Raw genomic sequence first — 144179 nt, 5'->3', positions numbered from 1 at the left:
TGTAATGACTATATAATATTGGAGCTTCACTTTTTGTATTGAAGAACTAAAATAAATGAACTTTGATGATATTCTAATTTAGTGAGAAGCACTTGTATTTTGGCCATCCTTTAACTAGTCCTCAACATCCAGCCATCGCACCCCATCAGTATAGTCACCACAGAACTCCAAGCACTATGTCCACAGTCTTTTGACCAGCTACACTCTGGCTTCCATCTCCTCCACTGAAACGGCCTTAAATCCAACTCACAAACATCCCAACTGCCAAAGCAAATGGACCGTAGTTAAGGGTGAACGACAGGACAAGGAGGAGCACATAGTCCTCGGCTCTCTCCTAATACAACCCCCTCATGCCCTTTCCAAGATCTCCTCATACACCACACAAGAAGCCATTCCCAATCACCCTCTTGGTTTGTGCCCCTCAAAGCTCAGCTCTGGGACCTTTATTCATTTAAACATTTGGCTTGGGACAACTCCAAGGCCCATGGCTTCCAGTACCATGAATATGCCAACACCACAAATCTACCCCTGGCCCAGGAGGTTTCCTCTTTGATGTCCAGAATCCTAAAGTGTCCTTCAGCTAGATATTTCTGAACAAGGCTTCTGGACAAAACTGAACTTCACCCTACCAGAGCCATTATAATAAATGACTCCACATTTTCCATGATTAGGTGTAACTTGCCTATCTACATGACCAAACACGCACCACCTCCATCACATTACTAGAATCTGTCTTTCCATTTACCTTCATCTCCTACAACACCCTCATTTGTTGACTCCCATCCTTCCACCACTTCCCTTGCCACCCCTCCTTTTCAGGGCTTCATTATATACAGGAGTAATAAGTTACTAAAAAATGTACACAGAATCTTCCATAATGTGTCGCCAACATCTCCAAACTAATCTCCCTATAAAGTATCTGACCTCCACAAGATCTCCTTTCCTCCACCTTCTAGGTTCCTCACACAACAGTCTCCAAGATTTCTCCCGAGCGTCCCTGAACACTGGACCTCACTACCTTAGCATATCGGACTCTTGTATGGAAAAATGTTCAGAAACAAAATGTATCTGTTCAGAAAATCCTACAACCCACAATAACCCCGCTGCCACCTCACACCAGAGGAACCACTGCCACCCCAAATGTAGAGGTCCACTTTGTATTGAGGACCCCTTTATAGACTTAGCTCAGTTCTGGATGTAAAAAAATTATTATATATTATATCATTCAGCTCGGGCTCAGGATAGCACAAATGCAACAGACTTCATTAAAAGCACTTTAAGCTATTGCACTTAAGCAGTTATACAACGGCAGTTAGACAGGGCAGGAGACAGGTAAGGTGCATAAGATATTCATACAAACATGCTGCTTCTTGATCAGTTGTATTGCATTATGTATTGGTCATAGCAATCTGCTTCTTACTTGTTTTAACCTCTGCTTTCTCACATCTCACCTGCCCTTTAACACAATCTGTGCACTCACTCCATATCCACCCCTCCCTTCTCCCATCTACCACATATAACTGAGGATGTACTGACCTTTCTCACCCACTCCAAACCATCCACTACCTCCATACAGCACTCAAAACGTTCATACAAATCATTGCACCACCTGCTCTTTTTCTCTCCTTCTAGTCACTGGCGACATCTCTCCCAACCCTGGGCCTCCCTCCACTAGCATACATTTCTCTCCTCCAGCTGCCTATAGAAACAGTGCTAATTTTATTAACATTCATTCACTGCATGCCCTCTCCTATTGCTTTCCATTGTGCTCTCTGGAATGCACGGTCTGTGTTTAACAAACTTAGACTCATGATTTTTTCCTCTAATTCCCTTAACCTTCTGGCTATTACAGACACCTGGATCCAGCATTCAGACACCACCGCAGCCGCTGTTCTCATTTGGTGGGCTGAAATTTTCACATGCCGCCAGACCTGAGAATAGACAGGGTGGAGGTGTTGGTCTCCACAATGTGCTTTGCAGGTCATCACCCCCAGTTCCCTCACTTGTTTCTTTCCTTTGAAGTGCACACCATCAGACTCTACAAACCCGTGAGTGAGTGTGTGTGTGTGTGGGGGGGGGGGGGGTTGGGTATCCTCCTCCAGGCTCCTCCCATCAGTTCATGGATCACCTTGCCACCTGGCTTCCTCACTTTCTATCCTGTGACATCCCCACCCTCATCATGGGAGACTTTAATATCCCCATCAATGATCCCTCTCATCTACTTTCTCCAACCTCCTCATTCGGCTGCTCACAATTTACTAATTCTCCTGCGTACGAACATGGGAATACTCTGGACCTGGTCTTCTCCCGTCTGCATAATTTTACCAACTCCTCTCTCCTGCTCTCGGACCACAACCTTCTTTCCTTCTCTGTCAAGAACTATTTCCTCACCTGGGACACCCCCACTTCTAGGAATACACATACCGTTAATACCCAGCAGCTTACGGACAATCTCCACAGATCTTTAGCCCTCATCTCCCTCTTCTGACCATATTTAGCATTGTCACATTACAATAATACACTGAAGAGCGCCCTAGATGAAGCAGCACCTTCTACATGCAGAAAGACCCGACACCGACAATAGCAGCCCTGGCACACAATGCAAACACTTACCTCAGCGTTGCTCAAGGTGTGCCAAGCGTCAGTGGAGAAAATCTTTTAGCTGAGGACTTCATCCATTATAAATTCATGCTCAAAACCTATAACTCTGCCCTTCATCTAGCCAAACAATCCAAAACGACTTGGGCAAACTTTGAAAGTGTCCCCAAGTGCAGTTGCAAAAACCATCAAGCGCTACAAAGAAACTGGCTCACATGAGGACCACCCCAGGAAAGGAAGACCAAGAGTCACCTCTGCTTCTGAGGATAAGTTTGTCACCAGCCTCAGAAATCACAGGTTAACAGCAGCTCAGATTAGAGACCAGGTCAATACCACACAGCATTCTAGCAGCAGACACATCTCTACAACAACTGTTAAGAGGAGACTTTGTGCAGCAGGCCTTCATGGTAAAATAGCTGCTAGGAAACCACTGCCAAGGACAGGCAACAAGCAGAAGAGACTTGTTTGGGCTAAAGAACACAAGGAATGGACATTAGACCAGTGGAAATCTGTGCTTTGGTCTGATGAATCCGAATTTGAGATCTTTGGTTCCAACCGTGTCTTTGTGCGACGCAGAAAAGGTGAACGGATGGACTCTACATGCCTGGTTCCCACCGTGAAGCATGGAGGAGGAGGTGCGATGGTGTGGGGGTGCTTTGCTGGTGACACTGTTGGGGGATTTATTCAAAATTGAAGACCTACTGAACCAGCATGGCTACCACAGCATCTTGCAGCAGCATGCTATTCCATCTGGTTTGCGTTTAGTTGGACCATCATTTATTTTTCAACAGGACAATGACCCCAAACACCTCCAGGCTGTGTAAGGGCTATTTGACCAAGAAGGAGAGTGATTGGAGGCCAGGTCATCTGGCATAGCACCCACAGTCACCAGACCTGAACCCAATCGAGATGGTTTGGGGTGAGCTGGACCGCAGAGTGAAGACAAAAGGGCCAACAAGTGCTAAACATCTCTGGGAACTCCTTCAAGATTGTTGGAAGACCATTTCCGGTGACTACCTCTTGAAGCTTATCAAACCAGGGATTGAAGCTTGAAGAGGACAATTTGTATATTCCAGGTGCCTTCTGGGAAAAGCGAAGAGTCTCCTTCAGCTAGAAGATCATTGGGTACAGCATCGACGAATTTGTTTATCCTAGGGTATCACAAGAAAGAAGACAGACATCAAGTCAGCAGGGACAAGGAGCAGCATGGCAGATGTGACAACCTACATGGTGAGCTGCAACATGTGCTACATGTTCACAGATCGACCAGAAGCTGAAACCAACTTCACCTGCCAGAAGTGTAGACTACTGGCTCTTTTAGAAGAAAAGGTGCGGGGACTGGAAGAAAGAATTGCGACATTAAAACTCATCAAGGAAAATGTAGACTTCCTGGACAGAACAGAAGCGTCACTACTGGTCACGGAAAGTGAAGGAAGCGCTAGAGAACCTCCAGAGGCAGACAAGTGGAGGCAAGTGACCAAAAGCAGCAAGAAGACCATGGAGACACCACCAACCACACAACTGAGAAACAGATTCCAAGGACTTGTGGAGGACGAAGATGGCACACCTAAGGATGAGGCACTACCAGCAAGCAAAAAAGAAAAGAGCACCCAGAAGCGACAAGAAAAAGGACAGCCAAGAAGGGAAGAAGAGTGGTGGGAGACTCACTACTGAGAGGAACAGAAGCAGCTATCTGCAGACCGGACATAACCGCAAGAGAAGTATGCTGCCTCCCAGGTGCGAAGATCAAGGATGTTACCGATAGGATACCGAAGCTCATCAGTTCCAAGGATGTCCACCCATTTCTTCGGATACATGTTGGCACCAATGACACGGCAAAGAAGGACCTACTGACAATCTGCAAGGACTTTGAAGCATTGGGGAAGAAAGTAAAAACTGGATGCGCAGGTAGTTTTTTCTTCTATCCTTCCAGTAGACTGGCATGGCGTCAGGAGATGGAACAGGATCCTTGATGTGAACTGGCTGAGACGATGGTGCAGACAAGGATTTGGATTCACGGTGTGAATTACCTCTATGACGGACTCCTTGCCAGAGACGGACTACACCTCAACAAACCCGGGAAACACACATTCGCCAGGAGACTCGCAACACTCATCAGGAGGGCGTTAAACTAGAAGAGGGGATGGGAAGAAAAATGCCGGACACTATCATGAAACCAGAGAACATACTAATGAAAGATATGAAGTGTGACAAAGAAGGTCCAAGACAAGATACTTGGAAGGGAGGTAAGAAAATGTCTAATATAATCCACAGGGAGAAGATTGGAACAAAACAAAATCGTGTAAACTGCGTGCTAGCAAATGCCAGGAGCCTGACAAACAAGATGGATGAACTGGAAGCAGAAATATCTACAGGTAACTATGACATAGTGGGAATAACCGAGACATGGTTAGATGAAAGCTATGACTGGGCAGTTAACTTACAGGGTTACAGTCTGTTTAGAAGGGATCGAAGAAATCGGAAAGGGGCTGGAGTCTGTCTATATGTAAAGACGAGTCTAAAGCCTACAATACGGGAGGATGTATGGGAGGGAAATGAGGAGGTCGAGTCCTTATGGGTGGAGATACAGGGGGCAAAAAACAATAATAAAATCACAGGAGTCTGTTATAAACCACCAAATATAGCAGAAGCCACGGAAAGTCTATTAATGAGACAAATAGACGAAGTAGCAAAAAATAACCAGGTGATTTTTATGGGGGACTTCAACTACCCCGATATAGACTGGGAAACCGAAAGCTGTAGATCTCAGAAAGGAAACAGGTTTCTGTCAAAGACAATTATTTGTCACAACTTGTGCAGGAACCAACTAGAGGGACGGCCCTTTTAGACTTAATATTAACTAACAGGCCAGACAGAATAACTGAGGTGCAGGTCGGGGGGCACCTGGGAAATAGTGACCCCAACATTATACAATTCCACATGTGCTTCAGTAGGTGCCCAGCAAGGGGGTCACAAAAACACTGAACTTCAGCTAAGAGATGCCCTTCACCTTATAGACTGGGATAGGATCTGCAGTAATAGGAGCACGGAAAGAAAATGGGAAATTTTCAAAACAGTCCTACATAATCACTGTAGAAGGTACATACCTTATGGGAATAAAAGGGCGAGGAATAGGAGGAAGCCAATGTGGCTAAATAAGGAGGTCAAGAGGGCAATGAAAAACAAAAAAAGGGCTTTCTGTAAACTTAAACAAGAAGGCAGCGAGGAAGCGCTAATATCTTATAGGGAAAAAACAAAATCTGTAAGAAACAAATAAGAATAGCAAAAGAGGAGACAGAGAGACTAACTGCCAAGGAAAGTAAAACGAATCCCAAACTGTTCTTTATATAAACAGTAAAAGGATTAAAACTGATGGAGTTGGCCCATTGAAAAATAACCTGGGTAAAATCATAGAGGGCGATGAGGGTAAAGCAAACCTACTCAATAGCTTCTTCTCCACTGTTTTCACAAAAGAAAACAATTTATCGGAGGAAATGCAGAGTGATAAAGTAAACCCTCCGCTAAATATCACCCACCTAACCCAGGAGGAAGTTCAGAAACTCCTAAATAATATCAAAATAGACAAGTCACCAGGCCCAGATGACATACACCCCCGGGTACTAAAAGAATTAAGTAATGTGATAGACAGGCCGCTGTATCTTATATTCAAGCACTCTTTATGGACAGGGACTGTCCCACTAGACTGGCGACAAGCAAATGTGGTACCAATATTCAAAAAGGGGTGTAAAAGTGACCCTGGGAACTATAGACCAGTCAGCTTAACGTCTGTTGTGGGTAAATTGTTTGAAGGATTTCTTAGAGATGCTATTGTAGAATATCTTAATGATAATAACTGTCTAACTCCATATCAACATGGATTCATGAGGGATCGCTCCTGATGGCCTTCTACGAGGAGGTGAGCTCACAGCTGGACCGGGGAGAGTCAGTGGATGTTGTAGACCTTGACTTCTCCAAAGCGATTGATACCGTGCCACACAAAAGGTTGGTATATAAAATGAGAATGCTTGGTCTGGGGGATAATGTGTGCAAGTGGGTAAATAGCTGGCTGAGTGATAGAAAGCAGAGGGTGGTTATCAATGGAGTAAGCTCAGGGGGTGTCAGGGTTACTAGCGGGGTGCCTCAAGGGTCTGTCTTGGGCCCTATATTATTTAATATATTTATTAATGATCTAGTGGAAGGGTTGCATAGTAAAATAGCAATATTTGCAGATGATCCTAAACTTTGTAAAGTAGTTAATACAGATGAGGATAGGGCACAGCTACAGGAGGATTTAGATAAATTGGGGAGTTGGGCCAAAAAAAATGGCAAATGGGGTTCAATGCCGATAAATGTAAGGTCATGCACATGGGAAAGAAAAACAGCAGTCACCCATACATATTAAATGGGAAACAGTTGGGGAAATCTGACATGGAGAAGGACCTGGGCATCTTAGTTAATAGCAAATTAAATTGGAGTGCCCTGACAATGTGTAGGTTCATGTTCCCTATATAGAGCTGAAGGGCAATACAGCCGGCAACAATAGAAGCAAGAATCGGTGGTCACCCCCTCCTGTCTTCTGCTCCGGGTTCCCAGCACGAGTCTAGCAGGAGCAGGTCTGGTTCTTTATACAAGATTTGATGATTGTTATACATTTTTATAGTTGGTCTTCCTGCTTTATTGTGCCCTCAAATAATGCAGCGATTGATGCAGTGGGATGTGACCCAATGATGGAGTCTGCAGCACCTCAAGGTCACCTCCGACTCTATCATGATAATAATCTTCAGCAGTTACCCTATAAAGCGCTTTCCTGTTTTTCTACATGTGGATATCAAGAGATGGAGCAATTAATCCTGAGCTGTAAGTTTACAACAGCACGAGGTTAAAGCCCCCCCGGACCAAGCACCGTAAATGTAAAGCACTTGGTCAATAAGGTCATTATTACACCAAGGATTTTCTAACACACAGTCCTGTCTGGCATCAGCACCTGTCACTGGGCAGAATCAATTTCATACGTTTTATCACAACCTCATCTATGGTATAGTAATTACCGTGCGCTTGACCTAACCCCACCTCATTCCCAACCGCACCACTGTACTTATCCCATCAGTTGGTTTATCAATTAACATTCTGCATCTTCCCTTACACACATTCAACTATCACACCCATCCTGAAGATACCAGCCCTTGGCCAGTCCTCTACATCCAGCTATTGCACCAAATCATTACTAAGATTTGACTCTAGACTACTTGCCTAAATGTCAAAGGCCGACTGTCCCGGCCAAACAGAAACCAGGTGCAAACCAAGAGTAGCTGCTTCCATATAGAGCCAAAATTAAAGCAGCACTCCACGCTTCCGCCCATCATGGTTTTAATCACAGCAGGATCCTACCCATCCACATAATTCTAGGCCATCAGCCCATGAGAGGTATCATTAGGTTTGGTTCCCAGCAAAGAGGATCGCCTTGTCATTGGCTGCTGTGCACACATGAATTGCCCAGTTTATGTGCAAGGTATCCTCATTTTAACCCATTTCCTAGAGCAGAAGTGCAATTCCAGTTTCATGTTTGCATGCTATAGCGTTACAGAGTGCAGCTTGACCACACATCCATTTTGAGCTTTCCTCATACACTTCCAACTCAAATCTGGCTTCCCCAGTACTCTACTGAAATTACACTAACCAATCTCTGACAAGGTGCTGCCCGGCAAAACCAATACACAATACTTTGTGCCGAAGGCAGAAGACAGGTCTAGGAGCAGCAGAGTCAACTATTCCCTCCTATTACCAATCTTCTCCCTTGGCATCCTAAAATCTGACCTTTCCTCGATATACTCATAACTAGACAGTAGGGGAATGGGAGACACTAGATGTACCACTTCCTGTTCCCCACCCTCTGGTGGTGTCCCTCAAGGTTCTGTTCTTGGACCCCGGTTCTTCATTTATACCTTTGCCCTGGGACAACTTGTTACGTCCCATGGCTTCCAGTAACCCCTATTTGCCGATGACACTCGATTCTACCTTTAAGGCCCAGATGTTTACCCTCTGCTGTCCAGAATCCCAGAAAGGCCATCAGTCATAACTGAACCCTTTCCTCCATGTCACTCACCCCCATACTAGACATTCGTATATGACTGCACTCTTATCCCCATCACAAGTTCTCTGCCTGGCTTTAACCTTTGTACCTCGAGCTACACATCCAAACCCTTACCACCTTGACCTTAGACACTTCCAGTAACTGGCATTTTGTAAGCGGAAAACCTCCACACATGCCCTCATCTCCAGCAAAGACTACTGCAGGGTCCACTACATCTCTAACCAACCACAATGATCCATTATAGAGGCAGCAGAGAATCTACTCAAAACAAATTGATAAGACAGCAAACCAATTACGGTTGACTTCCAACAACAATGATATGAATAGGGGGAGCAGAAGCCTGGACATTCAGAGAAGGAGGACGGCAAAAATAAGTCATTGACTTTCATGAGTAGTGCAGGACACAAGAGGGAGGAACTTCATATTCTGTGATTGGCCTTTTAGATAAAGTGTAGGCTTTAAGTATATATGTCGGCTGGGGTTCACTTTTCCTTTAATAAGATGGAGGCGGTGCACGTGCAAGACTGTGCCTGAAGTTTTAACTCCCCCCCCCCCCCCCCCCTTAAGATATTATGACGACAGATGGGTTATATTGCTGCATTTTCCATTTGAAGTGTTTCATGAAATTGTGTGTAATTAATGCCCCTTTATTACTTTCCAAACACAAGGGGTTGTCCAGGCTTTCGGTACAAGCCTGCAAATTTGTGAATAGTCACAGTGCTTGCAGTCAGGATTCTCCAGTACCTTCAGCAAGCCGGCGCGTGACTACATGTATGTGTGCAAACAGGTGACGGGAGGAAACACGCAGATAAGAGCAAGGTGGAATTACCAACTGAACATTCCACCGACACGGATGGAAAGGATGGGTTTAACAGGAGGATATGAGATCAAAACAGTAACTACTGTATTAGCACACCGATTCTTCTAGCACGTTGTCTATAGTATCTAGCTCATCTCACGTCAGATTTAGCAAGTCTCTTGTTCATCTTTTTTATGATCTTTACCCCTTTTGTGAAATGTAAACTTTCTGGATTAAATATAAAATTTATAGTTCTGTTCCTTCTGCTCTGTAAACTGCACCCCTGAAGCCATACACCTACTCTACAAGGTGTCCAATTGGCCTGAAAATGGATGGGTGGTGGCAGCTAATCTTTCTTGGGGTATTGTCGAGATGGCAGTGACCATACCGAGGTATATTCACATATCCCATGCTTTGGAATCGGAGGTGTATTTACCATACGCTCACAGAGAGTTTCCCAATAACTGGCATAGTAGTGGAAGCAGCTGCAGCCTCATCCATCACTCCACTTCCCCTGACCTATAGGCGACAGCAGGTGGATCTGTGTGACGCCCAGCTGTGATCTTTGACAACTGGTGGCATTTGTGTGATCTCCCCAGTGTGATCTGTGACAAAGTGGAAACAGTGGTGGGTTCAGTGTCACCCCCCCCCCCCCAGCTGTCATCTTTAACATTCAGCATGCCAAGTACCTACATGTGCAAGTCCATTCTACTTGATAAAAACAGACTCTGGATTCTGATCCAACCTTGGCATATAGCGATTCTCTTCAGAAGATATTACAGGAAGCACTCAGTCCAAAGTTGATATCCAAGAAGGAGTTAGCATTTATGGCCCCTAAGACATCCTCCACTGCAACCTTCTATTCCCTACCAAAAATCCACAAGGGTCAGGATCCCCCCTCAAAGGAAGACCAATTGTACCAGGAGTAAATTCCTCAAAAAATGTGTGGGGTGGAGGGGGTTTACATTGATCAAATCTTACAGCCATTCATTTAGTCATTGCCATCTTATGTAAGAGATGCATCTGACTTGTTAAACCTGGGGTGGGATAAGGGTGGATTCTAACAAGTTACTCTCCTCCATAGATGTCGAAGCCCTTTATAGTAGAATACCCCATGACTCAGGCTTGATGACCATTACCCAGTTTTTTTTTAGATCTAGGGCTATACACAGAGTAAGGAACATCATTTTCTTATGAGACTGTTGCATTTTCTCTAACTTCATATTTGATGTGAGCTTCTACCACCAACTCAGGGGGACTGCGATGGGGAGCCCATGTGCCCTCATGATAATCTTTGAGCTGGTGGGAGGAAAAAAAAAAAAAAAAAAAATTATATTCTATATAATATCTCCATCTCTCAGAGATGGTCTCTTTCACCTCAGAGGTTAGTCACACAGCCAATGAACATGCAGGGATTGCCTGCCACTCGCTGTAAAGTCGCAGCCATGTTGGTTGTGGCATTACAGTGATTGGCTGGCCGCACAGTGTCATCAGGTCTATATCAGACCTGGCGCCGCCATGCTCGTCAGTCACTCCGGAATCATGACAGTGTAGGGAGAGGTGCTGCTGAGATAGGGAGAGGGAGAGATTTGCTTGTTTCTAGTTAGTGTAGATGTACCAAACTATATTAGAGACACATATTCATCTCAACAAACAGTCCTTCTGAGGACTAATCCAGCTGCATATAATCAGTGCTAGGCAGGCAGGCAGTGTATGTGCCAGACTGCAGTGTATAACAGCACAAGAGGGTCCATTGAACGTCCTGTCTGCTGCAATAATTTTAGATATTTGTAGACATAGCCCCAAGGCAATTTTTTTTTTTTTTTCCACAGAGACCCTCCTCTGTCTCTTCAAAGTGGTATTGTGTTGCGTCCAAATTTTTTACATCCCTTGCAGTCACTGCATATGCAATAACAATATAGGAGACCCACTTGTTAATAATGGGAACAAAACATAGCCAGCTGATGGCTCTCTAACAATAGCGAGAGCTGACTGCTGGCCCTTTAAGAATAGTAAGGGCCGCCTGATGTCCCTATAAACAAAAAAAATAGGCTTTATGACTTTGTGTCCCTCCATAAATGAAACAGATGTGTCACACACACCACATGGCCAGATAAGGTTCTAAAATGTTAAAATGTCATTTACTGGTGAATGCATTTGTCTCGGTTAAGAGACATGCAAAAGTGCAGAAACGCTACGTGTGAACGAGCATTTTTGGTTATTTACACACACACACAGGAAAGGATGTTCCTTAACATATTCCCCAGGAAAATCCATTTTGGTTTTGTTTTTGTATGTTTTATTGTGAGTCCGTAAAAGTGGCGTAATACTCTGACAACGTTGTTGGAAGCATTTTTGACTCCCAGGTCACTGCTGTCAGGGGTCTTCCCCCATGCCATTTTAGCACTGTTCCCATCAATTTGGCTCATCACTAATAAGGAAAGACTAATGGGGTGGACTCGCTACGAATAATATCCTCAATTGGGATAGCCATCACCCTACCACTTTGAAAAGGGCATAGCAAGAAGGACACTACCTCCGAATAAGGAGAAACTGTTCAACCCATGAAAGTGTTGCGCCCAGGTGATGGGGCAACTCAGCGCCCAGGCCTTTGCCTGGTCTTGGGGATGTCGCAGTAGTCAGCTCCCAGGCCTATACCCTGGGGACGCTCTTGAAAATGGGGAAATTAGATTTATAGTGGATTTATGGGTTGTTCGTGATGCCACCTGTGGTGGCTGGTAAGGATTACCAGCGCTGCGACAGTCCTGTGAGGCCGGTGTTTGGGCAGCTTAGTTGGGACTGCTCCCCACAGGTGGAGCGGGCCTCAGGGCAGTGTAGGAGTAGGTGGTGGATGCTGGTGAGAAACGGCAGGACAGTCCTGGAGGAAAGAGACACTCACACGGGGGTAAGCTTCAGTACCTTTACTGGTGTTGATGCAGGCACGGTCCAGGGTACTCCAGGCAAAGGGTGCACTTTTAGACTCTCCCCAGTGAGCGGGTATAGGGCCTCCTGATCCGTGGCTTTCCTCGCCAAGCTTCTGACCTGCCTGGAGCTAGGCCTAGCTTGGTTTCCGTCTCTCACTTGCACCTGCTGACCTGGTGGTAGGGCCTTCTCTTGGAGATCACTCTCCCTGTACGCTGGGGGCTCCGTGACTCCTAGCCCTGGTACGGTAGTCAGCGCTTGGTAAACCTGGGACCTGTAGTCCTCCAAGGGTTCCAGTGGTCCCTACTGGGTATGAAGGTGTGGTGCCCTGCTGCGCATTGATGCCATAGATCCCAGAGGGGTGCATGGATGGACTTCTCCACAAGAGGCCCTCACAGCATTCACACACACCTCCACCCTACCACCAGAGGGAGCCCGGATAGGGATATATACTGGAGGGTGGAGTTAGGCAGGCAGTCTAGAGAAGTTTCCTCAGGGGACAGAGTTAGTTCCAGAGAGAGTTCAAACTCATGGAGCTCAAGTTAGTGAGCATAGAGCGTGCAGACGCTTGGAGAGCGGCGAAGAGCAGTGTGCTTGCTGCAGTGCTTAGGAGAGTTAGGCTTATAGTACGTGTGAAGCCTAGTGAGGGCCTCGAGTGTGGCCGAAGGCGAATGGAGAGTGTAAGATAGGGGGCAGAGGAGCTTAACCAGGCTCAACCCGATTTATCTACACCGGGTCCGTGCCTACAGGGACTTCTCATACCTAGTAGAAATAACCGGAACCCCTGGCGAACTACACATCTCAGATTCACCAGAAGCTGACTTATACCAAGGCCAGGAGTCACAGAGGCCCCAGAGACCAGGGAGAGAGTGATCTCCAACAGAAGGCTCTACCACCAGGTCAGCAGGTGCAAGACAGATATCAAGTTAGGCCTAGCTCCAGGCAGGTCAGAAACTTCGCAAGGAAAGACAAGGAACAGGAGGCCCTACACCCGCTCACTGGGGAGTCCTGATATGCACCCTTCACCCTGAAGTACCCTGGACCTTGCCTGAAACTCCATGAGTAAAGGTACTGAAGTGAACTCTTGTGTGCGTGCCTGTTCTTCCTCTGACCCGGCTGGGTCCCCTCTGTCCTGCATCCCTACACTTACGCTGCCCTGAGGCCCCGCTCCATCTGTGAGGAGCCACACCAACTAGGCTGCCAGAACACCGGCCTCAGAGGACTGTCGCAGCGCTGGTGATCCTCACCAGACACCACAGGTGGCATCACGAACATTCCCTATCCCATATAACTTCCCCCTTTTTAAGAGTGACCCCAGGGTACAGGCCTGGTAGCCGACTACCGCGACATCCCCAAAACCAGGCAATAAGGCCCGGGCGCCGAGTCGTCCCCATCCCCTGGGCGCGTCAAAGGGGCCCTGTAGGCGCAGACTCGGTGTCCAGTATATATCTCGGGGTGAGCCTGGTATGCTCCTCTGCCCCCTTGCTACTTTTTCCCTCTCCTCTTGCCTTCGGCCACACTCAGGGCCCTCACTAGGCTTCACTCGTGCTGTAGGCCTTGGCTCGCCCAAGCACCGCCTAAGAGTCACCACGCTCTTCTCACAGTCCGTACTCTGACCGTCTCCAACCGAACTCTCAACTCAGCTGCCTAGCTCCACCCTCCATTATATATATCCCTAACGGGCTCCCTCTGCTGGTCTGAGGTGGTAGGGTGGAGGTGTGTGAATGTGGTGAGGGCCTCTTGTGGAGAAGTCCATCCATGCACCCTTCTGGGTTCTGTGGCAGCAGGGCACCACAAATGACTTTTGAACACAAGCACTTGATCTAAAACAGATTTACACAATATATGCCAGAGAGGCAGTATATACAGCCTTTTACCAAGCAAAGAGACAGCCACTGCTACAATCTAAACCAAAAAGGAATCTTAAGGATCCAATGTGGAGTCAGGACTTTTGACAAAGCAAATGAGGCGTCGTGTAATCCAGAAACACCAGGGATTACTATGGGCAGATCTCGACCTCTATTAGGTCATTCTTTCTGAACCTAGTTACAGGTTGGTACATAGATTGTATAAAAGACCCGCTCAGTCTGGTACATGGCTAGACCGCAAGACTAATGGCACATCTAGGTGCGGCAATTGTAATATCTGTACTTGGGTCAGACCTTGCAAGAGTCACTGGTACGTCTTCTGAGAAAACCTTCTTTATAAGTGACTATGCCAACTGCAAAACCACATGCGTTGTATATATGGCAACACGTTCATGCCCCGACCACTACGTAGTTAAGAGTGAGAAATCCAATAGATACAATCCATCTTCCTATAATTGAGTAAAGATGAGCAAAACCTATTATCCGAGGACTTATCTTTCTGTCCCACATACAAGCCAAAGGAATTTGACATTGTTTTGGATTTGTAATCTTTTATCAGGAAATTAACCATTAAAAGGCACTTCATGGTTAAACCGGATAAACATCAGGAGGAGATGAACAATGATAGTATAGCAGTCACTTTATGACACAACATTACACACTAAATTAAGAAAAAAAAAAAAAAAAATCCAACTATCCTGTAGAGAGTAAAAGCCACCAGATACTTTTAGTACGCTCCAAGGAGGTTATGAGGACTCCAATCTCATACAGAGATAATCTAAGCCGACGAGAAGTTAGAATTGAATAATTTTGGAAGTAATAGGGACAGTCCTCAAATCAGCGGACAAGGAAGGGGGGGGGGGGGGGGTGGTATAGTTAACCAGGATTATGATGTGTATGCAAAAGAAGTACTCCAGATATTGAGTGATCATATATCTATCTAAATCAGTAGATGAGAATATATTAAACGACAACTGAAAGAAAGTTCTTTGCTGTCCAGAGTTCTCGTGTACCCTTTTATCATCATCTTCCCAAAATCCATAAAGGATGAGAAAAAAAAAAAAACCAGGGAGACCAATTATATTGGGGCTAGGCTCCCTTACATCAAATCTGGCTGAATACTTTGATATACTACTACAACCACATGTCAAAAATTTAAAGAATTATCTGCAAGACTCCAGCCATCTTCTTAGATTAATCTATGACATCAAATGGGGAAAAAAAGAAATTATACACCTTTCCTTAGCCTGGATGTTAACTCTATATACAAATATTGATGTTGGTCTATTATGCGTAGAGTATGTCATTTCCAGAGACATACGGCTGTCTTCCAGCCAGAGATATATTTTATTACAGTAGGTTTATCTTTCATCCTAAAAAAAACAATTTGTACCTTTTTAGACCTACCATCAAATTAAGGGAGTAGCAATGGGCGCTAGAGTAGCACCTACCTTTGCCAATTTATTCATGGGATTATTTGAGCAAGTTTTTATTTACCAGAGAGACTTCCATAAGGGGGTTGTATTTTATAGAAGTTACATAGACGATCTGATCTTCATCATTGACAGGAACATCACTGATCCCACCATGTATTTTAATTCCTCAATACAAAATAATTGGGGCATCTTTTTTAATCAGGACAGTAATGAAGTCACGATTAATTTTTTAGATCTAGTTTTATATGTAGAGGAAGGCAGAATACGTAGCAAAACTTTCTTCAAAATCAGTGGACACTAATGACTATATTCATTTCACTAGTGGTCACTACAGAAAATGGCTCACCAATATTCCCCACAATCAGTGTCAAAGAATTTGTAGGAACTGCTCAACAGAAAGCTAATATGACAGTCAGAAATTCTCAAAAACAAACAAACAAAAAAAAAAAAAACACTAAAATGGACAAGTGCCCGGATGGGATACACCCGCGAGTACTGCAGGAATTAAGTAACGTCATAGATAGACCATTATTTTTAATCTTTAAAGATTCCATAATAACAGGGTCTGTACCCCAGGACTGGCGTATAGCAAATGTGGTGCCAATATTCAAAAAGGGGACAAAAACCGAACTTGGAAATTATAGGCCGGTAAGCTTAACCTCTACTGTGGGTAAAATCCTGGAGGGCTTCCTAAGAGATGCTATACTAGAGTATCTGAAGAAGAACCTCATGACCCAATATCAACATGGGTTTACGAGGGACCGTTCCTGTCAAACTAATCTGATCAGCTTTTATGAGGAGGCAAGTTCTGGACTGGACCAAGGAAATGCAGTGGATGTTGTGTATATGGACTTTTCAAAAGCTTTTGATACGGTTCCACACAAAAGGTTGATACATAAAATGAGAACAATGGGGATAGGGGAAAATATATGTATGTGGGTTAAGAATTGGCTCAGTGATAGGAAACAAAGGGTGGTTATTAATGGAACACACTCAGACTGGGTCTCAGTTAACAGTGGGGTACCACAGGGGTCAGTATTGGGCCCCCTTCTTTTTAACATATTTATTAATGACCTTGTAGGGGGCATACAAAGTAATATTTCAATATTTGCAGGGTAATCAATACAGAGGAGGACAATTTTATATTACAGGAGGATCTATGTAAACTAGAAGCTTGGGCTGATAAATGGCAAATGAGCTTTAATGGGGATAAATGTAAGGTAATGCACTTGGGCAGAGGAAATAAAATGTATAATTATATGCTTAATTGTAAAACACTGGGCAAAACTGTCACTGAAAAAGACCTGGGTGTATTGGTGGACGACAAGCTCACGTTTAGTGGCCAGTGTCAGGCAGCTGCTGCAAAGGCAAATAAAATAATGGGATGCATTAAAAGAGGCATAGATGCTCATGAGGAGAAGATAATTTTGCCTCTATACAAGTCACTAGTGCGACCACACTTAGAATACTGTGTACAGTTCTGGTCTCCGGTGTATAAGAAAGACATAGCTGAACTAGAGCGGGTGCAGAGAAGAGCGACCAAGGTTATTAGAGGACTGGGGGGTCTGCAATACCAAGACAGGTTATTACACTTGGGGTTATTTACTGTGGAAAAACGAAGGCTTAGGGGTGATCTTATTACTATGTACAAGTATATGAGGGGACAGTACAAAGACCCCTCTACTGATCTTTTTACTCTGAGGCCAGAGATGAGGACAAGGGGGCATCTTCTACGTCTGGAGGAAAGAAGGTTTAATCATAATCACAGACGCGGATTCTTTACTGTAAGAGCAGTGAGACTATGGAGCTCTCTGCCGCATGATGTTGTAATGAGGGATTCACTACTAACATTTAAGAAGGGCCTGGATGCCTTTCCTGAAAAGTATAATATTACAGGTTATATATACTAGATTCCTTGATAGGGCGTTGATCCAGGGAACTAGTCTGATTGTCGTATGGAATCGGGAAGGAATTTTTTTCCCCCAATGTGGAGCTTAGGGTTTGCCACATGGCTTTTTTTTTGCCTTCCTCTGGATCAACATGTTAGGCTATGGGGTGAACTAGATAGACTTGGTCTTCCTTCAACCTTAAAAAAAACAAAAACAAAACTGTTACCTATTGACACTCCAACAGGGTGCAGTGTTTAAACAGTCAAGAAATCTACTGGATTTATAAACTGAAGACCCTTAAACTGCAGGGGGTTAAGAGAAATCACAGAAGCAGACAGAACAGATCCGGAGCCCCAGCGTAGCCGGCCACGTGCCCACAGGGACTGCACGCAGCAACTTGAGCAAGTATCCAAGTTCTAGCCCTCCATGGCTCAGGATTAATATTAGACCCACATTTTATTATGTTTAAAAGATTATATAAATTATTCTTTACATATTTTACATTTCTCTGTATGTGCACCATGTTCATGTGCATTAGATCTCTCATCTCAGGGATATAAGAAATGGAGGGATACCCCTTTTGCCAGACATAAGAGATCATCAATGGAATACTACATCGCTGTGTTTTATAGGTTGTTAGACAAGAAACAATGACCGAGATAGACCGATACTCCAGAGGGAGCGAAGTGGATCTTCCCGTTGGGATCTCTTAAACCCTAGGTCCTCAATGAGCAAAGATCTTATAGTTGTTGGTTTTAATAAAATGATTAATAACTCGTTGGGTCAGTTTACCTGTCATACAAGTTGGACTAGCTATATCTAAAGTGGTATCTAAGACAGTGTTTAATATATTTACACATTTAAGTCAAAGTATCCCACCATGTAGTGAATCTCCTCTGCCTGACCCTCACATTATCGAAAATACATACACCATACCTGTACTATCAACCCCAGTCTTAGACCTGCGACCGTAAGCGTCTACCTTATTTATGGTCTGTGTTCTAATGCTTTTTATGATGGAACCTAGAAATTTTTCAAAAGCCTACATTCCAAATCTAAAAAAGGGGAGTTCATGGACCTTCCAAAATAGAGACCAGAGATCATGGACAGGACAAGAATGAGCCACTCATGACCACAAGTCCAAGCAACACAATGAAGGCTGCAGGGAGCTGTCCAAGGCACCCAGTGAAGGAGGGTCCCAGCATAATGGTTGTGCCAGAAGGTGAGGAGGCCTTCTGTTAGAGTCTGGCACAGTAAGCTAGAAAGGTGCCCTTTGGTTTGAGGCGGAGGACCAGGCCAGCTCTACAAGTTGTTCTTAGTTCTGACATCCCCCACCGCAACCTCCAGACAGTCCAATGGTGGTTTGAGTTCTTGGAAAAAAAAAAATCAGCCATTGGACCCCAAACAAGGGCAGTTAGCCCAGCAAGTTGTCCTACAACATCCAGGCTACAGCACAACATACTGGCCCACATTGTTTGCCTAACCAGACAATCTTTAATCTCCCCAGATGGACTGTGGACAACACAAATGAAGAGCCACAACCAGTGACTCCGGACCCTGGACTTACCACCGTTTAGGTGTCCACTCCCATTTTGGCTCCCCCCCACACCCAGTCCTGGCTTTATTAGTTCCCCTCCTTTGTAAAAATATATTATATGCACTGCTCAAAAAAAATAAAGGGAACACAAACAGAATATAACTCTAAGTAAATGAAGCTTCTGTGAAATCAAACTGTCCACTTAGGAAGCCACGCTGATTGACAATCAATTTCACATGCTGTTGTGCAAATGGAATAGACAATAGATGGAAATTATTGGCAATCATCAAGACACCCTCAATAAAGGAATGGTTCTGCAGGTGGGAACCAAAACCCACATCTCAGTACCAATATACATTAATAAAATTTGGGTCTCTCCCTCCAGATGCTGAGACCTGGGTGTAATAGTTACAAGACACCATGCATGATTTTAATTTGTGCGGTTACGTTCAACCATTTTTTTTTTTTGCCTTTTATCCTACTGGATCAAAAAAGCAAATCTATTAAGATGCGAGTGCCGGCTAGCGTTTGGACTGTTGCCATTACTGGAGTATTTTGCCGAACACCTGCACAGGGGAGCCGATTACTAGAGAGTGTGAATAAGGAGCAATAACTATTGGTTCTTCCATTTAAGGGAACCCATCAGCACAGAATGACGTAAGCCAAGTCCCGGCACTCGGTGGACCCTTGGTGTGGCTGAACAGTTCAGTGCACAGTCCCACCTACTGGTTTTCATCTCCACCCTTCTCTGGTTCTCTAGGATGAGGTGGGGAGTGGGTGGGGACACAAGAGGGAAAAGCAAGTAGGTGGAAGATACTTAATTTTTTAGCCAAATTAAGGGTGCACTGAGCACCTGTGCTGACAGTCCTCTTAATGTGGGTGTCCCAGAGCCTCATTATAGGAGACTAACAATCATAATATGTACCATGGCTCGTATCTGCAGGCAGTGAGAGTTGTCCATCCAACAAAGGAGAAGCCTAACAAATCTCATGTTTAGGCTCTTCAGTCATTGTCCCATTACAACTAAAAATGGATAAGGAGCAGATACACCACCAAGTAAATCCAGGGCCACATCCAAGGTCAGACCCAAAATGTCAACTCCGGAAGTTATAGTGACAACTGTTGACATTGTGGGGGGACAGGCAGGCGATAAGTCAAGCAATCATTCTGGAAGTAGTTACTGAACCAGCTGGTACGGTCAGTGGAGTTACAGGACATATCTGAATCAAGGCTACAGGTTTAGATGGCCATAGTTCAGGACACTATATATAACCCATAGATACAGCGGGTGACCCATCATCATGGTCCCGTTAACTATGGCCACACTTAATCAGCTTCATTATACATTTGAGGGAACTCCTCACTTGCATGTTCTCGCAGCATGGAACCCAATGTCCCCCTTTTAATACACGTTTCTCCAACTTTAAGGTGCTCAACACATCACGTTTAGAAGTTCACCTATGGGAATATTATGAGAAGATATAGGGCTGTACATGGTTTTACAATACTGGATAGAGGCCACGGTTTCCCTTCACATTGTGGCCACTTTTTGATGCAGACACCACCGAAAAACCTATTAACGCTGCAAAATTCACAACAGGCAAATCTCATGTGAACCAACGCTACACATAATTTTGGAATTTCCTTTAGTACTTAGGTTGAGAAACAAGCTTAAGGATAGTGTTCTGTATGAGGAATAGCATGTAGGAGTCACAACATGGTGGACATATTCAAGCCAGAAGTCATCCCCTCTAATAGCCCTAACAGGTCAGAACTAAGAGGGTCTTAGAGACTAGAAATGAGAACCTCATCTAGACACTGCCTTAACCGACGGTCTCCTAACACACACAAGTTACATAAAACCATTGGGCGCATTGATGGGAGCCCGTTCTTTATGGCCTCTGACCAATTTACACAAGTCAGTTACCCCAAATAGTCAGCCTGGACCAGAGGCTTAATGACCCTTTATAAGCAACCAAAGAGACCCAACTTTACCATCGACCTCTCTACGAGACTCATTTTATCCTTATTGTACCATAGTCAAGTTCTTCAAGGCAGGATGATTAACCCCAGCAAGAAATCAGTAGCTTCTATAACGGATAAGAAGTATAAGGCCACCGTATACAGGGGAATCACTCCAGGCAGGAGGTTCTTCAGTGGAATGGTCCCAGGTGGTGGAGAAGATGAAGATCCTGAAACTAGAGAGAAAGCCGGTCATGCAATGGACAAAAGAATTAGCCGCTCATCCATTGACCCCTTATGTACTACGGCTGGACATAAACTGTCACAGTTAAGGAAGAAGACAGTTTTTTGGATGTTTCCAATAGAAATTCACTACAAAGATATTAGAAGGACCCCAGTGACCACGTAAAGTCTATAAAGGGTCATCAGCGACTGTAGGAAACAAAGTCAATTCTCTCCATCAGACCTCACAGGAACATAAGAGACCATCTGGAGAACATAAGGTCCTGCTCATTCCTCCACGTGCCAGGGCAGGGTGGGACAAACAGATTAAAGGGAATGTCCATGACTGATCACGTGTCCTACAAGCAAGTTATCAATATAAGATTGCTGGTGGTCCGGCACTACCACTAGACACCTGAAAACTGCACCAGCCCCAAACCAAGCAGTGTACATACCTTACTATTCCTGAATATAGGATGCAGATTCAACCAGGCGAGATAAGAGGAAAGTGAAGGGTCTTCACCGGGAACCTCCGGCAGAAAACCTGCAAGTAAAGGGAACATTCATGAATTCAGGCCACATGCAAAACACAGGGGCTTCATCAGTGATCTCCACCAGTCCTTACATGTGCTCCAGGATACCTGCCACTAGGGGGCAGCATATATAGATTCCCCATCAGTGATCAGCACCAGTCCATACATGTGCTCCAGGATACCAGCCACTAGGGGGCAGCATATAGATTCCCATCAGTGATCTCCACCAGTCCTTACATGTGCTCCAGGATACCAGCCACTAGGGGGCAGCATATAGACTCCCATCAGTGACCTCCACCAGTCCTTACATGTGCTCCAGGATACCGGCCACTAGGGGGCAGCATATAGAGTCCCATCAGTGATCTCCACCAGTCCTTACATGTGCTCCAGGATACCAACCACTAGGGGGCAGCATATAGACTCCCATCAGTGATCAGCACCAGTCCTTACATGTGCTCCAGGATACCGGCCACTAGGGGGCAGCATATAGACTCCCATCAGTGACCTCCACCAGTCCTTACATGTGCTCCAGGATACCGGCCACTAGGGGGCAGCATATAGAGTCCCATCAGTGATCTCCACCAGTCCTTACATGTGCTCCAGGATACCAGCCACTAGGGGGCAGTAGAGAAAACAAACTTCTAACTCATCAGTGAGGACTTCAGATATTCAGTTATAGATGGTGCCAGAAACCAGAGTCTGAAAAGTGAGAACACACAGATCAGGCCCCAGTTTTTACAGTCTCATTTTTGTTTTAAAGTTCCTGCTTTGTTTCGATGGCGTTCGCTGACTTTTCATCTATTAAATATCTCACGTAGTTTATACATTTTTTACAACTTTTTGTAGCCCAAGAGCCAAGACCTCTCCCGCTCCATTGTATGATGCAGATACCTGCGTAGAGCCGCTCCAGGGCCACAAAGAAGGTGCACGAGCTAAAACACCTGGAAGAGACACATGAACACTAATATACGGGGTGGGAGGAACTGATAATGGTGGGGCAGGGGTTGTAGTCCCATCATCCACACAATGCATAATCCACTAGGAAAGGACCTCAATGGCTAATACAATGCTGCAACTTATAAGTCACATTTAGAAATGCCATTCATCCAAAAAAAATCAACTCAACCAGAATGGAGAGATCTTGTGTCCCTATGACAACTCTGCCTGGTCTCATCATGATAATACTGAGTGCCACAAGCCAGAACCCGACAGCCAGTAACAAGCGCCCCTGTTTGACATTCAGTTTCCCAGAAAAACCAAGCAGTGTTGTCATAGGGACAAAGCACAGCAGACGGCCACTCACAGATCAAGGACTAGAGAACATTGTAGATAAAGTAGAGAAAAACCCACTGACACAAAGTAACAAACCCCCATAATGGAGGTGTATGGGTCCAAAGTAAAAGAACAGAACAAAGGCAGTAACCCAGAGACCCCCATATAACACAGCCATACCTGCAGCCCCCAACCATGGAGGAGACGTCTCCTGTACCTTCTCCTGGAGCTGCAAAGCCACACTGTGCACAGCTCACACCCAAAGCTGCAGATAATCCTCAGGATGAGGCACAGCTGCTGCAGGTTATACATGGAGCCCCCAGCAGCCAATCACTGCAGCCCCTGCTGGCTCCGCCCTAATGACTCCTCAGAGGTGACTGCCAGCTGAGGAGCAGATTACTGTCAGCTGCAGCCAATCACTGCCTCGCTGCTATGCAGGACTGACGAGCGTATGGACCCCTAAGGCTGTGTTCACACATTGTGTATTTGCAGCTTTGTTTTTTTTGCACTTTCTCATTTCTTTCTATAGATGAAAAAACGCTGCAAAAACACTGAAAGAAGCGACAGCTGCAGATCTCCAAATCAGGGGAATAAAGGCGATCATGTGCATGAGATTTCTGAAATCCCACAGATTTTACAGCTACAGTAAAAAGCAGCTTTTAATTTGCATTAAAAAAAAAAAAAAAAAAACGCAGCAAAAGCGCAACGTGTGAACATGGCCTAAGGCCTGATCCGTGTGCTTAGGCTCGGGCTGCATTGTGGGATGTGGCGACATGGCACGTAAGGATTTCCTATGGGGGCAGCTTGTGAGAGCGATGGCGGGTCGCACACGTGGCCCACAGGGGCTGGACTCTCTGTCTCTGGTGAGTGATGCAAACTTTTATGCCAAAAAAGTGATGTAAAAGTTCGGTGAAAGTTGTTACATTTTTGCAGAGTTGCACAAAAATATTGGCGACTTTTGGCGTCTTCAAACCATTTTGCAATGGGAACAGTTGGGGAGGGGGAGTAAGTGTATGCGGCCGTGAGCATCACTGTTGGGAAAAAAACGGACACATTGGCCGAGCACTGCTGAAAACTGATGAAAAATCACTGACGTGTGAATGAGGCCTGAGCCAAAGTGCCTGGACAAGCAGCAGATTATTCCAGGCACTCGGGAAACCTTGGTCATTCCGTGTTTATGTCGTCCATGTCGGCTGCTCGCAATGTGGAGGTTGGGACATTCGCTGCAGATAAAAAGCTCATAGTTTGTTTGTAGTCCGCCAATAGTTAGTGGATAGCCAGGTAGCGGGAACACCTAGGCCTCCTTCACACGTCAGTGTCTCCGGTACATGTGATGACAGTTTCATATGAATGGGTCTGCGCACATGTCAGTGTGTTTCCACGGACCGTGTGTCCATCGGCAAAACACGCTGACATGTCTGTTTTTTGCACGCAGCACAAGCTGCAAAACGTTCCACACACGTGCACACTGGTGACACACGGATGACATCTGTATAATCAGTGTAACCCATACCGGCGCCTGGGAATCAGCGGTACAGTTAGTGCTGTTCCCGGGAGCCAGGTCCTGAAGCGATCACTCATCATTGTCTCCTGCTTGCGCTGCAATCAGTGCGAGCAGGGGACAATGTTGAAAGAAGTATTCTATCTTGGCTGTCTACAACAATTGTAAAAATAAGAATAAAATAAAAAACACATTGTACTCACCTTTACACCTAATCCAAGAAGCCATTGTCCCCTGTAAACAAACCAAAAATAGAAAAACACAATTTCCCTAACCTGCCCGAAGATGAAATAATCCACTGCCCCACACAGTAATCCGTGTGACATTTCTTCATCAGTGTGAGCAGTGGCCTGAGGCGATCACACATGCTGAGGAGCAGGGGAGAATGACTCACTGCAGTGAGCGGACACTTGAACTGCGCTGAGCTCACTGAGTGACAGGACACTTCTCACTGAGCTCAGCACAGTTCAGGGGCCCTGCTCCTCAGCGTGCGCGATTGCTTCAAGCCACCGCTCACACTGATGAAGAAATGTCACACAGATTACTGTGTGGGGCAGTGGATTATTACATCTTCGGACAGGTGAGGGATATTGTGTTTTTTTATTTTTGGTTTGTTTACAGGGGACAATGGCTTCTGGGATTAGGTGTAAAGGTGAGAATGTGTTTTTTTTTTATTTTATTCTTATTTTTACACTTGTTGTAGACAGTAGGGGCAGAATACAACTCTCAACATTGTCCCTTGTTCGTGCTGATTGCAGCGCCAGCAGGGAACAATGATGACAGATGCCTCCAGCATCCGACACTTGGAAACAGCACAAACTGTATCGCTGATTCCCAGGTGCCGGTATGTGTGATCCTGGTGCTGCACACGGTTGTCACAAAGGGACACATGGACATAGATATGTGACGCCCTCCCTGAGCTGTTTGGGGGATACTCAGAGCCGGACCTTGCAGATGGTGTGGGGATGCAGTCGTGGCCTTGACCCGTTCCGTGCCCAGGGCTGTCACATAAAAAAATGGGCTTATTTGAGTGGTAAAGTTCGACTACGCCACCTGTGGTGTCTGGTGAAGGCCACTAGCGCTGTAGCAGTCCTCTGAGGCCGGTGATATGGCAGTCAGTATCACACAGGAGAGGATTAGATACACGGCTCAGCAGACAGTATCACACAGGATAGGATTAGATACACAGCTCAGCAGACAGTATCACACAGGACAGGATTAGATACACGGCTCAGCAGTCAGTATCACACAGGAGAGGATTAGATACACGGCTCAGCAGACAGTATCACACAGGATAGGATTAGATACACAGCTCAGCAGTCAGTATCACACAGGAGAGGATTAGATACATGGCTCAGCAGACAGTATCACACAGGATAGGATTAGATACACGGCTCAGCAGACAGTATCACACAGGATAGCATTAGATACACCGCTCAGCAGACAGTATCACACAGGATAGGATTAGATACACGGCTCAGCAGACAGTATCACACAGGATAGGATTAGATACACGGCTCAGCAGACAGTATCACACAGGATAGGATTAGATACACAGCTCAGCAGTCAGTATCACACAGGAGAGGATTAGATACATGGCTCAGCAGACAGTATCACACAGGATAGGATTAGATACACGGCTCAGCAGACAGTATCACACAGGATAGCATTAGATACACCGCTCAGCAGACAGTATCACACAGGATAGGATTAGATACACGGCTCAGCAGACAGTATCACACAGGAGAGGATTAGATACATGGCTCAGCAGACAGTATCACACAGGATAGGATTAGATACACGGCTCAGCAGTCAGTATCACACAGGATAGGATTAGATACACGGCTCAGCAGACAGTATCACAGGATAGGATTAGATACACGGCTCAGCAGACAGTATCACACAGGATAGGATTAGATACACAGATCAGCAGACAGTATCACACAGGAGAGGATTAGATACACAGATCAGCAGACAGTATCACACAGGAGAGGATTAGATACACAGATCAGCAGACAGTATCACACAGGATAAGATTAGATACACGGCTCAGCAGACAGTATCACACAGGAGAGGATTAGATACACAGATCAGTAGACAGTATCACACAGGAGAGGATTAGATACACAGCTCAGCAGGCAGTATCACACAGGAGAGGATTAGATACACGGCTCAGCAGATAGTATCACACAGGATAGGATTAGATACACGGATCAGTAGACAGTATCACACAGGAGAGGATTAGATACACAGCTCAGCAGACAGTATCACACAGGAGAGGATTAGATACACAGCTCAGCAGACAGTATCACACAGGAGAGGATTAGATACACAGCTCAGCAGACAGTATCACACAGGAGAGGATTAGATACACGGCTCAGCAGACAGTATCACACAGGAGAGGATTAGATACACGGCTCAGCAGACGGTATAACACAGGATAGGATTAGATACACGGATCAACAGACAGTATCACACAGGAGAGGATTAGATACAGGGCTCAGCAGACAGTATCACACAGGAGAGGATTAGATACACGGCTCAGCAGACAGTATCACACAGGGTAGGATTAGATACACGGCTCAGCAGACAGTATCACACAGTAGAGGATTAGATACACAGCTCAGCAGACAGTATCACACAGGAGAGGATTAGATACACAGCTCAGCAGGCAGTATCACACAGGAGAGGATTAGATACACGGCTCAGCAGATAGTATCACACAGGATAGGATTAGATACACGGCTCAGCAGACAGTATCACACAGGATAGGATTAGATACACGGATCAGTAGACAGTATCACACAGGAGAGGATTAGATACACAGCTCAGCAGACAGTATCACACAGGATAGGATTAGATACACGGCTCAGCAGACAGTATCACACAGGAGAGGATTAGATACACGGCTCAGCAGACGGTATAACACAGGATAGGATTAGATACACGGATCAACAGACAGTATCACACAGGAGAGGATTAGATACAGGGCTCAGCAGACAGTATCACACAGGAGAGGATTAGATACACGGCTCAGCAGACAGTATCACACAGGGTAGGATTAGATACACGGATCAACAGACAGTATCACACAGGATAGGATTAGATACACGGCTCAGCAGACAGTATCACACAGGATAGGATTAGATACACGGCTCAGCAGACCGTATCACATAGGATAGGATTAGATACACGGCTCAGCAGACGGTATAACACAGGATAGGATTAGATACACGGATCAACAGACAGTATCACACAGGAGAGGATTAGATACAGGGCTCAGCAGACAGTATCACACAGGAGAGGATTAGATACACAGCTCAGCAGACGGTATAACACAGGATAGGATTAGATACACGGATCAACAGACAGTATCACACAGGATAGGATTAGATACACGGCTCAGCAGACAGTATCACACAGGATAGGATTAGATACACGGCTCAGCAGACAGTATCACACAGGATAGGATTAGATACACGGCTCAGCAGACAGTATCACACAGGAGAGGATTAGATACACAGCTCAGCAGGCAGTATCACCCAGGAGAGGATTAGATACACGGCTCAGCAGACAGTATCACACAGGATAGGATTAGATACACGGCTCAGCAGACAGTATCACACAGGATAGGATTAGATACACAGCTCAGCAGACAGTATCACACAGTAGAGGATTAGATACACAGCTCAGCAGGCAGTATCACCCAGGAGAGGATTAGATACACGGCTCAGCAGACAGTATCACACAGGATAGGATTAGATACACTGCTCAGCAGACAGTATCACACAGGATAGGATTAGATACACAGATCAGTAGACAGTATCACACAGGAGAGGATTAGATACACGGCTCAGCAGACAGTAACACACAGGAGAGGATTAGATACACGGCTCAGCAGACGGCATCACACAGGATAGGATTAGATACACAGCTCAGCAGACAGTATCACACAGGATAGGATTAGATACACGGCTCAGCAGACAGTATCACACAGGATAGGATTAGATACACAGCTCAGCAGACAGTATCACACAGGATAGGATTAGATACACGGCTCAGCAGACAGTATCACACAGGATAGGATTAGATACACAGCTCAGCAGACAGTACCACACAGGATAGGATTAGATACACGGATCAGTAGACAGTATCACACAGGATAGGATTAGATACACGGCTCAGCAGACAGTATCACACAGGATAGGATTAGATACACAGCTCAGCAGACAGTATCACACAGGATAGGATTAGATACACGGCTCAGCAGTCAGTATCACACAGGAGAGGATTAGATACACAGCTCAGCAGACAGTATCACACAGGAGAGGATTAGATACACGGCTCAGCAGACAGTATCACACAGGAGAGGATTAGATACACGGCTCAGCAGACGGTATAACACAGGATAGGATTAGATACACGGATCAACAGACAGTATCACACAGGATAGGATTAGATACACGGCTCAGCAGACAGTATCACACAGGATAGGATTAGATACACGGCTCAGCAGACAGTATCACACAGTAGAGGATTAGATACACGGCTCAGCAGACAGTATCACACAGGATAGGATTAGATACAGAGCTCAGCAGACAGTATCACACAGGATAGGATTAGATACACTGCTCAGCAGACAGTATCACACAGTAGAGGATTAGATACACGGCTCAGCAGACAGTATCACACAGGATAGGATTAGATACAGAGCTCAGCAGACAGTATCACACAGGATAGGATTAGATACACAGCTCAGCAGACAGTATCACACAGGATAGGATTAGATACACAGATCAGTAGACAGTATCACACAGGAGAGGATTAGATACACTGCTCAGCAGACAGTATCACACAGGAGAGGATTAGATACACGGCTCAGCAGTCAGTATCACACAGGAGAGGATTAGATACACAGCTCAGCAGACAGTATCACACAGGAGAGGATTAGATACACAGCTCAGCAGACAGTATCACACAGGATAGGATTAGATACACAGCTCAGCAGACAGTATCACACAGGATAGGATTAGATACACGGCTCAGCAGTCAGTATCACACAGGAGAGGATTAGATACACGGCTCAGCAGTCAGTATCACACAGGAGAGGATTAGATACACAGCTCAGCAGACAGTATCACACAGGAGAGGATTAGATACACAGCTCAGCAGACAGTATCACACAGGAGAGGATTAGATACACAGCTCAGCAGACAGTATCACACAGGATAGGATTAGATACACAGCTCAGCAGACAGTATCACACAGGATAGGATTAGATACACGGCTCAGCAGACAGTATCACACAGTAGAGGATTAGATACACGGCTCAGCAGACAGTATCACACAGTAGAGGATTAGATACACAGCTCAGCAGACAGTATCACACAGGATAGGATTAGATACACAGCTCAGCAGACAGTATCACACAGGATAGGATTAGATACACGGCTCAGCAGACAGTATCACACAGTAGAGGATTAGATACACGGCTCAGCAGACAGTATCACACAGGATAGGATTAGATACACGACTCAGCAGATAGCATCACACAGGATAGGATTAGATACACGGCTCAGCAGTCAGTATCACACAGGATAGGATTAGATACACGGCTCAGTAGACCGTATCACACAGGATAGGATTAGATACACGGCTCAGCAGACAGTATCACACAGGATAGGATTAGATACACAGCTCAGCAGACAGTATCACACAGGATAGGATTAGATACACAGCTCAGCAGACAGTATCACACAGGATAGGATTAGATACACGGCTCAGCAGACAGTATCACACAGGATAGGATTAGACACACAGCTCAGCAGACAGTATCACACAGGATAGGATTAGATACAGAGCTCAGCAGACAGTATCACACAGGATAGGATTAGATACACGGCTCAGAAGACAGTATCACACAGGAGAGGATTAGATACACGGCTCAGCAGTCAGTATCACACAGGAGAGGATTAGATACACAGCTCAGAAGACAGTATCACACAGGATAGGATTAGATACACAGATCAGTAGACAGTATCACACAGGAGAGGATTAGATACACGGCTCAGCAGACAGTATCACAGGATAGGATTAGATACACGGCTCAGCAGACAGTATCACACAGGAGAGGATTAGATACACGGCTCAGCAGACAGTATCACACAGGATAGGATTAGATACACAGATCAGTAGACAGTATCACACAGGAGAGGATTAGATACACGGCTCAGCAGACAGTATCACACAGGAGAGGATTAGATACACAGCTCAGCAGTCAGTATCACACAGGAGAGGATTAGATACACAGCTCAGCAGACAGTATCACACAGGATAGGATTAGATACACAGATCAGTAGACAGTATCACACAGGATAGGATTAGATACACGGCTCAGCAGACAGTATCACACAGCAGAGGATTAGATACACAGCTCAGCAGTATCACACAGGAGAGGATTAGATACACGGCTCAGCAGATAGTATCACACAGGATAGGATTAGATACACAGTTCAGCAGTCAGTATCACACAGGAGAGGATTAGATACACGGCTCAGCAGACAGTATCACACAGGAGAGGATTAGATACACGGCTCAGCAGTCAGTATCACACAGGAGAGGATTAGATACACGGCTCAGCAGACAGTATCACACAGGAGAGGATTAGATACACGGCTCAGCAGACAGTATCACACAGGAGAGGATTAGATACACGGCTCAGCAGTCAGTATCACACAGGAGAGGATTAGATACACGGCTCAGCAGTCAGTATCACACAGGATAGGATTAGATACACAGCTCAGCAGTCATTATCACACAGGAGAGGATTAGATACACGGCTCAGCAGACAGTATCACACAGGATAGGATTAGATACACGGCTCAGAAGACAGTATCACACAGGATAGGATTAGATACACGGCTCAGCAGTCAGTATCACACAGGATAGGATTAGATACACGGCTCAGCAGACATCACACAGGAGAGGATTAGATACACAGCATAGGATTAGATACACGGCTCAGCAGACAGTATCACACAGGAGAGGATTAGATACACGGCTCAGCAGTCAGTATCACACAGGATAGGATTAGATACACAGCTCAGCAGACAGTATCACACAGGATAGGATTAGATACACGGCTCAGCAGAGAGTATCACACAGGATAGGATTAGATACACAGCTCAGCAGACAGTATCACACAGGATAGGATTACATACACGGCTCAGCAGTCAGTATCACACAGGAGAGGATTAGATACACAGCTCAGCATACAGTATCACACAGGAGAGGATTAGATACACAGCTCAGCAGTCAGTATCACACAGGATAGGATTAGATACACAGCTCAGCAGTCAGTATCACACAGGATAGGATTAGATACACAGCTCAGCAGTCAGTATCACACAGGAGAGGATTAGATACACGGCTCAGCAGACAGTATCACACAGGATAGGATTAGATACACGGCTCAGCAGACAGTATCACACAGGAGAGGATTAGATACACGGCTCAGCTGACAGTATCACACAGGATAGGATTAGATACACAGCTCAGCAGACAGTATCACACAGGAGATGATTAGATACACGGCTCAGCAGACAGTATCACACAGGAGAGCATTAGATACATGGCTCAGCAGACAGTATCACACAGGATAGGATTAGATACATGGCTCTGCAGACAGTATCACACAGGATAGGATTAGATACACGGCTCAGCAGTCAGTATCACACAGGATAGGATTAGATACACGGCTCAGCAGTCAGTATCACACAGGAGAGGATTAGATACACAGCTCAGCACACAGTATCACACAGGAGAGGATTAGATACACGGCTCAGCAGTCAGTATCACACAGGAGAGGATTAGATACACGGCTCAGCAGACAGTATCACACAGGATAGGATTAGATACACAGCTCAGCAGACAGTATCACACAGGATAGGATTAGATACACAGCTCAGCAGACAGTATCACACAGGATAGGATTAGATACACAGCTCAGCAGACAGTATCAAACAGGAGAGGATTAGATACACGGCTCAGCAGACAGTATCACACAGGATAGGATTAGATACACAGCTCAGCAGACAGTATCACACAGGATAGGATTAGATACACAGCTCAGCAGACAGTATCACACAGGAGAGGATTAGATACACAGCTCAGCAGACAGTATCACACAGGAGAGGATTAGATACACAGCTCAGCAGACAGTATCACACAGGAGAGGATTAGATACACGGCTCAGCAGACAGTATCACACAGGATAGGATTAGATACACGGCTCAGCAGACAGTATCACACAGGAGAGGATTAGATACACAGCTCAGCAGACAGTATCACACAGGATAGGATTAGATACACGGCTCAGCAGACATCACACAGGAGAGGATTAGATACACAGCATAGGATTAGATACACGGCTCAGCAGACAGTATCACACAGGAGAGGATTAGATACACAGCTCAGCAGACAGTATCACACAGGATAGGATTAGATACACGGCTCAGCAGACAGTATCACACAGGAGAGGATTAGATACACGGCTCAGCAGACAGTATCACACAGGAGAGGATTAGATACACAGCTCAGCAGACAGTATCACACAGGATAGGACTAGATACACGGCTCAGCAGACAGTATCACACAGGAGAGGATTAGATACACGGCTCAGCAGACAGTATCACACAGGAGAGGATTAGATACACAGCTCAGCAGACAGTATCACACAGGATAGGATTAGATACACGGCTCAGCAGACATCACACAGGAGAGGATTAGATACACAGCATAGGATTAGATACACGGCTCAGCAGACAGTATCACACAGGAGAGGATTAGATACACGGCTCAGCAGACAGTATCACCCAGGAGAGGATTAGATACACGGCTCAGCAGACATCACACAGGATAGGATTAGATACACGGCTCAGCAGACAGTATCACCCAGGAGAGGATTAGATACACAGCTCAGCAGACATCACACAGGAGAGGATTAGATACACAGCATAGGATTAGATACACGGCTCAGCAGACAGTATCACACAGGATAGGATTAGATACACGGCTCAGCAGACCGTATAACACAGGATAGGATTAGATACACGGCTCAGCAGACAGTATCACACAGGAGAGGATTAGATACACTGCGCAGCAGACAGTATCACACAGGAGAGGATTAGATACACGGCTCAGCAGACAGTATCACACAGGAGAGGATTAGATACACGGCTCAGCAGACAGTATCACACAGGAGAGGATTAGATACACGGCTCAGCAGTCAGTATCACACAGGAGAGGATTAGATACACGGCTCAGCAGACAGTATCACACAGGATAGGATTAGATACACGGCTCAGCAGACAGTATCACACAGGATAGGATTAGATACACGGCTCAGCAGACTGTATCACACAGGAGAGGATTAGATACACGGCTCAGCAGACAGTATCACACAGGATAGGATTAGATACACGGCTCAGCAGACAGTATCACACAGGATAGGATTAGATACACGGCTCAGCAGACAGTATCACACAGGATAGGATTAGATACACGGCTCAGCAGTCAGTATCACACAGGAGAGGATTAGATACACGGCTCAGCAGACAGTATCACACAGGAGAGGATTAGATACACAGCTCAGCAGACAGTATCACACATGAGAGGATTAGATACATGGCTCAGCAGACAGTATCACACAGGATAGGATTAGATACATGGCTCAGCAGACAGTATCACACAGGAGAGGATTAGATACACGGCTCAGCAGACAGTATCACACAGGATAGGATTAGATACACGGCTCAGCAGACAGTATCACACAGGAGAGGATTAGATACACGGCTCAGCAGACAGTATCACACAGGAGAGGATTAGATACACGGCTCAGCAGTCAGTATCACACAGGAGAGGATTAGATACACGGCTCAGTAGACAGTATCACACAGGAGAGGATTAGATACACGGCTCAGTAGACAGTATCACACAGGATAGGATTAGATACACGGCTCAGCAGACAGTATCACACAGGATAGGATTAGATACACGGCTCAGCAGACAGTATCACACAGGAGAGGATTAGATACACAGATCAGTAGACAGTATCACACAGGATAGGATTAGATACACGGCTCAGCAGACAGTATCACACAGCAGAGGATTAGATACACAGCTCAGCAGTATCACACAGGAGAGGATTAGATACACGGCTCAGCAGATAGTATCACACAGGATAGGATTAGATACACAGTTCAGCAGTCAGTATCACACAGGAGAGGATTAGATACACGGCTCAGCAGACAGTATCACACAGGAGAGGATTAGATACACGGCTCAGCAGTCAGTATCACACAGGAGAGGATTAGATACACGGCTCAGCAGACAGTATCACACAGGAGAGGATTAGATACACGGCTCAGCAGACAGTATCACACAGGAGAGGATTAGATACACGGCTCAGCAGTCAGTATCACACAGGAGAGGATTAGATACACGGCTCAGCAGTCAGTATCACACAGGATAGGATTAGATACACAGCTCAGCAGTCATTATCACACAGGAGAGGATTAGATACACGGCTCAGCAGACAGTATCACACAGGATAGGATTAGATACACGGCTCAGAAGACAGTATCACACAGGATAGGATTAGATACACGGCTCAGCAGTCAGTATCACACAGGATAGGATTAGATACACAGCTCAGCAGACAGTATCACACAGGAGAGGATTAGATACACGGCTCAGCAGACAGTATCACACAGGATAGGATTAGATACACAGCTCAGCAGTCAGTATCACACAGGAGAGGATTAGATACACGGCTCAGCTGACAGTATCACACAGGATAGGATTAGATACACGGCTCAGCAGACAGTATCACACAGGAGAGGATTAGATACACAGCTCAGCAGACAGTATCACACAGGATAGGATTAGATACACGGCTCAGCAGACATCACACAGGAGAGGATTAGATACACAGCATAGGATTAGATACACGGCTCAGCAGACAGTATCACACAGGAGAGGATTAGATACACGGCTCAGCAGTCAGTATCACACAGGATAGGATTAGATACACAGCTCAGCAGACAGTATCACACAGGATAGGATTAGATACACGGCTCAGCAGACAGTATCACACAGGATAGGATTAGATACACAGCTCAGCAGACAGTATCACACAGGATAGGATTAGATACACGGCTCAGCAGTCAGTATCACACAGGAGAGGATTAGATACACAGCTCAGCATACAGTATCACACAGGAGAGGATTAGATACACAGCTCAGCAGTCAGTATCACACAGGATAGGATTAGATACACAGCTCAGCATTCAGTATCACACAGGAGAGGATTAGATACACGGCTCAGCAGACAGTATCACACAGGATAGGATTAGATACACGGCTCAGCAGACAGTATCACACAGGAGAGGATTAGATACACGGCTCAGCTGACAGTATCACACAGGATAGGATTAGATACACAGCTCAGCAGACAGTATCACACAGGAGATGATTAGATACACGGCTCAGCAGACAGTATCACACAGGAGAGCATTAGATACATGGCTCTGCAGACAGTATCACACAGGATAGGATTAGATACACGGCTCAGCATACAGTATCACACAGGAGAGGATTAGATACACAGCTCAGCAGTCAGTATCACACAGGATAGGATTAGATACACAGCTCAGCAGTCAGTATCACACAGGATAGGATTAGATACACAGCTCAGCAGTCAGTATCACACAGGATAGGATTAGATACACGGCTCAGCAGTCAGTATCACACAGGAGAGGATTAGATACACAGCTCAGCACACAGTATCACACAGGAGAGGATTAGATACACGGCTCAGCAGTCAGTATCACACAGGAGAGGATTAGATAAACAGCTCAGCAGACAGTATCACACAGGAGAGGATTAGATACACGGCTCAGCAGACAGTATCACACAGGATAGGATTAGATACACAGCTCAGCAGACAGTATCACACAGGATAGGATTAGATACACAGCTCAGCAGACAGTATCACACAGGATAGGATTAGATACACAGCTCAGCAGACAGTATCACACAGGAGAGGATTAGATACACGGCTCAGCAGACAGTATCACACAGGATAGGATTAGATACACAGCTCAGCAGACAGTATCACACAGGATAGGATTAGATACACAGCTCAGCAGACAGTATCACACAGGAGAGGATTAGATACACAGCTCAGCAGACAGTATCACACAGGAGAGGATTAGATACACGGCTCAGCAGTCAGTATCACACAGGAGAGGATTAGATACACGGCTCAGCAGACAGTATCACACAGGAGAGGATTAGATACACGGCTCAGCAGTCAGTATCACACAGGAGAGGATTAGATACACAGCTCAGCAGACAGTATCACACAGGAGAGGATTAGATACACGGCTCAGCAGACAGTATCACACAGGATAGGATTAGATACACGGCTCAGCAGACAGTATCACACAGGAGAGGATTAGATACACAGCTCAGCAGACAGTATCACACAGGATAGGATTAGATACACGGCTCAGCAGACATCACACAGGAGAGGATTAGATACACAGCATAGGATTAGATACACGGCTCAGCAGACAGTATCACACAGGAGAGGATTAGATACACAGCTCAGCAGACAGTATCACACAGGATAGGATTAGATACACGGCTCAGCAGACAGTATCACACAGGAGAGGATTAGATACACGGCTCAGCAGACAGTATCACACAGGAGAGGATTAGATACACAGCTCAGCAGACAGTATCACACAGGATAGGACTAGATACACGGCTCAGCAGACAGTATCACACAGGAGAGGATTAGATACACGGCTCAGCAGACAGTATCACACAGGAGAGGATTAGATACACAGCTCAGCAGACATCACACAGGAGAGGATTAGATACACAGCATAGGATTAGATACACGGCTCAGCAGACAGTATCACACAGGAGAGGATTAGATACACGGCTCAGCAGACAGTATCACACAGGAGAGGATTAGATACACAGCTCAGCAGACAGTATCACACAGGATAGGACTAGATACACGGCTCAGCAGACAGTATCACACAGGAGAGGATTAGATACACGGCTCAGCAGACAGTATCACACAGGATAGGATTAGATACACGGCTCAGCAGACATCACACAGGAGAGGATTAGATACACAGCATAGGATTAGATACACGGCTCAGCAGACAGTATCACACAGGAGAGGATTAGATACACGGCTCAGCAGACAGTATCACCCAGGAGAGGATTAGATACACGGCTCAGCAGACATCACACAGGATAGGATTAGATACACGGCTCAGCAGACAGTATCACCCAGGAGAGGATTAGATACACAGCTCAGCAGACATCACACAGGAGAGGATTAGATACACAGCATAGGATTAGATACACGGCTCAGCAGACAGTATCACACAGGATAGGATTAGATACACGGCTCAGCAGACCGTATAACACAGGATAGGATTAGATACACGGCTCAGCAGACAGTATCACACAGGAGAGGATTAGATACACGGCTCAGCAGACAGTATCACACAGGAGAGGATTAGATACACGGCTCAGCAGACCGTATAACACAGGATAGGATTAGATACACGGCTCAGCAGACAGTATCACACAGGACAGGATTAGATACACGGCTCAGCAGTCAGTATCACACAGGAGAGGATTAGATACACGGCTCAGCAGACAGTATCACACAGGAGAGGATTAGATACACGGCTCAGCAGACAGTATCACACAGGAGAGGATTAGATACACGGCTCAGCAGTCAGTATCACACAGGAGAGGATTAGATACACGGCTCAGCAGACAGTATCACACAGGATAGGATTAGATACACGGCTCAGCAGACAGTATCACACAGGATAGGATTAGATACACGGCTCAGCAGACAGTATCACACAGGAGAGGATTAGATACACGGCTCAGCAGACAGTATCACACAGGATAGGATTAGATACACGGCTCAGCAGACGGTATCACACAGGAGAGGATTAGATACACGGCTCAGCAGTCAGTATCACACAGGAGAGGATTAGATACACGGCTCAGCAGTCAGTATCACACAGGAGAGGATTAGATACACGGCTCAGCAGACAGTATCACACAGGATAGGATTAGATACACGGCTCAGCAGACAGTATCACACAGGAGAGGATTAGATACACGGCTCAGCAGACAGTATCACACAGGAGAGGATTAGATACACGGCTCAGCAGACAGTATGACACAGGAGAGGATTAGATACACGGCTCAGCAGACAGTATCACACAGGAGAGGATTAGATACACGGCTCAGTAGACAGTATCACACAGGATAGGATTAGATACACGGCTCAGCAGACAGTATCACACAGGATAGGATTAGATACACGGCTCAGCAGACAGTATCACACAGGATAGGATTAGATACACAGCTCAGCAGACAGTACCACACAGGATAGGATTAGATACACAGCTCAGCAGTCAGTATCACACAGGAGAGGATTAGATACACGGCTCAGCAGACAGTATCACACAGGATAGGATTAGATACACGGCTCAGCAGACAGTATCACACAGGAGAGGATTAGATACACGGCTCAACAGTCAGTATCACACAGGATAGGATTAGATACACGGCTCAGCAGACAGTATCACACAGGATAGGATTAGATACACAGCTCAGCAGACAGTATCACACAGGATAGGATTAGATACACGGCTCAGCAGACCGTATCACACAGGAGAGGATTAGATACACAGCTCAGCAGACAGTATCACACAGGATAGGATTAGATACACGGCTCAGCAGACAGTATCACACAGGATAGGATTAGATACACGGCTCAGCAGACAGTATCACACATGATAGGATTAGATACACGGCTCAGCAGACAGTATCACACAGGATAGGATTATATACACGGCTCAGCAGACAGTATCACACAGGATAGGATTAGATACATGGCTCAGCAGACAGTATCACACAGGAGAGGATTAGATACACGGCTCAGCAGACAGTATCACACAGGAGAGGATTAGATACACGGCTCAGCAGACAGTATCACACAGGATAGGATTAGATACACTGCTCAGCAGACAGTATCACACAGGATAGGATAAGATACACGGCTCAGCAGACAGTATCACACAGGAGAGGATTAGATACACAGCTCAGCAGTCAGTATCACACAGGAGAGGATTAGATACACAGATCAGCAGACAGTATCACACAGGATAGGATTAGATACACAGATCAGCAGACAGTATCACACAGGATAGGATTAGATACACAGCTCAGCAGACAGTATCACACAGGAGAGGATTAGATACACAGCTCAGCAGTCAGTATCACACAGGATAGGATTAGATACACGGCTCAGCAGACAGTATCACACAGGATAGGATTAGATACACAGCTCAGCAGTCAGTATCACACAGGATAGGATTAGATACACAGCTCAGCAGACAGTATCACACAGGATAGGATTAGATACACGGCTCAGCAGACAGTATCACATAGGATAGAATTAGATACACGGCTCAGCAGACAGTATCACACAGGATAGGATTAGATACACGGCTCAGCAGACAGTATCACATAGGATAGAATTAGATACACGGCTCAGCAGACCGTATCACATAGGATAGGATTAGATACACGGTTCAGCAGACAGTATCATACAGGAGAGGATTAGATACACGGCTCAGCAGACAGTATCACACAGGAGAGGATTAGATACACAGCTCAGCAGACGGTATCACACAGGATAGGATTAGATACACGGCTCAGCAGACAGTATCACACAGGATAGGATTAGATACACAGCTCAGCAGACAGTATCACACAGGATAGAATTAGATACACGGCTCAGCAGACAGTATCACACAGGATAGGATTAGATACACGGCTCAGCAGACAGTATCACACAGGATAGGATTAGATACACGGCTCAGCAGACAGTATCACACAGGATAGGATTAGATACACAGCTCAGCAGACAGTATCACACAGGATAGGATTAGATACACGGCTCAGCAGACAGTATCACACAGAATAGGATTAGATACACAGCTCAGCAGACAGTATCACACAGGATAGGATTAGATACACGGCTCAGCAGACAGTATCACACAGGAGAGGATTAGATACACGGCTCAGCAGACAGTATCACACAGGAGAGGATTAGATACACGGCTCAGCAGACAGTATCACACAGGATAGGATTAGATACAGTGTGATTCATAGGGAGTTGTCCTGGCTCCTGTCCTCCTCCTTGTGACTTGAACTGAGAGAAGCTGGGGGGCTGTGTACTTACAGGAGGCAGAAATGGGGGCTAAAGACTGGGGTCAGGTAGGGAGAGGTAGGAGCATGGGAGGGGGATGGATGACCGGGGGGCTGCCGGCTGATGGCGGGGTCGGTACTGAGTGCCTGGAGAATGTGCAGAGTGCACAGATAGTTGCGGTGAGGTCAGGACTGGGTGGAGTGATGCAATAGGATCCCTTGCGTTTTCTCTGGCAGTGCCCTCTGCTGCCCGGGAGCAGTAATGCCAGTCATCAGGAGGCGGCACACTGAGCCCTGGGTGGAGTTATGGCGGCACACTGAGCCCTGGGTGGAGTTATGGCGGCACACTGAGAGCTGGGAGAACTTATTCCGAAGATTGGGGGGAGTTTTGCTGTGAAGAAATCTGTAGCTGACTGCATGGAGTTAAGGTATGGCTGGCTCGTGGAGTCCTGCACTGGTACTGGGGTGTATAGGGCTGGCTCGTGGAGTCCTGCACTGGTACTGGGGTGTATAGGGCTGGCTCGTGGAGTCCTGCACTGGTACTGGGGTGTATAGGGCTGGCTCGTGGAGTCCTGCACTGGTACTGGGGTGTATAGGGCTGGCTCGTGGAGCCCTGCACTGGTACTGGGGTGTATAGGGCTGGCTCGTGGAGTCCTGCCCTGGTACTGGGGTGTATAGGGCTGGCTCGTGGAGTCCTGCACTGGTACTGGGGTGTATAGGGCTGGCTCGTGGAGTCCTGCCCTGGTACTGGGGTGTATAGGGCTGGCTCGTGGAGTCCTGCACTGGTACTGGGGTGTATAGGGCTGGCTCGTGGAGTCCTGCACTGGTACTGGGGTGTATAGGGCTGGCTCGTGGAGTCCTGCCCTGGTACTGGGGTGTATAGGGCTGGGTGGAGTCCTGCCCTGGTACTGGGGTGTATAGGGCTGGCTCGTGGAGTCCTGCACTGGTACTGGGGTGTATAGGGCTGGCTCGTGGAGTCCTGCACTGGTACTGGGGTGTATAGGGCTGGGTGGAGTTCTGCACTGGTACTGGGGTGTATAGGGCTGGCTCGTGGAGTCCTGCACTGGTACTGGGGTGTATAGGGCTGGGTGGAGTCCTGCCCTGGTACTGGGGTGTATAGGGCTGGCTCGTGGAGTCCTGCACTGGTACTGGGGTGTATAGGGCTGGCTCGTGGAGTCCTGCACTGGTACTGGGGTGTATAGGGCTGGGTGGAGTTCTGCACTGGTACTGGGGTGTATAGGGCTGGCTCGTGGAGTCCTGCACTGGTACTGGGGTGTATAGGGCTGGCTCGTGGAGTCCTGCCCTGGTACTGGGGTGTATAGGGCTGGGTGGAGTCCTGCCCTGGTACTGGGGTGTATAGGGCTGGCTCGTGGAGTCCTGCCCTGGTACTGGGGTGTATAGGGCTGGGTGGAGTTCTGCACTGGTACTGGGGTGTATAGGGCTGGCTCGTGGAGTCCTGCCCTGGTACTGGGGTGTATAGGGCTGGCTCGTGGAGTCCTGCCCTGGTACTGGGGTGTATAGGGCTGGCTCGTGGAGTCCTGCCCTGGTACTGGGGTGTATAGGGCTGGCTCGTGGAGTCCTGCCCTGGTACTGGGGTGTATAGGGCTGGCTCGTGGAGTCCTGCCCTGGTACTGGGGTGTATAGGGCTGGCTCGTGGAGTCCTGCCCTGGTACTGGGGTGTATAGGGCTGGCTCGTGGAGTCCTGCACTGGTACTGGGGTGTATAGGGCTGGCTCGTGGAGTCCTGCACTGGTACTGGGGTGTATAGGGCTGGCTCGTGGAGTCCTGCACTGGTACTGGGGTGTATAGGGCTGGCTCGTGGAGTCCTGCACTGGTACTGGGGTGTATAGGGCTGGCTCGTGGAGTCCTGCACTGGTACTGGGGTGTATAGGGCTGGCTCGTGGAGTCCTGCACTGGTACTGGGGTGTATAGGGCTGGCTCGTGGAGTCCTGCACTGGTACTGGGGTGTATAGGGCTGGCTCGTGGAGTCCTGCACTGGTACTGGGGTGTATAGGGCTGGCTCGTGGAGTCCTGCACTGGTACTGGGGTGTATAGGGCTGGCTCGTGGAGTCCTGCACTGGTACTGGGGTGTATAGGGCTGGCTCGTGGAGTCCTGCACTGGTACTGGGGTGTATAGGGCTGGCTCGTGGAGTCCTGCACTGGTACTGGGGTGTATAGGGCTGGCTCGTGGAGTCCTGCACTGGTACTGGGGTGTATAGGGCTGGCTCGTGGAGTCCTGCACTGGTACTGGGGTGTATAGGGCTGGCTCGTGGAGTCCTGCACTGGTACTGGGGTGTATAGTCACAGGTGGAGGTGTGCTCACTGCAGGAAGTGCAGGCGGCGGTCTCAGGTGCGCCTACAGGTTTATTATGTAACAGACTGTGCACATTGTGACCTCATGGTCTCTGCAGAGCAGTCTTATGTGAACAGGTGTCACATGAGAGGTAAGCTGTATACGATCTATGCACACTGGTGTATATAGTGTGTCAGTCAGCATGTGGAGGAGACCTCCTGCTGCGCGGGGTCTGGAGGAGACCTCCTGCTGCGCGGGGTCTGGAGGAGACCTCCTGCTGCGCGGGGTCTGGAGGAGACCTCCTTTCTGATGGCCAAAAGCAATATACCTTTATTTTTATGTTGAGTTTTTTAGTCAGTGCTACTAGATGTAATGTATATTATGTAAAATATCAGGCTGGTCAGTGAAGGCACAGTGAGCTGTCATAGGAGCATACAGAAGAATATGTAAGCAGAGCACCCGGTAGAGCGCCCCCCACAGGTCGCCCCGGAGAACGAGCATATCATTATCTCCAAACTGAAAGTAAAGATTAAACTAGGACCACAGGAAAGTGTATTTGTATATATAGAGTCATTACACACAGGGGGATCTATTTAACGTGGTTATTTCTGTTAATGTTGATGCTTATGGCTTACAGCCAATGAAAACACAAAAGTCATCATCTCAGCAAATTAAAATAATTAACAACGAACTCCTGTAAAGGCTTCCTAAGCGTTTAAAAAGGTCCCTTAGTCTGTTTCAGTAGGCTCCACAATCATGGGGAAGACTGCTGACTTGACAGATTGTCCAGAAGACAGTCACTGACACACTCCACAAGGTCCCAGAGTCTGGAGGAAGAGTGGAGAGGCCACAATCCAAGCTGCTGGAGGTCTAGTGTGAAGTCTCCACAATCAGTGATGGTTTGGGGGGCCATGTCATCTGCTGGTGTAGGTCCACTGTGTTTTATCAAGACCAAAGTCAGCGCAGCCGTCTACCAGGACATTTTACAGCACTTCATGCTTCCCTCTGCCAACAAGCTTTATGGAGATGGAAATGTCATTCTCCAGCAGGACTTGGCCCCTGTCCACACGGCCAAAAGTACCAATACCAGGTTTACACACAACAGTATCACTGTGCTTGATTGGCAGCAAACTCGCCTGACCTTAGCCCCATAGAGAATCTATTATAGAGAATCTATGGGGTCAAGAGGAAGATGAGAGACACCAGACCCAACAATGCAGACGAGCTGAAGGCTGCTATCAAAGCCACCTGGGCTTCCATAACCGCTCAGCAGCCACAGGCTGATCGCCTCCATGCCACAGGCTGATCGCCTCCATGCCACAGGCTGATCGCCTCCATGCCACAGGCTGATCGCCTCCATGCCACAGGCTGATCCCTCCATGCCACAGGCTGATCGCCGCCATGCCACAGGCTGATCGCCGCCATGCCACAGGCTGATCGCCTCCATGCCACAGGCTGATCGCCTCCATGCCACAGGCTGATCGCCTCCATGCCACAGGCTGATCGCCTCCATGCCACAGGCTGATCGCCTCCATGCCACAGGCTGATCCCTCCATGCCACATTGCCGCATTGATGCAGTAATTGATGCACAAGGAGCCGCGACCAAGTATTGAGGCATTTACTGAACAGACATTTCAGGTTTTAAAATCATTTTTCAAGCTGTTATAAAGTATTCTAATTTACTGAGATAATGACTTTTGTGTTGTCATTGGCTGTAAGCCATAATCATCAACATTAACAGAAATAAACACGTGAAATAGATCACTCTGTGTGTAATGACTCTATATAATAGATCCCTCTGCGTGTAATGACTCTATATAATAGATCCCTCTGTGTGTAATGACTCTATATAATAGATCCCTCTGTGTGTAATGACTCTATATAATAGATCCCTCTGCGTGTAATGACTCTATATAATAGATCCCTCTGTGTGTAATGACTCTATATAATAGATCCCTCTGTGTGTAATGACTCTATATAATAGATCCCTCTGTGTGTAATGACTATATAATAGATCCCTCTGTGTGTAATGACTCTATATAATAGATCCCTCTGTGTGTAATGACTCTATATAATAGATCCCTCTGTGTGTAATGACTCTATATAATAGATCCCTCTGTGTGTAATGACTCTATATAATAGATCCCTCTGCGTGTAATGACTCTATATAATAGATCCCTCTGTGTGCAATGACTCTATATAATAGATCCCTCTGTGTGTAATGACTCTATATAATAGATCCCTCTGTGTGTAATGACTATATAATAGATCCCTCTGCGTGTAATGACTCTATATAATAGATCACGCTGCGTGTAATGACTCTATATAATAGATCCCTCTGCGTGTAATGACTCTATATAATAGATCCCTCTGCGTGTAATGACTCTATATAATAGATCCCTCTGCGTGTAATGACTCTATATAATAGATCCCTCTGCGTGTAATGACTCTATATAATAGATCACTCTGCGTGTAATGACTCTATATAATAGATCCCTCTGTGTAATGACTCTATATAATAGATCCCTCTGCGTGTAATGACTCTATATAATAGATCCCTCTGTGTGTAATGACTCTATATAATAGATCCCTCTGTGTGTAATGACTCTATATAATAGATCCCTCTGTGTGTAATGACTCTATATAATAGATCCCTCTGTGTGTAATGACTCTATATAATAGATCCCTCTGTGTGTAATGACTCTATATAATAGATCCCTCTGTGTGTAATGACTATATAATAGATCCCTCTGCGTGTAATGACTCTATATAATAGATCCCTCTGCGTGTAATGACTCTATATAATAGATCCCTCTGCGTGTAATGACTCTATATAATAGATCCCTCTGCGTGTAATGACTCTATATAATAGATCCCTCTGCGTGTAATGACTCTATATAATAGATCACTCTGCGTGTAATGACTCTATATAATAGATCCCTCTGTGTAATGACTCTATATAATAGATCCCTCTGCGTGTAATGACTCTATATAATAGATCCCTCTGTGTGTAATGACTCTATATAATAGATCCCTCTGTGTGTAATGACTCTATATAATAGATCCCTCTGCGTGTAATGACTCTATATAATAGATCCCTCTGTGTGTAATGACTCTATATAATAGATCCCTCTGCGTGTAATGACTCTATATAATAGATCCCTCTGCGTGTAATGACTCTATATAATAGATCCCTCTGCGTGTAATGACTCTATATAATAGATCCCTCTGCGTGTAATGACTCTATATAATAGATCCCTCTGTGTGTAATGACTCTATATAATAGATCCCTCTGCGTGTAATGACTCTATATAATAGATCCCTCTGCGTGTAATGACTCTATATAATAGATCACTCTGCGTGTAATGACTCTATATAATAGATCACTCTGCGTGTAATGACTCTATATAATAGATCCCTCTGCGTGTAATGACTCTATATAATAGATCCCTCTGCGTGTAATGACTCTATATAATAGATCACTCTGCGTGTAATGACTCTATATATTAGATCCCTCTGCGTGTAATGACTCTATATAATAGATCCCTCTGCGTGTAATGACTATAGAATAGATCCCTCTGTGTGTAATGACTCTATATAATAGATCCCTCTGTGTGTAATGACTCTATATAATAGATCCCTCTGTGTGTAATGACTCTATATAATAGACCCCTCTGTGTGTAATGACTCTATATAATAGATCCCTCTGTGTGTAATGACTCTATATAATAGATCCCTCTGTGTGTAATGACTCTATATAATAGATCCCTCTGCGTGTAATGACTATAGAATAGATCCCTCTGTGTGTAATGACTCTATATAATAGATCCCTCTGTGTGTAATGACTCTATATAATAGATCCCTCTGCGTGTAATGACTATAGAATAGATCCCTCTGTGTGTAATGACTCTATATAATAGATCCCTCTGTGTGTAATGACTCTATATAATAGATCCCTCTGCGTGTAATGACTATAGAATAGATCCCTCTGTGTGTAATGACTCTATATAATAGATCCCTCTGTGTGTAATGACTCTATATAATAGATCCCTCTGCGTGTAATGACTATAGAATAGATCCCTCTGTGTGTAATGACTCTATATAATAGATCCCTCTGTGTGTAATGACTCTATATAATAGATCCCTCTGTGTGTAATGACTCTATATAATAGATCGCTCTGTGTGTAATGACTCTATATAATAGATCCCTCTGTGTGTAATGACTCTATATAATAGATCCCTCTGTGTGTAATGACTCTATATAATAGATCCCTCTGCGTGTAATGACTATAGAATAGATCCCTCTGTGTGTAATGACTCTATATAATAGATCCCTCTGTGTGTAATGACTCTATATAATAGATCCCTCTGCGTGTAATGACTATAGAATAGATCCCTCTGTGTGTAATGACTCTATATAATATAGGAGGTTCACTTTTTGTATTGAAGAACTGAAATAAATTAACTTTTTGATGATCTAGTTTAGTGAGAAGCACTCGTACATGTAGCAGTACTATTGTCAGCGCTGCTGCGGCACTATTACTATTACTACCACTTTCCCTATCAGTCACACAGGAGGCCTCCAGGCAGTGGCGCCATCTACAGACAATTCATTAATAATCCCGTCAGACACAATTTAGAAAAAAACTCCTTGTACAACACACAGGTGAGGAGAATGCGCTCCCGGCGGCCATGATGGCTCTGCTGTCCCATACAGCATGTATTAATGAAGCGTTGCAGCAGCTGAGTACGTGTCACCTGCTCCTCACATCTCCGCCGCACACCTTACCGATACAATATGCGCAGCGGCGTTATTAACCATCGCTTGTCATGGCATTTCTTACTGCAACACAATATGGAGCCCGGCTGTCTGAGGCTGATTAGTCTAGAACAAATGGAGAATATGCAATGGATTCCAGACACTCGTCAGCGGGGAGCCATGTTGGATATTTACATTGTGCTCCTAACACCTGCCGCCGTCGGCTCTTTCCCTGCCGCCGTCGGCTCTTTCCCTGCCGCCGTCGGCTCTTTCCCTGCCGCCGTCGGCTCTTTCCCTGCCGCCGTCGGCTCTTTCCCTGCCGCCGTCGGCTCTTTCCCTGCCGCCGTCGGCTCTTTCCCTGCCGCCGTCGGCTCTTTCCCTGCCGCCGTCGGCGCTGTGCCGAATGCTGCATGACACTTTCAGGTGAGTGCAGTCACCACCGCAATATGGCGTCACCTCACTGATCCGTGCAGGAGCGCTCTTCTCTTTTCTTTCACACTTTTTATCTCAGATTTCATAATTTTCTCTCTCAACTGCTCTCCGTTTTTACATCACATTTCCTCAGACTTCTGACAGGACTGTCCTCCATTTTCACCCCATGTTTTCTCGCATTTCTTTTGACAGGACTGTCGTTCATTTTTACCCTCACACTTATCCTCACTGGATCGTTCTCCATTTTCACCCTCACATTTCTCCTGACGGGACTGTTATCCATTTTTACCCTCGCACTATTTACAGGACTGTCGTCCATTTTTACCCTCTCCCTTCTCCTCACGGGACTGTCGTCCGTTTTTACCCTCGCCCTTCTCCTCACGGGACTGTCGTGCGTTTTTACCCTCGCCCTTCTCCTCACGGGACTGTCGTGCGTTTTTACCCTCGCCCTTCTCCTCACGGGACTGTCGTGCGTTTTTACCCTCGCCCTTCTCCTCATGGGACTGTCGTCCGTTTTTACTCTCGCCCTTCTCCTCACGGGACTGTCGTGCGTTTTTACCCTCGCCCTTCTCCTCACGGGACTGTCGTGCGTTTTTACCCTCGCCCTTCTCCTCACGGGACTGTCGTGCGTTTTTACCCTCGCCCTTCTCCTCGCGGGACTGTCGTGCGTTTTTACCCTCGCCCTTCTCCTCGCGGGACTGTCGTGCGTTTTTACCCTCGCCCTTCTCCTCGCGGGACTGTCGTGCGTTTTTACCCTCGCCCTTCTCCTCGCGGGACTGTCGTGCGTTTTTACCCTCGCCCTTCTCCTCGCGGGACTGTCGTGCGTTTTTACCCTCGCCCTTCTCCTCGCGGGACTGTCGTGCGTTTTTACCCTCGCCCTTCTCCTCGCGGGACTGTCGTGCGTTTTTACCCTCGCCCTTCTCCTCGCGGGACTGTCGTGCGTTTTTACCCTCGCCCTTCTCCTCGCGGGACTGTCGTGCGTTTTTACCCTCGCCCTTCTCCTCGCGGGACTGTCGTGCGTTTTTACCCTCGCCCTTCTCCTCGCGGGACTGTCGTGCGTTTTTACCCTCGCCCTTCTCCTCGCGGGACTGTCGTGCGTTTTTACCCTCGCCCTTCTCCTCGCGGGACTGTCGTGCGTTTTTACCCTCGCCCTTCTCCTCGCGGGACTGTCGTGCGTTTTTACCCTCGCCCTTCTCCTCGCGGGACTGTCGTGCGTTTTTACCCTCGCCCTTCTCCTCGCGGGACTGTCGTGCGTTTTTACCCTCGCCCTTCTCCTCGCGGGACTGGCCAGCCCCGCCCACACACCTGTCATTCAGCAGAATGAAGCATTGTGATTGGTCATACCTTCCTTATTTATACACGCAACCAACTCCGGGTCTTCACTTTGCTCCGAGGTTTCATTCGGTGTGAGGTGGCAACCGAGAGCTGATAGAAGTGCAGAAAAAAATGGGGACATCAGGGTCACCTGGGAATTCTGGGGACTCTGTCTGAGATTCCTCCTTTTTTCATTCAATCTCCAAGACATTCCAGGAAAGTTGACTAGTTTATTAAATACACAGGTAAAATATGGTTCGCTGGTGGAGAGATTTGTCGACTGCATGGCACACGACAACCCCAACCACTAAATCTATCAATAACTCCTTCCCGACACTGCCTTTTTTGGAGGGACTTGTGATTGTTTGATAACTTATATCGTACATTGCAATATCGCTTTACTAGTCTGGGTCCATCTTTGGCTCCTGGCTGCCTTGGCGACCTGGCGGGTCACTGTAATGGCTTAGAAAGGGGATAAATGAGCGCTGGAACTATTGCCCCGTGCAGTTGTACCATTAAAATTGGTGTGCGCCTTCTCAACCTTCTTCTCAATCGTACTCGCATCTGCAGAGGCCCTTTTTCCCAAGTGTTGGGAGTCCCAGTGGTTGGACTCTCTGAATTCCAGCGAAATAGGGTAATCTGATGGCGAAAAATTATGTACCATATTTTTGAGAGATTTTAAGTTACTCCTATTACTAACATATTGAACATCGGTAAAATGTGTAGATGGCAAACCTCGAATCACATGACCAGACAGCCATCTTGCACTTTGTGGGTGCTTGGGAGTGAAGAAATTTACTCTATTTTTAGGTGCCATCAGTATAAAACGTGGAAGTGAAATACATGGGTGTGCAAAGGCAGACCTCCTATATTTATTTTAGTGGGCTTATAATACACACAAAAAAGTTGTTCTTAGAGAATTTGACAATTATCAAAATTGTATTATCCTTTTTACGTCCGTTACAATTTCTATCAATTTTTTTAATGTTAAAACGGCGCAGTGTGAGATCTCGGAAACAGTTGCGGAAGTTCTAGTTATCTGCTTTCTGTACATATTATTAATCATTACGATTTTACGGTTTGCGTTAAGCAGTGCTACAGAAAGGGACGTAACTGATGCAACATGGCAATGTACCGGAAGTATACCGGCATATATGTTTAACATTTACCATGCAACGCAACATTTATATTAAAAAAAAAAATTCCTGAATTCTTGCGAAATCTTTGACCTAATTTTAAAGAAAACCTTCCCGGGCATTCTGACTCCACCGATAACACCGTAATGTTACACAGGATTGAAAAACGCACCGGAATCCAAGAAATGTAATGTTGCCGAGTCTGAATTTTACTGAGATGGTGCGCGCCATAATACTACCGTACTAGTGACGCGCCCCCTGGGACGTGTGGGGAACCCAGAACTGGGCCTTTTGTGGGATGCTGGGGGTTGTAGTCTCCGGTGACCCGGTCCGTGGCTCAGGGTGGTCAAACCAAATGGCAGTCTATTAGCTGAATGTCCGACTACGCCACCCGTGGATTGCGGTCAGAGTGAACCACCGCTGAGGCTGGTGTTGTGGGTGCAGCTGAGCGTAGTATAACTCCCCACGGGAGGAGTATAGCCTCAGGGCAGTAAATGGGGATGATAGTGGTGATGGTGCGCAGGAGCAGCAGTAACCACACGGAGTCTGTCATGCAAGTCAGGGTCTTTACTGTTGGTGGTATTAAAGGACCGGAATACAGGCTAACAATGGAGGCCTGGTCAGTCTGAGAGCAACTGGGAAATCCCGCTGGTCAAGGGGAGTTTGTAGGCCTACCGTGCTGACTTCACTGTTTCTTGGCTATCCTGCTGTAGTGTAGTGGTAGCCCACGTCTCTGAGTGTACCTTGTTGTTCTCACCCGTATGACTGGCGACTCAGGCCTTCCGTGCTTCTCACCCCTTCGGGGTAGTAGTGGTCCCTCTCGTGGTCCTTGGGCCAAAGGACTTGAAGTCCCCTGCGTGGTGGTTTTCTGCTGCTGGGCTTATAACCCTCACAGCCTCGGACTCCAGTGTCCTGTTTTACAAGTCTCTAGCTAGGGTGAGCTCTGCTAGCTCCCCTCCTGGCCTCGTGGTCCTCATTTGCCTACAGGGACTCCTCAGCCTGCTGCTGACCTGTCCCTATGCAACTTGTCTGGAACTTGTCTCTGGCTGGACTCTGACTGTTCTCTGCTAACCCCGCCCCAGATCCAGTTTATAAAGGGCAGATTTCTCCCCTCCCTGGACTGAGGCAGGAGGTGCTGCATGCTAATTGTCCCCAACCAGGGAACCTCCCACCTGCTCTCAGACATGACATTGCTGCCACTGTGGCAACCAGACCTCGGGGTGCCACACTAGCACGTATGTAAATGCGGTATAAATGTGTAAAAGAGAGACGCCTGCCTCGAAGAAGAGTAGTAGTAAACTCGCATCCTGAGGTTTACAAAGTTTCTTTTTCCGCATCCGACACAATCTCTGTGGTTTACGTGTCCAAGGAAACTGTGGTTGGAAGAAAGCAAAAGCAGGAAAGACCTGTGGACGAGCAGAAATGTTGCTGCAAAACCACAACTCCATGACCGCCATGACTTAAGGATCAGTGGAGATAGTTTTGAAATGGGGAACATCATCCCTTTCGAATTTACCTTGGCCCTCAAAATGCCAAAATAAAGAGGTTCTGCAGAGGCATCAGTTTATGTTGACTCTAAAGTTCTCTACGATGCACCAGGATGGCAGAAGAGAAGAAGAGGATGGATCTGGCCTCACACAAAGGATGAAATGTGGTAGCCTCCAACAGATGTCATCCGCAAGGTGGACCTACCAGTGCCTGCTAATAATAAAGGCATGTTTAGCTTTCATTATGTTACGGGTCCGGGTGGTGGAACCTCTGTGCCGAGGTGCAAGGAGGGACCCAGAGGGGCGTGACTAAGTATCAACCCGAACCGACCCTGGTCGGACTTCAGCAAACGACACCGTGACCAGGGAGGATCTGAGCTGAGGGACCAGGTGCTACTCTGGGGACGACCTTGTAAGAGAGCAGGTGGCTCCCATGGGTCAGATGGCTGGGATTGACCGGTATAACGGATGGACACGGCAAGCAGGCAGAAGTCTCTGGTAGCTGACAGGTGGTCACGGTATGTGACAGCAGAGCAGGTAGCAGTCTCTAGGTTTACCAGGCAGGTGGTCACAGCAAGTGACGGCAGAGCCTCCAGGCAGGCTGGCAGGAAACAGGCGGGCGCTCCCAGGTGAGTGGGCAGACAGACGAGGCAGGTAACAGGTGGGCGCTCCCAGGTGAGCGGGCTGACGGACACAGCAGGTAACAGGTGAGCGGGCTGACGGACTCTGCAGGTAACAGACGGATGCTCCCAGGTGAGCGGACAGACAGGGCAGGTAACAGGCGGGTGCTCCCAGGTGAGCGGACTGGCAGACAGGGCAGGTAACAGGTGAGCGCTCCAGGTGAGCAGGCTGGCAGGCTCGGCAGGTAACGGGCAGATAACAGGCTGGCAGGCAGGACGAGGAGTCAGGCTAGCAGCGGGACCTGAGGGCTGAAGCAGAGATCAGAAACTGTGCAATAACTTTGCTCGGGCACCTCCACTTTGGAGGAGGTGCCCTATATATGGGAAGACCCTCGGCTATTGGCCGGGTACTCCTTAGGACGGCGCGCGCGGCCCCTTTAAGAGGGGGGGAGCGCGCGCGCGCGCCCTAAGCAAAGTGCCTAGGGGACTGCGCGTGCAGACAGCAGGCTGAGAAGGAGAGCGGGGAGCGTGGTGAGAGGGACGGCGTCTCTGCCCTGCAGGAGGCAGAGACTCCGAAGCTACAGGGCTGCGCGCGCCGACAGCAGGCTGGGAAGGGGAGCGAGGAGGTGAGAGGGATGGCGTCTCTGCCTGAAAGAAGGCAGAGACACCGATGCTACACATTAATCCCACCATCTGGACATTGGATGGTCTTCACATATTCAGATACGTCGGAGGTTATGTTAACTGTGTGTACATTGCATCACTAAAATGTTCATCTCAAGTAAAACGTCCCAGTAATTAAGCGCAAAAATCAGGTACTGACACTGAGCGACTCCGGAAAGCTGAGTGTCGTTGCGCCACCACGGGATCTGCTGGGAGATTGCGGTGACGTAGGGAGCAGTGATGGGAAGGCTTGATGGTACGATGGAAAAGTTGACCGTGACTGGGAAGCTAGAGATGCCAACCGCTGTGCCTAAAACATAAGGTACGTGGCAATCATCAAAGTGTGTAAAGTGATTTTTTGCGCTTAATACTGGGACGCTTTGCTTGAGATAAACATGTTAGTGATGCAATGTGCGTCACTAACAAGTGTAATGCAGCGGCTTGCGGCATTACTGTAATGGTCCAGGGTGTGTTTTGGCTGACCATGTACCTCCCCCTCAGGTGACTGGTCACATGACTGTGACATAGCACAGGTCCTGCACGCACAGAATGTCTGTCTGATCACATGACTGTGACATCAGCACAGGTCCTGTGTGTGTGTACTACAGGATATATAAACCCTGGTAGTCTGGAGACAGTGTGTGTAAGGCGTGAGGCCTGTTCCTGTGTGGGACACCGCTAGAGTGTGAGGCCTAGTGAGGCCTATTGAAGCCTGAAAGGCGGAGGCTGGATCCTTATGTGTAAGCGATACCAGTAGCCTTTGAAGGAACGAGGGCTGGAGACCCCCATCTGGGAAGCCGTAAAGCCACAGTGGTGGCAGAACAAAACTGACTGAAGCAGCTAAAACCCGGCAAAGGTAAAACACTGCTTGATGTGGACATTTCTATAAGTGACTTTGCTGGGGGCTGTAACTGGAGCCAAGTGGGCCTGTCTGCCACTGGAAAGGCTCCTGGACAATTATATGTGATATGTCGGCGAGCCACTGAGTTGGACTCGGTTATAGCAGTTATGATGTATAATAAACTGCTGGAGTGTGAAAACTGGAAAACGTGGCACGTGTGCTTTAATTGACCCGGTGCAGCGAGTGTCCCCCAATATGATGACGAGCGCTGCTGCCTTACACAAGACACTGGGGCCTTCAATAGCCATAAAGGACTTGACTGGAGAACTGATCTCCTGCCACATAAACCTTAACCCTATGTCACCTGTATATAGCGAAGGATTTGTGTCATCTACTGCATGCAAACAAGATATTCAGCCTTCTGGCATTGAAAGTGTCATGCAAATGCGTTACGCGGGAATTCACCACGGTCAGTAATTAGGAAGTTCTCCATACTGTGGATCAGTTATGACTCTTAAACCTGACTGTCCGGGATTTGGCGGCCTAATTGTTTCTGAGCGTGCCCACCACATCCAGATAGTCCTCATTTTGGACGTGTCAAATGAATCGGGGGTCATGTGTGACGACCTTTTAGCGAGGTCTGCAGATGGGTCAGCGTGCGCTCTCTGGGCTTGGGATCTATTTGTAGGATGACTTCCTCTAGGTGTAGAGCGCCCCCCGCTGTTATCAGCCAGTATTACTGATAGCTTATCTCCTCACTCATTATAAGACTATTACTTATCAGTGTACAGCGCCATTATCAGTGATCTGTGTTTATAGAGTAGTAATAATACCTAGATGGACACCTACAACCCCAGCTCATGCTTCACCTTTCCTCTAGCCGGTGGATATAACCGGTTGACCAACCCAGATTCCTGGTGATGTAGTTATCCCTCTGGCACCCAGACTGCTTGACTTTCACCCACATTATATTCACATCGGTAATTACATGGTTTTCTCCTGTACAACTAAGGGACTACGATGTATCGTCCCCACCAGGATCTACCACCACTGTCACACCACACATGGAGGACAAACCAGGAATGGGGGCTATTGCTTTATAAAGGTCACGGTGTAGTAGTGTATATACCGGATCTGGGCTGTGTGTATATACAGGTCACGGTGTAGTAGTGTATATACCGGATCTGGGCTGTGTGTATATACAGGTCACGGTGTAGTAGTGTATATACCGGATCTGGGCTGTGTGTATATACAGGTCACGGTGTAGTAGTGTATATACCGGATCTGGGCTGTGTGTATATACAGGTCACGGTGTAGTAGCGTATATACTGGATCTGGGCTGTGTGTATATACAGGTCACGGTGTAGTAGCGTATATACTGGATCTGGGCTGTGTGTATATACAGGTCACGGTGTAGTAGCGTATATACTGGATCTGGGCTGTGTGTATATACAGGTCACAGTGTAGTAGCGTATATACCGGTTCTGGGCTGTGTGTATATACAGGTCGCGGTGTAGTAGTGTATATACCGGATCTGGGCTGTGTGTATATACAGGTCACGGTGTAGTAGTGTGTATATACCGGATCTGGGCTGTGTGTATATACAGGTCACGGTGTAGTAGTGTATATACCGGATCTGGGCTGTGTGTATATACAGGTCACGGTGTAGTAGTGTATATACAGGATCTGGGCTGTGTGTATATACAGGTCACGGTGTAGTAGCGTATATACCGGATCTGGGCTGTGTGTATATACAGGTCACGGTGTAGTAGTGTATATACTGGATCTGGGCTGTGTGTATATACAGGTCACGGTGTAGTAGTGTATATACAGGATCTGGGCTGTGTGTATATACAGGTCACGGTGTAGTAGTGTATATACTGGATCTGGGCTGTGTGTATATACAGGTCACGGTGTAGTAGTGTATATACTGGATCTGGGCTGTGTGTATATACAGGTCACGGTGTAGTAGTGTATATACAGGATCTGGGCTGTGTGTATATACAGGTCACGGTGTAGTAGTGTATATACTGGATCTGGGCTGTGTGTATATACAGGTCACGGTGTAGTAGTGTATATACAGGATCTGGGCTGTGTGTATATACAGGTCACGGTGTAGTAGTGTATATACTGGATCTGGGCTGTGTGTATATACAGGTCACGGTGTAGTAGTGTATATACCGGATCTGGGCTGTGTGTATATACAGGTCACGGTGTAGTAGTGTATATACTGGATCTGGGCTGTGTGTATATACAGGTCACAGTGTAGTAGCGTATATACTGTATCTGGGCTGTGTGTATATACAGGTCACAGTGTAGTAGCGTATATACTGTATCTGGGCTGTGTGTATATACAGGTCACAGTGTAGTAGCGTATATACCGGATCTGGACTGTGAGTGTTTATATACAGGTCACAATAGAGCAGTGTATATATGGTGTAGTATACGGTATGTACAGGTTGCAATGCGGGTGTGTGTATATACAGTGTGTACAGGGTGTGGTGCAGCAGTATATATATACAGTATGTACAGGTCGCATTGCGAGTGTGTGTATATACAGTGTGTAGAGGTCGCAGTGCAGCAGTGTATATATAATATGGTATGTACAGGTCGCGGTGCAGAAGTTTGTATATAGTGTGTATGGATTGCAGTGTAGCAGTGTGTACAGTTTGTGATGTACCAGTGTACTGTATGTATGGTGTGTACAGGTCATGGTATAGCAGTGTATATAGTGGGGAAAATAAGTATTTGATACACTGCCGATTTTGCAAGAGGTTTATAATTTTTATCGGAGGTCACTTCACCTGTGAGACAGAATCTAAAAAAAATCCAGAAAATCACATTGTATGATTCTTACATGATTAATTTGCATTTTATTGCATTAAATAAGTATTTGATCACCGACCAACGAACAAGAATTCTGGCTCTCACAGACCTGTTAGTGTTTCTTTAAGAAGCCCTCCTATTCTGCACTCATTACCTGTATTAACTGCCCCTGTTTGAACTCGTTACCTGTATAAAAGACACCTGTCCACACACTGAATCAATCACACTCCAACCTATCCACCATGGCCAAGACCAAAGAGCTGTCTAAGGACACCAGGGACAAAATTATAGACCTGCACAAGGCTGGGATGGGCTACAGGACCATAAGCTAGCAGCTCGTTGAGAAGGCACAACTATTAGAAAATGGAAGAAACACAAGATGACTGTCAATATTCTTCTGTTTGGTGCTCCATGCAGGATCTCGCCTCGTGGGGTAAGGATGATACTGAGAAATGTCAGGAATCAGCCCAGAACTACACGGGAGGACCTGGTCAATGACCTGAAGAGAGCTGGGACCACAGACTCAAACATTACCGTTAGTAATACACTACGCCGTCATGGATTTAAATCCTGCAGGGCACACAAGGTTCCCCTGTTCACGCCAGCACATGGTCACTCGTGAACGTCAAACAGGCCTGGACATCTGGATGATACAGAGGAGGCATGTGAGAAGGTCATGTGGTCAGATGAGACCAAAATACAATTTTTTGGTATCAACTCCACTCGCCATGTTTGGAGGAAGAAGGATGAAAACAACCCCAAGAACATTACTCCAACCGTCAAGCATGGTGGGGGGTTAATATCATACTTTGGGGGTGCTTTTCTGCAAAGCGGACTGGGCAACTACACTGTATTGAAGGGAGGATGGATTGGGTCATGTATAGTGAGATTTTGGCCCACAGCCTCCTTCCCTCAGTAAGAGCAAGGAAGATGGTTCGTCGCTGGGTCTTCCAGCAAGACAATGACCCAAAACACACAGCCAGGGCAGCTAAGGAGTGGCTCCGTAAGAAGCATTTCTGGGTCCTGGAGTGGCCTAGCCAGTCTCCTGACCTGAGCCCAATAGAAAATCTTTGGAGGGAGCTGTAACTCAATGTTGTCCAGCGACAGCCCCGAAACCTGAGAGATCTGGAGAAGATCTGTATGGAGGAGGGGGCCACAATCCCTGCTGCAGAGTGTGCAAACCTGGTCAAGAACTAGAGGAAACGTCTGACCTCTGTAATTGTAACAAAGGTTTCTGGGCCAAATATTAACTTCTGTTTTTCTATTGTATCAAATACTTATTTCATGCAATAAAATGCAAATTAATTATGTAAGAATCATACAATGTGATTTTCTGGATTGTATTTTTAGATTCTGTCTCTCACAGGTAAAGTGACCTCCGATAAAAATTACAGATCTCTCCATTCTCTGTAGGTGGGAAAGTGTGCAAAATCAGCAGTGGATCAAATACTTCTTTCCCCAACTGTATACGGTGTGTACAGGTCCTGGTGCAGTGTGGATTGTAGTTGGGGGTTTCTGTACTTCCAGCTCTTCCTCCTCACCCTCTCTGGGCGTTGCTGGATTGCTGGCAGGGATGTGACAGGGAGGGGCGCTGTGTGGCTGACAGGACGGTGGCGGTGTGCAGGACGGGGGCGGTGTGCAGGACGGTGGCGGTGTGCAGGACGGGGGTGCACTGAGATGAAGATCTGCAGCTGAGGTGACTTTAGTTCAGGGCTGCTGTAGCTGTGCCCTGTGTGAGTGGTGCTGCCCCTGATGGGTGTAGTAGTGTCTGCGGGGAAGGCTGTGCTGACTGTATGAAGTGTGATCCATACTGCAGTGCAGAGAGGACAGAGTGCAGCTCTCCGCAGACTGCGCAGGAACAGCAGAGATGTGTGTGCTGAGCAGCAGAGACCTGCACAGAGGGGTTTTTTTGTAGTGGATGGAACGTTTCAATGATCTGTGCAGAAATAGAGTTAGATATATTGTTGATGACATTACGCCTGTAGAGAGTATAATAATGGCCGATGTAGTGTCATCAATATGGGTAGTGCAGGAGTAGCAGAGCTGGGTATGACGATTAGCGGTGCAATACGGGTGATGGGAGCGGAGTAGTAGAGCTGGGTATGCGGGTGTTCGGAGTGGCAGAGCTGGGTATGGTGGTGTTCGGAGTGGCAGAGCTGGGTATGCGGGTGATCGGAGTGGCAGAGCTGGGTATGCGGGTGAGCGGATCGGAGTGGCAGAGCTGGGTATGCGGGTGAGCGGATCGGAGTGGCAGAGCTGGGTATGCGGGTGAGCGGATCGGAGTGGCAGAGCTGGGTATGCGGGTGAGCGGAGTGGCAGAGCTGGGTATGACGGTTAGATGTGTAGTGTGGGTGATGGGAGCAGAGTAGCAGAGCTGGGTATTATGTTAGCGGTGTAATGTGGGTGATGGGAGCAGAGTAGCAGAGCTGGGTATGAGGGGGAGCGGAGTGGCAGAGCTGGGTATGAAGGTTAGAGGTGTAGTGTGGGTGATGGGAGCAGAGTAGCGGAGCTGGGTATGGCGGTGTTCGGAGTGGCAGAGCTGGATATGGCGGTGTTCGGAGCGGCAGAGCTGGGTATGGCGGTGAGCGGAGTGGCAGAGCTGGGTGAGCGGAGTGGCAGAGCTGGGTATGACGGTTAGAGGTGTAGTGTGGGTGATGGGAGCAGAGTAGCAGAGCTGGGTATTATGTTAGCGGTGTAATGTGGGTTATGGGAGCAGAGTAGCAGAGCTGGGTATGCGGGTGAGCCGAGTGGCAGAGCTGGGTATGAGGGGGAGCGGAGTGGCAGAGCTGGATATGACGGTTAGATGTGTAGTGTGGGTGATGGGAGCAGAGTAGCAGAGCTGGGTATTATGTTAGCGGTGTAATGTGGGTGATGGGAGCAGAGTAGCAGAGCTGGGTATGAGGGGGAGCGGAGTGGCAGAGCTGGGTATGAAGGTTAGAGGTGTAGTGTGGGTGATGGGAGCAGAGTAGCGGAGCTGGGTATGGCGGTGTTCGGAGTGGCAGAGCTGGATATGGCGGTGTTCGAAGCGGCAGAGCTGGGTATGGCGGTGAGCGGAGTGGCAGAGCTGGGTATGACGGTTAGAGGTGTAGTGTGGGTGATGGGAGCAGAGTAGCAGAGCTGGGTATGGCGGTGTTCGGAGCGGCAGAGCTGGGTATGGCGGTGTTCGGAGCGGCAGAGCTGGGTATGGCGGTGAGCGGAGTGGCAGAGCTGGGTGAGCGGAGTGGCAGAGCTGGGTATGACGGTTAGATGTGTAGTGTGGGTGATGGGAGCAGAGTAGCAGAGCTCGGTATTATGTTAGCGGTGTAATGTGGGTGATGGGAGCAGAGTAGCAGAGCTGGGTATGAGGGGGAGCGGAGTGGCAGAGCTGCGTATGGCGGTGTTCTGAGCGGCGGAGCTGGGTATGGCGGCGTTCGGAGCGGCAGAGCTGGGTATGGCGGTGAGCGGAGTAGTGTGGGTGATGGGAGCAGAGTAGCAGAGCTCGGTATTATGTTAGCGGTGTAATGTGGGTGATGGGAGCAGAGTAGCAGAGCTGAGTATGAGGGGGAGCGGAGTGGCACAGCTGCGTATGGCGGTGTTCTGAGCGGCGGAGCTGGGTATGGCGGTGAGCGGAGCGGCAGAGCTGAGTATGGCGGCGTTCTGAGCGGCGGAGCTGGGTATGGCGGCGTTCGGAGCGGCGGAGCTGGGTATGGCGGCGTTCGGAGCGGCAGAGCTGGGTATGGCGGTGAGTGGAGTAGTGTGGGTGATGGGAGCAGAGTAGCAGAGCTCGGTATTATGTTAGCGGTGTAATGTGGGTGATGGGAGCAGCGTAGCAGAGCTGAGTATGAGGGGGAGCGGAGTGGCACAGCTGCGTATGGCGGTGTTCTGAGCGGCGGAGCTGGGTATGGCGGTGAGCGGAGCGGCAGAGCTGAGTATGGCGGCGTTCGGAGCGGCGGAGGTGGGTATGGCGGCGTTCGGAGCGGCAGAGCTGGGTATGGCGGTGAGCGGAGTAGTGTGGGTGATGGGAGCAGAGTAGCAGAGCTGAGTATGAGGGGGAGCGGAGTGGCACAGCTGCGTATGGCGGTGTTCTGAGCGGCGGAGCTGGGTATGGCGGTGAGCGGAGCGGCAGAGCTGCGTATGGCGGTGTTCTGAGCGGCAGAGCTGCGTATGGCGGTGTTCGGAGCGGCGGAGCTGCGTATGGCGGTGTTCTGAGCGGCAGAGCTGAGTATGGCGGCGTTCTGAGCGGCAGAGCTGAGTATGGCGGCGTTCTGAGCGGCAGAGCTGGGTATGGCGGCGTTCGGAGCGGCGGAGCTGGGTATGGCGGTGAGCGGAGTAGTGTGGGTGATGAGTGAAACATTTATCTACATGAGGTGAGATTGAGGGTTTATTTGTTTGTGTGGCAGGAATGAAGCAGAGCCGGTGTGTAGTACCGCCATGTGCTCTTCTGTATACATCATACACAGAGCCGCAGCTCACCTACCGCACCTCCACCTCCCCCCCAGCCTCCATTATTCATGCAGTGCACCGCACCTCTCTGCTTAACCCCTTACTGCCTGAGTCACCTTGCACTGTCACAGCAAAAAAATACACGCACTCACTCATGTTGAAAGGATTGTTCAGACTGTAATCATTGTTCTGTATCTGGAAACATGAAACTGGTCCATCTACATGTATATACTGTATGCCCCAGTATACTGTGTGTGTGCGTGTATATATAATATATGATGTTGTGTATAAATGAGGGATGATGCGGTTTCATTATGTGACTTGTATCCTGCGTTTTTTACCAGTTTTCCCCTCTACAGCCTGTACCTCTAATTATCAGTTATTTCTGAGCTAGTGGGTAGAGATTAGCTTCTATAATGTTTCCCACACAGACATGAGTGACTCCTGCTCTCCTGTCTCCGGTGTAGCATGGCTGGCATTATACAGCCGTACTGAGCAGTGTAGCAGTGAATCCAGCTCTGGAGTGGGATGAAACACTAGAAACCATCAGCAACATGGAGTACTGAACCCTGTAGCTGTGAATCCATCCAGCTCTGGGGTGAGATAAAACACTAACTAGAAATCTACTGTCCCATTTTTCTACCACTCTTCCCCCACCCAAGTTATCTTGCAATCTGCCTTGGATTTTAGCAGCTTTTCCCACATTGAATGATGACTTCAGGAGGCAGAAGGAGAGGAAGAAGTGGGGAAAAGGGGGGAAGAAGCAGATTTCTCTGATAAGATACCTTACCCAGTTTATTAGAGTCACTTTTACTATGGATTTAAGCCAAGTTTCTTTGAATAATTACAATGACTATTAAAAAAAAAAAGAAGGAAAAAATACCATTCAATTTCCCCTGAATCCTGTGAATCATCCGCTGCTATTTCCTGTTTCTCAGTATATAATTATTTTGTTGCTTCTTATTCTCCAAGGTGTTTTCTAGTCTGAGTTACATGTATATATGGTGGTGTAGTCTATGCGGGAGGCCGCTTATGCTCATGCTCGTGTAGTCTATGCGGGAGGCCGCTTGTGCTCATGCTCGTGTAGTCTATGCGGGAGGCCGCTTGTGCTCATGCTCGTGTAGTCTATGCGGGAGGCCGCTTGTGCTCATGCTCGGGTAGTCTATGCGGGAGGCCGCTTGTGCTCATGCTCGGGTAGTCTATGCGGGAGGCCGCTTGTGCTCATGCTCGGGTAGTCTATGCGGGAGGCCGCTTGTGCTCATGCTCGGGTAGTCTATGCGGGAGGCCGCTTGTGCTCATGCTCGGGTAGTCTATGCGGGAGGCCGCTTGTGCTCATGCTCGGGTAGTCTATGCGGGAGGCCGCTTGTGCTCATGCTCGTATCCTCTCTGCGGGAGCGCACACGTTCTGAATGGAGGGCTTATGTACCTCCAATATATGGTTGAGTCCGGACCTATACGTGCTCAGGGTGTATTATATATCCACAGTGAGGGTGCTGTAGGATTACAGTATATGTTCTTTATAGGGTTGTGACTGGACGTGTACTATCTGTAGGTGCTCGGCAGAGTGTATGTATTGGGTGTTTGAACAAATAACTTTTCCAGGCGAGTATATGAATGTGTATATTCTCAGTAGGGTGTCTATATAGCACCTGCATATAGTATGTTCTCTATAGGATGTTTTCTAGAACCTGTTTAGACGCAGATGTGTTGACCGTCCTCCAGGAGACCGTGACTTTTTGACCTACGAGAGAATGATTATTACTTTTTCGGCCATACCTGGTGAGCTTTATCTGAAGAGGTGACCCTTTTTCGGCCATACCTAGTGAGCTTTATCTGAAGAGGTGACCCTTTTTCGGCCATACCTAGTGAGCTCGATCTGAAGAGGTGACCCTTTTTTGGCCATACCTGGTGAGCTCGATCTGAAGAGGTGACCCTTTTTCGGCCATACCTAGTGAGCTCGCTCTGAAGAGGTGACCCTTTTTCGGCCATACCTAGTGCGCTCGCTCTGAAGAGGTGACCCTTTTTCGGCCATACCTAGTGAGCTCGCTCTGAAGAGGTGACCCTTTTTCGGCCATACCTAGTGAGCTCGATCTGAAGAGGTGACCCTTTTTCGGCCATACCTAGTGAGTTCGCTCTGAAGAGGTGACCCTTTTTCGGCCATGCCTAGTGAGCTCGATCTGAAGAGGTGACCCTTTTGTGGAGTAGATTGAACTACTTTAACATAGTGGATCAGATGTGAACTGTTTAATGTTGTAGGTTTACTCCTCCTGTCCATTGTTACCCTAACAGGCGGATGATGCCTGTATCTGCAGCAGCTGTACCCTGAAGAGCAGAAGACCTCTCATCTCGTCAGCCTTTTCGTTAGGAATTGGTGTTTCTGATCAGGGGAGCTGTTGTCAAATGGCAGCGGTTCATTTTTACTCTTTTGAGTTGATAAGAGAGCAGTGCAGAAATAGGAAGAAGCGCGGGGCTGGTCTTTGTCTTTGTGCAGGAAGCGGGGGCTGGTCTTTGTCTCTGTGCAGGAAGCGCGGGGCGGGTCTTTGTCTCTGTGCAGGAAGCGCGGGGCTGGTCTTTGTCTTTGTGCAGGAAGCGGGGGCTGGTCTTTGTCTCTGTGCAGGAAGCGCGGGGCGGGTCTTTGTCTCTGTGCAGGAAGCGTGGGGCGGGTCTTTGTCTCTGTGCAGGAAGCGGGGGCGGGTCTTTGTCTCTGTGCAGGAAGCGCGGGGCGGGTCTTTGTCTCTGTGCAGGAAGCGCGGGGCGGGTCTTTGTCTCTGTGCAGGAAGCGCGGGGCGGGTCTTTGTCTCTGTGCAGGAAGCGCGGGGCGGGTCTTTGTCTCTGTGCAGGAAGCGCGGGGCGGGTCTTTGTCTCTGTGCAGGAAGCGGAGGCGGGTCTGTCTCTGTGCAGGAAGTGGAGGCGGTTCTTTATCTCTGTGCAGGAAGGGGAGGCGGGTCTTTGTCTCTGTGCAGGAAGCGGATGCGGGTCTTTGTCTCTGTGCAGGAAGCGGATGCGGGTCTTTGTCTCTGTGCAGGAAACAGAGGCGGGTCTTTGTCTCTGTGCAGGAAGCTGGGGGCGGGTCTTTTCGGGGTGAGTTTTGCTCTGCTGTTGCTCTCATCTCTCATTCATACGGGCAGAACAGAAAGAGGGGTTTAAAATTCAGATCAAGAATTAGACAACTACAGAAGGATCGATTAGGATTAGGAGGTGAAAGAATGTTCCAGCTCGTATAGTTCTGGTAGAATACTGATGGGATAAAATGCAGAGCCTGAGCATTGGGAAAGTGCCTGCACATATTAGACTGTAGCGTGCCCCAGATATAGATTTACCTCCATGTAAAATTAAAAAAATTGTCATTGTGAAATTTCCATGAAGGTCACAGCTCGGAGCTTTGCTTTGAATCGTATAGATACCCATTTGTAAAAATATGCGTTGCACCCCACCCGCTGTATATGATGGCGGAAACGTTAAGTATTGTGTTTTATAGGGTTAGTTTTGTGTCTGTCGCCGTGTTTTGCTGGGCTGAGCAGGGAGGTACAATTACTAATTGTCGGGGTGTGATGAGCTATAGATTAATCCTGGTTCTCTAACTAGTCTACAATAAAAAATAAATAAATAATCGTCATGACCGAAAGTGTTGACACCCTTGAAATTGCTCCAGAAAATGAAGTATTTCTCCCAGAAAGTTATTGCAGTTACACATATATTGTTATACACAGTTTTATTTCCTTTGTGTGTATTGGAACAACTTGTAAACGTCTTGATTACGTTGCGCACTGTGGACAAATAAACATCAAGATCTCTGTGGATGGACTTGTAACCTTGACAGTATTGATATTTTTCAACAATTTTGGTTCTCAAGTCCTCGGACAGTTCTCTTCTCCTCTTTGTGTTCTCCATTCTTAGTGTGGCACACACAGACACACAATGCAAAGACTGTGTCAACTTCTTATTTTATCTGGTGTCAGGTGTGATTTTCCTATTGCTCACACCTGTTACTTGCCACAGGTGAGTGTGAACGAGCATCACATGCTGGAAACAAAGTTGTGTGTCAACTATTTTGTCTGGCACATTTTTTAGGTTTTGTGTGAAATTATGTCCAATTTGCCTTATTTTCTCCTTTTTTGTTGTTCCAATACACACAAAGGAAATAAAAGATCTATAACAAAATGTTATTGTAATAATTTCCTGGGAGAAATACTGGGGGTTTATTTTTATTTTTTTACTTGTACTTTTTGTCCATAATGTATGACTTCTATACCGTTGTGTTTTATGTCACGTGACATCAGACTGATCAGCGGCCTACAGTCCTGGCTTCCGGATATGGCCGATCGGGAGGTCACGCGTAGACCCCTGGCTGCCAGCGCCTCACAGGTTGGTGTGGCGGGGGCGATGGCTGCCGGCAGGAGCTTCCTAACCTCATCCCTCCCAGTGCTGTGTAACCTGATATATTTGCATCACGGTGAGATCTGTCAGGGACTGGCGGTGTATTATGTCAGTGTTTATACAGGTGAGGCAGATGGGGGGGGGGGGGGGGGGAATCAGCCCCTGCCAAGAGGAGCCATGAACGCGAAAAATGTGTCAGTGTTACACACCTGTCCCGGGTCCGAGCTCTGCTCCCTACACCCGGTCCACTAAACTTTATTATGCTCCACGTCTGGCTTTGCTCCCATGTGTTGAGCTTTCTAGGCCTATATGAGGCTTCCCAGGACACACACCTGAGTCTTGGTATTAAGAATTTTTGTTAGTGTGTGGAAAGTTCCTGCCAGTCTCCTGGACATCTCTCTGGTCTACCTGCGGCTTCCAGTACCTCTGCTACCTGTCTGCAGTCTCCCGTATATCTCCGGTCTGCCTGTGGCTTCCAGTACCTCTGCTACCTGTCTGCGATCTCCCAGATATCTCTGCACTGCCTGCGGCTTCCAGTACCTCTGCTACCTGTCTGCGATCTCCCAGATATCTCTGCACTGCCTGCGGCTTCCAGTACCTCTGCTACCTGTCTGCAGTCTCCCGTATATCTCCGGTCTGCCTGCGGCTTACAGTACCTCTGCTACCTGTCTGCGATCTCCCAGATATCTCTGCACTGCCTGCGGCTTCCAGTACCTCTGCTACCTGTCTGCAGTCTCCCGTATATCTCCGGTCTGCCTGTGGCTTCCAGTACCTCTGCTAACTCTCTGCAGTCTCCCGTATATCTCCCGTCTGCCTGTGGCTTCCAGTACCTCTGCTACCTGTTTGCAGTCTCCCGTATATCTCCGGTCTGCCTGTGGCTTCCAGTACCTCTGCTACCTGTCTGCAGTCTCCCATATATCTCCGGTCTGCCTGCGGCTTACAGTACCTCTGCTACCTGTCTGCGATCTCCCAGATATCTCTGCACTGCCTGCGGCTTCCAGTACCTCTGCTACCTGTCTGCAGTCTCCCGTATATCTCCGGTCTGCCTGCGGCTTACAGTACCTCTGCTACCTGTCTGCAGTCTCCCATATATCTCCGGTCTGCCTGCGGCTTCCAGTACCTCTGCTACCTGTCTGCGATCTCCCAGATATCTCTGCACTGCCTGCGGCTTCCAGTACCTCTGCTACCTGTCTGCAGTCTCCCTTATACCTCTGGTCTGCCTGCGGCTTCCAGTACCTCTGCTACCTGTCTGCGATCTCCCAGATATCTCTGCACTGCCTGCGGCTTCCAGTACCTCTGCTACCTGTCTGCAGTCTCCTGTATATCTCTGCTCTGCCTGCTGCTTCCAGTACCTCTGCTACCTGTCTGCGATCTCCCATATATCTCCGGTCTGCCTGTGGCTTCCAGTACCTCTGCTACCTGTCTGCGGTCTCCTGTATATCTCTGGTCTGCCTGTGGCTTCCAGTACCTCTGCTACCTGTCTGCAGTCTCCCATATATCTCCAGCCTGCCTGCGTCTTCCAGTACCTCTGCTACCTGTCTGCGGTCTCCCGTATATCTCTGGTCTGCCTATGGCTTCCAGTACCTCTGCTACCTTTCTGCGGTCTTCCGGATATCTCCGGTCTGCCTGTGGCTTCCAGTACCTCTGCTAACTCTCTGCAGTCTCCCGTATATCTCCGGTCTGCCTGTGGCTTCCAGTACCTCTGCTACCTGTTTGCAGTCTCCTGTATATCTCCGGTCTGCCTGCCGCTTCCAGTACCTCTGCTACCTGTCTGCAGTCTCCCATATATCTCTGGTCTGCCTGCGGCTTCCAGTACCTCTGCTACCTGTCTGCGATCTCCCATATATCTGCGGTCTGCCTGCGGCTTCCAGTACCTCTGCTACCTGTCTGCTTTCTCCTGGACCCATCTGGACAGTCAGGACCTGCTATCACATGGACATTGGTGTATAATTTATGTACAGCTGGTATAACCTGGGTATCTCATGTATATAACTATATACCGTAAGAACAGCTGGTATTATCTGGTAGATGTTCCTCTGGTATAAGATGAGCGTATATGTTGCTGTGTGTGATGCTGGGTGTTGTAGTACCTGTGTGTGATGCTGGGTGTTGTAGTATTTGGCTTTCCTCGGTGCCTCAGTAATTCCTGCGCTTCCCGGCTCTTGGTCTTTCTTGGCAGCGGGGCTGAGGTTACATAAGGCTCCTTTGTGTTTCTTCGTTAGTATTCTCGGAGTATGTGGCGGTCGGTGCAGTGCGTCTTGTCAGATGATGGGGGGAGTCGTCCATTAGGAGTTACACAAGATCTCCAGTGACGGAGCTGTCAGGAGGAGCCCCCTGGCCGGGTGGCTTTGTGCTGCTGGCAGGGTTGGCCGCTACGTCTTGGCTTTGCTCCATTATGTAATCACTTTGATATAAATATTTTCTCCGGTTTCCCAGGCAGACGCAGCGATTACTTTTTTTTTCCTCCCGGTAACCTCAGATTTCCCGAGCCCCTGATATCCTCTCCGTGTGACTATTCCCTGCTGATACAGTGCTGCCGTACATAAAGCATCTCACGTCCCCTAAACATTAAATTAAAAATTAGAATTGCCCTGCTTTTCCCAAGTTTATAAACATTAGTGAGCGTTCCCCTCCTCGAGTCTGTGCGGATGACTTCTATTATATTATCCTGATAAAGGACACAATTCTGGCTGCCTGCAGCCACCACTAGAGGGAGCTCACAGTATGTAAGTGGAGACATACTGCAGGAATCTGTGAGCTCCCCCGGTGGTGGTTGCAGGTAGCACAGAATTTTTTGCAATCGATAATTTCTCTGTCGGATCTGATTGTATCCTATCCCTAAATATATTCCAACTTTTATCCTTTCAGGTGTCTCTTAACATGCAGACTCCGGAGTCGCCCGATGGCTGCTTCCTGCCCCAACACCTGGACACTGCGGCCCTAGACTTGGATGTCGATGAGCTGGACTCTATACGTGAAGATGAAGAAGGTACGCCATACCAGGGTCTAAAAATATGGGGATGGGGCAGAGATACAAACCTTACTCTAAAGGGGGCTCAATTTCGTAATGGGGTGTAAGACTCTCCTGCAGCGCCTCTGCTGTACCGGTGCTTCCACCTTACCTTTTGTGGTTCTTATACATGGGGCAACCACGTGACAGCCCACCCTCACTACTAGTGCAGCCGGCTGAATTTTAGTCTGCTTCACAAGAAATTCCTCAAACGCTGACGTCGGTCTGATCTCCTCAGAGGTTTATCCCATAAACTGTGCCTGAGAAACAACGAACTCCTCCGCTAATGAGGGGAAAGGACGGCCCGGGTCAGACATTACATGGCGGTCAGCCCATATCTGTGTATCCTTCATTCCTTATAGCAGCGGTGGGGAACCTTTTTTCCTGCAAAGGCCATTTTGGATATATAGACCATCACTCGGGGGGGCCGTACAAAATGATCAACTTGAAATTTGTCCTGCTATACTTGGTCAACCATTTAATTAACCTTCCCCACCAATGTGACGGCTTCTCTTTGGTGAGGTGTGATGGTAGGTGGTAGTGATGATGTGGCTGCTCACAGCTGCTGGAGCGCAGTCAACTCTTTGCGATTATACATCTGTGTTCAGCAATAAGTTCTGAACACAGATTTTACACTGCAGGTCTCCTCACAGGGGGAAATCACTGCTCACATTACTAGAATTCATAAGTGGGAGCTCCACTCTATACATCACATAGGAGACACTGAGACTGCTCTATACATCACATAGGAGACACTGAGACTGCTCTATACATCACATAGGAGACACTGAGACTGCTCTATACATCACATAGGAGACACTGAGACTGCTCTATACATCACATAGGAGACACTGAGACTGCTCTATACATCACATAGGAGACACACTGAGACTGCTCTATACATCATATAGGAGACACACTGAGACTGCTCTATACATCACATAGGAGACACACTGAGACTGCTCTATACATCACATAGGAGACACACTGAGACTGCTCTATACATCACATAGGAGACACACTGAGACTGCTCTATACATCACATAGGAGACACACTGAGACTGCTCTATACATCACATAGGAGACACACTGAGACTGCTCTATACATCACATAGGAGACACACTGAGACTGCTCTATACATCACATAGGAGACACTGAGACTGCTCTATACATCACATAGGAGACACTGAGACTGCTCTATACATCACATAGGAGACACTGAGACTGCTCTATACATCACAAAGGAGACACCAAGACTGCTGTATACATCACATACAGTGGTGGCCAAAAGTATTGGCACCCCTGCAATTCTGTCAAATAATACTCAGTTTCCTCCTGAAAATGATTGCAATCACAAATTCTTTGGTCTTATTATCTTCATTTAATTTTCTTGCAAGGAAAAAACACAAAAGAGAATGAAGCAAAAATCAAATCATTGATCATTTCACACAAAACTCCAAAAATGGGCCAGACAAAAGTATTGGCACCCTCAGCCTAATACTTGGTTGCACAACCTTTAGCCAAAATAACTGCGAACAACCGCTTCCGGTAACCATCAATGAGTTTCTTACAATGCTCTGCTGGAATTGTAGACCATTCTTCTTTGGCAAACTGCTCCAGGTCCCTGATATTTGAAGGGTGCCTTCTCCAAACTGCCATTTTGAGATCTCTCCACAAGTGTTCTATGGGATTCAGGTCTGGACTCATTGCTGGCCACCTTAGGCTGCCAGAGGCAGCAAAGCAACCCCAAAACATCAGGGAACCTCCGCCATGTTTGACTGTAGGGACCGTGTTCTTTTCTTTGAATGCCTCTTTTTTTTTCCTGTACACTCTATGTTGATGCTTTTTCACAATAAAGCTCTACTTTTGTCTCATCTGACCAGAGAACATTCTTCCAAAACGTTTTAGGCTTTCTCAGGTAAGTTTTGGCAAACTCCAGCCTGGCTTTTTTTATGTCTTGGGGTAAGAAGTGGGGTCTTCCTGGGTATCCTACCATACAGTCCCTTTTCATTCAGACGCCGACGGATAGTACGGGTTGACACTGTTGTACCCTCGGACTGCAGGGCAGCTTGAACTTGTTTGGATGTTAGTCGAGGTTCTTTATCCACCATCCGCACAATCTTGCGTTGAAATCTCTCGTCAATTTTTCTTTTCCGTCCACATCTAGGGAGGTTAGCCACAGTGCCATGGGCTTTACACTTCTTGATGACACTGCGCACGGAAGACACAGGAACATTCAGGTCTTTGGAGATGGACTTGTAGCCTTGAGATTGCTCATGCTTCCTCACAATTTGGTTTCACAAGTCCTCAGACAGTTCTTTGGTCTTCTTTCTTTCCTCCATGCTCAATGTGGTACACAAGGACACAGGACAGAGGTTGAGTCAACTTTAATCCATGTTAATTGGCTGCAAGTGTGATTTAGTTATTGCCAACACCTGTTAGGTGCCCCAGGTAAGTTACAGGTGCTGTTAATTACACCAATTACAGAAGCATCACATGATTGTTCAAACAGTGCCAATACTTTTGTCCACCCCCTTTTTTAGGTTTGGTGTGGAATTATATCCAATTTGGCTTTAGGACAATTCTTTTTGTGTTTTTTCATTGAAGACAAATTAAATGAAGATAATAAGACCAAAGAATTTGTGATTGCAATCATTTTCAGGAAGAAACTGAGTATTATCTGACAGAATTGCAGGGGTGCCAATACTTTTGGCCACCACTGTAGGAGATACTGTGACTGCTATAGATCCATCTACATAGAGACACTGAGACTGCTGTTTATACATTATACACGTCACATAGGAGTCGCCTGGGGTACATGCATCACAGGATGGGCTGCTGTTGTCGTAGGTGCTACTGGATTGCAGAACACACTGCATAGCCTCCATATACACAGTATAATGACCCTACTGTACCCCACCTCAACTCCCAAGGCAAAGTATGGTGACCCCAACACACTGTGATCCCCACGCAGCTCTCCATGCAGTTTAATAGCCGCACACTGTATGATGGACTCACACAGTCCTCCAGACAGTATGATGAACTCCACACAAACCTTCGCACTGTATAATTGTTTGCATACAATATAATGGCTCCCCATGTAGCCTTCCATATAGTATAACATGCCCCCCATGATCTTCCATACAATATAATGCTCCCCCATGGTCCTCCAAACAATATAATGCACTCCCCATGGTCCTCCAAACAATATAATGCACTCCCCATGGTCCTCCAAACAATATAATGCACTCCCCATGGTCCTCCAAACAATATAATGCACTCCCCATGGTCCTCCAAACAATATAATGCACTCCCCATGGCCCTCCATACAATATAATGCACTCCCCATGATCCTCCATACAATATAATGCACTCCCCCCATGGTCCTCTATACAATATAATGCACTCCCCCCATGGTCCTCTATACAATATAATGCACTCCCCCCATGGTCCTCTATACAATATAATGCACTCCCCCCATGGTCCTCTATACAATATAATGCACTCCCCCCATGGTCCTCCATACAATATAATGCTCCCCCCATGGTCCTCCATACAATATAATGCACCCCCCATGGTCCTCCATACAATATAATGCACCCCCCATGTTCCTCCATACAGTATAATGCACCCCCCCATGGTCCTCCATACAATATAATGCACTCCCCATGGTCCTCCAAACAATATAATGCACTCCCCATGGTCCTCCATACAATATAATGCACTCCCCATGATCCTCCATACAATATAATGCACTCCCCCCATGGTCCTCTATACAATATAATGCACTCCCCCCATGGTCCTCTATACAATATAATGCACTCCCCCCATGGTCCTCTATACAATATAATGCACCCCCCCCATGGTCCTCCATACAATATAATGCACTCCCCATGATCCTCCATACAATATAATGCACTCCCCCCATGGTCCTCTATACAATATAATGCACTCCCCCCATGGTCCTCTATACAATATAATGCACTCCCCCCATGGTCCTCTATACAATATAATGCACTCCCCCCATGGTCCTCTATACAATATAATGCACTCCCCCCATGGTCCTCCATACAATATAATGCTCCCCCCATGGTCCTCCATACAATATAATGCACCCCCCATGGTCCTCCATACAATATAATGCACCCCCCATGGTCCTCCATACAGTATAATGCACCCCCCCATGGTCCTCCATACAATATAATGCACTCCCCATGGTCCTCCAAACAATATAATGCACTCCCCATGGTCCTCCAAACAATATAATGCACTCCCCATGGTCCTCCATACAATATAATGCACTCCCCATGATCCTCCATACAATATAATGCACTCCCCCCATGGTCCTCTATACAATATAATGCACTCCCCCCATGGTCCTCTATACAATATAATGCACTCCCCCCATGGTCCTCTATACAATATAATGCACCCCCCCCATGGTCCTCCATACAATATAATGCACCCCCCCCATGGTCCTCCATACAATATAATGCACCCCCCCCATGGTCCTCCATACAATATAATGCACCCCCCCATGGTCCTCCATACAATATAATGCACCCCCCCATGGTCCTCCATACAATATAATGCACCCCCCCATGGTCCTCCATACAATATAATGCACCCCCCAAGGTCCTCCATACAATATAATGCACCCCCCATGTTCCTCCATACAGTATAATGCACCCCCCCATGGTCCTCCATACAATATAATGCACCCCCCCATGGTCCTCCATACAATATAATGCACCCCCCCATGGTCCTCCATACAATATAATGCACCCCCCCTATGGTCTTCTGTACTCCATTATGGTCACCAGTCACTGATTTACATAGCTATAAATACGCCACTGCGCAGGACATAATCCTTTATTCCACGCGCCGCAGCGTTCAGTAGTGAAGCAGTGTGGTCCCTGGGAATCTGCCTTTAAAGGGACACATTTTGTAGGCGGACTGCTCTCAATTTACCATGCAAGTTACATCTATTGTTCCCTGTTATCAGCCATTTCAGTCTGAGAAAATGCTGACTACAGGACAGGTGAATACAGTCTATCCCTCTGTTATCAACCATCTCCCTCAACTCTTCCATAACTAATGGATTCAGCCTTCTCTCTGGCGACCATGACTCGAGTGCATACAGCTGCATGCCCCATAGTGAGCTCAGGAGGTTTCTTTGCTGTACATTAGGCTGCCTCTTCCTGCTGCACAGACTTGGTTTATGTCTCCCCTGCTACAGCCAGCACCAGTGAAGGCCGGCAGATTTCTGCATTTTAGATGGCAATGCTTTTTTTTTTTTTTAATATTTCTTCTTTCTCAGCAGGATCTCAGTTCAGCTCATTCCTCAATGTCTATTACCTGAAAGGACTGAAGCACCAGGGCTCTGTATTCCTGAGAGGCATTCCCGTGACTGCAAACATACTACAGACCGAGCGCTACACCAGCGGCTCCAAGGTAAGAGCAGAGCTCACCAAGAAATGGGCTGTAAGTCTCCTCCCCCTGCAGGGTGATACAGATAGGAGGAGCTATGAGTCTCCTCCCCCTGCAGGGTGATACAGATAGGAGGAGGTATGAGTCTCCTTCCCCTGCAGGGTGATACAGATAGGAGGAGGTATGAGTCTCCTCCCTCTACAGGGTGATACAGATAGGAGGAGCTATGAGTCTCCTCCCCCTGCAGTGTGATACAGATAGGAGGAGCTGTGAGTCTCTACCCCCTGCAGGGTGATACAGAGAGGAGGAACTATGAGTCTGCTCCCCCTGCAGGGTGATACGGAGAGGAGGAGCTATGAGTCTCCTTCCCCTGCAGGGTGATACGGAGAGGAGGAGCTGTGAGTCCCCCCCCCCCCCCCTGCAGGGTGATACAGAGAGGAGGAGCTATGAGTCTCCTTCCCCTGCAGGGTGATAGAGAGGAGGAGCTATGAGTCTCCTTCCCCTGCAGAGTGATACGGAGAGGAGGAGCTGTGAGTCGTCCCCCACCCCCCCCTGCAGGGTGATACAGAGAGGAGGAGCTATGAGTCTCCTCCCCCTGCAGGGTGATAGAGAGAAGGAGCTATGAGTCTCCTCCCCCTGCAGGGTGATAGAGAGAAGGAGCTATGAGTCTCCTCCCCCTGCAGGGTGATAGAGAGGAGGAGCTATGAGTCTCCTCCCCCTGCAGGGTGATAGAGAGGAGGAGCTATGAGTCTCCTCCCCCTGCAGGGTGATAGAGAGGAGGAGCTATGAGTCTCCTCCCCCTGCAGGGTGATAGAGAGGAGGAGCTATGAGTCTCCTCCCCCTGCAGGGTGATACAGAGAGGAGGAGCTATGAGTCTCCTCCCCCTGCAGGGTGATACAGATAGGAGGAGCTATGAGTCTCCTCCCCCTGCAGGGTGATACAGAGAGGAGGAGCTATGAGTCTCCTCCCCCTGCAGGGTGATACAGAGAGGAGGAGCTGCGAGTCTCCTCCCCTTGCAGGGTGATACAGATAGGAGGAGCTGTGAGTCTCCTCCCCCTGCAGGGTGATACAGAGAGGAGGAGCTGTGAGTCTCCTCCCCCTGCAGGGTGATACAGAGAGGAGGAGCTGTGAGTCTCCTCCCCCTGCAGGGTGATACAGATAGGAGGAGCTATGAGTCTCCTCCCCCTGCAGGGTGATACAGAGAGGAGACAGCAGGAGCAGCTTGGAGATTCAGCGCTGGACCAGGGGAGGGAGAGTAAACCACAGCTTTTTTTTTAATTTATTTATTTTTTGTTAAACTACAACCCCTATATTGTTTCAGTCCAATTATTAAATACAATAATAAAAAGAAAAGTTAATAGAAATAGAACATATATATCGGAATAAAAGCCACAAAATAAAAAAAAAAAGGCTACAACTCTTCTTACAAGAAAGTAAAACCTCTTTCAGCGATGTTTGTACAAAATAAGTTCTTGCTATTATGTAACAGAATTCTTCTGGGGAAGATTAGAAAGAAGAATGCTGCGGTCCTGGCGATGTATAGTCGCAGCCAAAGGTTTTCAGACTGACCCAATCCTTGGTTTTCACATATTTTGCTACTTTGGATATTCTTATGGTCACTGACGGACAATTCTCAGCATTTTTACACTTTTATTGACATATCCATGAAGTTACTGTGACGCCTCAATATCCCCAGCACTGCCCCTTATTCTTCAGACTTCTGCCCTTCGCCTCGGCTGCTGGATATCGGCTTCTGGGCAGATCCTGATCTCTTCAGATCTCGGAGATGATCACAATTTCTGTGTTTTTACTTTGTCCTCCCGCTCTTTGAGGATTGAGCAAAGGTTCTCAGTGGGGCTGAGATCTGGGGGAGTTTCCGGACATGGACCAAAAATGTCAATATTTTGTTCCCAGAGCCACTTTGTCATAACTTTTTTTTCCCTTGTGACCGATTTCCGTCACGGGGAAAAGCATCATCACCACATTGTCCTGGATGATGGGAGAAGTTGTTCTTGGAGGAGGTTTAGATCCCATTCTTTATTTATGGCCATGTATTCAGGTTCAGACCAGCAGTTTAGTATACGAGTGTTTACTAGTAATGTAAGGCTCCGCCCACTTGTATATTTCCGGTTTGGAGCAGCATTACTTATACAGGTGGTTCTGGTTGTGTAATGCTCACTGTCATGAATATCACAGCCCGGGAAGGTCACTCAGAACCACCCGCTGTGGAGCGAACCGCTCTCTGCTTCCTCCTATCATGCACTAACATGCCGGTTATCAGAAAACTAGCAGTGAGCGTATGGTATATACACCTAACACATGGAATATGTGCATATACCTCTGTACGATCACCGCCAACTCCACAATAACCCCAGACTATTCGCTGCCACCACCAGTCGGATTTTTTAAATGCAGGCTGACTGGAGGCCTGGTTCTGGAAGCGTATGGCTTCGGGGCGCGGTTACAGAACAGAACTATTCAATTTTATATTTAATCCAAAGGGGGCGGTGTTTTATAAAAAATAAGTGATTTTACAAAGGCGACAAAACAATACAGCATATACAGTTATAGGGATTAACAGAAGAACTTACTATGCCGCTCGCAGACACGAATCAACTTAGCTGAAGAAGAGCGCCCCGCTTGGGGCCGTTCAGTAAACAGGATTCATGCATACACGATGTGTATCTCTCTACAGTAAACCCGATCGTAATTGGACTTGATCTTTTATGAGCGCCTGAGTTTCACCAACACACCCCCTGTGATGACCTCACCTGGGCCGGGTTGTTGGCTGTCCTCAGCCCTTCAGGATTTTATGAAAATCCCATTTATGTGATAACTCTTCTCCAGATGATGGCAGATGTTCGAGATCGTCGTCATATTTTTTATTCCGATTTCATGGTGACCCAAAGACTGGATATGACCTGGCTGTTGTTAGTTATCTGGCCATGATGGATTTGTGGCTCATAGGCAGGGGTTACTGTAATGAAAAATTATGCGTCTTCTTCCCCTACTTGCCCTGACGCTGAAAAATGTACGTCCCCTCACTATCGGATTTATACAAACGCCAATATTCTATATTTTCTTTCGGAGACATCAAGTCTAGGCTAGCTATTGTAAATATAACCCCTGCAGGAAACCACAGTGCTACTTGAATCCAACATGCATCTGCTGTGGACAAAAGGGCTCCCACTGCTCTGTTATATATATTCACATATGTGAGGGTCTTCAGAGATTTTTAATATTTTCTATGACGCCCACCCTGTTGTACACTTCAGGTTCGGACCAGCACTTTATTATTTGGTTGGTTCTTGTGATGTAATGTCCCTCCCACTTGTATATTTCAGGTTCGGACCAGCACTTTATATTCCATATGTCTCACACACGGGCCGTTCCAATGGACGATCAAGAAGAAGTACAAACACTTCCAGGAGCTGCACCGCGATCTGCTTAGACACAAGATATTTGTCTCCCTCCTGCCCCTAAACCCGCTGTCCCGGTAAGAAGGGGCGGTGCCCACAGGAGGGCGGGGGAGGAGTCAGGAACCGGTGATGGCTCCTCAGGGGCCGGGTCTTGTGGTTATTGGAGGAGCTCGAATGTTCTGGTGTCTCATCAATGAGTCTGACGGTCACCTCCAGTACTCCCCATCATTTTGTAGTGGGGGATGCACCACTCATCTCCGTGTATCTAAGTCTCTTAGATGCAGTGGTCCTGACACCTGAGGCTCTTATCTGTCCTCCCACCTCCAGGTTTTCCGTGACGAGGTCTCGAGCTGAGACCACCTCCGAGGAAATGCCCTCCTTGCCCCACGCCTCCGGAGAGTCCTCACGCCGGACCTCAAGTAAGCAGGTCGGTATGTAACCTGCCGATGGGCTTAGATACACAGCTCAGCAGACGGTATCACACAGAATAGGATTAGATACACAGCTCAGCAGACGGTATCACACAGAATAGGATTAGATACACGGCTCAGCAGACGGTATCACACAGGACAGGATTAGATACACAGCTCAGCGGACAGTATCACACAGGAGAAGATTGGATACATAGCTCAGCAGATGGTATCACACAGAATAGGATTAGATACACAGCTCAGCAAACGGTATCACACAGGTTAGGATTAGATACACGGCTCAGCAGTCAGTATCACACAGGATAGGATTAGATACACGGCTCAGCAGACAGCATCACACAGGATAGGATTAGATACACTGGTCAGCATACAGTATCACACGGGATTAGATACACAGCTCAGCAGACAGTATCACACAGGATAGGATTAGATACACGGCTCAGCAGACAGTATCACACAGGAGAGGATTAGATACACAGCTCAGCAGACAGTATCACACAGGATGGGATTAGATACACGGCTCAGCAGACTGTATCACACAGGAGAGGATTAGATACACGGCTCAGCAGTCAGTATCACACAGGATAGGATTAGATACACGGCTCAGCAGACAGTATCACACAGGATAGGATTAGATGCACGGCTCAGCAGACTGTATCACACAGGATAGGATTAGATACACGGCTCAGCAGACAGTATCACACAGGATAGGATTAGATACACGGCTCAGCAGACAGTATCACACAGGAGAGGATTAGATACACGGTTCAGGAGTCAGTATCACACAGGAGAGGATTAGATACACGGCTCAGCAGACAGTATCACACAGGATAGGATTAGATACACGGCTCAGCAGACAGTATCACACAGGATAGGATTAGATACACAGCTCAGCGGACAGTATCACACAGGAGAAGATTAGATACACGGCTCAGCAGACAGTATCACACAGGAGAGGATTAGATACACGGCTCAGCAGACAGTATCACACAGGATAGGATTAGATACACGGCTCAGCAGATGGTATCACACAGAATAGGATTAGATACACAGCTCAGCAAATGGTATCACACAGGTTAGGATTAGATACACGGCTCAGCAGTCAGTATCACACAGGATAGGATTAGATACACGGCTCAGCAGTCAGTATCACACAGGATAGGATTAGATACACGGCTCAGCAGACAGTATCACACAGGATAGGATTAGATACACTGGTCAGCATACAGTATTACACGGGATTAGATACACAGCTCAGCAGACAGTATCACACAGGATAGGATTAGATACACGGCTCAGCAGACAGTATCACACAGGAGAGGATTAGATACACGGCTCAGCAGACAGTATCACACAGGAGAGGATTAGATACACAGCTCAGCAGACAGTATCACACAGGATGGGATTAGATACACGGCTCAGCAGACAGTATCACACAGGATAGGATTAGATACACGGCTCAGCAGACAGTATCACACAGGAGAGGATTAGATACACGGCTCAGCAGACAGTATCACACAGGATAGGATTAGATGCACGGCTCAGCAGACTGTATCACACAGGATAGGATTAGATACACGGCTCAGCAGACAGTATCACACAGGATAGGATTAGATGCACGGCTCAGCAGACTGTATCACACAGGATAGGATTAGATACACGGCTCAGCAGACAGTATCACACAGGAGAGGATTAGATACACGGCTCAGCAGACAGTATCACACAGGATAGGATTAGATGCACGGCTCAGCAGACTGTATCACACAGGATAGGATTAGATACACGGCTCAGCAGACAGTATCACACAGGATAGGATTAGATACACGGCTCAGCAGACAGTATCACACAGGATAGGATTAGATACACGGCTCAGCAGACAGTATCACACAGGAGAGGATTAGATACACGGCTCAGCAGACAGTATCACACAGGAGAGGATTAGATACACAGCTCAGCAGACAGTATCACACAGGATAGGATTAGATACACGGCTCAGCAGACAGTATCACACAGGATAGGATTAGATGCACGGCTCAGCAGACAGTATCACACAGGAGAGGATTAGATACACGGCTCAGCAGTCAGTATCACACAGGATAGGATTAGATACACGGCTCAGCAGTCAGTATCACACAGGATAGGATTAGATACACGGCTCAGCAGACAGTATCACACAGGAGAGGATTAGATACACGGCTCAGCAGACAGTATCACACAGGAGAGGATTAGATACACGGCTCAGCAGACAGTATCACACAGGAGAGGATTAGATACACGGCTCAGCAGTCAGTATCACACAGGAGAGGATTAGATACACGGCTCAGCAGACAGTATCACACAGGATAGGATTAGATACACGGCTCAGCAGACAGTATCACACAGGATAGGATTAGATACACAGCTCAGCAGACAGTATCACACAGGAGAGGATTAGATACACAGCTCAGCAGACAGTATCACACAGGATAGGATTAGATACACGGCTCAGCAGACAGTATCACACAGGATAGGATTAGATACACGGCTCAGCAGACAGTATCACACAGGAGAGGATTAGATACACGGCTCAGCAGACAGTATCACACAGGATAGGATTAGATGCACAGCTCAGCAGACAGTATCACGCAGGATAGGATTAGATACACGGCTCAGCAGACAGTATCACACAGGATAGGATTAGATACACGGCTCAGCAGAGAGTATCACACAGGAGAGGATTAGATACACGGCTCAGGAGTCATTATCACACAGGAGAGGATTAGATACACGGCTCAGCAGACAGTATCACACAGGAGAGGATTAGATACACGGCTCAGCAGACAGGATCACACAGGAGAGGATTAGATACACGGCTCAGCAGACAGTATCACACAGGATAGGATTAGATACACAGCTCAGTAGTCAGTATCACACAGGATGGGATTAGATACACAGCTCAGCAGACAGTATCACACAGGATAGGATTAGATACACAGCTCAGTAGTCAGTATCACACAGGATGGGATTAGATACACAGCTCAGCAGACAGTATCACACAGGATAGGATTAGATACACGGCTCAGCAGATGGTATCACACAGGAGAGGATTAGATACACGGCTCAGCAGACAGTATCACACAGGATAGGATTAGATACACGGCTCAGCAGTCAGTATCACACAGGAGAGGATTAGATACACGGCTCAGCAGTCAGTATCACGCAGGATAGGATTAGATACACGGCTCAGCAGACAGTATCACACAGGATAGGATTAGATGTAGAGCTCAGGAGTCAGTATCACACAGGAGAGGATTAGATACACGGCTCAGCAGACAGTATCACACAGGATAGGATTAGATACACGGCTCAGCAGACAGTATCACACAGGATAGGATTAGATACACGGCTCAGCAGACGGTATCACACAGGAGAGGATTAGATACACGGCTCAGCAGACAGTATCACACAGGATAGGATTAGATACACGGCTCAGGAGTCAGTATCACACAGGAGAGGATTAGATACACGGCTCAGCAGACAGTATCACACAGGATAGGATTAGATACACGGCTCAGGAGTCAGTATCACACAGGATAGGATTAGATACACGGCTCAGCAGACAGTATCACACAGGAGAGGATTAGATACACTGCTCAGCAGACAGTATCACACAGGATAGGATTAGATACACGGTTCAGGAGTCAGTATCACACAGGATAGGATTAGATACACGGCTCAGCAGACAGTATCACACAGGAGAGGATTAGATACACAGCTCAGCAGTCAGTATCACACAGGAGAGGATTAGATACACGGCTCAGGAGTCAGTATCACACAGGAGAGGATTAGATACACGGCTCAGCAGACAGTATCACACAGGAGAGGATTAGATACACGGCTCAGCAGTCAGTATCACACAGGAGAGGATTAGATACACGGCTCAGCAGTCAGTATCACACAGGAGAGGATTAGATACACGGCTCAGCAGACAGGATCACACAGGAGAGGATTAGATACACAGCTCAGCAGTCAGTATCACGCAGGATAGGATTAGATACACAGCTCAGCAGACAGTATCACACAGGATGAGATTAGATACACAGCTCAGCAGACAGTATCACACAGGAGAGGATTAGATACACGGCTCAGCAGACAGTATCACACAGGATAGGATTAGATACACAGCTCAGCAGTCAGTATCACGCAGGATAGGATTAGATACACAGCTCAGCAGTCAGTATCACACAGGAGAGGATTAGATACACGGCTCAGCAGTCAGTATCACGCAGGATAGGATTAGATACACGGCTCAGCAGTCAGTATCACACAGGAGAGGATTAGATACACGGCTCAGCAGACAGTATCACACAGGATAGGATTAGATACACAGCTCAGCAGACAGTATCACACAGGAGAGGATTAGATACATGGCTCAGCAGACAGTATCACACAGGATAGGATTAGATACACGGCTCAGCAGACGGTATCACACAGGAGAGGATTAGATGTAGAGCTCAGGAGTCAGTATCACACAGGAGAGGATTAGATACACGGCTCAGCAGACAGTATCACACAGGATAGGATTAGATACACAGCTCAGCAGACAGTATCACACAGGATAGGATTAGATGCAGAGCTCAGCAGACAGTATCACACAGGATAGGATTAGATGCAGAGCTCAGCAGACAGTATCACACAGGATAGGATTAGATACACAGCTCAGCAGACGGTATCACACAGGATAGGATTAGATACACGGCTCAGCAGACAGTATCACACAGGATAGGATTAGATACACGGCTCAGCAGACAGTATCACACAGGATAGGATTAGATACACGGCTCAGCAGACAGTATCACACAGGATAGGATTAGATACACGGCTCAGCAGACAGTATCACACAGGAGAGGATTAGATACACGGCTCAGCAGACAGTATCACACAGGATAGGATTAGATACACGGCTCAGCAGACAGTATCACACAGGATAGGATTAGATACACGGCTCAGCAGACAGTATCACACAGGATAGGATTAGATACACGGCTCAGCAGACAGTATCACACAGGATAGGATTAGATACACGGCTCAGCAGACAGTATCACACAGGAGAGGATTAGATACACGGCTCAGCAGACAGTATCACACAGGATAGGATTAGATACACGGCTCAGCAGACGGTATCACACAGGATAGGATTAGATACACGGCTCAGCAGACGGTATCACACAAGATAGGATTAGATACACGGCTCAGCAGACAGTATCACACAGGAGAGGATTAGATACACGGCTCAGCAGACAGTATCACACAGGATAGGATTAGATACACGGCTCAGCAGACAGTATCACACAGGATAGGATTAGATACACGGCTCAGCAGACAGTATCACACAGGATAGGATTAGATACACGGCTCAGCAGACAGTATCACACAGGAGAGGATTAGATACACGGCTCAGCAGACAGTATCACACAGGAGAGGATTAGATACACGGCTCAGCAGTCAGTATCACACAGGAGAGGATTAGATACACGGCTCAGCAGACAGGATCACACAGGAGAGGATTAGATACACAGCTCAGCAGTCAGTATCACGCAGGATAGGATTAGATACACAGCTCAGCAGACAGTATCACACAGGATGAGATTAGATACACAGCTCAGCAGACAGTATCACACAGGAGAGGATTAGATACACGGCTCAGCAGACAGTATCACACAGGATAGGATTAGATACACAGCTCAGCAGTCAGTATCACGCAGGATAGGATTAGATACACAGCTCAGCAGTCAGTATCACACAGGAGAGGATTAGATACACGGCTCAGCAGTCAGTATCACGCAGGATAGGATTAGATACACGGCTCAGCAGTCAGTATCACACAGGAGAGGATTAGATACACGGCTCAGCAGACAGTATCACACAGGATAGGATTAGATACACAGCTCAGCAGACAGTATCACACAGGAGAGGATTAGATACACGGCTCAGCAGACAGTATCACACAGGATAGGATTAGATACATAGCTCAGCAGACAGTATCACACAGGATAGGATTAGATACACGGCTCAGCAGACGGTATCACACAGGAGAGGATTAGATGTAGAGCTCAGGAGTCAGTATCACACAGGAGAGGATTAGATACACGGCTCAGCAGACAGTATCACACAGGATAGGATTAGATACACAGCTCAGCAGACAGTATCACACAGGATAGGATTAGATGCAGAGCTCAGCAGACAGTATCACACAGGATAGGATTAGATGCAGAGCTCAGCAGACAGTATCACACAGGATAGGATTAGATACACAGCTCAGCAGACGGTATCACACAGGATAGGATTAGATACACGGCTCAGCAGACAGTATCACACAGGATAGGATTAGATACACGGCTCAGCAGACAGTATCACACAGGATAGGATTAGATACACGGCTCAGCAGACAGTATCACACAGGATAGGATTAGATACACGGCTCAGCAGACAGTATCACACAGGATAGGATTAGATACACGGCTCAGCAGACAGTATCACACAGGATATGATTAGATACACGGCTCAGCAGACAGTATCACACAGGAGAGGATTAGATACACGGCTCAGCAGACAGTATCACACAGGATAGGATTAGATACACGGCTCAGCAGACAGTATCACACAGGATAGGATTAGATACACGGCTCAGCAGACAGTATCACACAGGAGAGGATTAGATACACGGCTCAGCAGACAGTATCACACAGGAGAGGATTAGATACACGGCTCAGCAGACAGTATCACACAGGATAGGATTAGATACACGGCTCAGCAGACAGTATCACACAGGATAGGATTAGATACACGGCTCAGCAGACGGTATCACACAGGATAGGATTAGATACACGGCTCAGCAGACGGTATCACACAGGATAGGATTAGATACACGGCTCAGCAGACAGTATCACACAGGAGAGGATTAGATACACAGCTCAGCAGACAGTATCACACAGGATAGGATTAGATACACAGCTCAGCAGACGGTATCACACAGGATAGGATTAGATACACGGCTCAGCAGACGGTATCACACAGGGTAGGATTAGATCCACGGCTCAGCAGACGGTATCACACAGGAGAGGATTAGATACACGGCTCAGCAGACAGTATCACACAGGATAGGATTAGATACACGGCTCAGCAGACAGTATCACACAGGATAGGATTAGATGTAGAGCTCAGGAGTACAGTATAGCACGGGATTAGATACATGGCTATTTATGGATGGTTATCTTTCTTTCTTATTGTAGAAGTATCTGGCTGAATACCTTAATGTTCTCCTGGCCAAGTCCTTCTACCGAAACTACCACGCCATGGTGAGACGGCCGGAGCGGGGGAAGCGCTGCTGCTGTATACTGATGACGGGTCTTCCCTATATACAGTGTCATACTGCAGTGCCTGCGGCGGTGTAGCGTCAGGGGCTCCGGATAACCAGCCTCATACACTTCTTACATAAACTGATGGGGGGGTGGTGTGGTGCATGTTAACGGAGGATCGCTGTCACTGCTGAGCTCCGGCCCTGCAGACCTCATCCCAGATGCCTCCACAGGGCAGAGGGTCTGTTTCCTCCCCACCTCCTCGCATACAGAGGGTCGGTTCTCGCCCACCTCCTGGCGTGCAGAGGGTCGGTCCCCCCCCACCTCCTCGCATACAGAGGGTCGGTTCTCGCCCACCTCCTGGCGTGCAGAGGGTCGGTCCCCCCCCACCTCCTGGCGTGCAGAGGGTCGGTCCCCCCCCACCTCCTCGCGTGCAGAGGGTCGGTTCTCGCCCACCTCCTGGCGTGCAGAGGGTCGGTCCCCCCCCACCTCCTGGCGTGCAGAGGGTCGGTCCCCCCCCACCTCCTCGCGTGCAGAGGGTCGGTTCTCGCCCACCTCCTGGCGTGCAGAGGGTCGGTCCCCCCCCACCTCCTGGCGTGCAGAGGGTCGGTCCCCCCCCACCTCCTGGCGTGCAGAGGGTCGGTCCCCCCCCACCTCCTGGCGTGCAGAGGGTCGGTTCTCGCCCACCTCCTGGCGTGCAGAGGGTCTGTTACATCCTCCTGGTGTGCAGAGGGTCGGTCCCCCCCCCCCCCCCCACCTCGTGGCGTGCAGAGGGTCGGTCCCCCCCCCCCACCTCCTGGCGTTTAGAGGGTCGGTCCCCCATCCCCAGCATGCAGAGGGTCGGTCCAGTCTTGGGTATGGCTGGATCTTCATCCAACAGTGTCTGTATGACGTCACTGTCCACTGTTGGGTTTCTGGTCAGTGATGATGGATCAGGACAGACTTTTTCTTATCCTAACAGCGTTCTCTTCCAGATGGAGTTCCTGGAGGTCAGTCAGCTTTCCTTCATCACAGACCTGGGCAGCAAAGGACTGTGAGTATTCAGCGTATCGTCCTGCGCCTCAAGCATTATTGTCCTGTGCCTCAACCTTCAGTGTCATTATCATAGAATCCTACAATGTTCTCGTTGGAGGAGACCTCCGGGGTCCTCCTGTCCAACCCGTGGCTCAATGCAGGAGTCACTAAACCATCTCAGACAGATGTCTGTCCAGCCTCTGTGTGAAGACTTCCATTGAAGGGGAACTCACCACCTCTCGTGGCAGCCTGTTCCACTCATCACCCTAACTGTCAAAATATTTTTTCTAATATCTGATCAGTCTGATGACGTCGCCTCTCAGTCTTGTTTTTTGCTAAACATTCCCAGCGACTTTAACCGTTCCTTGTAGGACAGAGTTTACAGTCCGCTCACCATCCTGGTCCCAGGGCCATAACTTTTTCCCGCCAATATGGCGGTGTGAGGGCTTGTTTTTTGTCAGATGAGTTGTACTTTTGAATGACGCCATTGGTTTTACCATATCGTGTACTGGAAAACGGGAAAGAAATTCCAAATGCAGGGCAATTCCACAATTTGTTTTTTTTTTTTCTTTTTTTTTACCATGTTCACTAAATGCTAAAACTGACCGGCCATTATTATTATTCTCCAGGTCATTAATCGGATTAATTATTTTTATATTTTGTTAGATCAGGCGATTCTGAACGCGGCGATACCAAATATGTGTATATTTGATAATTTTTTTTTTTAATTGTTTTATTTTGAATGGGGCAAAAGAGGGGTGACTTTAAACTTTTTTTATACATGTGATGGGCAGGTCTTGTGATGCTCTTCCTGCGCGGCCATGTTAAATTCCGCTGTCGGACATTGACAGCGACATTTATCATGTTAACAGCCGCGAGTGGATCGTGATTCCACCCACAAGCAAATGTCAGCTGGATAGATCAGCTGTCATGTGCCAGAAAAAATGTGGGCTCAGCGCTGACCCCACATGGAGTGCAGGGTCACGACCTTGGACGTACCTATACATCCAAGGTCGTAAAGGGGTTAATACATCCCAGAACTGTATTTGCCTTTTTTGCTGCTGCATCACACTGTTGACTCCTGTGCAGTCTGTGATCTATTAGTTTACACAAGTCTTTTTCACACGTGCTGTTGCTTAGCTCTATTCCTCCCATTCTGTTGATGTAATTTTCATTTTTCTTGCCCAGATGCAAGAATGTTAAATCCCATTCTATTAGTCGCTACCCATTATTCAAGCTTATCTAGATCCCTCTGAATCCTTTACCTTCTCTAGTGTTCGCTATCCCTCCTAGCTTTGCATCGTCTGCACATTTGATTAGTTTACCTTCAGTTCCCTTATCTAGATCATTTATAAAAATGTTGAATAACACAGGGCCCAGGACAGAGCCTTGTGGTACCCCACTGGAAACACTCTTCTAATTTTATGTGCCACCATTTATTACCACTCTTTGGGTCCAATCACTGAGCCAGTTATAAATCCACCTAACCGTAGCCTTGTCAATCCCATACTTGGTCATTTTTTCAATAAGGATAGTATGAGAAACTTTATCAAATGCTTTGCTGAAGTCGAGATATACTATATTTACTGCATTTCCCTGATCCACCCAGTCTGTGATTCCATCATAGAAGGAAATTAGATTAGTCTACATGACTTGTTTGTTACAAAACCTTGCTGACTCTGGTTAATTACCATATTCTTGTCCAAGTACTTACGTACATGCTGTTTAATAATTTGTTCAAAGATCTTTCCTGGTATAGAAGTAAGGCTCACCGGCCTGTAATTTCCAGGCTCCATCTTGTTTCCATTTTTGAAGATGGGGACAACATTTACCATTCTCCAGTCTTCCGCGACTTCTCCTGTTCTCCAGGATTTTTGAAAGCTTCTGGCTAGTGCTTCTGTAATTTCCTCTATCTCTTTCAGTACCCTAGGATGTAATTCATCTGGACCAGGAGATTTAAATTCATGTAAATTAACGAAGTATTCCCTCACCATCTCTCTGTTTATAGCTAGTGTGGATTATTTTATTCCTTCAATAGCACAGTGAAGATCAGTCGATGTTATAATTGCTTTCTTAGAGAAAACCGATGCAAAATAGGAATTTAAAAGTTTGGCCTTCTCAACATAATTTTTGACCACTTCACCCGTTTCATCCTGTAAAATTCCTATAGCATCTTTGACTTTTCTTTTGCATTTGACATACCCCCAAAAAATCCTTTCTTATTGCTTTTTGTCTCCCTTGCAAGCCTCACTTCATTACTGGCTTTAGCTCTTCTAACGCTTGCCCTGCATTCCCTGCAGACAGCATTATATTCTTCTTTAAATATTCCTCCTCTTTCCATTTAATATACATTTATTTTTTTCCTTTTTAACAAGTGTTTAAATTCTGTGTTCATCCATCCTGGTCACTTTTAAATGCTTCCAATTCTTCCTTCTATTTGGGATTGTTACTGATGTCCTTCCTGGACATTTCTGTCCTTAAGAACATCCGGCCATTGGACCTTTCCTACCCTCTTTCGGAATCTATTAAAATCTGCCTTCATGAAGTCCAACCTTAAAATCTAAGTCCTCGCAGGTCTTCCTCCTCTTGTAACCCAAAATTCAAGGATAGCATGATCACTGCCTCCTAAATTCCCAGCCCTCCTCAACCATTTCCTCCCTACTGGTAAGAATTAGGTCCAAGATGATAGATCCTCTTGTTCTAGCTTCTACCTTTTGAAAGATAAAGTTGTCAGCGAGAGAAGATAACAATTTTCTGGACCTGTTACTTTTTCCTGAGAGAGATTCCCAACAAATATCTGGATAGTTAAAATCTCCCATGATCACTATGTTGTACTTTTTTGAGACATCTGATGTAAAAAGAGTTCATCCATATCTTCAGCTTGCCCAGGTGGCCTATAGTAAACACCTACAATGGTGTCCCTTCTGTTCTTCTCTCCTTGTATTCTTACACAAACAGTTTCTGCAAAGCTACCATTCTCTGAAGCTTGGATCTCTGTGGAGATATACGCTTTCCTAACATACAATGCGACACCTCCTTCCCTCTTGTTAAACTTATTTATTAGAAACAGGATTATCTTGTCCCCCAGGCGTCGGCGTCAAGTCATCTTGCACATGAGTACATATATCAGTGTAAGGGTCTCCAACACTTTTGTCTCTTTCTCGCTATATTTCTCTTTCAGAGAGGGTTTTATACTGAAGAGATCGGGGGGTCATCGAATTCAAGGTCTCAATTGCTTTGGCCATCACCAAATCTGTTACCGGTGGTCAAAAAGGTAAAAGCTCAGTGCAGCCGGATGGTGTTACTATACTTCTATATTAGATGGTATTACTATACTTTCGTTGCATTATATTGTATTACTAGGCTTCTCTTGTGCTGATTTTGACCGTCTCCTCTGTGTCTTCTCCAGGTGGGTCGTGGTTAAAGACTCCTTCCTTCTCTACTTAAAACCAGATTCTGGAGAAATCTCTTTCGTTTTGCTCTTTGATCCTCAATTCAAAACTGAAGTTGGCAAAAAAACGACCGAGACGAAGTACGGGGTCAGCATCGAGAACTATCTGAGGTACGGGATTCACGAGCCCCCATGTTCTCCTGAATCTGGTGTTGCTTTTCCTGCGTTCCTGCTCCTTTCCGTTCCTGAGATATGGCCCCTTCTTCCCTGTGCGTAAGTCTAGTCCCTCTTATTCAAACAGGTGTGGTGTTCGACTCTTTTGTGGGTGTCAACCTGTGGGCCACACCCTCTTGGCTAACAACGTTAGATTTTTATATAGGGAAGATGGGGCCTTATCTCAGGAACGGAGAGGCGTAGAAAGAAAAGAAAAAGTACGCCGGATTCTGGAGGACCGCGGCTTTCACACCAGGTGAAAACAGGACTTCTTTATTCCAAGTGACCGGGTCCTATTAATAAGTGATCTGCATGAAGTCTAGAACTGAGATTTGTTCTGATTTTTGTTTACAGAAGATCATATAGACTTCTACATGGTAACAGAACCTCAGCTGTGTGTGACAAGGTCGGGGCTAGGGTTCTGTCTACACCTGTCAACAATATCATCACCTTTCTGCTTACTGACGGGAAGCAGAGCTATTGAAAAACCCAGTGAGCGTCCTAATCTGAGTAACGTGGCCTCGTAGGTTCCTTGTATGTAGTGGTGGCCTCGTCCTGGCTGTGGCTTCTCTATGAGGCGCCTATAAATAGTTTGTGCCCCCCCTTTTCCTGATATCTCTATGAAAACAATCCACATATTGAGTATTCTGCTTCTACAGGGAGCAGATAGTCGCCGGGGGCTGCTCGTCTCATGAGGCTGATAAGACCCCAACTTTCCATGCTCTCATGTTTGTCTCGTGGTCCTCACATTGATGTTGTAGGGTCATTTCATTACCACATCAGCTAGGGTCCGGCAGCAGTCTGTGCTCCAGAGCTGTACTTCCCACTGTAACAGGAAAAGTGATCACTCTTATCTTACATTTTTTACTGAGATACAGTACAGACCAAAAGTTTGGACACACCTTCTCATTTAAAGATTTTTCTGTATTTTCATGACTATGAAAATTGTACATTCACACTGAAGGCATCAAAACTATGAATTACCACATGTGGAATTATATACTTAACAAAAAAGTGTGAAACAACTGAAAATATGTCTTATATTCTAGGGTCTTCACAGTAGCCCCCTTTTGCTTTGATGACTGCTTTGCACACTCTTGGCCTTCTCTTGATGAGCTTCAAGAGGTAGTCACCAGAAATGGTCTTCCAACAATCTTGAAGGAGTTCCCAGAGATGCTTAGCACTTGTTGGCCCTTTTGCCTTCACTCTGCGGTCCAGCTCACCCCAAACCATCTCGATTGGGTTCAGGTCTGGTGACTGTGGAGGCCAGGTCATCTGGCGTAGCCCCCCATCACTCTCCTTCTTGGTCAAATAGTCCTTACACAGCCTGGAGGTGTTTGGGGTCATTGTCCTGTTGAAAAATAAATGATGGTCCAACTAAACGCAAACCGGCTGGAATAGCATGCCGCTGCAAGATGCTGTGGTAGCCATGCTGGTTCAGTATGCCTTCAATTTTGAATAAATCCCCAACAGTGTCACCAGCAAAGCACCCCCACACCATCACACCTCCTCCTCCATGCTTCACGGTGGGAACCAGGCATGTAGAGTCCATCCGTTCACCTTTTCTGCGTCGCACAAAGACACGGTGGTTGGAACCAAAGATCTCAAATTTGGACTCATCAGACCAAAGCACAGATTTCCACTGGTCTAATGTCCATTCCTTGTGTTCTTTAGCCCAAACAAGTCTCTTCTGCTTGTTGCCTGTCCTTAGCAGTGGTTTCCTAGCAGCTATTTTACCATGAAGGCCTGCTGCACAAAGTCTCCTCTTAACAGTTGTTGAAGAGATGTGTCTGCTGCTCGAACTCTGTGTGGCATTGACCTGGTCTCTAATCTGAGCTGCTGTTAACCTGCGATTTCTGAGGCTGGTGACTCAGATAAACTTTATCCTCAGAAGCAGAGGTGACTCTTGGTCTTCCTTTCCTGGGGCGGTCCTCATGTGAGCCAGTTTCTTTGTAGCGCTTGATGGTTTTTGCAACTGCACTTGGGGACACTTTCAAAGTTTTCCCAATTTTTCGGACTGACTGACCTTCATTTCTTAAAGTATTGATGGCCACTCGTTTTTCTTTACTTAGCTGCTTTTTTCTTGCCATAATACAAATTCTAACAGTCTATTCAGGAGGACTATCAGCTGTGTATCCACCAGACTTCTGCACAACACAACTGATGGTCCCAACCCTATTTATAAGGCAAGAAATCCCACTTATTAAACCTGACAGGGCACACCTGTGAAGTGAAAACCATTTCCGGTGACTACCTCTTGAAGCTCATCAAGAGAGCGCCGAGAGTGTGCAAAGCAGTCATCAAAGCAAAAGGGGGCTACTGTGAAGACCCTAGAATATAAGACATATTTTCAGTTGTTTCACACTTTTTTGTTAAGTATATAATTCCACATGTGGTAATTCATAGTTTTGATGCCTTCAGTGTGAATGTACAATTTTCATAGTCATGAAAATACATAAAAATCTTTAAATGAGAAGGTGTGTCCAAACTTTTGGTCTGTACTGTATATATAATATTTTTTTTCTTTGTGAAAACGTGCTGCTTCTAGGGGAGTCTGGAGAGGGAGGAGGTGTGTGTGTGTGTGTGTGTGTGTGGTATAGAGACAGAGGAGGACAGGGTAGTCTGGAGGGTAGGAAGGACGACTAGGTGGGGGGGATCTGGAGGGTAGGAAGGAGGACGAAGTAGGGTGGGAAGGTCTGGAGGGAAGACTAGGTGGGAGGTATTGTGGAAGGCAAGAAGGAGGACTAGGTGGTGGGGAAGAAGGAGGACCACATGTGGAGGGGTCTGGAAGGGAGGAAGGAGGACCACGTGGGGTGGGGGGAGAGGCTGGAGGGTAGGAAGGAGGACTAGGTGGGGTGGGGGGGCTGGAGGGTAGGAAGGAGGACTAGGTGGGGTGGGTCGAAGAGGACCACATGTGGAGGGGTCTGGAAGGGAGGAAGGAGGACCACGTTGGGGCGGAGAGGCTGGAGGTGAGGAAGGAGGACAATGTGGGGAGTTGTCTGGAGGGGAGGAAGGAGGATGACCTGGGGTGAGTGTGGAGGGTAGGAAGAAGGACAACGTGTGGGGGGGTTCTGAAGGGTAGGAAGGAGGACTACTGGTGGGAGGAGGTGGGGAGCTGTAGGAGTGAGACGAGCACTGATGAATCTGTAGTGGTGGTAATGAATATAATTATAAGTGTACATATGTGCCACCAGTGACTATTACTATCTAGCAGCTACGTTACTCTTTGTGTCTCTGTAATCTCACCACCTGCTGACCCATTCTTGCACATGGCAGGACCCTGATCCTGAAGTTCGGGGGGTATCGTCAGGCTCGCTGGTGGAAACAGCAGATCACGCAGATTGCGGAGGAACAGGGGAAGGATTTCCTGAGTCTTCATCGGTTTGACGCTCACGCTCCAGTCAGGCCTAAAACCCAAGTGAAGTGGTGAGGATCGGCCTCCATTCTTCTGCTCTCCTCCTTCTGTGTGGTTGCGGCCGATGGTCATCCAATGTTTCTTCATTCCTTGGTCTCTGCCCTCCAGGTTTGTTAATGGCGCCAGTTATTTTGCCGCTGTTGCTGATGCTCTGATGCAAGCGCGAGAGGAAATCTTCATCACGGACTGGTGGTAAGAGGGGATTTGGGGACTGGTGGTAAGAGGGGGGGGGGGTAAATGTTGTGACTGTTCTATTGCATGTGTATGATGGGTGACCATGTGACCATTGGGGGCCACCACGTGACTGTCTGTTACACTCACACCTGGGTCCGGGTGGATTATGACAAGTTCTGCATTTCCGCAGTAGAACGTTCTAGAACATGTCTCCATATTCTAGAGCGGGGACATGCATCCTTGTGTACAAGTAGGACTGGACTAAGAGGGATCTACCCTTATTGCATGGTGGCCAGTCCGGGCTCCAAGTCATTAGTGGAGTTTTTTGTAATCCTAGGTGATTGATGTGGTAAAGTATCAAGGTATGAATCCAGATATTTGTGATGACATAAGTCTACATCCCTGAGGACAACAAAATGATCACAGTGTGTCCTCTCCTCACTTGAAGATCCAGAAGAGATGAGCGAGAAGAGTTCTCAGTCTTGCCAAATTCGCTCCACTGATTCCTCTTTAGAAGTGCAGCTTAAAAGCCTAAAATGGTAAAGAATGGAGTAGAGGGTCATTCTAGATCCCAGGCAGGTTCACCTTTTGATTTCAGTCAGGGTCGCTCTATGTATTCAAGGCAGTGGACACTCTTGATCTCAAGCCATTCTAGATCATAGTGAATAGATGCTCTAGTTAATGGGCACAGTAGATCTCTGTCTAGATCCTAGGCAGTGTCCATTCTAGATCTCGAGCTCATAAATCCAGCCTGCCTGGTAGGGTGTGTTAGACACATGACGAGCACATACGTGAACCTGTCACTTCTGCCCCAGTTGCACTTCTGCTATGTGTTGTTCTCCTTTTCGTAGGCTCAGCCCTGAAGTCCACCTGAAGCGGCCGGCGCTGGATGACCTGTATAGACTGGACATTATCCTGAAGCGTAAGGCGGTCAGTACCTCAGACCTCTATCATGATAGTGTGGTATTTGTAGTCATTGGTAGCTGTAAGGTCCACAACCTGGGAGGAAGTGATCATAGATGGTGACCACTGATGGACAACACATGCGCATGAGACCAAGATGTCCCTGACCACTTCTGGCCGCCTCAGTGGGTGACTCCATGGTTGGGTAGATGGGGCCATATACATCTTCTTGGTAAGGAGCATGGAATTTTGTTGCGCCTCTGACTTGATGGTGTCTTCCTTGCAGGAGGCTGGGGTGCGAGTGTGCGTCATTCTCTTTAAGGAGATGGAACTAGCTCTAGGGATCAACAGTGGATACAGCAAGAGAGCACTGATGCTGCTGCACCCCAATATCAAGGTGAGGAATCCCATTATCCTGGCATGGCCCTGGTGGGTATCATGGAAACTTCAGCTCTCCCCATCTTCCAGGTCATGCGTCACCCGGATCACGTGTCCTCCATCATCTTCCTCTGGGCTCACCATGAGAAGATGGTGGCCATTGATCAGTCTGTGGTGTTTTTGGGTGGATTGGACTTGGCCTACGGGCGATGGGATGATCACAAATACCGACTGACGGACGTGGGGCCCAGAGAGAGTCAGCAGCAGGTACCCACCAACCCCGAGCGACCCTCGACCCTTACTGACCAGGTTCTGGTGCTCTTCTACCATAGTGTTACTCTGATATCTCTCCTATTACTCTCTCCACCATGATCCTCTTACTACTCCTAATAACCGCTGCTGTCCTCTTCTGTACACCCACCTATTACTTCGCTCACCTGATATAGTACGCCCTACTGATCCACCCTCCATGTAACCACCATTACTCCTAATAACCGCTGCTGTCCTCTTCTGTACACCCACCTATTACTTCGCTCACCTGATATAGTACGCCCTACTGATCCACCCTCCATGTAACCACCATTACTCCTAATAACCGCTCCTGTCCTCTTCTGTACATCCGCCTATTACTCCGCTCACCTGATATAGCGCTCCCTTACTGATCCTCTCTCCATGTAACCACCATTACTACTCCTGGTAACGACATGTAACCCTCCTATATCTCCTCCGGTCTCTGACCTCTCTTCTTTCACTGTCTGTCCCCTTGTTGGTTGTCTCTTTGCTCCTTTAAGGGTGGCCTCGTGCTGTCTCTCACCAGAACGGAACCGCGGCCGCCGACCCCTCTACAGAGGAAGCCGACATGGTGTGCCAGACATGGATGGGCAAAGACTACAGTAACCTCATCCTCAAAGACTGGGTGCAACTGGACAAGCCGTTCGAGGGTAAGAGACGAAGAGTGACAAGGAGGAGCAGTCAACCTATAACTCCTATCAGTATCACCCATCCTGAAGAAGGAGGAGACTCATAGGACGTCCTATCTGTATCACCCTGCAGGGGATGGAGACTCATAGCTCCTCCTATCTGTATCGCCCTGCAGGGGGAGGAGACTCATAGCTCCTCCTATCTGTATCACCCTGCAGGGGGAGGAGACTCACAGCTCCTATCTGTATCACCCTGCAGGGGGAGGAGACTCATAGCTCCCCTCATCTGTATCACCCTGCAGGGGGAGGAGACTCACAGCTCCTCCTATCTGTATCACCCTGCAGGGGGAGGAGACTCACAGCTCCTCCTATCTGTATCGCCCTGCAGGGGGAGGAGACTCATAGCTCCTCCTATCTGTATCACCCAGCAGGAGGAGGAGACTCACAGCTCCTATCTGTATCACCCTGCAGGGGAAGGAGACTCATAGCTCCTCCTATCTGTATCACCCCGCAGGGGGAGGAGACTCATAGCTCCTATCTGCATCACCCTGCAGGGGAAGGAGACTCATAGCTCCTCCTATCTGTATCACCCTGCAGGGGGAGGAGACTCATAGCTCCTCCTATCTATCACCCTGCAGGGGGAGGAGACTCACAGCTCCTGTCTGTATCACCCTGCAGGGGGAGGAGACTCATAGCTCCTCCTATCTGTATCACCCTGCAGGAGGAGGAGACTCATAGCTCCTCCCATCTGTATAATTCCAGATTTCATCGATCGGATGAAGAACCCGCGGATGCCGTGGAGAGATGTGGGTGCTGTGATTCATGGTAAAGCTGCCAGAGACGCCTCCCGACATTTTATCCAGCGTTGGAACTTTAACAAGGTGATGCCGACACCGGGACTCACACGGTGTATTAACCCTCGCTGTCGCTGATCCACATTAACCCTTTATTCTGTGTTGTAGACGATGAAAAGCAAATATAAAGGGCCGGAGTTTCCATATTTGCTTCCTAAGTCTCAGTGCACCGCAGAGAGATATCCCTACTCGGTACCAGGATGTCACAGCGCCAACGTGCAGGTGCGGTACTGTGTACGGGGGAGTCTGTCTGCAATGACTGGAACTACGGTGCATGGAGTAGTGCTTTATACACATACAGCGCCCACATAATGCCCTACTGTGTACAGATAGCGTCATACAGCGCCCCCTTACAGTGGCACGTAAAAGTTTTGGCACCCCTGGTCAAAATTACTGCTATTGTTAACAGTGAAGCCAGTTGAAGATAAAGTAATCTCTAAAAGGCCTAAAGTTACAGATGACACATTTTACTTTGTATTTCAGGCAAAAAAAAGTATATGTATGTATGTGTGTATATATGCATTGAGAGAGAGAATATCCCCAAAAAATCAAGAAAATCACATTGTATAAATTAGATAAATTTATTTGCATTTTGCAGTGAGAAATAAGTATTTGATCCCCTACAAACCATTATGAGTTCTGGCTCCTACAGGCCAGTTAGACGCTCCTAATCAACTCGTTACCTGCATTAGACAGCTGTCTTACATAGTCACCTGTATAAAAGACTCCTGTCCACAGACTCAATTAATCAGTCAGACTCTAACCTCTACAACATGGGCAAGACCAAAGAGCTTTCTAAGGATGTCAGGGACAAGATCATAGACCTGCACAAAGCTGGAATGGGCTATAAAACCATAAGTAAGACGCTGGGTGAGAAGGAGACAACTGTTGGTGCAATTGTCAGAAAATGAAAGAAATACAAAATGACTGTCAATCGACATCGATCTGGGGCACCATGCAAAATCTCACCTCGTGGGGTATCCTTGATCATGAGGAAGGTGAGAGATCAGCCTAAAACTACACGGGGGAACTAGTTAATGATCTCAAGGCCGCTGGGACCACAGTCACCAAGAAAACCATTGGTAACACATTACGCCTTAAAGGTTTAAAATCCTGCAGTGCCCGCAAGGTCCCTCTGCTCAAGAAGGCACATGTGCAGGCCCGTCTGAAGTTTACCAATGGACACCTGGATGATTCTGTGAGTTATTGGGAGAAGGTGCTGTGGTCAGATGAGGCCAAAATTGAGCTCTTTGGCGTTAACTCAACTCGCCGTCTTTGGAGGAAGAAGAAGGATGAATACAACCCTAAGAACATTATCCCAACCGTGAAGCATTATACTTTGAGGGTGCTTTTCTGAAAAGGGGACATGACGACTGCATCGTACTGAGGGGAAGATGGATGGGGTCATGTATCATGAGATTTTGGACAACAACCTCCTTCCCTCAGTAAGAGCATTGAAGATGGGTAGTGGCTGCGTTTTCCAGCAAGACAATGACCCAAAACATACAGCCAAGGCAACAAAGGAGTGGCTCAAAAAGAAGCACAGTAAAGTCATGGAGTGGCCTAGCCGGTCTACAGACCTTAATATCATAGAAAACTTATGGAGGGAGTTTAAGCTCTGAGTTGCCAAGCGACAGCCTCAAAATCTGAATGATTTAGAGATGATCTGCAAAGAGGAGTGGACCAAAACTCCTCCTGACATGTGCGCAACCCTCATCATCAACTACAAAAACCGTCTGACTGCTCTGCTTGCCAACAAGGGTTTTGCCACCAAGTATTAAGTGTTGTTTGCCAGAGGGATCAAATACTTATTTCTTACTGTAAAATACAAAAAAATTATCTAATTTATACAATGTGATTTTCTTGATTTTTTTTTTTTTTTTTGGGATATTCTATCTCTCAATGTTAAAATTAACCTACCCTTAAAATTATAGACTGCTCATGTCTTTGTCAGTGGGCAAACGTACAAAAACAGTGTTTATATATACAGTACAGACCAAAAGTTTGGACACACCTTCTCATTTAAAGGTTTTTCTGTATTTAAATTGTACATTCACACTGAAGGCATCAAAACTATGAATTTCCACATGTGGAATTATATACTTAACTAAAAAGTGTGAAACAACTGAAAATATGTCTTATATTCTAGGTTCTTCACAGTAGCCACCTTTTGCTTTGATGACTGCTTTGCACACTCTTGGCATTCTCTTGATGAGCTTCAAGAGGTAGTCACCGGAAATGGTTTTCACTTCACAGGTGTGCCCTGTCCGGTTTAGTAAGTGGGATTTCTTGCCTTATAAATGGGGTTGGGACCATCAGTTGTGTTGTGCAGAAGTCAGGTGGATACACAGCTGATAGTCCTACTGAATAGACTGTTAGAATTTGTATTCTGGCAAGAAAAAAGCAGCTAAGTAAAGAAAAATGATTGACCATCATTACTTTAAGAAATGAAGGTCAGTCAGTGCGAAAAATTGGGCAAACTTTGAAAGTGTCCCCAAGTGCAGTTGCAAAAACCATCAAGCGCTACAAAGAAACTGGCTCACATGAGGACCGCCCCAGGAAAGGAAGACCAAGAGTCACCTCTGCTTCTGAGGATAAGTTTATCCGAGTCACCAGCCTCAGAAATCGCAGGTTAACAGCAGCTCAGATTAGAGACCAGGTCAATGCCACACAGAGTTCTAGCAGCAGACACATCTCTACAACAACTGTTAAGAGGAGACTTTGTGCAGCAGGCCTTCATGGTAAAATAGCTGCTAGGAAACCACTGCTAAGGACAGGCAACAAGCAGAAGAGACTTGTTTGGGCTAAAGAACACAAGGAATGGACATTAGACCAGTGGAAATCTGTGCTTTGGTCCGATGAGTCCAAATTTGAGATCTTTGATTCCAACCACCGTGTCTTTGTGCGACGCAGAAAAGGTGAACGGATGGACTCTACATGCCTGGTTCCCACTGTGAAGCATGGAGGAGGAGGTGTGATGGTGTGGGGGGCTTTGCTGGTGACACTGTTGGGGATTTATTCAAAATTGAAGGCATACTGAACCAGCATGGCTACCACAGCATCTTGCAGCGGCATGCTATTCCATCCGGTTTGCGTTTAGTTGGACCATCATTTTTTTTTCAACAGGACAATGACCCCAAACACCTCCAGGCTGTGTAAGGGCTATTTGACCAAGAAGTAGAGTGATGGGGTGCTACGCCAGATGACCTGGCCTCCACAGTCACCAGACCTGAACCCAATCGAGATGGTTTGGGGTGAGCTGGACCGCAGAGTGAAGGCAAAAGGGCCAACAAGTGCTAAGCATCTCTGGGAACTCCTTCAAGATTGTTGGAAGACCATTTCCGGTGACTACCTCTTGAAGCTCATCAAGAGAACGCCAAGAGTGTGCAAAGCAGTCAAAGCAAAAGGTGGCTACTGTGAAGACCCTAGAATATAAGACATATTTTCAGTTGTTTCACACTTTTTTGTTAAGTATATAATTCCACATGTGTTAATTCATAGTTTTGATGCCTTCAGTGCGAATGTACAATTTTCGTAGTCATGAAGATACAGAAATTTCTTTAAATGAGAAGGTGTGTCCAAACTTTTGGTCTGTACTATATATATATATATATATATATATATATATATATATATATATATATATATATATATATATATATATATATATATATATATATATATTATATTATCAAAATTAATACAAATATTATATAATTTTAATGATAGTAATTTTTTATATTTTAAAAATTACAAAAGGAAATTGTGCCGATGCAAAAGATTGGTCACCCTTGGAGATTTGTGTGCTCAGATTACTTTGACCGAGGTTTCAGACCTTAATTAACCTGTTAGTTATGGCTTGTTCACTATCATCGTTAGGTGTGCCAAAAAACAGCAGCCATGGGTTCTTCTAAGCAGCTGCCTAGCACTCTGAAAATGAAAATGGTGAAGGCCCACACAGCAGGAGGAGGCTATAAGAAGATATCAAAGCATTTTCAAGTTTCTCTTTCCTCAGTTCGAAATGTAATTAAGAAATGGCAGTTACCAAGAACAGCGGAGGTCAAGAAAAGGTCTGGAAGACCAAGCAAAATTTCAGTGAGAGCTGCTTGTAGGATTGGTAGAGAGGCAAATCGGAACCGCCGCTTGACTGCAAAAGACCTTCAGAGAGATTTAGCAGACTCTGGAGTTGTGGTACATTGTTCTACTGTTCAGAGACACCTGCACAAATATGGCCTTCATGGAAGAGTCATCAGAAGAGAACCTCTCCTGCATATTCACAATACAATTCAGCGTCAGATGTATGCAAAAGAACATCTAAACCAGCCTGATGCATTTTGGAAACAAGTCCTGTGGACCGATGAGATTAGAATAAAACTTTTTGGCCACAATGATCAAAGGTAGAAGTGCTTCTCACTAAATTAGAATATCAGCAAAAAGTTCATTTATTTCAGTTCATCAATACAAAAAGTGAAACTCATATACAGTGGTGGCCAAAAGTATTGGCACCCCTGCAATTCTGTCAGATAATACTCAGTTTCTTCCTGAAAATGATTGCAATCACAAATTCTTTGGTATTATTCTCTTCATGTAATTTGCTTGCAAGGAAAAAAACACAAAAGAGAATGAAGCAAAAATCAAATCATTGATCATTTCACACAAAACTCCAAAAAAAATGGGCCGGACAAAAGTATTGGCACCCTCAGCCTAATACTTGGTTGCACAACCTTTAGCTCAAATAACTGCGAGCAACCGCTTCCGGTAACCATCAGTGAGTTTCTTACAATGCTCTGCTGGAATTGTAGACCATTCTTCTTGGCAAACTGCTCCAGGTCCCTGATATCTGAAGGGTGCCTTCTCCAAACTGCCATTTTGAGATCTCTCCACCGGTGTTCTATGGGATTCAGGTCTGGACTCATTGCTGGCCACCTTAGAAGTCTCCAGTGCTTTCTCTCAAACCATTTTATAGTGCTTTTGGAGGTGTATTTTGGGTCATTGTCCTGCTGGAAGACCCATGACCTCTGAGGGAGACCCAGCTTTCTCACACTGGGCCCTACATTATGCTGCAAAATTTGTTGGTAGTCTTCAGACTTCATAATGCCATGCACACGGTCAAGCAGTCCAGTGCCAGAGGCAGCAAAGCAACCCCAAAACATCAGGGAACCTCCGCCATGTTTGACTGTAGGGACCGTGTTCTTTTCTTTGAATGCCTCTTTTTTTTCCCTCTACACTCTATGTTGATGCTTTTTCCCAAAAAGCTCTACTTTTGTCTCCTCTGACCAGAGAACATTCTTCCAAAACGTTTTAGGCTTTCTCAGGTAAGTTTTGGCAAACTCCAGCCTGGCTTTTTTATGTCTCGGGGTAAGAAGTGGGGTCTTCCTGGGTATCCTACCATACAGTCCCTTTTCATTCAGACGCCGACGGATAGTACGGGTTGACACTGTTGTACCCTCGGACTGCAGGGCAGCTTGAACTTGTTTGGATGTTAGTCGAGGTTCTTTATCGACCATCCGCACAATCTTGCGTTGAAATCTCTCGTCAATCTTTCTTTTCCGTCCACATCTAGGGAGGTTAGCCACAGTGCCATGGGCTTTACACTTCTTGATGACACTGCGCACGGAAGACACAGGAACATTCAGGTCTTTGGAGATGGACTTGTAGCCTTGAGATTGCTCATGCTTCCTCACAATTTGGTTTCTCAAGTCCTCAGACAGTTCTTTGGTCTTCTTTCTTTTCTCCATGCTCAATGTGGTCACACAAGGACACAGGACAGAGGTTGAGTCAACTTTAATCCATGTTATCTGGCTGCAAGTGTGATTTAGTTATTGCCAACACCTGTTAGGTGCCACAGGTAAGTTACAGGTGCTGTTAATTACACCAATTACAGAAGCATCACATGATTGTTCAAACAGTGCCAATACTTTTGTCCACCCCCTTTTTTAGGTTTGGTGTGGAATTATATCCAATTTGGCTTTAGGACAATTCTTTTTGTGTTTTTTCATTGAAGACAAATTAAATGAAGAGAATAATACCAAAGAATTTGTGATTGCAATCATTTTCAGGAAGAAACTGAGTATTATCTGACAGAATTGCAGGGGTGCCAATACTTTTGGCCACCACTGTATTACATAGTCATTACAGAGGGATCTATTATATAGAGTCATTACACACAGAGGGATCTATTATATAGAGTCATTACACACAGAGGGATCTATTATATAGAGTCATTGCACACAGAGGGATCTATTATATAGAGTCATTACACACAGAGGGATCTATTATATAGTCATTACACAGAGGGATCTATTATATAGAGTCATTACACACAGAGGGATCTATTATATAGAGTCATTACACACAGAGGGATCTATTATATAGAGTCATTACACACAGAGGGATCTATTATATAGAGTCATTACACACAGAGGGATCTATTATATAGAGTCATTACACACAGAGGGATCTATTCCAAGTGTTTATTTCTGTTAATGTTGATGATTATGGCTTACAGCCAATGACAACACAAAAGTCATTATCTCAGTAAATTAGAATACTTTATAACAGCTTGAAAAATGATTTTAAAACCTGAAATGTCTGTTCAGTAAATGCCCTCAATACTTGGTCGGGCTCCTTGTGCATCAATTACTGCATCAATGCGGCAATGTGGCATGGAGGGATCAGCCTATGTCATGGAGGGATCAGCCTGTGGCATGGAGGGATCAGCCTGTGGCATGGAGGGATCAGCCTGTGGCATGGAGGCGATCAGCCTGTGGCATGGAGGCGATCAGCCTGTGTCATGGAGGCGATCAGCCTGTGTCATGGAGGCGATCAGCCTGTGTCATGGAGGCGATCAGCCTGTGTCATGGAGGCGATCAGCCTGTGTCATGGAGGGATCAGCCTGTGGCATGGAGGCGATCAGCCTGTGGCATGGAGGCGATCAGCCTGTGGCATGGAGGCGATCAGCCTGTGGCATGGAGGCGATCAGCCTGTGGCCTGGAGGCGATCAGCCTGTGGCCTGGAGGCGATCAGCCTGTGGCCTGGAGGCGATCAGCCTGTGGCCTGGAGGCGATCAGCCTGTGGCCTGGAGGCGATCAGCCTGTGGCCTGGAGGCGATCAGCCTGTGGCTGCTGAGGTGTTATGGAAGCCCAGGTTGCTTTGATAGCAGCCTTCAGCTCGTCTGCATTGTTGGGTCTGGGGTCTCATCTTCCTCTTGACAATACCCCATAGATTCTCTATAATAGATTCTCTATGGGGTTAAGGTCAGGCGAGTTTGCTGACAATCAAGCACAGTGATACTGTTGTGTGTAAACCAGGTATTGGTACTTTTGGCAGTGTGGACAGGGGCCAAGTCCTGCTGGAGAATTAAATTTCCATCTCCATAAAGCTTGTCGGCAGAGGGAAGCATGAAGGGCTGTAAAATTTCCTGGTAGACAGCGGCGCTGACTTTGGTCTTGATAAAACACAGTGGACCTCCACCAGCAGATGACATGGCCCCCAAATCATCACTGATTGTGGAGACTTCACACTAGACCTCCAGCAGCTTGGATTGTGGCCTCTCCACTCTTCCTCCAGACTCTGCGACCTCGATTTCCAAATGAAATGCAAAATTTACTTTCATCTGAAAACACCTTGGACCACTGAGAACAGTCCCGGTCTTCTTCTCCTTGGCCCAGGTAAGACGCTTCTGGCGTTGTCTATTGGTCATGAGTGGCTTGACACAAGGAATGCGACACTTGTAGTCCATGTCCTGGATACGTCTGTGTGTGGTGGCTCTTGAAGCAATGACTCCAGCAGCAGTCCACTCCTTGTGAATCTCCCCCAAATGTTTGAATGGCTTTTCTTAACAATCCTTTCCAGGCTGCGGTTATCCCGGTTGCTTGTGCACCTTTTTCTACCACACTTTTTCCTTCCACTCAACTTTCCATTAATCTGCTCGGATACAGCACTCTGTGAACAGCCAGCTTCTTTAGCAATGACCTTTTGTGGCTTACCCTCTTTGTGGAGTGTGTCAATGACTGCCTTCTGGACATCTGTCAAGTCAGCAGTCTTCCCCATGATTGTGGAGCTTACTGAAACAGACTAAGGGACCTTATTAAATGCTTCGGAAGCCTTTGCAGGTGTCTTTTGTTAATTATTCTAATTTACTGAGATGATGACTTTTGTGTTCTCATTGGCTGTAAGCCATAATCATCAACATTAACAGAAATAAACACGTGAAGTAGATCACTCTGTGTGGAATGGCTCTATATAATGAGTTTCACTTTTTGTATTGAAGAACTGAATTAACTTTTTGATGATAATCTAATTTAGTGAGAAGCACTTGTATGTGTGAAGAAAAAGGGTACAGAATTTCAGGAAAAGAACATCTCGCCAACCATTAAGCATGGGGGAGGATCAATCATGCTTTGGGGTTGTGTTGCAGCCAATGGCACGGGGAACATTTCTTGAAAAGAAGATGGCTTCTACAAATGGATAATAATCCTAAATACATGTCAAAATCCAAAATAGAGAATCTCAAAAGGCGTAAGCTGAAGGTTTTATAATGGCCCTCATAGTCTCCTGATCTGAACATCATTGAAAATCTCTGGCTAGACCTCAAAATAGCAGCGCATGCAAAACGACCCAGGAATCTCACAGAACTGGACGTATTTTCCAAGGCAGAATGGAAGAAAATCCTTCAAACAAGAATTGAAAGAGTCTTGTCTGGCTACAAAATCGTTTACAAGCTGTGATACTTGCACAAGGGGGCGCTACTAGGTACTAACCATGCAGGGGGCCCAAACTTATATGATGCTATGTGTACACTGAATGGCACTGTGCCCCTGCCGGAGCTGTGGATGTAGGGTGTGGTGTCCTGTGCCGGAGCTGTGGATGTAGTGTGCGGTGTCCTGTGCTGGAGCTGTGGATGTAGTGTGCGGTGTCCTGTGCTGGAGCTGTGGATGTAGTGTGCGGTGTCCTGTGCTGGAGCTGTGGATGTAGTGTGCGGTGTCCTGTGCTGGAGCTGTGGATGTAGTGTGCGGTGTCCTGTGCTGGAGCTGTGGATGTAGTGTGCGGTGTCCTGTGCTGGAGCTGTGGATGTAGTGTGCGGTGTCCTGTGCTGGAGCTGTGGATGTAGTGTGCGGTGTCCTGTGCTGGAGCTGTGGATGTAGTGTGCGGTGTCCTGTGCTGGAGCTGTGGATGTAGTGTGTGGTGTCCTGTGCCGGAGCTGTGGATGTAGGGTGTGGTGTCCTGTGCTGGAGCTGTGGATGTAGTGTGCGGTGTCCTGTGCTGGAGGTGTGGATGTGGTGTGTGGTGTCCTGTGCTGGAGGTGTGGATGTGGTGTGCGGTGTCCTGTGCTGGAGCTGTGGATGTGGTGTGTGGTGTCCTGTGCCGGAGCTGTGGATGTGGTGTGTGATGTCCTGTGGAGCTGTGGATGTGGCGTGTGGTGTCCTGTGGAGCTGTGGATGTGGTGTGTGGTGTCCTGTGCTGGAGCTGTGGATGTGGTGTGCGGTGTCCTGTGCTGGAGCTGTGGATGTGGTGTGTGGTGTCCTGTGCTGGAGCTGTGGATGTAGTGTGTGATGTCCTGTGCTGGAGCTGTGGATGTAGTGTGTGATGTCCTGTGCTGGAGCTGTGGATGTAGTGTGCGGTGTCCTGTGCTGGAACTGTGGATGTAGTGTGCGGTGTCCTGTGCTGGAGCTGTGGATGTGGTGTGCGGTGTCCTGTGCTGGAGCTGTGGATGTGGTGTGCGGTGTCCTGTGGAGGTGTGGATGTGGTGTGCGGTGTCCTGTGGAGGTGTGGATGTGGTGTGTGGTGTCCTGTGGAGCTGTGCATGTGGTGTGCGGTGTCCTGTGGAGCTGTGGATGTGGTGTGCGGTGTCCTGTGCTGGAGCTGTGGATGTGGTGTGTGGTGTCCTGTGGAGCTGTGGATGTGGTGTGCGGTGTCCTGTGGAGGTGTGGATGTGGTGTGTGGTGTCCTGTGAAGCTGTGGATGTGGTGTGTGGTGTCCTGTGGAGCTGTGGATGTGGTGTGCGGTGTCCTGTGGAGCTGTGGATGTGGTGTGTGATGTCCTGTGCTGGAGCTGTGGATGTAGTGTGTGATGTCCTGTGCTGGAGCTGTGGATGTAGTGTGTGATGTCCTGTGCTGGAGCTGTGGATGTAGTGTGTGATGTCCTGTGCTGGAGCTGTGGATGTAGTGTGTGATGTCCTGTGCTGGAGCTGTGGATGTAGTGTGTGATGTCCTGTGCTGGAGCTGTGGATGTAGTGTGTGATGTCCTGTGCTGGAGCTGTGGATGTAGTGTGTGATGTCCTGTGCTGGAGGTGTGGATGTGGTGTGTGATGTCCTGTGCTGGAGCTGTGGATGTAGTGTGTGATGTCCTGTGCTGGAGCTGTGGATGTAGTGTGTGATGTCCTGTGCTGGAGCTGTGGATGTAGTGTGTGGTGTCCTGTGGAGCTGTGGATGTAGTGTGCGGTGTCCTGTGCTGGAGGTGTGGATGTGGTGTGCGGTGTCCTGTGCTGGAGCTGTGGATGTGGTGTGCGGTGCCTGTGCTGGAGCTGTGGATGTGGCGTGTGATGTCCTGTGGAGCTGTGGATGTGGCGTGTGATGTCCTGTGGAGCTGTGGATGTGGTGTGCGGTGTCCTGTGGAGGTGTGGATGTGGTGTGCGGTGTCCTGTGGAGGTGTGGATGTGGTGTGTGGTGTCCTGTGGAGCTGTGCATGTGGTGTGCGGTGTCCTGTGGAGCTGTGGATGTGGTGTGCGGTGTCCTGTGCTGGAGCTGTGGATGTGGTGTGTGGTGTCCTGTGGAGCTGTGGATGTGGTGTGCGGTGTCCTGTGGTGGTGTGGATGTGGTGTGCGGTGTCCTGTGGAGGTGTGGATGTGGTGTGCGGTGTCCTGTGGAGGTGTGGATGTGGTGTGTGGTGTCCTGTAAAGCTGTGGATGTGGTGTGCGGTGTCCTGTGGAGGTGTGGATGTGGTGTGTGGTGTCCTGTGAAGCTGTGGATGTGGTGTGCGGTGTCCTGTGGAGGTGTGGATGTGGTGTGTGATGTCCTGTGCTGGAGCTGTGGATGTAGTGTGTGATGTCCTGTGCTGGAGCTGTGGATGTAGTGTGTGATGTCCTGTGCTGGAGCTGTGGATGTAGTGTGCGGTGTCCTGTGCTGGAGCTGTGGATGTGGTGTGCGGTGCCTGTGCTGGATCTGTGGATGTGGTGTGTGATGTCCTGTGGAGCTGTGGATGTGGCGTGTGATGTCCTGTGGAGCTGTGGATGTGGTGTGTGTGGTGTCCTGTGGAGCTGTGGATGTGGTGTGTGTGGTGTCCTGTGGAGCTGTGGATGTGGTGTGTGTGGTGTCCTGTGGAGCTGTGGATGTGGTGTGCGGTGTCCTGTGGAGCTGTGGATGTGGTGTGTGATGTCCTGTGCTGGAGCTGTGGATGTAGTGTGTGATGTCCTGTGCTGGAGCTGTGGATGTAGTGTGTGATGTCCTGTGCTGGAGCTGTGGATGTAGTGTGTGATGTCCTGTGCTGGAGCTGTGGATGTAGTGTGTGGTGTCCTGTGGAGCTGTGGATGTAGTGTGCGGTGTCCTGTGCTGGAGGTGTGGATGTAGTGTGCGGTGTCCTGTGCTGGAGGTGTGGATGTGGTGTGCGGTGTCCTGTGCTGGAGCTGTGGATGTAGTGTGCGGTGTCCTGTGCTGGAGCTGTGGATGTAGTGTGCGGTGTCCTGTGCTGGAGCTGTGGATGTAGTGTGCGGTGTCCTGTGCTGGAGCTGTGGATGTAGTGTGCGGTGTCCTGTGCTGGAGCTGTGGATGTAGTGTGTGGTGTCCTGTGCTGGAGCTGTGGATGTAGTGTGCGGTGTCCTGTGCTGGAGCTGTGGATGTGGTGTTTGGTGTCCTGTGCTGGAGCTGTGGATGTGGTGTGTGTGATGTCCTGTGGAGCTGTGGATGTGGTGTGTGGTGTCCTGTGGAGCTGTGGATGTAGTGTGTGGTGTCCTGTGGAGCTGTGGATGTGGTGTGTGGTGTCCTGTGGAGCTGTGGATGTGGTGTGTGGTGTCCTGTGCTGGAGCTGTGGATGTAGTGTGTGGTGTCCTGTGGAGCTGTGGATGTGGTGTGTGTGGTGTCCTGTGGAGCTGTGGATGTGGTGTGTGTGATGTCCTGTGGAGCTGTGGATGTGGTGTGTGTGGTGTCCTGTGGAGCTGTGGATGTGGTGTGTGTGATGTCCTGTGGAGCTGTGGATGTGGTGTCCTGTGGAGCTGTGGATGTGGTGTGTGTGGTGTCCTGTGGAGCTGTGGATGTGGTGTGTGTGATGTCCTGTGGAGCTGTGGATGTGGTGTGTGTGGTGTCCTGTGGAGCTGTGGATGTGGTGTGTGTGGTGTCCTGTGCTGGAGCTGTGGATGTGGTCTGCGGTGTCCTGTGGAGCTGTGGATGTGGTGTGCGGTGTCCTGTGCTGGAGCTGTGGATGTGGTGTGTGATGTCCTGTGGAGCTGTGGATGTGATGTCCTGTGCTGGAGCTGTGGATGTGGTCTGCGGTGTCCTGTGGAGCTGTGGATGTGGTGTGCGGTGTCCTGTGCTGGAGCTGTGGATGTGGTGTGTGATGTCCTGTGGAGCTGTGGATGTGGTGTCCTGTGCTGGAGCTGTGGATGTGGTCTGCGGTGTCCTGTGGAGGTGTGGATGTGGTGTGCGGTGCCTGTGCTGGAGCTGTGGATGTGGTGTGTGATGTCCTGTGGAGCTGTGGATGTGGTGTGTGATGTCCTGTGGAGCTGTGGATGTGGTGTGTGTGGTGTCCTGTGGAGCTGTGGATGTGGTGTGTGATGTCCTGTGGAGCTGTGGATGTGGTGTGTGATGTCCTGTGGAGCTGTGGATGTGGTGTGTGTGGTGTCCTGTGGAGCTGTGGATGTGGTGTGTGATGTCCTGTGGAGCTGTGGATGTGGTGTGTGTGATGTCCTGTGGAGCTGTGAATGTGGTGTGTGATGTCCTGTGGAGCTGTGGATGTGGTGTGTGTGATGTCCTGTGGAGCTGTGGATGTGGTGTGTGGTGTCCTGTGCTGGAGCTGTGGATGTAGTGTGTGGTGTCCTGTGGAGCTGTGGATGTGGTGTGTGATGTCCTGTGGAGCTGTGGATGTGGTGTGTGATGTCCTGTGGAGCTGTGGATGTAGTGTGTGATGTCCTGTGGAGCTGTGGATGTAGTGTGTGGTGTCCTGTGGAGCTGTGGATGTGGTGTGTGATGTCCTGTGGAGCTGTGGATGTAGTGTGTGGTGTCCTGTGCTGGAGCTGTGGATGTGGTGTGTGGTGTCCTGTGGAGCTGTGGATGTGGTGTGTGTGGTGTCCTGTGGAGCTGTGGATGTGGTGTGTGTGGTGTCCTGTGGAGCTGTGGATGTAGTGTGCGGTGTCCTGTGGAGCTGTGGATGTAGTGTGCGGTGTCCTGTGCTGGAGGTGTGGATGTAGTGTGCGGTGTCCTGTGCTGGAGGTGTGGATGTGGTGTGCGGTGTCCTGTGCTGGAGCTGTGGATGTAGTGTGCGGTGTCCTGTGCTGGAGCTGTGGATGTAGTGTGCGGTGTCCTGTGCTGGAGCTGTGGATGTAGTGTGCGGTGTCCTGTGCTGGAGCTGTGGATGTAGTGTGCGGTGTCCTGTGCTGGAGCTGTGGATGTAGTGTGCGGTGTCCTGTGCTGGAGCTGTGGATGTAGTGTGTGGTGTCCTGTGCTGGAGCTGTGGATGTAGTGTGCGGTGTCCTGTGCTGGAGCTGTGGATGTGGTGTTTGGTGTCCTGTGCTGGAGCTGTGGATGTGGTGTGTGTGATGTCCTGTGGAGCTGTGGATGTGGTGTGTGGTGTCCTGTGGAGCTGTGGATGTAGTGTGTGGTGTCCTGTGGAGCTGTGGATGTGGTGTGTGGTGTCCTGTGGAGCTGTGGATGTGGTGTGTGGTGTCCTGTGCTGGAGCTGTGGATGTAGTGTGTGGTGTCCTGTGGAGCTGTGGATGTGGTGTGTGTGGTGTCCTGTGGAGCTGTGGATGTGGTGTGTGTGATGTCCTGTGGAGCTGTGGATGTGGTGTGTGTGGTGTCCTGTGGAGCTGTGGATGTGGTGTGTGTGATGTCCTGTGGAGCTGTGGATGTGGTGTCCTGTGGAGCTGTGGATGTGGTGTGTGTGGTGTCCTGTGGAGCTGTGGATGTGGTGTGTGTGATGTCCTGTGGAGCTGTGGATGTGGTGTGTGTGGTGTCCTGTGGAGCTGTGGATGTGGTGTGTGTGGTGTCCTGTGCTGGAGCTGTGGATGTGGTCTGCGGTGTCCTGTGGAGCTGTGGATGTGGTGTGCGGTGTCCTGTGCTGGAGCTGTGGATGTGGTGTGTGATGTCCTGTGGAGCTGTGGATGTGATGTCCTGTGCTGGAGCTGTGGATGTGGTCTGCGGTGTCCTGTGGAGCTGTGGATGTGGTGTGCGGTGTCCTGTGCTGGAGCTGTGGATGTGGTGTGTGATGTCCTGTGGAGCTGTGGATGTGGTGTCCTGTGCTGGAGCTGTGGATGTGGTCTGCGGTGTCCTGTGGAGGTGTGGATGTGGTGTGCGGTGCCTGTGCTGGAGCTGTGGATGTGGTGTGTGATGTCCTGTGGAGCTGTGGATGTGGTGTGTGATGTCCTGTGGAGCTGTGGATGTGGTGTGTGTGGTGTCCTGTGGAGCTGTGGATGTGGTGTGTGATGTCCTGTGGAGCTGTGGATGTGGTGTGTGATGTCCTGTGGAGCTGTGGATGTGGTGTGTGTGGTGTCCTGTGGAGCTGTGGATGTGGTGTGTGATGTCCTGTGGAGCTGTGGATGTGGTGTGTGTGATGTCCTGTGGAGCTGTGAATGTGGTGTGTGATGTCCTGTGGAGCTGTGGATGTGGTGTGTGTGATGTCCTGTGGAGCTGTGGATGTGGTGTGTGGTGTCCTGTGCTGGAGCTGTGGATGTAGTGTGTGGTGTCCTGTGGAGCTGTGGATGTGGTGTGTGATGTCCTGTGGAGCTGTGGATGTGGTGTGTGATGTCCTGTGGAGCTGTGGATGTAGTGTGTGATGTCCTGTGGAGCTGTGGATGTAGTGTGTGGTGTCCTGTGGAGCTGTGGATGTGGTGTGTGATGTCCTGTGGAGCTGTGGATGTAGTGTGTGGTGTCCTGTGCTGGAGCTGTGGATGTGGTGTGTGGTGTCCTGTGGAGCTGTGGATGTGGTGTGTGTGGTGTCCTGTGGAGCTGTGGATGTGGTGTGTGTGATGTCCTGTGGAGCTGTGGATGTGGTGTGTGGTGTCCTGTGGAGCTGTGGATGTGGTGTGTGATGTCCTGTGGAGCTGTGGATGTGGTGTGTGATGTCCTGTGGATGTGGTGTGTGGTGTCCTGTGGAGCTGTGGATGTGGTGTGTGTGGTGTCCTGTGGAGCTGTGGATGTGGTGTGTGTGGTGTCCTGTGGAGCTGTGGATGTGGTGTGTGGTGTCCTGTGGAGCTGTGGATGTGGTGTGTGTGGTGTCCTGTGGAGCTGTGGATGTGGTGTGTGTGATGTCCTGTGCTGGAGCTGTGGATGTAGTGTGTGATGTCCTGTGCTGGAGCTGTGGATGTAGTGTGTGATGTCCTGTGCTGGAGCTGTGGATGTAGTGTGTGATGTCCTGTGCTGGAGCTGTGGATGTAGTGTGTGGTGTCCTGTGGAGCTGTGGATGTAGTGTGCGGTGTCCTGTGGAGCTGTGGATGTAGTGTGCGGTGTCCTGTGCTGGAGGTGTGGATGTAGTGTGCGGTGTCCTGTGCTGGAGGTGTGGATGTGGTGTGCGGTGTCCTGTGCTGGAGCTGTGGATGTAGTGTGCGGTGTCCTGTGCTGGAGCTGTGGATGTAGTGTGCGGTGTCCTGTGCTGGAGCTGTGGATGTAGTGTGCGGTGTCCTGTGCTGGAGCTGTGGATGTAGTGTGCGGTGTCCTGTGCTGGAGCTGTGGATGTAGTGTGCGGTGTCCTGTGCTGGAGCTGTGGATGTAGTGTGTGGTGTCCTGTGCTGGAGCTGTGGATGTAGTGTGCGGTGTCCTGTGCTGGAGCTGTGGATGTGGTGTTTGGTGTCCTGTGCTGGAGCTGTGGATGTGGTGTGTGTGATGTCCTGTGGAGCTGTGGATGTGGTGTGTGGTGTCCTGTGGAGCTGTGGATGTAGTGTGTGGTGTCCTGTGGAGCTGTGGATGTGGTGTGTGGTGTCCTGTGGAGCTGTGGATGTGGTGTGTGGTGTCCTGTGCTGGAGCTGTGGATGTAGTGTGTGGTGTCCTGTGGAGCTGTGGATGTGGTGTGTGTGGTGTCCTGTGGAGCTGTGGATGTGGTGTGTGTGATGTCCTGTGGAGCTGTGGATGTGGTGTGTGTGGTGTCCTGTGGAGCTGTGGATGTGGTGTGTGTGATGTCCTGTGGAGCTGTGGATGTGGTGTCCTGTGGAGCTGTGGATGTGGTGTGTGTGGTGTCCTGTGGAGCTGTGGATGTGGTGTGTGTGATGTCCTGTGGAGCTGTGGATGTGGTGTGTGTGGTGTCCTGTGGAGCTGTGGATGTGGTGTGTGTGGTGTCCTGTGCTGGAGCTGTGGATGTGGTCTGCGGTGTCCTGTGGAGCTGTGGATGTGGTGTGCGGTGTCCTGTGCTGGAGCTGTGGATGTGGTGTGTGATGTCCTGTGGAGCTGTGGATGTGATGTCCTGTGCTGGAGCTGTGGATGTGGTCTGCGGTGTCCTGTGGAGCTGTGGATGTGGTGTGCGGTGTCCTGTGCTGGAGCTGTGGATGTGGTGTGTGATGTCCTGTGGAGCTGTGGATGTGGTGTCCTGTGCTGGAGCTGTGGATGTGGTCTGCGGTGTCCTGTGGAGGTGTGGATGTGGTGTGCGGTGCCTGTGCTGGAGCTGTGGATGTGGTGTGTGATGTCCTGTGGAGCTGTGGATGTGGTGTGTGATGTCCTGTGGAGCTGTGGATGTGGTGTGTGTGGTGTCCTGTGGAGCTGTGGATGTGGTGTGTGATGTCCTGTGGAGCTGTGGATGTGGTGTGTGATGTCCTGTGGAGCTGTGGATGTGGTGTGTGTGGTGTCCTGTGGAGCTGTGGATGTGGTGTGTGATGTCCTGTGGAGCTGTGGATGTGGTGTGTGTGATGTCCTGTGGAGCTGTGAATGTGGTGTGTGATGTCCTGTGGAGCTGTGGATGTGGTGTGTGTGATGTCCTGTGGAGCTGTGGATGTGGTGTGTGGTGTCCTGTGCTGGAGCTGTGGATGTAGTGTGTGGTGTCCTGTGGAGCTGTGGATGTGGTGTGTGATGTCCTGTGGAGCTGTGGATGTGGTGTGTGATGTCCTGTGGAGCTGTGGATGTAGTGTGTGATGTCCTGTGGAGCTGTGGATGTAGTGTGTGGTGTCCTGTGGAGCTGTGGATGTGGTGTGTGATGTCCTGTGGAGCTGTGGATGTAGTGTGTGGTGTCCTGTGCTGGAGCTGTGGATGTGGTGTGTGGTGTCCTGTGGAGCTGTGGATGTGGTGTGTGTGGTGTCCTGTGGAGCTGTGGATGTGGTGTGTGTGATGTCCTGTGGAGCTGTGGATGTGGTGTGTGGTGTCCTGTGGAGCTGTGGATGTGGTGTGTGATGTCCTGTGGAGCTGTGGATGTGGTGTGTGATGTCCTGTGGATGTGGTGTGTGGTGTCCTGTGGAGCTGTGGATGTGGTGTGTGTGGTGTCCTGTGGAGCTGTGGATGTGGTGTGTGTGGTGTCCTGTGGAGCTGTGGATGTGGTGTGTGGTGTCCTGTGGAGCTGTGGATGTGGTGTGTGTGGTGTCCTGTGGAGCTGTGGATGTGGTGTGTGTGGTGTCCTGTGGAGCTGTGGATGTGGTGTGTGATGTCCTGTGGAGCTGTGGATGTGGTGTGTGATGTCCTGTGGAGCTGTGGATGTAGTGTGTGATGTCCTGTGGAGCTGTGGATGTAGTGTGTGATGTCCTGTGGAGCTGTGGATGTAGTGTGTGGTGTCCTGTGCTGGAGCTGTGGATGTGGTGTGTGGTGTCCTGTGGAGCTGTGGATGTGGTGTGTGTGGTGTCCTGTGGAGCTGTGGATGTGGTGTGTGTGGTGTCCTGTGGAGCTGTGGATGTGGTGTGTGTGGTGTCCTGTGGAGCTGTGGATGTGGTGTGTGTGGTGTCCTGTGGAGCTGTGGATGTGGTGTGTGGTGTCCTGTGGAGCTGTGGATGTGGTGTGTGGTGTCCTGTGGAGCTGTGGATGTGGTGTGTGGTGTCCTGTGGAGCTGTGGATGTGGTGTGTGGTGTCCTGTGGAGCTGTGGATTTGGTGTGTGGTGTCCTGTGGAGCTGTGGATGTGGTGTGTGGTGTCCTGTGGAGCTGTGGATGTGGTGTGTGGTGTCCTGTGGAGCTGTGGATGTGGTGTGTGGTGTCCTGTGGAGCTGTGGATGTGGTGTGTGGTGTCCTGTGGAGCTGTGGATGTGGTGTGTGATGTCCTGTGGAGCTGTGGATGTGGTGTGTGGTGTCCTGTGGAGCTGTGGATGTGGTGTGTGGTGTCCTGTGGAGCTGTGGATGTGGTGTGTGGTGTCCTGTGGAGCTGTGGATGTGGTGTGTGTGATGTCCTGTGGAGCTGTGGATGTGGTGTGTGATGTTCTGTGGAGCTGTGGATGTGGTGTGTGGTGTCCTGTGGAGCTGTGGATGTGGTGTGTGGTGTCCTGTGGAGCTGTGGATGTGGTGTGTGGTGTCCTGTGGAGCTGTGGATGTGGTGTGTGGTGTCCTGTGGAGCTGTGGATGTGGTGTGTGGTGTCCTGTGGAGCTGTGGATGTGGTGTGTGGTGTCCTGTGGAGCTGTGGATGTGGTGTGTGATGTCCTGTGGAGCTGTGGATGTGGTGTGTGGTGTCCTGTGGAGCTGTGGATGTGGTGTGTGGTGTCCTGTGGAGCTGTGGATGTGGTGTGTGTGGTGTCCTGTGCTGGAGCTGTGGATGTGGTGTGTGGTGTCCTGTGCTGGAGCTGTGGATGTGGTGTGTGGTGTCCTGTGCTGGAGCTGTGGATGTGGTGTGTGGTGTCCTGTGGAGCTGTGGATGTGGTGTGTGATGTTCTGTGGAGCTGTGGATGTGGTGTGTGGTGTCCTGTGGAGCTGTGGATGTGGTGTGTGATGTTCTGTGGAGCTGTGGATGTGGTGTGTGATGTTCTGTGGAGCTGTGGATGTGGTGTGTGGTGTCCTGTGGAGCTGTGGATGTGGTGTGTGGTGTCCTGTGGAGCTGTGGATGTGGTGTGTGGTGTTCTGTGGAGCTGTGGATGTGGTGTGCGGTGTCCTGTGGAGCTGTGGATGTGGTGTGTGGTGTTCTGTGGAGCTGTGGATGTGGTGTGTGGTGTCCTGTGGAGCTGTGGATGTGGTGTGTGGTGTCCTGTGGAGCTGTGGATGTGGTGTGTGGTGTCCTGTGGAGCTGTGGATGTGGTGTGTGGTGTCCTGTGGAGCTGTGGATGTGGTGTGTGGTGTCCTGTGGAGCTGTGGATGTGGTGTGCGGTGTCCTGTGGAGCTGTGGATGTGGTGTGTGGTGTCCTGTGGAGCTGTGGATGTGGTGTGCGGTGTCCTGTGGAGCTGTGGATGTGGTGTGCGGTGTCCTGTGGAGGTGTGGATGTGGTGTGCGGTGTCCTGTGGAGCTGTGGATGTGGTGTGTGGTGTCCTGTGGAGCTGTGGATGTGGTGTGTGGTGTCCTGTGGAGCTGTGGATGTGGTGTGTGGTGTCCTGTGGAGCTGTGGATGTGGTGTGTGGTGTCCTGTGGAGCTGTGGATGTGGTGTGTGGTGTCCTGTGGAGCTGTGGATGTGGTGTGTGGTGTCCTGTGGAGCTGTGGATGTGGTGTGTGGTGTCCTGTGGAGCTGTGGATGTGGTGTGTGGTGTCCTGTGGAGCTGTGGATGTGGTGTGTGGTGTCCTGCCCTTCATGACGTGTTCTGTGCCCCGGCCGCTCTCTTGCAGGTGCTGCGCTCAGTTGATCGCTGGTCGGCCGGCTGTAACGAGTGCTCCATCCTCAATGCTTACCTGCACTGTATATCCCAGGCGGAGCACTATGTGTATATAGAGGTGAGTCCGCCTGTATACTAGCGTGTTAGATGTGTGATGTCTGCTAATCTGCAATCCCTCCACACTAGTAAGGGGAGCCCCCTAGCTCTCAGCTATTTATATGGTCAATGTGAGCAAGCTGTATTAATCTCCGTGCCATGAGCGCCACCTGGTGGTAACAGAATCATGATTTAACTCCATCGGAGTAAAAAATTATTATTCTTTTTTTTAAATATTGGAGTTTTGCTCTGTACTCCTAAGATGTGTGCCCACCCTTGTTCCTCTCCCCGGACGTATGGTCACCTTTGGAAGCCATTGTTCGATGCACTGATTGTCCTATCCACCCTTTAATTACTTGAACACGTGAAAAAAAAATCCCCAAAAAATGTTATTGCCCAGAAAGAGACAATAAATTGTATTGTCCTCATCTGTCAGCGGTGACGGCGGCAATGATTATGGGGTGCTCTGTATTCTCCTCTGTCTTTCTAGAACCAGTTTTTCATCAGTTCTACAGAGGGACGAACAATCCAGAACATGATCTCAGACGCCATCGTCCAGCGCATATTCTGGGCTCACAGGTGAGGTGCGGGGTCGCTGACGGCTGTGTGTGCGAGGGTCGCTGACGGCTGTGTGTGCGGGGGTCGCTGACGGCTGTGTGTGCGGGGGTCGCTGACGGCTGTGTGTGCGGGGGTGGCTGACGGCTGTGTGTGCGGGGGTCGCTGACGGCTGTGTGTGCGGGGGTGGCTGACGGCTGTGTGTGCGGGGGTCGCTGACGGCTGTGTGTGCGAGGGTCGCTGACGGCTGTGTGTGCGGGGGTCGCTGACGGCTGTGTGTGCGGGGGTCGCTGACGGCTGTGTGTGCGGGGGTCGCTGACGGCTGTGTGTGCGGGGGTCGCTGACGGCTGTGTGTGCGGGGGTGGCTGACGGCTGTGTGTGCGAGGGTCGCTGACGGCTGTGTGTGCGGGGGTCGCTGACGGCTGTGTGTGCGGGGGTCGCTGACGGCTGTGTGTGCGGGGGTCGCTGACGGCTGTGTGTGCGGGGGTCGCTGACGGCTGTGTGTGCGGGGGTCGCTGACGGCTGTGTGTGCGGGGGTCGCTGACGGCTGTGTGTGCGGGGGTCGCTGACGGCTGGGCGTGCGGGGGTGGCTGACGGCTGTGTGTGCGAGGGTCGCTGACGGCTGTGTGTGCGGGGGTCGCTGACGGCTGTGTGTGCGGGGGTCGCTGACGGCTGTGTGTGCGGGGGTCGCTGACGGCTGTGTGTGCGGGGGTCGCTGACGGCTGTGTGTGCGGGGGTCGCTGACGGCTGGGCGTGCGGGGGTGGCTGACGGCTGTGTGTGCGGGGGTCGCTGACGGCTGTGTGTGCGGGGGTCGCTGACGGCTGTGTGTGCGGGGGTCGCTGACGGCTGTGTGTGCGGGGGTGGCTGACGGCTGTGTGTGCGGGGGTGGCTGACGGCTGTGTGTGCGGGGGTCACGGACGGCTGTGTGTGCGGGGGTCGCTGACGGCTGTGTGTGCGGGGGTCACGGACGGCTGTGTGTGCGGGGGTCACGGACGGCTGTGTGTGCGGGGGTCGCTGACGGCTGTGTGTGCGGGGGTGGCTGACGGCTGTGTGTGCGGGGGTCGCTGACGGCTGTGTGTGCGGGGGTCGCTGACGGCTGTGTGTGCGGGGGTCGCTGACGGCTGTGTGTGCGGGGGTCGCTGACGGCTGTGTGTGCGGGGGTCGCTGACGGCTGTGTGTGCGGGGGTCGCTGACGGCTGGGCGTGCGGGGGTGGCTGACGGCTGTGTGTGCGGGGGTCGCTGACGGCTGGGCGTGCGGGGGTGGCTGACGGCTGTGTGTGCGGGGGTCGCTGACGGCTGGGCGTGCGGGGGTCGCTGACGGCTGGGCGTGCGGGGGTGGCTGACGGCTGGGCGTGCGGGGGTGGCTGACGGCTGGGCGTGCGGGGGTGGCTGACGGCTGTGTGTGCGGGGGTCGCTGACGGCTGTGTGTGCGGGGGTCGCTGACGGCTGGGCGTGCGGGGGTGGCTGACGGCTGTGTGTGCGGGGGTCGCTGACGGCTGGGCGTGCGGGGGTGGCTGACGGCTGTGTGTGCGGGGGTCGCTGACGGCTGTGTGTGCGGGGGTCGCTGACGGCTGTGTGTGCGGGGGTCGCTGACGGCTGTGTGTGCGGGGGTCGCTGACGGCTGTGTGTGCGGGGGTGGCTGACGGCTGTGTGTGCGGGGGTGGCTGACGGCTGTGTGTGCGGGGGTCGCTGACGGCTGTGTGTGCGGGGGTCGCTGACGGCTGTGTGTGCGGGGGTGGCTGACGGCTGTGTGTGCGGGGGTGGCTGACGGCTGTGTGTGCGGGGGTGGCTGACGGCTGTGTGTGCGGGGGTGGCTGACGGCTGTGTGTGCGGGGGTGGCTGACGGCTGTGTGTGCGGGGGTGGCTGACGGCTGTGTGTGCGGGGGTGGCTGACGGCTGTGTGTGCGGGGGTGGCTGACGGCTGTGCGTGCGGGGGTGGCTGACGGCTGGGCGTGCGGGGGTCGCTGACGGCTGGGCGTGCGGGGGTGGCTGACGGCTGGGCGTGCGGGGGTGGCTGACGGCTGGGCGTGCGGGGGTGGCTGACGGCTGGGCGTGCGGGGGTGGCTGACGGCTGGGCGTGCGGGGGTGGCTGACGGCTGGGCGTGCGGGGGTGGCTGACGGCTGGGCGTGCGGGGGTGGCTGACGGCTGGGCGTGCGGGGGTGGCTGACGGCTGGGCGTGCGGGGGTGGCTGACGGCTGGGCGTGCGGGGGTGGCTGACGGCTGGGCGTGCGGGGGTGGCTGACGGCTGGGCGTGCGGGGGTGGCTGACGGCTGGGCGTGCGGGGGTGGCTGACGGCTGGGCGTGCGGGGGTGGCTGACGGCTGGGCGTGCGGGGGTGGCTGACGGCTGTGCGTGCGGGGGTGGCTGACGGCTGTGCGTGCGGGGGTGGCTGACGGCTGTGCGTGCGGGGGTGGCTGACGGCTGGGCGTGCGGGGGTCGCTGACGGCTGGGCGTGCGGGGGTGGCTGACGGCTGGGCGTGCGGGGGTGGCTGACGGCTGGGCGTGCGGGGGTGGCTGACGGCTGGGCGTGCGGGGGTGGCTGACGGCTGTGCGTGCGGGGGTGGCTGACGGCTGTGCGTGCGGGGGTGGCTGACGGCTGTGCGTGCGGGGGTGGCTGACGGCTGTGCGTGCGGGGGTGGCTGACGGCTGTGCGTGCGGGGGTGGCTGACGGCTGGGCGTGCGGGGGTGGCTGACGGCTGGGCGTGCGGGGGTGGCTGACGGCTGGGCGTGCGGGGGTGGCTGACGGCTGGGCGTGCGGGGGTGGCTGACGGCTGGGCGTGCGGGGGTGGCTGACGGCTGGGCGTGCGGGGGTGGCTGACGGCTGGGCGTGCGGGGGTGGCTGACGGCTGGGCGTGCGGGGGTGGCTGACGGCTGGGCGTGCGGGGGTGGCTGACGGCTGGGCGTGCGGGGGTGGCTGACGGCTGGGCGTGCGGGGGTGGCTGACGGCTGGGCGTGCGGGGGTGGCTGACGGCTGGGCGTGCGGGGGTGGCTGACGGCTGGGCGTGCGGGGGTGGCTGACGGCTGGGCGTGCGGGGGTGGCTGACGGCTGGGCGTGCGGGGGTGGCTGACGGCTGTGCGTGCGGGGTGGCTGACGGCTGGGCGTGCGGGGTGGCTGACGGCTGGGCGTGCGGGGTGGCTGACGGCTGGGCGTGCGGGCGTGGTTTCTGACGGCTGGGCGTGCGGGCGTGGTTTCTGACGGCTGGGCGTGCGGGCGTGGTTTCTGACGGCTGGGCGTGCGGGGACAATGACGCTGACGCTCGGGGTAAACAAAAGCTATCCAATCCTCCCTGGTTTAATTCTCTTTTGTTCCAGAGAAGGCAGAACGTTCCGCGTCTTCATCGTGATCCCGCTGTTACCCGGCTTCGAGGGTAATATTGACATGGGAGGTGGAAACTCCATCCAAGCCATACTGCACTTTACATACAGGTAACACCTCATCATCAGAGGTCCTGGAGGAGTTGTCAGGGGTCCGTAGTAATGGAGATGAGGCCGTTTCTCATGGGGGACATATCTGGGGTCAGGTTCACACATCCGTGAAGTTTGAGGCTGATGTGACATCACAAATTGCTGGAGCAGAGTCTAGACGTCCGGGCCGCTCTGCCCGGGCCTTGCAGTGCCACCAATCCTTATCCGCGTGGACTCTGCCCACAGACATTGTGCGCTGGATGTGGTACTTACACCGTTGTGAGGCTTTTTCTATTTCTTTTGCAGCTCTATTTGCCGTGGAGACAACTCTATTATTTCTCGTCTGAAGGATGGAAGTAAGTGAGATCTAATACAGTATCTGGAGAGAGTGCCCCCATCTGGTGTATACAGATGGCCCCGCACTCGTGCCCCCCAAATACCGTGTATTCGTTGAGGGTTTATCACCATCGGGATAGTAACCGGTGTTGTGCGAGACTCTCTCCTGCCCTTCGCCGTCCTCTCTCCCGGGACCAATCACCAGTCTCCTTTCTCTTCCCCAGCAGTCGATTGCTTCACCTTCACCTTTCACCTATTTCACGTCAGTCACTACCTTCTAACAGTATGCACTAAGCATATTACACTTTACAATGCCTAGCAATATTTGTCACTACTCTGGGTTCAGTTGAATTACATCCTAGGGTACTGAAGGAGATAGCGGAGGAAATTATTGAACCACTCTCCATAATCTTTGAAAATTCTTGGAGAACAGGCGAAGTCCTAGAAGACTGGAGAAGAGCGAATGTTGTCCCCATCTTCAAAAACTATAGGCCTGTGAGCCTTACTTCTATACCAGGAAAGATCTTTGAACAAATTATTAAAGAACATTTATGCAAGTACCTTTATGAGAATGAAGGGATTAACCAGAGTCAGCATGGGTTTGTAACTAATAAGTCATGTCAGACTAATTTAATTTCCTTCTATGATGGAATCACTGACTGGGTGGATCAGGGAAACGCAGTAGATATACTATATCTTGACTTCAGCAAAGCATTTGGCAAAGGATCTCATATCAATTTTATTGTAAAAATGACCAAGTATGGGATTGACAAGACTACAGTAAGGTGGATTCATAACTGTCTTAGCGATTTGTACCCAAAGAGTGGTCATAAATGGTTGCACATCCAGTTGGAAGAATGTCTCAAGTGGGGTACCACAAGGTTCTTTCCTGGGCCCTTTGTTGTTTAACATCTTTATAAATGGTTTAGATGAATGAATTGAAGGTAAACTGATTAAATTTGCTGATGACACAAAGCCAGGAGGGATAGCTAATACTAGAGAAGAGAGAGAGAGGATTCAAAAAGACCTAAATAAACTGGAGCAGTGGGCAGCAACTAACAGAATGTTTTTTGCACAAGTAGAAATTTAAAGTCCTACATCTGGGCAATAAAAATGAAAAAAAGCATCTACAGAATGGGAGGAATAGAGCTAAGCAACAGTACATGTGAAAAAGACTTAGGTATACTAATAGATCATAGACTGAACATGAGTCAACAGTGTGATGCAGCAGCAAAAAAGGCAAATACAATTCTGGGATGTATTAACAGAAGCATACAGTCTAGATCACGTGAAGTCATTATCGGTCTTTACTCCTCTTTGGTCAGACCTCATCTGGAATACTGTGTACAGTTTTGGGCACCACATTTTAAAAAAGACATAGACAAACTGGAGCAAGTTCAGAGAAGAGCGACCAGAATGGTGACTGGTCTGCAAACCATGTCCTATGAGGAACGGTTGCAGGATCTGGGAATGTTTAGCTTGCAAAAAAAAAAGGCTAAGAGGAGACTTAATAGCTGTCTACAAATATAGACTTAATAGCTGTCTACAAATATCTGAAGAGAGATCACACTGTAGAAGGATCATCTTTATTCTCATTTGCACAAAGAAAGACTAGAAGCAATGGGATGAAACTGAATGGGAGGAGACACAGATTAGATATTAGAAAAAACTTTTTGACAGGGTGATTAATGAGTGGAACAGGCTGCCACGAGAGGTGGTGAGTTCCCCTTCAATGGACGTCTTCAAACAGAGGCTGGACAGACATCTGTCTGAGATGGTTTAGTGAATCCTGCATTGAGCCGGGGGTTGGACATGAAGACCCGGAGGTCTCTTTAATCTCTAACAGTCTAGGAGTCTATATAAATCCTGACTTAAGAGTATATCTTATCCTATGCTTACCCTGCACTATATATGAAGCATTGCTTTATACAGTAACGCTTTACCTTACCCATACACTGTACATTACCATCGCCCTACACGCCAATTATCAACATATCACATCTTACAGTACACATTACTAAAAACCACATTGCACAATATAACGCAATAAAACCACACAACACTATTCTTGTAATACAACACTGTCTGCAGGGGCTAGGACCGGGCACTCCACATCCTTATGCCTGTCCTGCTTCATCCTCTCTCGCCCGTCCTGCTCCATCCTCCTCTCTCGCCCGTCCTGCTCCGTCCTCCTCTCTCGCCCGTCCTGCTCCGTCCTCCTCTCTCGCCCGTCCTGCTCCGTCCTCCTCTCTCGCCCGTCCTGCTCCGTCCTCCTCTCTCGCCCGTCCTGCTCCGTCCTCCTCTCTCGCCCGTCCTGCTCCGTCCTCCTCTCTCGCCCGTCCTGCTCCGTCCTCCTCTCTCGCCCGTCCTGCTCCGTCCTCCTCTCTCGCCCGTCCTGCTCCGTCCTCCTCTCTCGCCCGTCCTGCTCCGTCCTCCTCTCTCGCCCGTCCTGCTCCGTCCTCCTCTCTCGCCCGTCCTGCTCCGTCCTCCTCTCTCGCCCGTCCTGCTCCGTCCTCCTCTCTCGCCCGTCCTGCTCCGTCCTCCTCTGTCGCCCGTCCTGCTCCGTCCTCCTCTGTCGCCCGTCCTGCTCCGTCCTCCTCTGTCGCCCGTCCTGCTCCGTCCTCCTCTGTCGCCCGTCCTGCTCCGTCCTCCTCTGTCGCCCGTCCTGCTCCGTCCTCCTCTGTCGCCCGTCCTGCTCCGTCCTCCTCTGTCGCCCGTCCTGCTCCGTCCTCCTCTCTCGCCCGTCCTGCTCCGTCCTCCTCTCTCGCCCGTCCTGCTCCGTCCTCCTCTCTCGCCCGTCCTGCTCCGTCCTCCTCTCTCGCCCGTCCTGCTCCGTCCTCCTCTCTCGCCCGTCCTGCTCCGTCCTCCTCTCTCGCCCGTCCTGCTCCGTCCTCCTCTCTCGCCCGTCCTGCGCCGTCTTCCTCTCTCGCCCGTCCTGCGCCGTCTTCCTCTCTCGCCCGTCCTGCGCCGTCCTCCTCTCTCGCCCGTCCTGCTCCGTTCTCCTCTGTCGCCCGTCCTGCTCCTTCCTCCTCTGTCGCCCGTCCTGCTCCGTCCTCCTCTGTCGCCCGTCCTGCTCCGTCCTCCTCTGTCGCCCGTCCTGCTCCGTCCTCCTCTGTCGCCCGTCCTGCTCCGTCCTCCTCTGTCGCCCGTCCTGCTCCGTCCTCCTCTGTCGCCCGTCCTGCTCCGTCCTCCTCTGTCGCCCGTCCTGCTCCGTCCTCCTCTGTCGCCCGTCCTGCTCCGTCCTCCTCTGTCGCCCGTCCTGCTCCGTCCTCCTCTGTCGCCCGTCCTGCTCCGTCCTCCTCTGTCGCCCGTCCTGCTCCGTCCTCCTCTGTCGCCCGTCCTGCTCCGTCCTCCTCTGTCGCCCGTCCTGCTCCGTCCTCCTCTGTCGCCCGTCCTGCTCCGTCCTCCTCTGTCGCCCGTCCTGCTCCGTCCTCCTCTGTCGCCCGTCCTGCTCCGTCCTCCTCTGTCGCCCGTCCTGCTCCGTCCTCCTCTGTCGCCCGTCCTGCTCCGTCCTCCTCTGTCGCCCGTCCTGCTCCGTCCTCCTCTGTCGCCCGTCCTGCTCCGTCCTCCTCTGTCGCCCGTCCTGCTCCGTCCTCCTCTGTCGCCCGTCCTGCTCCGTCCTCCTCTGTCGCCCGTCCTGCTCCGTCCTCCTCTGTCGCCCGTCCTGCTCCGTCCTCCTCTGTCGCCCGTCCTGCTCCGTCCTCCTCTGTCGCCCGTCCTGCTCCGTCCTCCTCTGTCGCCCGTCCTGCGCCGTCCTCCTCTGTCGCCCGTCCTGCGCCGTCCTCCTCTCTCGCCCGTCCTGCGCCGTCCTCCTCTCTCGCCCGTCCTGCGCCGTCCTCCTCTCTCGCCCGTCCTGCGCCGTCCTCCTCTCTCGCCCGTCCTGCTCCGTCCTCCTCTCTCGCCCGTCCTGCTCCGTCCTCCTCTCTCGCCCGTCCTGCTCCGTCCTCCTCTCTCGCCCGTCCTGCTCCGTCCTCCTCTCTCGCCCGTCCTGCGCCGTCCTCCTCTGTCGCCCGTCCTGCTCAGTCCTCCTCTGTCGCCCGTCCTGCTCCGTCCTCCTCTGTCGCCCGTCCTGCTCCGTCCTCCTCTGTCGCCCGTCCTGCTCCGTCCTCCTCTGTCGCCCGTCCTGCTCCGTCCTCCTCTGTCGCCCGTCCTGCTCCGTCCTCCTCTGTCGCCCGTCCTCCTCTCTCGCCCGTCCTGCTCCGTCCTCCTCTCTCGCCCGTCCTGCTCCGTCCTCCTCTCTCGCCCATCCTGCTCCGTCCTCCTCTCTCGCCCGTCCTGCTCCGTCCTCCTCTCTCGCCCGTCCTGCTCCGTCCTCCTCTCTCGCCCGTCCTGCTCCGTCCTCCTCTGTCGCCCGTCCTGCTCCGTCCTCCTCTGTCGCCCGTCCTGCTCCGTCCTCCTCTGTCGCCCGTCCTGCTCCGTCCTCCTCTGTCGCCCGTCCTGCTCCGTCCTCCTCTGTCGCCCGTCCTGCTCCGTCCTCCTCTGTCGCCCGTCCTGCTCCGTCCTCCTCTGTCGCCCGTCCTGCTCCGTCCTCCTCTGTCGCCCGTCCTGCTCCGTCCTCCTCTGTCGCCCGTCCTGCTCCGTCCTCCTCTGTCGCCCGTCCTGCTCCGTCCTCCTCTGTCGCCCGTCCTGCTCCGTCCTCCTCTGTCGCCCGTCCTGCTCCGTCCTCCTCTGTCGCCCGTCCTGCTCCGTCCTCCTCTGTCGCCCGTCCTGCTCCGTCCTCCTCTGTCGCCCGTCCTGCTCCGTCCTCCTCTGTCGCCCGTCCTGCTCCGTCCTCCTCTGTCGCCCGTCCTGCTCCGTCCTCCTCTGTCGCCCGTCCTGCTCCGTCCTCCTCTGTCGCCCGTCCTGCTCCGTCCTCCTCTGTCGCCCGTCCTGCTCCGTCCTCCTCTGTCGCCCGTCCTGCTCCGTCCTCCTCTGTCGCCCGTCCTGCTCCGTCCTCCTCTGTCGCCCGTCCTGCTCCGTCCTCCTCTGTCGCCCGTCCTGCTCCGTCCTCCTCTCTCGCCCGTCCTGCGCCGTCCTCCTCTCTCGCCCGTCCTGCGCCGTCTTCCTCTCTCGCCCGTCCTGCGCCGTCTTCCTCTCTCGCCCGTCCTGCGCCGTCCTCCTCTCTCGCCCGTCCTGCTCCGTTCTCCTCTGTCGCCCGTCCTGCTCCTTCCTCCTCTGTCGCCCGTCCTGCTCCGTCCTCTGACCCGCCCTGTGCCCTCTCTCCTTGCAGTGGGCGATGCCTGGCGCCAGTACCTGTCGGTCTGCGGCCTGCGGACACACGGTGACATGCCCGATGGATCTCTGATCACAGAACTCATTTACATTCACAGCAAAATGCTGATAGTGGACGACCGAAGAGTCATCATCGGTAGGTGCCAGATAATGGCGGTGACCACGTAGATGGCGCTGGCCTCTCTGCAGCTCGCGGCTTCGCTCTGTGTGACGTCTCCATTTCTGTCGCTCTGTGAAGGCTCTGCGAATATCAATGACCGGAGCATGCTGGGAAAGAGGGACAGCGAGCTGGCAATAATGGTGGAGGACACGGAGTACGAGTGGTCCGTCATGGGCGGTGAGCCGTACCAGGCGGGGAGATACGCACTCACCCTGCGCACCGACTGCTTCATGTAAGTGATTGTGTGTCATTCTGTGCACCCAGCCCCAGGACAAACCCTTGTCCCATGCAAGTCCTCCTCATACTACTCCTCCATCATCTCCCCCATAGTCGTCTTCCTTATACTACTGCTCCCCCATCATCTCCCGGTACCGCCCTCCTCATCTTCCCTTCTCTCCCCAGGACTCTGCTTGGGGCAGAGGCTCCGCCATGTCTGGACGTCTCTGATCCTGTATCGGATCCGTTCTTTGCAGTCTGGACTCAGACGTCCCTGAATAACACGGCGCTGTATGACCAGGTACCGAAAGCCGGGTCTCTACGTCTCCAGTTACACCCGGAGCTGCAGCAGCGGACTGCTCTAACCTTTCCATCTTCTTGTCTCCAGGTCTTCCGCTGCCTCCCGACCAACGCTGTGCAGAGCCATCGGGTGCGGCAGGCGTACACCACCATGCCCAGCCTGGCCAGCACGGACCCCGACCTCTCCCGCCAGATCCTGGCCCGGGTGCGCGGCCACCTGGTGGACTTCCCCCTCTACTTCCTTGTTGAGGAGAATCTTCTGCCTCCTCTCAACAGCAAAGAAGGAGTGATCCCCACCGAGGTGTGGACGTGACCAATGGAGGGATCTACACCGATCCTGCAATATCCCACGCTGACGCAGAGGAGCCACCGGATCTAGAGACTTGTCAATCATAGTATGACTGGATCACTGCCCACGTGTCCCATCTGCGCCCTGCAACAAAAGCCCAACGGGCGTGAGACCACCACATTCATAAATGATCAAGATAACCCTCACCTGTATCCCCCAGAGATCCCTCACCTGTATCCACCGTTTCCCCCAGAGATCCCTCACCTGTATCCACCGTTTCCCTCAGAGATCCCTCACCTGTATCCACCGTTTCCCTCAGAGATCCCTCACCTGTATCCACCGTTTCCCTCAGAGATCCCTCACCTGTATCCACCGTATCCCCCCAGAGGTCACTCCTCTGTATACACCGTACCCCCCAGAGGTCACTCCTCTGTATACACCGTATCCCCCAGAGATCACTCCTCTGTATACACCGTATCCCCCCAGAGATCACTCCTCTGTATACACCGAAACCCCCAGAGATCACTCCTCTGTATACACCGTATCCCCCCCAGAGGTCACTCCTCTGTATACACCATATCCCCCCAGAGATCACTCCTCTGTATACACCGTATCCCCCCAGAGATCACTCCTCTGTATACACCGTATCCCCCCAGAGATCACTCCTCTGTATACACCGAAACCCCCAGAGATCACTCCTCTGTATACACCGTATCCCCCCAGAGATCACTCCTCTGTATACACCGAAACCCCCAGAGATCACTCCTCTGTATACACCGGATCCCCCCAGAGATCACTCCTCTGTATACACCGGACCCCCCCAGAGATCACTCCCCTGTATACACCGGACCCCCCCAGAGATCACTCCCCTGTATACACCGGACCCCCCCAGAGATCACTCCTCTGTATACACCGGACCCCCCCAGAGATCACTCCTCTGTATACACCGGATCCCCCCAGAGATCACTCCTCTGTATACACCGGATCCCCCCAGAGATCACTGCTCTGTATACACCGGATCCCCCCAGAGATCACTCCTCTGTATACACCGGACCCCCCCAGAGATCACTCCTCTGTATACACCGGACCCCCCCAGAGATCACTCCTCTGTATACACCGGATCCCCCCAGAGATCACTCCTCTGTATACACCGGACCCCCCCAGAGATCACTCCTCTGTATACACCGGACCCCCCCAGAGATCACTCCTCTGTATACACCGGACCCCCCCAGAGATCACTCCTCTGTATACACCGGATCCCCCCAGAGATCACTCCTCTGTATACACCGGATCCCCCCAGAGATCACTCCTCTGTATACACCGGATCCCCCCAGAGATCACTCCTCTGTATACACCGGACCCCCCCAGAGATCACTCCTCTGTATACACCGGACCCCCCCAGAGATCACTCCTCTGTATACACCGGATCCCCCCAGAGATCACTCCTCTGTATACACCGGATCCCCCCAGAGATCACTCCTCTGTATACACCGGATCCCCCCAGAGATCACTGCTCTGTATACACCGGATCCCCCCAGAGATCACTCCTCTGTATACACCGGACCCCCCCAGAGATCACTCCTCTGTATACACCGGATCCCCCCAGAGATCACTCCTCTGTATACACCGGATCCCCCCAGAGATCACTCCTCTGTATACACCGGACCCCCCCAGAGATCACTCCTCTGTATACACCGGACCCCCCCAGAGATCACTCCTCTGTATACACCGGATCCCCCCAGAGATCACTCCTCTGTATACACCGGATCCCCCCAGAGATCACTCCTCTGTATACACCGGATCCCCCCAGAGATCACTCCTCTGTATACACCGGATCCCCCCAGAGATCACTCCTCTGTATACACCGGATCCCCCCAGAGATCACTCCTCTGTATACACCGGATCCCCCCAGAGATCACTCCTCTGTATACATCGGATCCCCCCAGAGATCACTCCTCTGTATACACCGGATCCCCCCAGAGATCACTCCCCTGTATACACTGGATCCCCCCCAGAGAGTATACACTGTATCCCCCCAGAGATCACTCCTCTGTATACACCGTATCCCCCCAGAGATCACTCCTCTGTATACACCGTATCCCCCCAGAGATCACTCCTCTGTATACACCGTATCCCCCCAGAGGTCACTCATCTGTATACACCGAATCCCTCCCCCCCAGAGGTCACCCTTCTGTGTTCCCCGGATCTCCCTCAGCCGTCCCTCCTCTGTGTTCCCTGGATCTCCCTCAGCCGTCCCTCCTCTGTGTTCCCTGGATCTCCCCCCAGCTGTCCCTCCTGTGTGTCCCCTTATCTCCCCCCACCATCCCTCTTCTGTGTTCCCTGGATCTCCCCCCAGCCGTCCCTCCTGTGTGTCCCCTTATCTCCCCCCAGCTGTCCCTCCTCTGTGTTCCCTGGATCTCCCCCCAGCTGTCCCTCCTGTGTGTCCCCTTATCTCCCCCCACCATCCCTCCTCTGTGTTCCCTGGATCTCCCCCCAGCCGTCCCTCCTGTGTGTCCCCTTATCTCCCCCCAGCTGTCCCTCCTGTGTGTCCCCCGGATCTCCCCCCAGCCGTCCCTCCTGTGTGTCCCCGGATCTCCCCCAGCCGTCCCTCCTGTGTGTCCCCCGGATCTCCCCCCAGCCGTCCCTCCTGTGTGTCCCCGGATCTCCCCCCAGCCGTCCCTCCTGTTTTTCCCCGGATCTCCCCCCCGCCGTCCCTCCTGTGTGTCCCCGGATCTCCCCCCAGTCGTCCCTCCTGTGTGTCCCCGGATCTCCCCCCAGCCGTCCCTCCTGTGTGTCCCCGTATCTCCCCCAGCCGTCCCTCCTGTGTGTCCCCCGGATCTCCCCCCAGCCGTCCCTCCTGTGTGTCCCCCGGATCTCCCCCCAGCCGTCCCTCCTGTGTGTCCCCGTATCTCCCCCAGCCGTCCCTCCTGTGTGTCCCCCGGATCTCCCCCCAGCCGTCCCTCCTGTGTGTCCCCGGATCTCCCCCCAGCCGTCCCTCCTGTGTGTCCCCGGATCTCCCCCCAGCCGTCCCTCCTGTGTGTCCCCGGATCTCCCCCCAGCCGTCCCTCCTGTGTGTCCCCGGATCTCCCCCCAGCCGTCCCTCCTGTGTGTCCCCGGATCTCCCCCCAGCTTCCCACCATTGTTCCTTCTCACTGATGTAGAACATTCCCGGTACCGTTTCCTTCTGACCTCGGCACATCTAGAAGGCAGCACTCCGTATCCATGTCTGAGACTCCGGCTGGTAAATGGAGATGTGTGATTTAGGACTTTGGGTTCACTCCTGGCGGACATTCATCTCGTGTGACCCCGCACCATGCTGCAATACAGAGACTAGACCCTTCAGCCTCTTTTATAGGAAGATGAAGGCTCCTGACTATGCATTCTCCTATAGGACAACGTCTTCCACGCAGCGACCTGTGGTATTAAAGGGTGAACACTAACGATCGTTGTAATAACTGGAGGCTGCGCTACCAATGAACACTCATTGTATTTTCTCTACTACACTTCGTTAGCTCAGATTTATTGACTTTTGTTTTTATATAATTTTGTGCATCATGGAAAATTATTAAACTTTGCAAATCACTTTATTAGGAGACTTGTCTAAATTCCTGTAAAAAAAATATCCTTAAGTGGCATCCAAACTATTGCATTTCCCCCATCTATTTGCCCGACTACTGCTGCATTGATATCAGGATGTTCTCATTTGGAGTACGGATGATGGCTGTGAAAGGGTCAGCACCTGTCTGATTAGAAGGATCATGTTCAGCAGATTATCCCCCTTATGGGGTATTTTAGAGTTTGTGTAACAGAAACTGAGCGGAAACTCCCAAGTTCTTGAGGTAGATTTGGAGAGTCTCCTCTTGAGTATATGCCCCCCGTACGGTCACAAAAGGAACTAGTTGCCCCCACCAATAGTTTATACAGGCTGATTGGACACCTGTTACAGGTAGTGTTTGGCTTCAGGAGTGCGATTCACAGAGCCAGAGAAATGGAGCTATTAAATTTTATATATTTAATCCAAAAAGTAAGCAGTGTTTATAAAAAAATACAAAATTGTTACAAAATGGACAAAATTATACAGCATATACAATCATATAAAAAGGATAAACAGAAGAAATGTACTAAACCTGATGTCGCAGGGTTTCTCTGGCTTTTATGAAGGGCAGCTCTAAGTTTTTGGAGGAAACGGTACAGAACCTCAGTGAACTGTGACTCCCAGAGCTGACAATGATCATAGTTCGGTATTTAGTTCTATTAACACAAGTTACGCCCACATACCTCCCCTCTGGTGACTTATACGGGGGGCTGGTCAGGGATGTGTCTTTCTTTTTTTTTTTGGGATCCCAAACTTCTACGATATCTTCCCCCCTGAGAGTCCCAGGTGGGAGATATTATGGTCCTATTTCCTATTTTGATTTTGTCTATCCATACAGTGGAAACATGGCAAACGTGTCGTCACCCTCCTGCCCGATATTAATTTGAAAGGTGCTGTCGCAACCGCCCAGTCACTTAGTAAGCCAAGGCGTTACGTTCGTGACGACTCTCATGACTCTCATATTTGTCATGTGTATGCTGTTCATAAAGGTCAATATTCACAGCTTGCAAGGGGAGGACAAAGAAGCTTAAAGTAGTTTGCCTGCCAGTTCTGGTCACGCTGAGGCTAATGCCACAAATTTGTCACCTTTCCCATTCTTCTGCAACTGAGGACTTGGGTGATAGGTTATCTCTACAGGCCATAATTCTGTGCTATCCCTGATCTCCTCTGTCAGCCGTGTTTGGTCTGCATCCATCAGCTAATCCTCTTTAATTACCTGTTCACATCAGGGGGTCCCCTTGCATGGAAGTCATACCCTTTCTTCAATATTCACTATCAACTATGAAATGGCTTATAGATTTGCAATTAACTCTATAGCACCTCACCCTTTTGGAGATGGCAAGGGAGACCAATTTACAGATCATCTCCCAAGCCAATCTTCCCTACATCCCCTTAGTGGGACAGCCTATCAGCATTGCCATTTTCGCTACCCTTCTTCTGCTGAATGGTAAAATTGTAATGCTGTAGAGCCAAGCTCCATCACAGTAGTTTACCATTGTTGATGACCACCTGCTATAGCCAGCTGAGAGGGTTGTGGTCAGTCACTATGAGGAAGTTGCATCCGTATAGGTAGGGCTGCAGCTTTCGCAGGGCCCACACTATGGCGAGACACTCCTTCACCACAGTGCTGTAGGCCACTTTCTGGGGAAAGAGCTTACAGCTGAGGAACATCACCGGATGCTCTTCCGCTATCCTGTTTACCTGGCTGAGCACAGCACCTAGGCCAAATGCACTGGCATCAGTTTGAACTACAAACTGTTGGGTTGAAGTCCAGGGCTTGTAGAACTTGGGAACTGGTGAGGGCAGCTTTCAGGGCTGCAAAGGACTAGTCAGCCGTCCAGTCGACTGTTTGCTGTAGCTTTTTGATGAGGTCCGTTAGAGGCTTTGCAAGGGCACTATAGTTGGAGACAAACTTCGTATAGTACTCAGCTGGACATCACTTGCTTCTTCGTCTTGGGGGTAGGCCAGGAGACTATAGAATCGACCTTCCCGGGGTCTTGCTTCACAGTTCCGCCACCCACTCAGTTACCGAGGTACTGCCCCTCCGACATGCCAATTTGATGTTTTCCTTTCTTTTATAGTCAAACTAGCACCCTGGATCTGCCTGAGCACCTGCCCCAGGTGTAACTGAGGACTGCTATCACCACACTGATGTCAGATATCCTGGGGCCAGGGCTCATTCCTTGTCCCTAAAGTTAGGGGCGACCTAACTATCACTGCTCCCCGGATTACTTCTAATAGTAAAAATGCCGTGGCCACATGCTTTGATGATCTCCTGAATCAGACGTTGTCCCTTCCCCCATTTAGGGAAGTGGAGATTAGTAGTGTATAAGAATATACAAACCAGACTAACAAGGGAAGATGTATAGGGATAAATGAAAATACCAATCATACAAATATGCATTCACAAACAAGTGCGTAACACTGGGAAGTAAAGGAAGGAAAAAACAAATAGGAGCAGATCAGGATATGCACACAGGCAAATTACCAAGCAAAAGTCTTTAGAATAACACACCAAATGCCTCCTCAAACAAACAGCTCCTCCAAATCCAGTACCAGACAGTATGAAACGAACTCTGGCAATCCCTGATTACCAGAGGCGAGTATATATATCAGAGGAGAGTGGCCAACCCTGAACAGCTGAGACCATCAAAGCAGATAAGCTCCAGAAGCTCTAAACGGAACAGATTAACCTCTGCATTGCTAGCAGAATAATATTGATGAAGTGCTTCTAATCGGTGCAGGAATCCGTGAAATCAGACACCTCGGTCTCCTGGGCAACTCTGTCGCGTTAAACCTGTGACAGCAAACCAATCTAGCTCTCGAGCAGTTGGTTGATGAATTGCTAGAAAGTGGCTGGGCATATTTCATGCTAAATTGCATGATGAGAGATTAGTACAGTCCAAATTTGGTAATGACGGCAGATGTCTCCTCTGCCTCCTTGGACGGGGGAATATGCCAGTAACCCTGACTCAAGTCCATGATTGTCAAATACCCGACACCGTTTAAGTGATACAGCAGTTCATCGATGTGTGGCATTGGGTACACAGAGGGAGCTGTGATAGTATTTAGCCTCTTGTAGTCCTTGCAGAATTGGGTTGTCTTGTCCTTATTTGGGACCAGAACTACAGGCGAGGCTCACACACTTTTGGACCTTTGAATCACACCCAGCATATCATTTCATCTATCTCGCTTTTGATGTCCTTTTGCACCTCAAGGAAGGCATGGTATGCTGGTTGTTGGACTTAGGGTTGACTCTCTGTGTTTGGCTGGTGGATGGGCTAGCTGTGGCTTCTTTGGTACACCAGTGAAGATGGTCAGATAGGACAGGAATACCTCCTGCAGCTGGGACCTCTGGTTGACAGATAGCTGCGGGCTGAATTCTGTGTCCTCGATAGGCCCTCTATCCTAGGCTGCAGCCAGCAAATCCAACAGGTCTTCACGCTCACCTTCGTTGGGAAGGCTACAGGCTTCCCTATCATGATGTGCTTTTATCATGTTGACATGGTCAATTGTGAAGACGTAAATCAAGTCATTAAGACGTTGATGCACTAAGTATGGACCTTCCCAGGCCGTCTGAAGCTTGTCCTGGTACTAGGAACCACACACCTTCTGACCCACTTTCTACACCCGTTCGCGGGGATTCCGGTCATACTACAGCTACAGGGTGGCCTGGGCCTGCACCATATTCTTATGCATCAGCCGCGCCATTAACTGCATTTTGCCACAGAGCTGCATGACATATTCAATGACTGACACTTTGGGAGTATTCAATTCCCCTTCCTAGGATTCCCTTACCAGACAAAGGGGCTTGCGGATTCATCTGTCATACTGGAGCTCGAAGGGGGAGAACCTCGTTGACGCCTGTGGTAAGCAAACAGCAGGTGTGGGAGGTATCGCTTCCAGTTGCGCCCATGGGATTCAACCAGCATCTTGAGAATCTGCTTAAGGGTACTGTGGCACCCCAAGGGTCCGGTTGCCACAGTGGCATTGCCTTCCTCACAGGGGGTGATGCCATGCCTAGAAGCAAGGAGGGGTCCCCTTATCAGGTATACCAGCATCCAACACTTTCCTGGCTCCAGACCAGAAAGGGGAGCTCCTCCCCTTTAAACTGGACTCTGGAGGCGGGGTCAGAAAGAGCGAGTGGAAGGAGAGTTGGAGACAGGAGAGCGACGAGGAAGGACCTGGGAAAGGGAGCTGTGAACAAGCTCGCCTCAGAGAGAAGCGCAAGGGAATCGGACACTGGAGTCTGTGGTTGTGTGGGCACTGAAGGCCCAGCAGCTAAATCCGGAGGGCAGGAGACTGCAGGTCTCCTGGCCCCAGCATCCTAGGGCCCAGCGCCGCCACGAAGGAGCGACACTTGAAGAATGCTCGAGCTGCCTGCCATACGGGTGAGGAATAGACGTTTTGCTCAGGAACGAGGGCCGGAGCATAGCTTTCAGCAGCAGGTCCAAAGAGAATAGCACAGAGGGAAGGCCTACAACTCCACCTGGCTAGGTGGATTCCCAAACTGCTTCTAGGCCGCCCGGACTACCACTACCGGCTAGTACCAGTGACCCGGTCTGCTCTGACAAACCGCAAGTAAAGATAGAGGAAACCGCCATTAATTTGTTGTCTGGTCATTATCTGCGCCCTCAGCCCTGCATTACATCGCATCAACAACATCTATCTCCACAATTCACCATATACTGCCCTGGAGCTTAGCTCTGCCTGTGGAGAGCTGAACCAACTCTGCTACGTCACCATCAGCTCCACTGGATCTGCATCGCAGCGGCGGCCCCATATAGCCGCATACCACGGGTGGCATCACAAATATATTCCCCAAAATTGACTTTTACACTTACGCTTCATTTTACCGCCCGGGGCCACGGACCGGGTCACTGCCATCGTGACTACCCCAGAAAAGAACCGGCCCAGCTACCGAGTACCCCACGGCCCCAGTGGTTGCATCAACTTGGCGTCACGAACAGGATTCGAAGCCCGGTATAACCGGGTACTGTGTGCCATAGACTTTGCTGAGCCTTATAATCTCGTGATTTGATGGCAGCGGAGGGGAAGCAGGAGGCCCCGATCCGGAACCGCCGGGTAAGCGATCCCTCTCGCCTGCAGAGCAGCATACTGGTACACCAGCCGAAACGCAGGACCTGGCTGAGGTTCACTAGGGGGGGAGGAAGATGCCAACCTGGAAGAGGATCCAGCTGCGGGCGCGGCTGCCGCCACTGTAATGCCTTTATCCATGCCGCATATCCCAGGGGCGGCGTGGTTGCCCCAATACTCAGGGAAGTCGCACACCCTGAGCGAAATTGAGGAGAGACTGTGAAGTTTGTTCCAAGTGAACACCCTGTCTGAGGAGCAAAAAGTCAGCATCCGCATAGGCCAGCTAATCGGTGCAGCCCAGAGGGTGGTGAAGTCCTGGCCGGGCAGGGACAAAAGCACTGTTAAGCAAATACTGGCCCGGTTGAAGGATACCTTTGACACCCACACAGCAGCGGAGATTAAAATGAAGTTCTACGGGTGCAAACAAAGGGTGCAGGACAGTGTACGGGACTATGCTCTAAACCTGCAGGAGGCGCTGTGGGCCATTAAACAGGTAGACCCCGACAGTGTGCGAGACGAGGACAGATTGCTAACCGAACAGTTTATTGAGGGGCTTCTGTCTAACGCCCACCGGACACAGCTGTGCATTATGGCTCTGCAAAACCCTGATCTGGACTTTGCGCAATTTAAAGACCGAGCCATCCAGGTGCTGCAAGAATCAACCCCAAGTGGAACTGCATCTCTCCAGTGCCCAGCTATCACATACTACCAGGAGGCGCCGTCCTTCTCCCCAGCACCTGTGGAGGCTGACGCGCAGACCCTAGATAATGGCCCCTCGGCAGACTTACGCCTTCAGGTCCAGGAGCTGACCAAAAGTGTGGATACACTAACCAAAACCGTGCAGACCATGCAAGTGTCTCCAAAGGAAAGAATTCAGCTGGCTTCCAGTCCAGATGACGTCCCATGGCGACGACAGAGAAGAATTCCACCGACCAGAGGGAGAAACAGCGATCGCTACGACCAGAATGGACAACCCATCTGCCGCCGCTGTCAAAAGGCGGGGCACCTCGCAAGATTCTGCGATTTAAACGAGCAACCCCTGGGGCAGAGGGTCAACCCCCAGGAGTAAGACGATCAGGCCCACATAGCTGGCGAGACAAGTACGTGGGCGGACGACCGGTCCTTCCTGTCGTGCTTGATGGCATCTCGATGAACGCGTTGCTGGACACTGGTTCACAGGTGACCACGATGCCATATATCCTTTTTAAACGATGCTGGACTGATTCAGACATTACCCGCCGTCCAGATGAACATATTAACATCTATGCCAGCAATGTTCAGGCCTTGCCTCAGGTGGGGTATAAAGAGGTGACCATAAAAGTTGGCCGAGTAGAACTGCCATCACAAGGAATGAGTATTGTAGAAATTGATTGCCGAGAAAGTCATCCCATGATAACCTTAGGCACCAATGTGATAGAGAATTGTCTTGGGGAAATTATTGTTTTGTTGCAACAGGTCGCAGAGACTGCGAGTTCTAGTCAGCAGCGAGTTCTGCAGAAGGAGATCAGAGCCCTGATGAAAAGGCAACAGGTAGAACTGTCTGGTGGAGAAATTGGCAGTGTCAGGATGAGTGATCCGTTCCCATTGCAATGCCCCCTAGGAGTGAAATGTTGATATGGTGTCGGGCAGCAATAGGTCTCAGGGGTCAAGATTATTAGGCCCTGGTGGAACCTGTGTACTCTGATAGTAGGCCCACCATCTTGACTGCCAGGGGGGTAGTCAATGTACGCAAGGGAGAGTACGGATACGCATCCTGAATTGTGGGGAGAAAGAGGTCCATTTACCCTGGTATGCCACCCTTGCTAAGCTATTCACTGTCAGTAACAACGCAATAAAGGCAGTGGAACCCTTGCCTCCGTCCGAACAGGCAGAGGACAATGGCTCCAAGGGGCAGGTGGAGGATTGGTGTCAAAAGCTGCAAGCAGGCACTGACTCCACCCCTTTGCACCAAAAGCATGGGGTGTACCGGGTGGTCCAAGAATATGAGCGAGTCTTTAGCAAACATCCACTAGACTTTGGGCAGGTAAAAGGGGTCCAACATCATATCCCCACAGGAGATCATCCGCCCATTAAAGAGAGGTACCGGCCTGTATCCCCAGCTCACTATCAATGTGCCAAAGGAATGTTACGGGAGATGAAGGAGGCAGGGGTGATCAGAGATAGTTGTAGCCCTTGGGCAGCTCCATTAGTCCTTGTTAGAAAGAAAGATGGAATTGAGGAATCATTAGCAGCACTGAGATCCGCCAACTATTTCTCCACTTTAGATTTCACCAGTGGGTATTGGCAGGTTCCCAGGCAGAGGCGGACAGAGAGAAGACCGCGTTTACGACACCAATGGGCATCTGCAAGTTCAACTGCATGCCATTCGGGCTCTGCAACGCCCAGGAACATTCCAGCAGGTAATGAAGTGTTGCCTAAGACACAAAAACTTTGAAATTGTTCTGCTGTACCTGGACGACATAATCGTCTACTCAAAGACATACGAAGACCACCTGGAGCACCTGGCCGAGGTGTTCGAGGCCTTATCCAGTTTTGGCATGAAAGTAAAGCCGTCCAAGTGCCACCTGTTGAAGCCCAAGGTGCAGTACCTAGGTCATGTGGTAAGCGCCGAAAGTGTAGCACAAGAACCTGAAAAAGTCACCGTGATCAAGGACTGGTCAAGACCCTCCACTCTCAAGGAAGTGCGGCAGTTCCTCGGGCTGGTAGGCTACTTCAGGAGATTCGTCAAGGGCTTCACCAAGATAGCGGCACCCATGCAGGACCTCCTAGTAGGCTAGGCCAAGAAGGCCAAGAACCCGAATCCTCCGTTCAAGTGGGGTAAAAAAGAAGACGAATCGACTGAAAGTGGCTCTTATGGGAGACGAAGTCCTGGCCTACCCCGACTATGGCCAACCCTTTATACTCTATACGGATGCCAGCAACGTGGGAGTGGGAGCGGTGTTGTCCCAGGTACAGCAGGGCAGAGAGAGAGTGATTGCCTATGCCAGCAGGAAGCTCCGTCCCATGGAAAGGAACCCCGAGAACTATAGTTCCTTTAAGTTAGAGTTTTAGCCATAGTCTGGGCTGTAACAGAGCGCTTCAAACACTACCTGGCCTCAGTGAAGTTTACAATTTTCACAGACAATAATCCACTGACCCACCTTGAAACGGCGAAGCTAGGTGCACTGGAGCAGCGATGGATGGCCCGGCTGTCCAACTACAAGTTTTCCATCAAGTATCAGGCGGGGCATAAAAACGCTAATGCTGATGCACTGTCCAGGATGCCCAACTTGCCAGATGGGGGAGAAGACCCGGAAGAGCTGGAGGAGATAGAGCTACTGGCTTTCCATCATCACGGGGTGACCCAGTGCTCCCACTGTGTGAGGAACAAGCGCTCTGCCAACAGAGAGGCCAGGTTTAACCCATTGCCCCACCATGGATGGGCAGAGACGCAGGATAGTGACCCGTCTGTCCACCTAGTAAAGGAGTTGCTGACACAAGCTGACTCGCACCCTGGTCCAGATGCTCCACAGGAGACCCAACAGTTGTGGAAGTAGAAGGGCAAGCTGTTCATCTACGAGGGAAAGCTGTGTCGGAGAAGCATCAACTCCCGGACACAAAACTGGTCTGGCAGGTGGTAGTCCCGAAGCGTGATGCGCCAATGGTCTTAGAGGTGTACCACGATGGAGCAGGACACTTCGGGGGAAGAAGTTGGAAGTCCTGATACATGAGCGATTCTACTGGGTTGGCATGAGGAAAGCAATCGAGAGATGGTGTCGAGAATGTGGTCCATGCAACCTGAGACGGAAAGACCGTGATAGCCAGAGGGCCCCCCTGCAGCCCATAATCACCAAACAGCCACTTGAATTGGTAGCCTTGGACCACGTGAAGCTAGCCCCAGGCCGGTCAGGTTAGGTCTACGCTCTCACCATAGTAGACCACTACTCCCGGTTCCTGGTAGTAGTGCCAGTGAAGGATCAGACGGCTAAGACGGCAGCCAAAGCGTTTCAACAACACTTTTGTCGCCCACACGGTTACCCTGAACGGGTGCTTACCGACCAAGGCCCAGACTTTGAAGCAGAAGTGTTTCAGGAATTCTGTAACTTGTACGGCTGCAAGAAAATAAGGACGACGCCGTATCATCCCCAGACCAATGGGTTGTGCGAGAAAATTAACAAGGTGTTAATAGACCTGTTGAAGACGCTGCCCTTTGAAGAGCGTACCTGTGGCCAGAGAAGTTACCGGATTTGGTGGACCTATATAACCACATCCCGGTGAATTCCACTAACAGTACACCCGCCTACCTGATGAGGCAAGACCTGGCAAGTTACCCATTGACTTAGACATGGGAGTTTTAACTAGAGATGAGCGTTGTTCTACTCGAACTGTTCGCCAATCTCAAATTCGAGCTGTTTTGGGCGGTGTTCGAGCCGTTCGGCGAACACGAACAATTTGAGAAAAATTCGGCTGTTCGAGGTTATGTTCGATAACTGTTCGTGCACCAAAATCATAACTGGATTTTTTCTCAGTAATGATGAAAATTAATGTTAATACGCAGTTTGAGTGTACAGCGGGGTGGGGGGAGGGGCAGGGGATGGATCTCTGCAGGAACAATGAAGATCTCCATTTTTTTTTCTCTTTCCCGCATTTGCAGTGGGGAGGTGCAATCTGTCAGCCTATCAGCAGCGCACACACGGAGCGAAGTGCTTTTTTTCACACAAGCAAGGGCATGTGTGATTGGCAGTGTATGTCACATGTCCTTGCCCTATAAGACCCAGCCATTTTCCCCGTCGCCACCATTTTCTCACTGCTGCAGCTGCGTGTTAGACGGCACCGCTGTTGCTGTGTGCGCTATACCTTGTTAATTTCAAGCCAATTTTCGCACAAATCTACAGATAGCTTGGGAGTAGGGAATAGTTGTGATTGCAGTCCTTTTAAGGACTAGGTTACAGCATTTCCTACGACTTTTATCAGGCAGGTCTGTGCTCTTAAATAGATAGATTGTGGGAGTAAAGACTAATTGTAATTGGAGTCCTTTTCAGGACTAGGTTACATCAGTTCCTATCAGTTTTTGCCAGGCAGGTCTGTGCCAGTGCTGTGCAAGTTTTTTTCACAGCATTTGGCTGAATCTAGCAAAGCTAATCCTTTTTGGCCTATTGCAGAGTGTGTTAGTCAGTGGAGTAGCCTATCTGTGCTGCAAGATATACCACCTGTGTATAGAATACCAATTTTTTTACTGCACCTAGTGAAGTAAAATCTTTTGGGCATAGCATCATTCTATTAGTCCATCTATACTGACCTCCATCAGGTTGCAAACTGAATATAATTTTTTCTTCATCTACCTCTGAAAAAATATTGGGCTTCTAGCGGTGTGTGGGACTTTCTCTATTAGTCCATCTATACTGACCTCCATCAGGTTGCAAATTGAATATAATTTTTTTCTCCATCTAACCCAGCCAATAGTTTTGGCCTAATACCACAGTTTGGCCACTCAGCTCTGCTCGGTTCCCATCCTTTGTTTTTTTGTGCAAACAACTCCAGAGTTGTGAATTAGTTAACCACCAAAATGAGTGGAAAAAGGCCTGCTGCTGGTGGAAAGGGGAATAGGTGTGTTGGGAAGGGGAAAAAAGGTTGTGTCCGTGGGGTAGGTGTTAAAGCAACAGTAACATCTGCAGAAGAAAGACCATCTTCCAGCCAAACTAAAATGTCTACTTCTTTTAGCGGACAATGTGATCCGATCCCTTTCTTACGGCCACGCCAATCGCTACAAATTCCAGATGAGGCACAAAAACAGCAGGTGCTTCAACGGATATCAAGTGCTCCTTTAAGTGGGCTCTCCTCCACATCAACTTCAACATCACAAATACTCCAGTCCTCAAAGGTGTCACCCCAATCGCATTTGCTTCCTCACAGCTCCCAAATCTCCAGCTGCCCGTCTGAGTATGAGGTAGAACAGATGGTTGAGTCTGCAGAGCTGTTTACTCATACTATAGCCTGGGAATCAGAGGTCGACTCCAGCGCTTCTGTGAATCCAGACGAGGAAATGATCTGCACTGATGCCCAGAATCTTTATGAGTCGGATCCAGGACCAGACGCAGAAGGTTCTGACCATAATGTAGACCCTCATTCCCAAACTGTAACTCCTGTTGGTGGAGACAATGAGGAAGATGATGATAAGACTCAAATACCTGATTGGAGCGACAACTTTAGTTTTTTATCAGGGCAGGAACAGGTTGGCTCTGAGGACGACGGGTGTGATAACGCACAGGGTGATGATGATGAGGTTGGAGATCCCACTTACTGTCAACCCACGGTCAACCAAGAGATGAGGTCAGCAGAGGAGGTGGAGGAAGATGCTAGTGATGACGAGGTCAGGTTGCGCCTTCCTGGACAGAGACGTAGTACTGGAAGCACGTCAACAACTGCATCCTCAAACACAACTCTGCCTCTCACCACAAGTCGTGGTGGCTCTTCAGGTCGCATGGGTGCTAAGCCTTGCATAGCCTGGGCATTTTTTCAGATCGATAAAGATGACCCAACTCGTGTTATCTGTAACATTTGTCAGCAAAAGCTAAGTAGAGGCCAAAAAATACATAGTTTGAGTACTTCATGCATGAACCGGCACATGGACATGAAGCATAAGTTGCAGTGGGAAGCTCAGTGTGCTACAATGCGGCCTAGCCGGCTGGGCCAACCACCGTCTGCCATATCTTGTGCATCCGCGGCCTCTTCATCCTCTGTGACTGGGGGGACAGCAGTCACACCTGTTTTGGGGCGCAGACCTGCCACCTCTTTACCCGCAACAGCCAGCGTGATTGGCAGGTCATCATTTTCTTTGGAGGTGGTAACACCAGCTGGTGTTGAGCGCTGTCCGACATCGATAGCACCACCTTTGGATCAAGGCAACCTAACATGTCCGCCTGCATCTTCCTCACAGACCGGCAGTTTGCCGGGGACACCCTTATCAACCCCGTCTAAGCACAATAGCCAGCCCTCGGTCCCTCAGATGTGGACAAGTAAAAGACCATTTCCTCCTAGCCATGAGAAAGCTAAGAGGTTGAATTTCACCATCTGCAAGTTCTTGGCTACAGAAATGCTGCCTTTCCGCCTGGTGGACACAGAGGATTTTCGAGACCTTATGTCCGTCGCAGTGCCCCAGTACCAGATGCCCAGTCGGCACTACTTCTCAAAGAAAGGTGTGCCTGCGCTCCACCAGCATGTCGCACACAACATCACCGCTTCTTTGAGAAACTCTGTGTGTGACAGGGTGCATTTCACCACAGACACTTGGACGAGTAGGCATGGACAGGGGCGTTACATGTCGCTGACTCGGCACTGGGTAACTATGGTGACAGCAGGACAAGGGGCTGCTGTCCAAGTCTTGCCGTCCCCACGAGTTGTGCGTCAATCCTCTTTATGTCATAGTTCCTCCACTGCTTCTGCCTCCTCAACCTCCTCTCGGTCTTCCACCTGCACCCAAAGCCTGTCTGGTCATGCCACAAGCTTTCTAACTGCGCAGAAGGGATCCTGCACACCTCCTTACTATGCTGGCAGTAGGGCTCAACGTCATCAGGCGGTTTTTACATTGAAATGTCTGGGAAATGTAAGTCACACAGCTGAGGAGTTGTGGTCAGCTCTGGAGAACCAATTTCATGAATGGTTGTCTCCACTGGACCTGAAACCAGGGAAGGCCGTGTGCGACAATGCTGCAAACCTGGGTGCGGCCCTTCGCCGGGGCAATGTCACACACCTGCCTTGTATGGCTCACGTGTTGAACCTGGTTGTCCAGCAATTTTTAGCCCACTATCCCAGACTAGATGGCCTTCTGCAGAGGGCACGGTCGCTGTGTGCTCACTTCCGCCGTTCGCATCCCGCAGCTCAGCGACTTACATCTCTACAGAAGTCGTTGGGCCTGCCACTTCACCGGCTAAAATGCGATGTGCCTACCCAGTGGAATTCAACTCTGCACATGTTGCAGCGACTGTGGCAGCACCGACAAGCCCTGGTGCAATACGTTCTGACGTATAGCCTGGGCCAATGAGATCCAGAGGTGGGGCAAATCACGCTGGAGGAGTGGTCTCA

At 49.4% G+C, this 144179-nt stretch overlaps 2 protein-coding genes across 7 annotated transcripts; both read left to right on the top strand.

The window, feature by feature from the left end:
- The first annotated feature begins 41222 nt into the window (after positions 1–41222).
- Positions 41223–127582, top strand: PLD2 (phospholipase D2). Of its 6 annotated transcripts, none has more exons than XM_073654510.1 (25): positions 41223–41384; positions 68995–69115; positions 74461–74591; positions 77912–78063; positions 78314–78413; positions 85689–85754; positions 86729–86787; positions 89950–90042; positions 90178–90330; positions 93649–93798; positions 93896–93979; positions 94813–94891; positions 95151–95261; positions 95333–95509; positions 96060–96183; positions 96925–97043; positions 97125–97238; positions 116871–116975; positions 117444–117532; positions 120822–120935; positions 121221–121270; positions 126460–126597; positions 126700–126853; positions 127024–127138; positions 127226–127582. In XM_073654510.1, the coding sequence occupies exons 2-25, from the start codon at positions 69007–69009 to the stop codon at positions 127448–127450; spliced, it is 2811 nt and encodes a 936-aa protein (XP_073510611.1). In that variant the 5' UTR covers positions 41223–41384; positions 68995–69006; the 3' UTR covers positions 127451–127582. The 6 variants fall into 6 exon arrangements, with proteins under 6 accessions (XP_073510611.1, XP_073510608.1, XP_073510610.1 ...); XM_073654507.1 differs by having other exon boundaries at positions 74458–74591; XM_073654509.1 differs by lacking the exon at positions 41223–41384 and adding an exon at positions 43375–43399 and having other exon boundaries at positions 74458–74591.
- Positions 127484–131013, top strand: LOC141167130 (uncharacterized). Its single transcript, XM_073654506.1, has 2 exons — positions 127484–127814; positions 127848–131013. The coding sequence occupies exons 1-2, from the start codon at positions 127614–127616 to the stop codon at positions 130683–130685; spliced, it is 3039 nt and encodes a 1012-aa protein (XP_073510607.1). The 5' UTR covers positions 127484–127613; the 3' UTR covers positions 130686–131013.
- The last annotated feature ends 13166 nt before the right edge of the window (positions 131014–144179 follow it).

The sequence above is a fragment of the Phyllobates terribilis genome, unplaced genomic scaffold (genome assembly GCF_046119375.1).
Source record: "Phyllobates terribilis strain yellow unplaced genomic scaffold, ASM4611937v1 Scaffold_11__3_contigs__length_659146591, whole genome shotgun sequence".
NCBI lineage: Eukaryota > Metazoa > Chordata > Amphibia > Anura > Dendrobatidae > Phyllobates > Phyllobates terribilis.
The sequence above is the reverse complement of the archived record's forward strand: the minus strand, read 5'-3'. Positions and strand labels throughout refer to the sequence as shown.

Coding starts and splice junctions, on each gene's coding strand:
- PLD2 (XM_073654507.1), top strand. CDS start 69,007: ATGCAGACTCCGGAGTCGCCCGATGGCTGCTTCCTGCCCCAACACCTG. Junction 94,892..95,150: donor TTATCCTGAAGCGTAAGGCG/GTCAGTACCTCA, acceptor TCTTCCTTGCAG/GAGGCTGGGGTGCGAGTGTG. Junction 127,139..127,225: donor ACACGGCGCTGTATGACCAG/GTACCGAAAGCC, acceptor TCTTGTCTCCAG/GTCTTCCGCTGCCTCCCGAC.
- LOC141167130 (XM_073654506.1), top strand. CDS start 127,614: ATGATCAAGATAACCCTCACCTGTATCCCCCAGAGATCCCTCACCTGT. Junction 127,815..127,847: donor TCCACCGTATCCCCCCAGAG/GTCACTCCTCTG, acceptor TACCCCCCAGAG/GTCACTCCTCTGTATACACC.